The sequence below is a fragment of the Semicossyphus pulcher genome, unplaced genomic scaffold, assembly GCF_022749685.1.
Source record: "Semicossyphus pulcher isolate SPU_LCO1_2020_fin unplaced genomic scaffold, fSemPul1.0.p SCAF_22, whole genome shotgun sequence".
Lineage (NCBI taxonomy): Eukaryota > Metazoa > Chordata > Actinopteri > Labriformes > Labridae > Semicossyphus > Semicossyphus pulcher.
In genome coordinates, this window is record NW_027211696.1 from 6,968,645 (window position 1) to 7,112,280 (window position 143,636).

General features: G+C 40.7%; 4 protein-coding genes across 5 annotated transcripts; 2 read left to right on the forward strand and 2 right to left on the reverse strand.

Moving 5' to 3' along the window:
• Window positions 1-7,748: 7,748 nt before the first annotated feature.
• LOC138601914 (rod cGMP-specific 3',5'-cyclic phosphodiesterase subunit beta-like) lies at window positions 7,749-18,045 on the forward strand. The gene is made up of 23 exons (XM_069673224.1): window positions 7,749-7,907; window positions 8,026-8,337; window positions 10,447-10,599; window positions 11,103-11,192; window positions 11,324-11,464; window positions 11,572-11,646; window positions 11,746-11,810; window positions 11,892-11,958; window positions 13,352-13,399; window positions 13,478-13,627; window positions 13,730-13,873; window positions 14,073-14,138; window positions 14,319-14,468; window positions 14,571-14,678; window positions 14,774-14,883; window positions 15,715-15,802; window positions 15,919-16,019; window positions 16,127-16,234; window positions 16,310-16,373; window positions 16,462-16,536; window positions 17,433-17,516; window positions 17,691-17,835; window positions 17,987-18,045. Exons 1-23 carry the CDS (start codon window positions 7,749-7,751, stop codon window positions 18,043-18,045), a joined length of 2,562 nt encoding a protein of 853 aa, XP_069529325.1.
• A 4,654-nt stretch (window positions 18,046-22,699) lies between these two features.
• On the reverse strand, window positions 22,700-39,304 carry fyb1b (FYN binding protein 1 b). Of its 2 annotated transcripts, XM_069673747.1 has the most exons (19): window positions 39,145-39,304; window positions 33,929-34,937; window positions 30,143-30,278; window positions 29,987-30,054; window positions 29,778-29,800; window positions 29,528-29,580; window positions 28,782-28,914; window positions 28,091-28,250; window positions 27,795-27,909; window positions 27,275-27,294; window positions 26,496-26,568; window positions 26,259-26,345; window positions 25,299-25,339; window positions 24,292-24,373; window positions 24,032-24,131; window positions 23,626-23,788; window positions 23,464-23,497; window positions 23,348-23,379; window positions 22,700-23,235 (listed from the first exon to the last, which is right to left on the reverse strand). In XM_069673747.1, the coding sequence occupies exons 1-19, from the start codon at window positions 39,145-39,147 to the stop codon at window positions 23,213-23,215; spliced, it is 2,355 nt and encodes a 784-aa protein (XP_069529848.1). In that variant the 5' UTR covers window positions 39,148-39,304; the 3' UTR covers window positions 22,700-23,212. The 2 variants fall into 2 exon arrangements, with proteins under 2 accessions (XP_069529848.1, XP_069529849.1); XM_069673748.1 differs by lacking the exon at window positions 26,259-26,345 and having other exon boundaries at window positions 39,145-39,303.
• Window positions 39,305-42,295: 2,991 nt separating this feature from the next.
• On the reverse strand, window positions 42,296-48,162 carry ccdc80l2 (coiled-coil domain containing 80 like 2). The gene is made up of 12 exons (XM_069673578.1): window positions 47,612-48,162; window positions 47,439-47,527; window positions 47,182-47,355; window positions 46,954-47,105; window positions 45,633-45,953; window positions 45,245-45,476; window positions 44,998-45,154; window positions 44,315-44,451; window positions 44,058-44,209; window positions 43,279-43,382; window positions 42,968-43,048; window positions 42,296-42,853 (listed from the first exon to the last, which is right to left on the reverse strand). Exons 1-12 carry the CDS (start codon window positions 47,892-47,894, stop codon window positions 42,522-42,524), a joined length of 2,214 nt encoding a protein of 737 aa, XP_069529679.1. The 5' UTR covers window positions 47,895-48,162; the 3' UTR covers window positions 42,296-42,521.
• A 3,671-nt stretch (window positions 48,163-51,833) lies between these two features.
• Window positions 51,834-96,811, forward strand: nnt (nicotinamide nucleotide transhydrogenase). The gene is made up of 22 exons (XM_069673555.1): window positions 51,834-51,872; window positions 54,023-54,235; window positions 59,101-59,330; window positions 60,588-60,805; window positions 60,981-61,068; window positions 61,217-61,305; window positions 62,889-63,076; window positions 63,405-63,538; window positions 63,641-63,832; window positions 65,809-65,962; window positions 67,357-67,518; window positions 70,976-71,086; window positions 74,805-74,950; window positions 75,224-75,419; window positions 76,637-76,870; window positions 78,976-79,136; window positions 83,596-83,775; window positions 84,066-84,225; window positions 89,330-89,411; window positions 90,501-90,619; window positions 92,528-92,643; window positions 94,205-96,811. The coding sequence occupies exons 2-22, from the start codon at window positions 54,085-54,087 to the stop codon at window positions 94,352-94,354; spliced, it is 3,261 nt and encodes a 1,086-aa protein (XP_069529656.1). The 5' UTR covers window positions 51,834-51,872; window positions 54,023-54,084; the 3' UTR covers window positions 94,355-96,811.
• The last annotated feature ends 46,825 nt before the right edge of the window (window positions 96,812-143,636 follow it).

Genomic DNA, 143,636 nt, shown 5'->3' on the forward strand with positions numbered 1-143,636 from the left:
AAGACAACACATTGAGATGACAGATATAATGACGCAGTAATACAACACATTGAGATGACAGGTATAATGACGCAGTAAGACAACACATTGAGACGACAGGTATAATGACGCAGTAAGACAACACATCAGGACGACAGGTATAATGACGCAGTAAGACAACACGTCAGGATGACAGGTATAATGACGCAGTGAGACAAGACATTGAGATGACAGGTATAATGACGCAGTGAGACGACACATTGAGATGACAGGTATAATGACGCAGTAAGACAACTTATCGAGATGACAGGTATAATGACGCAGTGAGACGACACATCTGGACGACAGGTATAATGATGCAGTAAGGCAACACATTGGGATGACGGGTATAATGATGCAGTAAGACAACACATTGGGATGACACATTGAGATGACAGGTATAATGACGCAGTGAGACGACACATCAGGACGACAGGTATATTGATGCAGTAAGGCAACACATTGGGATGACGGGTATAATGATGCAGTAAGACAACACATCAGGATGACGGGTATAATGACGCAGTGAGACAACACATTGAGACGACAGGTATAATGACGCAGTAAGACAACTTATCGAGATGACAGATATAATGACGCAGTGAGACAACACAGCGGGATGACGGGTATAGTGACGCAGTAAGACAACACATTGAGATGACAGGTATAATAACGCAGTCAGACGACACAATGGGACGACAGGTATAATGACGCTGTGAGACTACACATTGAGATGACAGGTATAATGACGCAGTTAGACAACACATCAGGATGACAGGTATAATGACGCAGTGAGACAACACATTGAGATGACAGGTATAATGACGCAGTAAGACAACACATTGAGACGACAGGTACAATGACGCAGTAAGACAACACATCAGGACGACAGGTTTAATGAAGCAGTAAGACAACACATCAGGACAACGGGTATAATGACGCAGTAAGACAACACATCCAGACGACAGGTTTAATGAAGCAGTAAGACAAAACATCAGGACGACAGGTATAATGACCCAGTAAGACGACGCATCAGGACGACAGGTATAATGACCCAGTAAGACGACACATCAGGACGACAGGTATAATGACGCAGTAAGACAACACATTGAGATGACAGGTCTAATGAGGCAGTAAGACAACACATCAGGATGACAGGTATAATGACGCAGTGAGACAACACAGCGGGATGACAGGTATAATGAGTCAGTAAGACAACACATTGAGATGACAGGTATAATGACGCAGTCAGACTACACATTGAGATGACAGGTATAATGACGCAGTAAGACAACACATTGAGACGACAGGTATAATGACGCAGTAAGACAACACATCAGGACGACAGGTATAATGACGCAGTAAGACAACACATCAGGATGACAGGTATAATGACGCAGTGAGACAAGACATTGAGATGACAGGTATAATGGCGCAGTGAGACGACACATTGAGATGACAGGTATAATGACGCAGTGAGACGACACATTGAGATGACAGGTATAATGACGCAGTAAGACAACACATTGAGATGACAGGTATAATGACGCAGTGAGACGACACATCTGGACGACAGGTATAATGATGCAGTAAGGCAACACATTGGGATGACAGGTATAATGACGCAGTGAGACGACACATCAGGACGACAGGTATAATGATGCAGTAAGGCAACACATTGGGATGACGGGTATAATGATGCAGTAAGACAACACATCAGGATGACGGGTATAATGACGCAGTGAGACAACACATTGAGACGACAGGTATAATGACGCAGTAAGACAACTTATCGAGATGACAGATATAATGACGCAGTGAGACAACACAGCGGGATGACGGGTATAGTGACGCAGTAAGACAACACATTGAGATGACAGGTATAATAACGCAGTCAGACGACACAATGGGACGACAGGTATAATGATGCTGTGAGACGACACATTGAGATGACAGGTATAATGAGGCAGTAAGACAACACATCGGGATGACGGGTATAATGACGCATTAAGACAACACATCAGGATGACGGGTATAATGACGCAGTGAGACAACACATCGGGATGACAGGTATAATGACGCAGTGAGACGACACATTTAGATGACAGGTATAATGACGCAGTGAGACAACACATCGGGATGACGGGTATAATGACGCAGTAAGACAACACATCAGGATGACAGGTATAATGACGCAGTGAGACGACACATTGAGATGACAGAAATAATGACGCAGTCAGACGACACAATGGGACGACAGGTATAATGACGCAGTAAGACAAAACATCAGGACGACAGGTATAATGACCCAGTAAGACGACACATCAGAACGACAGGTATAATGACGCAGTGAGACAACACATTGAGACGACAGGTATAATGACGCAGTAAGACAAAACATCAGGACGACAGGTATAGTGACGCAGTTAGACGACGCATCAGGACGACAGGTATAATGACGCAGTAAGACAACACATTGAGATGACAGGTCTAATGAGGCAGTAAGACAACACATTGAGATGACAGGTATAATGACGCAGTAAGACAACACATCAGGATGACAGGTATAATGATGCAGTGAGACAACACAGCGGGATGACAGGTATAATGAGTCAGTAAGACAACACATTGAGATGACAGGTATAATGACGCAGTCAGACTACACATTGAGATGACAGGTATAATGACGCAGTAAGACAACACATTGAGACGACAGGTATAATGACGCAGTAAGACAACACATCAGGATGACAGGTATAATGACGCAGTGAGACAAGACATTGAGATGACAGGTATAATGGCGCAGTGAGACGACACATTGAGATGACAGGTATAATGACGCAGTAAGACAACTTATCGAGATGACAGGTATAATGACGCAGTGAGACGACACATCTGGACAGGTATAATGATGCAGTAAGGCAACACATTGGGATGACGGGTATATTGATGCAGTCAGGCAACACATTGAGATGACAGGTATAATGACGCAGTGAGACGACACATCAGGACGACAGGTATAATGATGCAGTAAGGCAACACATTGGGATGACACATTGAGATGACAGGTATAATGACGCAGTGAGACGACACATTGAGACGACAGGTATAATGACGCAGTAAGACAACACATAGAGAGGACATCTATAATGACGCAGTAAGACAACTTATCGAGATGACAGGTATAATGACGCAGTGAGACGACACATCTGGACGACAGGTATAATGACGCAGTAAGACAACACATCCAGACGACAGGTATAATGGCGCAGTGAGACGACACATTGAGATGACAGGTATAATGACGCAGTAAAACAACTTATCGAGACGACAGGTATAATGACGCAGTGAAACGACACATTGAGATGACGGGTATAATGACGCAGTAAAACAACTTATCGAGACGACAGGTATAATGACGCAGTGAGACAACACAGCGGGATGACAGTTATAATGATCCAGTAAGACAACTTATCGAGACGACAGGTATAATGACGCACTGAGGCAACACAGCGGGATGACAGTTATAATGATCCAGTAAGACAACTTATCGAGACGACAGGTATAATGACGCAGTGAGACAACACATCGAGACGACAGGTATAATGACGAACTGAGGCAACACAGCGGGATGACGGGTATAATGACGCAGTGAGACAACACATTGAGATGACAGGTATAATGACGTAGTGAGACGACACATCAGGACGACAGGTATAATGACGCAGTGAGACAACACATTGAGATGACAGGTATAATGAGGCAGTAAGACAACACATTGAGATGACAGGTATAATGACGCAGTGAGACAACACATCAGGACAACAGGTATAATGATGCAGTAAGACAACACATCAGGATGACAGGTATAATGAGGCAGTAAGACAACACATTGAGATGACAGGTATAATGACGCAGTGAGACAACACATTGAGATGACAGGTATAATGACGTAGTGAGACGACACATCAGGAAGACAGGTATAATGACGCAGTGAGACAACACATCGGGATGACAGGTATAATGCCTCAGTCAGACAACACATCATCACGACAGGTATAATGACACAGTGAGTCAACACAGGGGGATGATGGGTATAATGAAGCAGTGAGACAAGACATTTAGATGACAGGTATAATGACGCAGTGAGACGACACATTGAGATGACAGTTATAATGACGCAGTAAGACAACACATTGAGATGACAGGTATAATGACACAGTAAGACAACACATCAGGATGACACGTATAATGACACAGTGAGACAACACATTGAGATGACAGGTATAATGACGCAGTAAGACAACACATCGGGATGAAGGGTATAATGACGCAGTAAGACAACACATCAGGATGACACGTATAATGACACAGTAAGACGACACATTGAGATGACAGGTATAATGACGCAGTAAGACAACACATCAGGATGATGGGTATAATGACGCAGTGAGACAACACATTGAGATGACAGGTATAATGACATAGGTAGACGACACATCTGGACGACAGGTATAATGACGCAGTAAGACAACACATCAGGATGACAGGTATAATGACGCAGTAAGATGACACATCAGGACGACGGGTATAATGACCCAGTAAGACAACACATCAGGATGACAGGTATAATGACGCTGTCAGATGACATAACAGCACGACAGGTATAATGACGCAGTGAAACGACACATTGAGACGACACATTGAGACGACAGGTATAATGACGCAGTAAGACAACTTATCGAGATGACAGGTATAATGACGCAGTGAAACGACACATTGAGACGACAGGTATAATGACGCAGTAAGACAACACATCAGGATGACGGGTATAATGACGCAGTGAAACGACACATTGAGACGACAAGTATAATGACGCAGTCAGACGACACATCAGGACGACAGGTATAATGACGCAGTGAGACAACACATTGAGACGACAGGTATAATGACGTAGTAAGACAACATATCGAGACGACAGGTATAATGACGCAGTAAGACGACACATCAGGACGACAGGTATAATGACGCAGTAAGACAACACATTGAGATGACAGGTATAATGACGCAGTGAGACGACACATTAAGACGACAGGTATAATGACACAGTGAGACAACACATTGAGATGACAGGTATAATGACGCAGTGAAACGACACATTAAGACGACAGGTATAATGACACAGTGAGACAACACATTGAGATGACAGGTATAATGACGCAGTGAGACGACACATTAAGACGACAGGTATAACTACACAGTGAGACAACACATTGAGAGGACAACTATAATGACGCAGTAAGACAACTTATCGAGATGACAGGTATAATGACGCAGTGAGGCAACACATTGGGATGACGGGTATAATGACGCAGTAAAACAACTTATCGGGATGACAGGCATAATGATGCAGTGAGACAACACATTGAGATGACAGGTATAATGACGCAGGTAGACGACACATCTGGATGACAGGTATAATGACGCAGTGAAACGACACATTGAGACGACAAGTATAATGACGAAGTCAGACGACACAACAGCACGACAGGTATAATGATGCAGTAAGACGAGACATCAGGATGACAGGTATAATGACGCAGTCAGATGACATAACAGTACGACAGTAATAATGACACAGTGAGACAACACATTGAGATGACAGGTATAATGACGTAGTAAGACAACATATCGAGACGACAGGTATAATGACGCAGTAAGACGACACATCAGGATGACAGGTATAATGACGCAGTAAGACAACACATCAGGACGACAGGTATAATGACGCAGTAAGACAACACATCCGGATGATGGGTATAATGACACAGTAAGACAACACATTGAGACGACAGGTGTAATGACGCAGTGAGACGACACATTGAGTTGACAGGTATAATGACATAGTAAGACAACACATCGAGACGACAGGCATAATGATGCAGTGAGACAACACATTGAGATGACAGGTATAATGACGCAGTGAGACGACATATCGAGACGACAGGTGTAATGACGCAGTGAGACGACACATTGAGTTGACAGGTATAACGACCCAGTCAGACGACACATCATGACGACAGCCGTAACGACTCAGTCAGACGAAACGTAAAATATTTTGCTATATGGTATATATTAGCATGCTAACATGCTACACTCTATTGACAATCCTGGTAAAGATTATCATTAGCATATTCACGTTATTCATTAGCAAATGTAACCATGCCAACACATTACAATTCATTGACAATCCTGGTAAACATTACCATTGGCATATTAGCATCGTCATGATGAGCTACTACGTGTACATCCTTAAAGAGCTGCTAGCATGGCTGTAGACTCTTTACAGCTAACAGGTCCACTGTAATCTAAATATTTCAAATTGTTTTAAGCTGTTATTTTCCCTTTGAGCTTTAATAATATTTATATAAAGAAGTAAGGAAAAGGTGTTGCTAAACTGAACGGCTCTCACAGTCGACACCTTGATCACTTTTAGTGTCTTTACACAGGCGACAAACAGATACACACACTGGCCCTGATGTAATCTATTATAGTGGAAGCAGATTATCTATTTAACATTTTGTTTCATGTGTTTGTTGAACCTTATAATAGACAGGACCTCCCTGCTCTGAATGACAGGATTAACTTTCGTACAGAAGCGCAAAATATATAAATATATATATCTATGTAAAATATGCTCTTTTCCACTCTGTATTTTGCTGAAAATACTTCCTTTTGACCGTTTAATCAAACTAACCCTCACAACTGTCTTTACTTCTTCAGCCTTCTTGGGACATCCTTTACTATCTATTACTTCATTATAGTTACAGTTATTGCTTTGAAAACTCAGACAGGCACTGCAGGTAGACAGCTTCAAGAGAAAGAAAGAGAGGGTGCTGAGATAATCAGCTAGTGTCCTAACTAAATAGGGCTTATGCCAGAGGAGGCCTTATTTAATAAGGACTTAAAGAGCTTGTACCTGTGTGTGCGAGAGGGATGGATAGAGCGCTGTATACAACACATAACAAACACGTAACGCTATGATTAACAAAAATAATATGAAAGATAAAAAAATTGACAAAAAACACTCATTGTCATATAATTAAATCATAAATTCTTGATTTTCTTCATACATGAAACAGGAAATAGTTTGGAAAATAAAACTGTTTCCTCTTTCTATTCCCTTTTTTTAAGGAGTGTTCAACGCTTGTTCAAGATATTCTTCTCTGCCCTAAGGGTTTATGTAGGTTACAAAGCTAAGATGCTCTAGATTTGTTCATTTTGTTCCCTGGTCTGTGTTTGCTGGTAAGGCACACTGAAGACTGGATCATTCAGCACACATATCTGTTACTAGATGATCAGCTGACAAGTTTAGCAGAGGCAGATCCCTGCTAACCTTCAGCACTATCTGCTGATGAGACAAGGATTGTTTGGATTCAGCCCTCTGCCTTCTCAGTCTGCTCATCCCACTAGCAGGGGGGATTATTTTTTACCTGCTTTTGAATGTGTCCACTTCTATTTTCCCTTTTGTCTGCACTGCCTGGGTAAGATTTTCTTTCTTTAAAGAATAAACTTGTTACCAGTGTGCATTGTTTTGCTCATCCTTTTTCTTCTCGAAGAAGTTGGAGGTAGCTCATTTTGAGCAGCGTTGGGTGGAGCGGGGAATCCATCACTGAGCTGAGGAGGGAAAAGAGAGGAACATTTTGGGAGAAGAGGAGGAAGCAGGAAGCATGGGTGTGGAAAAGGAAGATGTGGAAAAGTTCCTCAAAGGGAACCCTGCGTTTGCAAAACAGTACTTTGCCAAGAAGATGAGTGCTGCCTCAATATCGAAGGCGTCAGGACTCGCAGAGAAACGGATCGACTTCAGCCAGTTCCAGGAGCTCAGTCAGGTAAAGTTTCATAATTCTTTATAATGAAAAAAGGGCAGGTAGAGCGTATTTATCCCACATAAACCACCTGCTCAAACCAAATTCTGAAATATGGACCTATTTTCTTTTTTTTTTCCAGTATGAGGAAAGCCAAATCATGTACGAGCTCATCAAAGACATGCAGGAGAACATCAACATGGAAAAGGTGGTGTTCAAGATCCTGAAGCGAATCAGCGCACTCATCCACGCGGACTGCTGCAGCTTGTTCATGTACCGACAGCGGAACGGCGTCGGAGAGCTCGCCACGCGGCTCTTCAACGTCAACACCCAGGCACAATTGGATGACTGCGTGGTGCCGCCGGACTCTGAGATCGTCTACCCGCTGGACATGGGTATAGTCGGACACGTGGCCCTGACTAAGAAGACTGTTAATGTGAAAGATGTCACAGAGGTGAGGAGGAAATGCACCACTGCACTGTCATTTTAAACTTAGAATGATGGTTTATCTTGCAGATGTCGTTCATGACACTACCACCAGAGGGCGCCACAGCTTTCAATTTTAAAATCCGATGCATAGCAGCTTTAACTAATGAGATATGATGTAAGAGTAATGATTTTCACTTTCATTAATTACATGTGACTCAGCCAACCTGCACTTTAAGAAGAGTTCCTGCTGAAGAGTTACACTTTGATTTTAACATGCAGACAAGTTCATACTGCCGTCTAATGGATCTGGATCTAATCCAATCATCCAATGTTATTAGACTTTCCATACACTGTAAAACAATCTATCTTAATACAAGACGTAAGTTCACTCAACTTCATCCTCAAAGAAATTTGAGTTAGCTCAGTTATCCAAGTGAAACAGATTAAGGTCAAGGCTGAAAATAGCATGTCGCTGTTTGACATTTGTAGATAGTTCACTTTAAAAATATATATATTAAGCTTAAAGAATCTATTACAATTTTTTAGAACTAGAAACTTTTAAATGACAATTAATTCAGAGTAGCTGGAAACATTTTGGACTTTAAACTACATGTTTAAAATGACGCAAACTGGAAATGGACCATAAAACACCCATGTTAAAAAAGAAACTAAAGGTAAACTAAAGAAGCTATTAAACCAGTACTACAAAATATGGATGCTATCTATTTATAGTATTTTATGCTCTCATGCAGCTTAAATTTGTGAATGGGTTGTCAATAACTACTTTACAAGTTTAGTCTGCTGATATAAAAGCACTTTATTGGACAGCCAAACAATGTTTGTGTAAGAAGTAAACACTGTTTGTATCAGGTTTTGTACAGTAGTGCTGGTTTGTTCTTACTGAATATGTATGTGTTCTGGTGTTGTATGACATCATGATTAAACCCTATGATGACTGCAGACAGGTGAAGTTAATAACACGTAGCTATACTTGACCATGTGAGGGTATTAATCCCCTTTCAGACATAATCCATTTATTTCCAGATCCCATCAGCGCCTGCTCTAACTGTGGATTAGACGCCTCTGGCATTTAGTCAGCAGGATATAACACACATCAAAACTAGTTTTCATCACTTGCCTTGATACTGTTTGTCCCATGAAACACCTCTATACCAGGCCTTCAGATGGGCTGGCATCACATCAAGTGTTTTGAAAAAACAGCATGGTGGTACAGTTGTTAGCACTGTCGATTCAAAGCTAGAAGGTTCCTAGGTTCAATCCTGTTTCAGATGTAGAGGGCTGTTCTCTGTGGACTTTGAATGCTCGTTAGGTTAATTGGTGGCTAATTGGCCTGTTGGTGTGAAGGTGAGTGTGTGTGGTTGTTTTTCTCTATGTAATTGCTCCCTAAAAGTGAAGCCAAATCATTTCGAGCGCCCCCTGCTGACTGGCTGCAGTAAAGGTCATAAAGCCTGCCTACTCCATGTTAACAGATGGGACATGAGTCAAACTATAAAATCAAAATACACACCAAATAAATTTCTCTCAAACATGGTTTCTGTCATTATAGTTAGTTCTTATCATGCTGATTTACGTCCAAGTGTTCATTTTTCTGACAAGTTTATTTTTAATTAGTTATTTGATGCTGTAAAAAGGATGATTGACAGCTTTGTTGACAAATACGGCTCCTGCAGCCGATCTGTTCCGGATTAGCAGAGTAGAGGAGGAACGGCGAGAGGAGACGTAACTAAAATAATCACTACAGTCATTGAAGTTTCCATATCTGTGAACGTCTGCTTCAGACCAACACAAGAAGCTGTTCTGCTGTTAAATACACCGGCGTTAAATGTGTGTTTTGGTTGGCGAAAGTGGCTACAGCAGCGCCACCCGCCGATCTCTACTTCACAGACTCTGGCTCCAAACGACGTCACCATCGCAAGATGGCGGCACCCGTCATCACAGGGGCTATTTTGGCATCAGTTCCATACAATGAGAGCAGATGGAGACGCGTTGTCCATCTATATATACGTCATTGGTGCACATATGTGTTTGGAAGTATTATGACTAGTATTTGCAATGGTATCATAAGTATACTGATAATATAATTCCACGACAATGATGTGTTTCTTTCCTGTAGAATCAGCACTTCAGTTCATTCGTGGATGAACTCACAGATTACAAGACCCGGAACATTCTGGCAACACCCATCCTAAACGGCAAAGACATGGTGGCTGTGATCATGGCTCTAAACAAGACCACGGGACCACATTTCACTGCTGAGGATGAAGATGTGAGTCCCAATCGCACAAGTACACAGGCACATAGCACTCAAAGCTAATGACAGTGTCAGTGAAGTGTGTCGATACAGTTTCGAGGGGATTCCTGAGCTGACAGGTAGATTATTATGGTCATTACAAGAGGGACCAAGTGTGTGTTTTAGAAACGTCATGTCATTAATCCTTCACATATAAGGATCATATATTCAGGCCCATATATTTATATTCATGGCTTGAGTTATGGTCTTTTATAAGGCAAGAAAAAGTGCTGTTTGTTCCCTACTTTCACAGTGTTTTTCTGCAGCTAGCAAACGGCTTGAGTAATCCACCATGATCTGACATTTGAATGCTTATTGTGCCTTTTTCGAAGTAAACTTTGTTTTTCACTAGAGTTATCCTTGTTCAGTGTATCATATTACCCTCACAGGTTGCTTACTGTGTGTCACAATGTTATCAGACCATTTTTGACACCCTGTCATATTATGATTGTTTTCTCTTCTCTTGGTTTTCCTTTTAGCTCTTTTTAAAGTATCTGAAAATTGCCTCGTTGAACTTGAAGATCTACCACCTGAATTACCTCCACAGCTGTGAGACACGAAAAGGACAGGTGAGGACGGAATCTGAACACGCTATGATTAAAGTCTCTACTTACAGTATTCTACTTATCTTATATACTGGATTCACACTGCATGAACTGAATACTTGACATGCCGTCTGTATGAATACTGTGTTTCCTAGTTGCTGTTGTGGTCGGCCAACAAGGTGTTTGAAGAGCTGACAGACATCGAGCGACAGTTTCACAAAGCCTTGTACACAGTCCGAGCCTACCTCAACTGTGACCGCTACTCTGTTGGGTTACTAGACATGACCAAGGAGAAGGTACCGTGTCTGGATCTTTTCTTGTTATATTCCATGTTGTCTTTTTCTTAATTTATCAACATAAAGTTCTGCAATTTTGAAGCCTTTCCACGTCTGTCTTCTTCCAGGAGTTCTTTGATATCTGGCCAGTGTTGATGGGGGAGCAGGCACCTTACTCTGGCCCCGTCACTCCTGATGGAAGGGTACATTCTTATATGCTTGGTAGAAGATCTTAATTGATGTTACTCTTGGCTATTTTTTAGTGTTTGCAAACTAATCCCTGTGTTTTATTTTTTCCCCAGGAGGTAATTTTCTACAAAATTATTGATTATATTTTACACGGAAAAGAAGACATCAAAGTAATACCGTAAGTATTGGACCTTTTTAGCCCATATTTGAACCAAATCGCGGCTCATATCTGCTTACTTGTCTACTTTCTGTCACACAGCAATCCGCCTGCAGATCATTGGGCCTTGAGTAGCGGCCTGCCTACTTATGTTGCTGAGAACGGCTTGGTGAGTTTATTTTCTTGACATTACTGCAAGCTGTTAAATTAGTAAGGACTGGTGACTGTATGTAAAGATGGATGACGCGTCTTCATCTACACTGCACTTGCACTGGTGACCTTTTTTGGAGCCAGAGCTCGACAGGTGGAGCCACTGTAATGATGTCCCGCCCTTTCCGCTAACCAAAACACACATTTAACTTACTGATAAAAAAACCCCAGCAAGGATCCCACACGCCTGCTTATTTAACATCAGAACAGCTTCTTGTGTTGGTCTGAAGCAGACGTTCACAGATATGGATCTACTCTGCTAATACAGTATTTGTCAACAGAGCTGTCAATCATCCTTTTGACGGCATCAAATAACTAATTAAAAATAAACTTGTCAGAAAAATGAACACTTGGACATAAATCATCATGATAAGAACTAACTATAATGACAGAAACCATGTTTGAGAAACATTTATTTGGCGTGTATTTAGATTTTATAGTTTGACTCATGTCCCACCTGTTAACATGGAGGAGGCGGGCTTTATGACCTATACTGCAGCCAGTCAGCAGGGGGCGATAGAGATGTTTTGGCTTCACTTTTAGGGAGCGGTCATGTCGTCCATCTTTTTTATACAGTCAATGGCAGTGTTAATTTCGTCAATGAAAATAATGACGAATAATGTTTGTCAACGACCTCTTTTCCATGATGAAGACGAGACGTTGACGAGCTAAAAATGGATCGTTGATGATAAAAACTCTGACTATGTGTATGTTTTGTTTTTGTTAACGAGACAAGACTAAAACTTAGTGGTGGGCATTCAAAATGGATATTTCTCCCACTGTGCGTCTAATTTGTCTGTCTGAAACTTAGTTAAAGGCAACAAAAAAAGGGGAAAAAGGGGCGTTTGATGCGTCATTTGATGCTTCTTCTGCACAAAAAGGAGCAATCATCGGCTGTCTGCTTCAGTCAGACTGTATAAATGAGAAGTGATGATGAACAGTAATCTTTAGATGCGGTGTCTACATCGTTCATTTACTGTACGGATGATCTGCTGAAATTCAGTGTTAATTTTACCTGAAGCAACCAGGTAAAAAGAGAAGAGGGACTCTGGAGGGGAGGGGGGTCATATTTTCTCATGAGAGAAAAAGTTTAGACTAAAAGTAATGACTAAAATGTGATGACTTTTTATTGACTAAAACTGGACTAAAATGTTTTGAGTTGTCTTCGACTAAAGCTAGACTAACACTATAAAGGGTAAAAATGACTAAAATGTGACTAAAACTAATCAGCATGTTAGTCTGAAGACGAAGACTAAATCTAAAATAGCTGACAAAATGAACACTGGTCAATGGTTAGGACTAAATAATGTATTTGCACCTTTTTTTAATCTGTTTGATTTCTGCTCCTTTAGATTTGTAACATTATGAACGCAGCTGCCGACGAGATGTTCCAGTTTCAGGTAAGAGACTGAAAGCCCATAAAAACAGAGACATTCAGAGACAAGTTCAGAGAGTCACTTGATTTTTGCTTGTTGCAGACTGAGGCTCTCGACAGCAGCGGCTGGACCATAAAAAACGTTCTCTCGTTGCCGATCGTCAACAAAAAAGAGGAGATTGTCGGTGTGGCAACTTTTTACAACAGAAAGGACGGGAAGCCTTTTGACGATCAGGACGAGCAGCTCATGGAGGTTCATTTACCTCCCCTTAGCACTGATTACTGTCACTGTGATTCATCTTAGCCTGATACAAGCAGTACTGATGTGCTGATACTGATGCTGTGTTTTTCACAGGCTTTGACTCAGTTCCTGGGCTGGTCTGTTTTGAACCCGGACACTTATGACAAGATGAACAAGCTGGAGAATCGGAAAGACATCGCCCAAGACATGGTGCTCTACCATGTCAAATGTCGGGATGATGAGATTCAGAATATCCTGGTCAGTGCCTCATTATTTTACCATCTTTTTTAGGGTTATCAAATTTCCCAGGAGCCCCCCCAAAAAGGGGACAGACACATCTAGCCTCCATGTAACACACTTTCTTTTCAATAATACTGTTTCACTTTCACTCTGTACTTGTACTTGCTATTTAGCCAGTTCATTCTAGCATCCTCAATGGTTTTCTCATCTCTCCCAGAACACCAGAGACCGTTATGGCTGTGAACCCAGAGAGTGTGAAGAGGACGAGCTCCTGGATATCCTGGTAACACTGTTATTTAGTGTCCACACAGTCATTTGTACCCTAAGTAGCTCTAATCTCTCAGTTTTCCTAATGCTGTACTTTCATAGATACAGACACATTTGTGCGTCTCCCAGTGACATGAATGTGCTGTGTACAGTGTTCTGACTTAACCTGCTTTCCTTCTGTTTATTTCCCTCTTAGAAAAAAGACCTGCCTCCGCTGATTAAGAAGTTTGAGATCTACGAGTTCCGCTTTTCGGATTTTAACTGCACAGAGATGGAGCTGGTGAAGTGCGGGATCCAGATGTACTACGAGGTCGGGGTGGTGAAGAAGTTCCAGGTCCCCCAGGAGGTGATGTAGACACATCAACATAACACACACACAGATAAGCGACATTGTTATACATTATTAAAAAGCACAAAGTCTATGTCTTTAATAAGTCTCTGCTGCCAGGTGTTGGTTCGGTTCATGTACTCCCTCAGTAAAGGCTACAGGAAAATCACCTACCACAACTGGCGTCATGGATTCAACGTGGGACAGACCATGTTTACACTCTTAACGGTATTTAGATTATTTATATATGTTTGTTACATTCAAGAAAATAATCTATACACTTTTGTGTCATTTCATTGTTTGTCTTTTTGAACTTCCCCCAGACGGGAATGCTAAAGCGATACTACACTGACTTGGAGGTGATGGCCATGATCACTGCAGGCTTCCTCCATGATATCGATCACAGAGGGACAAACAACTTGTACCAAGTCAAGTCAGTGCTCTTGGGAACTTTTTCATTTCTTGGAGGAAAAATTATTACATCTACACATTGAAAACTAAACCACAGTGGAGTATAGAGCAAATCAGTCTCCATCATCCATAACAATGTTGTGGCTTGAAGGTGTAATAACGCTTAAAGAGGACATATCTTTTGAATAGATATTCTCATATTTTCATTGGTTTCACATTTTTGGGTGTTTATTGTTCACAGTGAAAAAGTGAAAACTGCATTATTCAGTGTTTTTCCAGAATTACATGTTAAAAAAGGTTGCCTCAGAACAGCTGAAAGTTTCTACGTAGAACCTTGCTTTGGCTGAAATCGACCAATCGTCATTCACCGTCACTCACCTCAGGCTGCCTTCTTGCACCAGCTCGTAGTCAAGTCATTGTCAAGATTTCAACTTATCATTCCGATACCTCCTGGTGATTCTGGCTCGAACATATAAGGCCGAATAACCGATCCTAGAGCGGCCATGTTTTCTACAACTTTGGAGTGACAGTGCAGTGCGGCCGCTCCCCCACGTGGGATCGCACACGTGGTAGGCTCTAGATTCAGAATAGTTGTCGTTATTTGTGAATGTAATATTGCTATTTTCAAGTACATTGATATTTTGACGCCCTTCTTTTAAAATAGTCAATCTTAGTGATGCAGACATGCAGAAATGTCCTTAAATGTAGCTCAGAAAATGTGTTTGTCAGGCAACCAAGAATTTAAGTCAAGCTAATCTTTTCAGTTTTCAAAGGTGAATAAAAATAATCTTTTTGCTTAATCTTTAATTGCTTAATAGTGTTCCTATCTAAGTTATTTTATTCACGCCAACAGATCTGGCAACCCCCTTGCCAAGCTACACGGTTCATCCATCCTCGAACGACATCATCTAGAGTTTGGAAAGTTCCTCTTGGCAGACGAGGTGAGAAATGGGATGTGAACAGGAGAATAACTACACCAACTTTTACTTTGATTAAATGTTTTACTAATTACCTTCATCCAGTCTCTAACATCCTTCTCCTCCCGTCTCACCTGCAGTCCCTGAACATCTACCAGAACCTGCACAGGCGACAGGTAGAACATGTGATTCATCTCACGGACATCGCCATCATCGCCACTGACCTGGCTCTTTATTTCAAGTGAGCACCACCTCTCAACGACACACTTAACTTTTCCATTCATTCATATTGCTCTATACTTAAAATACATAATGAGCTAAATGTTTCCTCGTTTTGTACTTTGCTAGGAAAAGAACCATGTTCCAGAAGATTGTGGACCTTTCGCACACGTATGAGGATGAGAAGAAGTGGGTCGACTTCATGTCTCTGGAAACAACCAGAAAAGAAATCCTCATGTGAGTGCAACCAAAATAAACATAGTTCTTTGTCCCCCTACATCTTACTGATCCTCTGAATCATCACTGTTTCAGGGCTATGATGATGACCGCATGTGACTTGTCAGCTATCACTAAGCCTTGGGAGGTCCAGAGCAAGGTGAGACGCTCAAAAATGTAATGATTAGTGACTTACTGAGTGTTTGCAATGTGTGGTGACTGTGTGTGTGTGTTTGTGTATCTTTAAGGTGGCCTTGTCTGTAGCAGCAGAGTTTTGGGAGCAGGGAGACCTGGAGAGGACAGTACTGGAACAGCAACCTATTGTGAGTTTGTGAACACACGTTAGTATCAGTAAGTTAATGTGTATGCTAATCATGGTTTGGTGTTAGGCTGCGAATAACTAATTGCCATTTGGTGTAGAAAAACAGCTAACAGCTACAACCAAAACATATTTATGTTTGCTTAAAGAGGGGGTATTATGCCGTTTCACATTTTAAGACATATATATAATGTTACAATGTTGAATGTCCATACTAAAGGTGGGTGAAGTTTCAAATCTGTAGGTAAAAGTATGTTGGAGTGTAATCCCCAGGCTTCTCAGCTCAGTCTGCAGGCGGCTGTGAACGCCAGGTTTCACACAGGTTTTTCTACACGCTGCACTTTGTGACATGACAAAGTGCAGCAGGCTTCGGAGAGCTGTCCAATCAGAAGAAAGCGACTTGTAGGGGCGGGGTTTCTTAAAGGGACAGAGCTGACTCAGTTGTTTCAGGCAGAGGATGTATGAGGGCCTGCACAGAGCAACAGTGTGAGAAAAATGAGGAGTTTTGTTTAACTGTAATTTATGCTAAGCTACTCCACAGGTATCACAGAGTGAAATATGAAGCTTATAATTAGCATAACACCTTGCCCTTCAACAAATGATTTATTAATTGTCAAAATAGTTGGGAATGTAAACTTGTTAGATACCTACCAGCATTAAATTGTTGATTGAAGGTAACAAACACTTTGTTGACAAGTTGATTCCAGGTCAGTGCATAGTTTCTTTCTTGCTCACCAGAGCACCAGACATGTTGCCAGTGCTGCCACTGATGGCTGAAAGATGTACTGTAAATGCAGTGATTTCCAAAACATACAATTCAACAGAAGTCTTACCAATCCAAGTCACGTTATAGATTTTACATTTTGAGTTCCTGAATGAATTTTTTGTTTCTGCCACCAGCCCATGATGGACAGGAACAAGGCTGCGGACCTCCCAAAGCTACAGTGTGGTTTCATTGACTTTGTCTGCACGTTTGTCTACAAGGTGATGTGTAATATTGCATTTTGACTGATTAACTACACAGTTATTTTTTAGTTTTAGTTTAGTTGTTAGTTATTTTGTATATATCTGCTGTTATGTTCGTCTTTGGAGCTTCAACAAAGGACTGCTTGTTTTCATATCTGCAAAGTTATTTTAACTTGACTCTTTTCTTCTCAGGAGTTTTCTCGCTTCCACCCACAAATCCAGCCCATGCTGGACGGCATCCTAAACAACAGGAAGGAGTGGAACGCCAAAAAAGAAGAGTATGAGGCTAAACTCAAAGCCATAGAGGAAGAGAAGGCTGCTAAAGAGGCAGCCAAAGGTGCTATAATTACTTACAGAAATACAAAATGTACTGTTTAAGAGCTTGCCGAATTTTACATTCATTTGAATGACATTTTGTATCATCATCATTGATTTTTTTTTTATTTAAAAAAAAAAAATTGACCATTGTTTGTATATTTTTCCACCAGCTCCTCAAAACAACCACGGTGGTGGAGGCTCAGGTTCCAAGACCTGCTCGGTGTGCTGAAAGGTCACAAAACTGCACACGCTGGGAGAAAGGCTCATGACTAACTGACTCCAGGATCACCTGAGCACCACAGCCAGCCGGTCAGTCAGTTTCATGGGCACGAAGGATACGTGAGCGAAAGGAAAGCCCCTTAGTATTTGTATTCACAAACACTTGTTAGGTAAAGAAAAGAAAAGGAGAGTGTTTTGTATTTAAGTATGTCAAGGTCAAGTAAGGTGATTTTTGGATATCAGGTTATCGCTCATCCTCATACATTATCAGTTTCCTCATAGATGGTGTAAAGACTACATTTCTTTTCAGGTTCCCTAAAGTAGTTATGACCTGTACCTGTAAATATAGCTGTGTTGTAGGTGATAATTACCATATAAAGAGCATGTACTATCTAAGGTTACACACTTTACAAATAATGGACATCTGTTTTTACACATATTGTTTATTGTACATTAATGTAAAATTCTGTAGGGTTTCAGAGTTTACGAACAGATTCTATTTTTGTATTATCACGTAGATATTCCAATATTTCATTCCTTCCAGTCACTTACCATTCACAAATGAGAGTCTGTTTACCTTAACTGCAGAGAGCCAAAGGCAGAGGATAAGCTTAAGACTGCTGCAGGAAAAGATGCATTCATGTAGACAGGCGATGAAAGGCGAGAAATCTATCTTCACTTCCTGCAAATAAGCCTGTAGCTGCTTCCTCATGATGCCTTCATACTGTAAATATGTCTGGACGTGTAGCATAGCTTTGAAGCATAATGTGGTTGCAACTCCTCTAACAGCCCGAGCACTTTCGAGGGCTAAACTCCAGTTCTGAGGCCAGCGTCATGTTTTAAGGGCAATGATAGGATTAAATGTATATGTTTTTTTTCTTTTTAAAATAATATTTTTTAGCTTTTGCCTTTTTTTAGGGTAGCTGAAGAGAGACAGGAAATATGGGAAGTAGAGAGTGGGTGATGACATGCACAAAATGATCTAAAGACCGGGAGTCGAGCCCGCAATCAGTGTGTCGAGGACTGTAGCCTGCTCTACAAATAAAAAATATATATATATAGTTAACTATGATGTGTTCAATTGAAATGTCAAGACAACGGACCTGAAAGCTGGACTGTGTCAACTGTGCAAATCACAAGCTCATCAGGCATCTGCAGAAACAATTGCTGCAGATAGATTGAAGGGCAAAAACAGCTTCTTGTAATGACTTGTACATATTCCCCTTCCTCCCTGTAAATATAAATACATATTTTTCTAGTTGCATATAGATGCTTATGTTTTAAATTGTAAATTAAAATTATTTGTAAGCAGAGTCAAGTAATTCTTTTATTCCCTTAAATGCCTAAAATGTTTTTTTTATCATGCTAAAAAAGAGAGATGTATCAGAGTTGGCCATGTCATTTTAGGCAATAAATGTATCTTAATATGCTTTGCATGTACCCATTAACATTTTAAATAGACTTAATCAACTTATAATCGGTATTTTAAAGTTTTCCCCTTCATGTGTACAATGTTGACCCAAATAAAGCAAATGTATTTTTTATAAAAAGGTAACTGTGAATGCATATCCTGTGTTACTGAAAGATGCCTGTTACTTTCTAACTTTGTTACTTATTGTTTGGTAACTCACTATTATCCATTTTCATAGACAAATCAATGGCTCAACAAAAAGACACTTGTAAATTCACATGAAGCAACACTAAAAACCTTACCTGCAGTCATTTCACAAACATAATGTAATACTATCTGCTACATAAGGCATCAATACGTTCTTAATCAAGGTAACAAAATTACACAACACACAAGAGTATTGGGGGGACGCTTCTGTCCACACTGCACTTTCTACTACTGCTGCCTGACCCTAATCCTGGGATTGCTGCTGAACTAGGCCAGGATTACAACCATGCTCTTTCCCCAGGCTCAGCTCCTATTGAAGGACAGGTACACAACACACACACACAAGCCACTTAGAGCAGTGTATTCTGTCTTTGCATTGAATGGATATAACAAACTACACCGAACTTGAAAGCACAAGAACACAAATAATACAAGAACACTTAGATTATTACATGAAAAATAATAATTTTTATTTAGTTTGGAACATAATGACTCAGGTCCAGGGATTTATTTGAGGATGGTGTCAGAATTTGCTGCAGAGAGAAGAGAGAGGAAGAGAGAACAAGATGATGTCAAAATGCGTGACGCCTCTTTAGAAAAGTAACAATAAAAGTCGTGTTTGTGTGACAGATAGGAAGAGAGTGTGTGGTCCTATGATACCTTCAGAGAGCTGTTTGTAGATGCGCTCCTGCTCCTCTCTGAGCTTCTTCTCAGCTTCCTCAACCTTCCTCTCCTCCTCAGCAATGGGCTTTAGGTAATCTGAACATGAATAAAGACACAACCAGGCATTATTTCAAGACATACACTGAACTTTTTATTGTTTTACCTTTATATAGTAAGAAATGACAACCAAGATGTAGAAACAGATAGAAATAAGTAGATTACCCAATTGATATATACTTTATGGATCAGAACAAGCCTATGTCAGCCATTCAACCAAAGAATAACATTACACTAGGAAACACCATAATGTAACAAGAAATGTTACAGAACACAAGGCAAAAGTTAATAACTTTTCATTTCGTTTGGTTATTTATGCAAGGACAGTTTACGTGTTCTATATGCATTTCTGTGGATAAGAAGCAATATTTAACAAATTGACTGGCATCGATGTATGCTTATGGGACATTAAAAATAGAGTGAGGGTTAGATTTTCAAACACGCAGCAGAGTAACAGCTATAGCTTGTGCAACTAAAAACTGGTGCCATTATATCCATGCCAGCAAGAGCATGACAAGCAGATATACATCAGCTGCCTGTTATTACTGTTGTAATTCACTGTTATTCACATTTTAAAAACAATACTGTTAAAACCTAATAATATGCTTATTTTATAGACCCCTCAAAATTTCGGGGATCTCTGTTGAACTTTTTGTGTAAGCAATAACAGTATGACAGTAAGCAATCATGTGTAAAGTACAACTGACATTGAAATTATTGCCCTTGAAGTTTGGATATTGTGACAGATTATCTTGGTAGCGCGTGCGCAGACATGGACTTACCAAACCTCTGCTTGCCATAGAACACGCCGAGCAGCAGGGCAGACCACCTGGCCGTCTGAAATAATAGTGATTTCATCTTGTTATCTAGTGAAACTATGAATTACAAGCTAATAGAGTGAACTGGGACACGTCAGTAAGATTAGCTGTTGATAACATTATTTTTTTTACAAGTGAACACATACAAAACTATAATTCGTGACAGGGCGAAGTCCACTCTGTCTGTGAACCATCTGAAGTGAGTAGCGTAAGCTAGCTAGCTAGTTGTTGACATGTCACACTGGAATCAATGAAGCGCTACAGCGAACATAGATAATCAGGAACTTTATTAGACAATCTTTAAGATTATCCTGAGTCTATAGCTGCTTTAGCGGAGTAATGTTCCCCTGTGACATTACAGCCTCTCAATGTCATTGCAAACATTAGCTAACATGCTACTAGAACAGCTAACCTTAGCGGCCAGTTCGCCAACGTCTAAAGAGGAAATGTGATCTTTCTAAATTAATTTATTCCCACCAAGTCTACAAAATCACACATTTAACAAACTCAAGGTAAATACTTTGTATTATTACCTTGATGAGCGGCGACACTGCGACAGGGGGAACCATGGTGAAGAGCGGAAGTAATTGCTGTCCAGGGCGGAAGTGACGTTTGGTTTCTCCTTTTTCTAAACATAAGAGGGAAAACCAATGTAGCTAATTTTTCTTAGCTAGTTTCAATGTTAGTGTTGAATTTCAGCGTTCTGTTTTGTTTCTGACTTTAAGAATGGACTAACCAACTTCACAAGGTAATGGTGCCTCAATAAAGTTACCAAATAAATGTTAACTTAGCAAAAAGAGCCTATAAAGTTACTGAAATCAAGTTTCGCCCATGCTATACACACACTACTCATATTTGTTTTGTTCACAAAAATATTCACAATTCTCATGTTTCAGGGGATATAACTTATTTAGTTTTACCACATGAAATAATTGAATATACTCTTAAAATGTATTGTATACATATTTCTAGAAAAGGAAAATATAAATGACTAAAGGAAGATCTCAAATGGAATATAATGAGACCTACACCATACAAAATTTGTCTTCGCAGAAGAATTAATCCTATTCTTATTTAAGACATGTATATATATGAAAGCAATGACGGTCTACTGCTAGACAATTTAATGCCACTGGAAGCAGGTAACCTGAGCAAAAAAGTTAAAAACTTCAACTTCCAATCATAATCCCTGTTCTAAGTTTCCTTTATTGCAGTTCCTGATGACTGCCACTAGATGCTGCTCACTCCCTTCTTTTGCCAAAAAACTGAACAGACAAAGTTATGCTTTCGGAGTTGCAGTTTCTTTGTTGCAGAATTTTTGACTTGCTAAGAAAGCCATTTAAAATGGTCATCGTTTAGCTGCACGCACATCGTACAACTGCAGTCACGTCACTTAAGCATGAAACAGGAGCGGATATTGTCTTACTTTAGCAACAAAAATATGTAGAGAAAAACCAAGCTTGGTTTTTAAGAAAACATGTTAAAAAATAGAGGCAAAGACAGCAGAGTTGGTTTGGAGACCTGTTTAAATTTCAGTTAGCCTTACAGAGCAATATAATATACATACAGTATCATATAATATACATTCATCAAAAAATAGCAAGTAATGTTTATTTAAACATGTTGCCATCTTAAAATTGCAAAACACAGTAGTAGCAATGAGAACAGACTTATATATAGAGACTTTCATAACGTCTAAATGAGAAGAAAAAAACGTGCAAATACTGTTCTAAATTTGTCCCTCTTTAATGACATTATCACCACATTAATAAGTTTTTCTGTTGTTTTGAAGCACATTTTAAAAGATTACATTTTTAAGATGAAACAGAGCATCTTCCATGTGCCCAATTTATTTAGCAAATTTAAATTTAGATGAATAAATATGAAGTAAAAATTCAAATTACTATTGAATTTGATTTTCAGGCTAACCAAAAGAAGCTCGCAATGTGTATCACCAATTAACATAATAAATAACATCAACATTTCAGGGTGCAAAAGTAAACCCGATGCAGGCTGGTTATTCAGTCGTTGTCATAGATGCAATCTGAAAAAAAAAAAACACATTAAAAAGATTATTCATATTATAAATAGTCATTAAGATATCTATAAATTATATATTTATATAAAATTGTGACTAATTAGTTGAAAAAACGTACCATCTCCAATATCATCGTAGATGTCACCATCTCTGTAAAGGAGAATGAAACAGTCAGTACAGACAGTCGCTCATCATTTATGTGTGTGTGAATGTGTGGTTGTTTCTGTTACTTACTCCGTGTCAATGTGGCTGGTCGAAACATAACCAACTGAAAAAATACAGATAAACATTAAAGACTAGAATGGTCTTATTTTGTGGCGCAAAAATAACAGTTGATTAGGGAACTTGAATTCAAGTATTGATTCGTTTCCTTAACAACAAGCTGCAGATACTCACACTTGCCCTCCTCGTTCCGACAGATCAGCTTGTTGTCCACGGCTTTAACAATGACGTCAAGTTTCTCCCCTGCTTTCACCTGAAGGTCTTTCCCACCCCACTTCTTATTATTCAGTGTTGGGATGATGTTCACCTGGTACAGCACCTGGATCTCCCCCTCGTACTGGAAGAGATTTAAAAATGACATCACTTTTATTGGGTTTGTAACTTTGAATACATTTTTATTTTACGTTCTTGATCACTTTGATATTTAATTGGATCATTACAGTCAGTATCCCAGTAAATTTAAATTAAAAGATTGTTTTTGTTGTTATTGCAGTATTCATAGTACACACTTTGAGATGTAGGTAATATAATGAGAGAGCGGATTAATTAACATGATTAAAAACTTAATAGAGAAACAAACTTTAAACTTTTTCCTGAAGTCCTTCTCCTCTTTCTCAAACTTTTTCTGCTTCTTTGAGTCCATGTCTTCGGTCTTGCTTTTGCCTTTCAGAGTTGGAAGGCTGGACAGCAAAAAAAAACAAAAAACAACTTTAGTAAAATATTTTCTTAATTACTTGGGGTATTTCCTCTTACAGTTTTGCAAATATGCTTAAAAACTTGGATCTTAATGTTTGTGAATCATCTTTAGGTCGTGTTGTTTTCAGATTGATGTAATTGTACCTGCTGATGGGAGGAAGAGGAGGCAAGCTTTGAGAGTCAATGTCATCGTATATCTCTTCATCAATTGCTGCTCCTGGCTGATCTGTTGGCACAACAGGGAAGAAGTCAGGTATATACTGTATATATATATATATATTGCATTTAAAGACTTGCATGCAAAAGGGGACATTAAATCAGACCAGTTGTTACAAAAATATTGTCAGCTACAGGATATAAAGAGGAGGTGTGGAGGGATTTGTGTAATGGCTGATGTAGCAAAAAGGCTAATTTTAATGGTGTTGCCAAGTACCATTTTGAATGGTCCTAAATTATATTTAGACCAGTATAAACATTTCCCCTAACAGATAAAACCCAATGTGTTTTTAGGAAGTGGTATTTAAAGTAAGAATATGTAACTTTTACTGAACACCAGCCACTTTGGCCACAAGTTACAGCAACGGTATGAGAGTTGAAGCTAAAGTGTAGCATAAGGAAATCACGAATGGAGAAAAGACGTGAATAGACTGGACTGGTAAATGGGCCGTACTAATATAGCGCTTTTCTAGTCTTCCGACCACATCCATTCACTCACACACTGATGGCAAAGGCCTAAGTGCCAATCTCCATTCAGGATCTATGCATTTTTACCCGATGGCTACACCTTCTGGAGCAATTTGGGTTTCAGTGTCTTGCCCAAGGACACTTCAACATGTGACTGTAGCTGTCAGGAATCGAACCCCCGACCTTTCGATAGAGAGACGACCGACTCCACCACTGAACCGCAGCAGTGACCTTGTAATGGCAATCTTTGAAAAAAATTGTCAATCAAAAGTTGGCTAACTGACTTCTATTCAATTATAATATGGCCAACAATTTGTGCCTAGCTTAAAGGGCAGTTCCACATTTATTTAGAGTTCTTTAAATAGTAGGTCAGGATATTGAAACCAGCGACTGTATTCATTGCTTTAAATAGAGAAGTGAAAAGAAATCCACCCTGCACATGTTAGTATTTTTAAAGTGAGTGGTACCTGACTTCCCGTCTGCAGTAAACTGGCTGGGTGGAGGCACTCTGGCACAACAGAAGAAAAAACATTTAAAAAGTCACATCATTTATATCATAACAATATAATCAAAGGTAGGTTAATATGATTCAAAGCAGCCCATATTAATATTCATATTCATGAATACCAACACACACATTTAATTAGTAGGCCTATACTTGTTTAAGGGCCCGATCAGACAGGACGCGTTTTGCAGGCATAAAACGCGAGGCGCACCGCACTGCCTTTTTGTGAAAGTAAACACCCGAACAGACAGAGCGCGTTTTAGCAACTGGGGGCGGCTTTTTTCCCCTACTGTTGTTAAGGCAACCACCGAATCATTAGCTGTCATTAACCTAACCGTTACATTGTAAACTGACAGAAGGCTCGCCTCTCTTTTCATCTGATTGGACAATGAGAAAAAACGCCCATGACGTCGGGCGCTTTTCTGCTTTGAGTTGAAGTTTTTTCAAGTCGAGTCGCTCGGAGCGTTTCCTCAAAAACGTGAGGCGCACAGAGCTGAAAAAAGGGAGGCGCTCTGCAAAGCAAAAGGCGTCCCTGTCATTGAAAACAATGACAAAAAAGCCCCCAGCTGCTAAAACGCGTCCCGTCTGATCGGGCCCTAAAGGTGCTTTTTACAGTGTAAGCAGAAGATGCATTAATTTTCTGATTAAGTCAACATTCATAGATCAATTACAGACATGCAAATGACTTGACAAAATTAGTAAAATCACAATTAATCTGCACTTAGAATTGAATCTGCAAATCCACATCCCGCAGTGTGACTCAGTAAGAGGGAAATTGGTTGCCCTGGTCTCAGGAGCAAATCAGCATTCAGAAGCAACTTAATCTGCGAGGAATTGTTAAGAGGGGAGTGGTGATGGAAAGATTAGTGATTAACAGTGGACAGTAGATCTGTGATCAGTCTTACTACTGAGTGTATTTTACACTTTAGTGCTGACTGGACGTCTGCTCCGGTCGAACATCCGCAGGAAGCCAAGAGGCTTCGTAGGAGAAGTCCTGGGATCCAGAGGACTAGAGAGCCAACCGAGGATTAAAAGACCTGCATTTCTTTTTCTGTATAACTTTTCAATCTTTCAGTATATCTATCTCCAGTTAGCATTAATGGATATGAAACACTCATACTCTATGTAAGTAAGTGTATGGTAATAAATCAGTTCTGACCTGACTTCCAGATGTGGATCCAGAACATCATCATAGATTTCTCCCCCTTCTCCCGGGAGTGGGGGTAGGACAACTACAGGACAAAAGCAAATACATTTTTTAACTGGTGCCATGCCTGTTGTATGTCAATAAAATAACATTCACATTAACTGACTACAAAGATTGTAACTGAATATAATGAATTATTACACGACTGTGTTAAATACTTGATTCTGATTAGTAAATGATGGCATTCCAAGGTCTGTTATTTCTCGATAACAGTTGCTATGAACAACAGACCGTTGCTAGGGATGTGGCACTAATCGCACAATCCGGAGGACTAACTGTAATCATATCAATCCTCCGAAAGAAGCCGGTAAATTTGTTTAGCTAACAGCTAGGTTAGCTCATTTTAATGTGAGTAATAACAGCTAGGTTAGCTCATTGTAATGTGAGTAATAACAGCTAGGTTAGCTCATTGTAATGTGAGTAATAACAGGTAGCTTAGCTCATTTACAGAAAGCTACATAGCTCTCACTATGAGTGTAACAGACTATTTTTAAACGGAAAACTGTAATATAATCATTTTTAAATTAATAAAATAATTTGAAAATCAATAACTTGTGTCGTAAATAGTCGTGTAATAATGATAAATGTTTAGTGAGGAGGTTGTTATAGCGGAAAGGAACCCCAACAGGATGAGCAGGACCCCCTGAAGCGATGCGGAGGGGTCTTGTCTCATCCTGCTAACTATACATTATCCCTTACATAAATCATGTTATTGTAAGATTTAAGCATACCTCCTGGTCCTTTGTGCCCACTGTAGAGAGAGAAGAATGATACAAACAAATAAGAAGTTAGTTAACTTAAATGTCTCACATGGAAAAGTTTTACCGTAGGTTAATAATGTCCCAAAGTGAAAGTACTTTTTTTTTCAACTAACAATGTTACATGAATGGCTGTTGGATCATTTTAACTATGTGTTATGTATTGCATATAAGTGAGTCATGGTACATACAAGTTGCAAATGGGCTGTTATATTTTCAAACAGCTATCAACTCGTCATAAAGAGTTGCGAGTTAAAACATCCAAGGACTTCCTGCTGGTAATCGTGCAAGTAAAGTGAAGTGGTTGGATTGATGACACAATTTGAGTAATTTTAGTTTGCAGAAATCTAACAATGTTTTGGGAAATATTCTTATTCATATAATAATTAAAATCTTAATTGCAACATTTGTTAGTCTGAACTCACTTTCATGGTTACTGCAGTATTGCACCTAACTGTTGTGGACTGAACATATAATTAGACAGTTCTGTTACCTGTTATCAGCCACATCAATGTCATCATACACCTCGGGGTCATAGGCCTGCTGAGCTTTGTGATTCTTCAGACTGTTAAAGTCAATTTCCACTGAAGTCGTCTTCACATAACCAACTGTCAGAGAGCAAAGTGAAACACTGATTTGAATTATTGTCCCTAGCTAGGATTTGTATGTTAATTTTTTCTGTATTTACAGATTGGACCTGGAAAATGTCATTGCAGGAATACAGAAGACAGGAGAATGCCGTCAAGCACAGGCCCAATGAACCACTGAGGCATAAGAATGTGCACTTACTGGATCCATCCTGTGTCCGTCCCAACCATTTCCCCTCTGGGTTGCCCTGGACGCGGATAATGTCCAGGTGGTCTCCCTGCTTCAGAGCAAGGTCGGTCTTACTGCCTCGGCAATCCACACTAGCCTTCCCCTGGTGGATGACCTCCAGGGGACCAACCAGCTAACAAACAACAAACACATATCAACAAAAATAGAGCAACAAAGGACATGGTTGTAACTAAAATAAAGAGCAGACAAGGTGTATTCATTAGTTAGTGGAACACATTTGTGGGATTGCACATGCACTATTCATAATGAATACAACAGGTTTTGGGGAACAGGCAAGTGTTATAAAAAGAGTTTGACATTCACAGATGACTTTCTTGGCAGGAGTTATAGGAGAAGATCAATACCCATCTCATTTCTGTCTATGAGATTTCAACATTGAGCCAGGGTACCGTTAGCTTAGCTTAGCTTAGCATAAAGGCTGTAAGTAGCTGTAACCAGCATGTATAGAAACCAAAGTGTTGAAGTGAAAAAAATTCCTTCTTATAAAATTTTTAATGCTTAGCTTAGCATGAAATATCTTTATGCTAAGCTAAGCTAAGCTAACGTATTGATCTTCTTATCTAACTCTTGGGGAGAAATGTGAAGCTATTCCTTTAAGGTTCTTTTGCATGTTAACCTGGGAGTTTTAGCCTTTTTCACTCACTTTGAATTTCTTTCTTGTATCTTGTTCCTTCTTCTCACGTTCCTTCTGCTCCTTCTTTTCAGCCTCCAGTCGTTTTTTCTCCTCCTTCTCGTCTTTTTCTTTCACCTTTTCTTGTTTATGTTCAGCCGCTTCCCTTTTTATATCAAGAGACAGAGCACCAGAGGACAATAGAGAGATTACAAAACTTAAATGCCGTGAAAGAGTGAAAAATATTTGTGCTTTAACTAACTATTTATATATTTTGATAACAGCATTTATCACTGTATCAAGTTAACACTTCACAAGACGGGGTTTCTAATAATACAAGCCCAAACATTAATAGACAATACAAAACACATTAAAAGTACTTCAACTAATCCCCAGTGTGTACATTTCTTATTTCCACTCTAAAGCGGTTTCATTTTGAGTCTTTAAGGACCCCTAACTGAATAATTAAACAGAAAAAAGATTTTTCTGCTTCTCTTTTTGCATCCATAAAAAGTGTCTCACTCCCTGGTGAGATTAAATGACTTCTTGTAGTGTTGCAAAACAACCACCAGAGAGCGGTGTTAGTAAAGTCAGACATGCATGCAGCTAAATTCGTTTTAAAATCAGCAGACATAAATATAAAAATGTACCTAAATATGGAATAAAGCACTAGTCCAGTCAAGCACAAATGATTTCAAATCTAAACCAGATTTAAAGATAGAATCAGTGGTGAGGTGTGGGATGTACATGTACAGGTTTATTGAAGGATGCTCTCTTACCATCGCTCATCAAGATCCTCATACATCTCTCCGTCATCACTATCACTCTCCACCTGGGCCAGGGAAGACATTAATCAAAGCAACATAAAAACTAGATTTGCTTTAAAAATCATCGATGAAGCTTAGTTCGTACATGTACTGAACACCTCTAGCGTCTATATGAGTGTATGTTCTTCTGTGTGTGAATCTGCACATGGAGCATCCTGCAAATGTGTATTTATGTAAGTGAAAGTATTTCAGCATGTCTCACCTTTGCCCTCTGACTCGGGTGAGCTAAAGAGAGACATAAATCAGCATTACAAGAGAATTTGACCCTTTTAGAGTGGCTATGATATTTACGTGTAGTTCAAACTTGCAGTCTTTGTCAAAAATCAAAAGTATAAAACCACCTTAAACTAACAAGTTGGTTACAGTAAGAGTATACGCTATATAGATATAAAATAGTGACTGTGTCTGAACCTGTGGATGGTGGTAGAGGAGGACGGCTGAATTCATCCACATCATCGTAGCACTCATCTTGCTGCACCCTGAAAAAGCAAAGTCAGGATTCACCTTTGATTTACTGGAGCAGCTTAGTCGGGAAACATACATCATTTGTGTGAACGTGTGACCTACATGGATCCAGGGTGTCGTGGAGGCAGGCTAGGAACTGAAGGCTGTGGGGGTGGAGTTGGGGTCACATGGTTGCTGTTGTTACTGGGGTGAGAGGTCAGAGGGGCTTGGATGAGGGGATTCTTAAGCGGGCCGGGACCTGTAACAAAAACACACAGTGGTAATCAGCGTGTGTGTATTTATGTATATGTAGAGACAAATAGATCAATAGATAAGTTTCTTTATAAAGGGAACGGGTTTGGTTGCCCACTGTTTTTACTGTTGTAGAATAATACTGTTTTAACTATGTTGTATACTGTATATTTTATATTAAATATTACTTAAAGCATAATAATTATATTGTATATATATATATATGTATATTGTATATTGTATTATGCCCATTTCAAGTAGCTTAGCATCATTTACAGTCTAAAAGTTTTTTTCTTGCAGGCCCTCATACAGCCTTGGCCTGAAACGACTCATGGTGCGTTCCATTTGTACTCGGAAGTCGGAATTTCTGAGTTCCCAGTCCGAAATTTCAACTGGAATGCCCCCTGAGGTCAGAAAGTCGGAGGAACCTCACCAACCCCAACCTCATTATCAAAGACGGCTGCTCTGTGCATCAACAGTAAATGAAAGCTGTAGTATTAACTGTTTATTATCACTTCTGTCTTATTAGTGTCTCATTAAATCAGTCGTACTCACAGTACTGTCCAGCTTCTATCTGTGGACATGTTGTTATGGTGTTTGTATGTGCAAAATACAGCATAATGCGTTGTTATCCACTGGTATTGCTAACAATGGCTAACCTGCCTAGAGCGATCCGCGCATCAACAGTCAAAACTGTAGTAATATAGCTAGTGTTTATTAGCCCTTCTGTCTTATTTGTGTCTCATTGACTCAGTCGTACACACAGTACTGTACTAATGTTGTGGACCTCATATTTGTTCTGTAGTTGCCTGTATTCCAAGAGAGCAAGCACAACTGTTTTACTGGAGGCGTTCATCTTGGTTTTCCGACTTGAACGCGGTCAACTCGGGGGAGACGTCATTCCCAGTTCCGAGGTAAATGGAACGCACCATCAGTCAGCTCTGTCCCTTTAAGAAACCCACCCCTACAAGCCCGCTTTCTTCTGATTGGCCAGCTCTTCGAAGCCTGCTGTGTGGAAAAAACTGTCTAAAACCTGGCGTTCACAGCAGCCTGCAGACCGAGCTGAGAAACCTGGGGATTACTCCAACATACTTTTACCTACAGATTTGAAACTTCACCCACGTTTAGTCTGGACATCCAACATTGTAACTTTATATATATATGTCTTAAAATGTGAAACAGCATAATATCCCCTCTTTAAGAAAACTCAGAAAGGTAACTGAGTAAAAAGTAGAACATGTCCCTTTTTATTGCTGTCGAATGATACAATAAAGTAGCACAAGACGAAAGCCAAGTACCTCAAAATTTTACACGGCTTATTCAATGAAACTTTAAAAACGTATTAGTATTTGTCCTCATTTATTTTTCAGGGCAAAATAAGAATAGGGATAGCACAGCGCATCAAACCTAAATTTGCGACACTGGCTTGTAGAGGGAAACAAATAGCAGATCAGCAGATCACAAGTGTGGTCCTCATAATCAAATAAAGCACCCAAAATGTTACATTTTGTTCACATTCACCACCTTCTTCCAATAAATGGAAATGAATTCAGATCAGCTCTGCGTCTAAAAACAGAGCCTCTCACTGAAAACTCTCCCTGTTTGCTGACACTCACTTCCCCATGTGGTGAAACGCACTCAGCTGTCAGAGCGCAGAGCGAACGAGGGGGGTGAGAAAGGAGAAACTGGACAGAGGAACTTAGACTGGAGGAAATAGAGGAACCAAGTGTGTTTTTCTAACTTTGCACTTTAATCTAAATAACTGTAAAAGATCATCTTTGTAACTTGAACCAATTTATGTACGGAATGTACAAAATGTAAATTGAGATAAACATATTTTAGACTGGTATGAATAAGTGTACTTTTAATGCCATCAAGCTCAAGGGGAAGTAACCCAAAAGTAAACTCAACGACTGCAAGCGGCAACTGCATTGTCACTGTGACCACAGTGGCTTATGAAACAACTCTTTTTCACACCTCTGATGTGCTTTCACACAAAATAGCCCTGGTCGTGATCAAGAGAAACCCCTTCACCAGACATGTCCTCATTTTCAGCTCAGAGCGAGTGTAGACTATATAAAATGTTGTTTCTTGTTTATGTGGAAAAAAGGATGCTATGGCATGTTATGTAGTGTTGAATTTGCAGTATTTGTTGCACACTGATTGGGAACAGGGGAACATAGATATATCATAACAAATGGAAAACAAAAGATGTCAATGCAGCCAGAAATAGTGGAAGTATTTCTGCCTGCAGGGCCACACGTGTTTCTCTGCTGGCTGCCAGACTTTCACTTCTAAAGCTCCCTGTCTCACTCCATTTTTTCTTAGTTTGCGAGTAAAGTCCTTTGTTTTACAGAATGTGTTAGAAAGACAGGATTTGTATGATTTGATTATTGTTTTTTTGAAACCATTACACTACTTTTATTTTGAAAAGCTGTTGTGTTTGATACATGTGATAATCTCGAAGATTTTCATGTAAATAAATGTCTGTTAAATCACTATCTATCGCTGAATGTGTTAACACAATGGTGACCGAGCCTATGACCCACTGATGAAAGCCTTTGCATTTGCAGTATATAGTATTATTACAGACTGGGTGTCTGTGCCGTCTTTCACGGAAAAAATCACAAGCAGCGCCCAGTTAGTGACGTGTTTTCCATCACCCAGCAGTGGTGTGTCTCCCAGAGAGGGTAGGCGGAGCTAAGCGGCTGCTTGTCCGGTCTCTGCAAGTGTTGCGAGTAAACAGTAATCAACTACGGCTGAACAAACAAAGAAAAGATCGATGACTACAGATACAACTTCAAAAATAACAAATTTGATGCTCAGATGAAGGCAAACGTCACACATGCAACACTGTCTGGATATCTGGCAAGTGTGGTCCTGCAATTACTGTTAATCACCATAGGTGCCGCCAAAGAGAACCAACCTGAGATCTTCGAGATAACAACTTTAAGTGAGTCATGCTTCATTATACTTCTCTGCATCTCCTTTTGCACCACAGACAAATAAAATATCAAAGAAAACATTACACATTCTGTAGCTATCACTTTAAAAATACTGAGTCAATATTTGTCAAATTATAAGGCCCAAACTTCCAATTCTTCGAGGAATGGTTTCAATTTGAACTTGTATGTTTATTAGAATTAGTCCGGCAATACCAACATAGGAACTATCCTTTCAGACTGCTTATCTATGCTGCTTATCCTGTTCAGGGTCGTGGGGGTGCTGGAGCCAATCCCAGCTGTCATTGGGTGAGAGGCGAGGTACACACTGGACTGGTTGCCACTCAGTCACAGGGCTGACACATAGAGACAGACATTGACACTCACATTCACACATACGGGCAATTTAGTCAGTAAACAACAAAACAAAGGCCAATTCGTCCGAACTGGGGTTTTCGAACTAGGAACTTTCTAGCTGTGAGGCGACAGCACTAACCACTGCACCACTGTGCACCCCAATTCAGGAACTACCAAAAGGAAATATTTGAAGAGTGGGTAAAAAATAGACAGAAAAATTTGCAAAGTGTTACCTTTAACAGTGTTTTTTACCACCTACCAGAGCAAAAGTAGGCCCTAAAAGTGTGATCACACATCTTTAAGACACAAAGTGTTAAGATGTTAGCGTTTTAGTGTTGTTAATGTAAGTCCAACTCACCATCATCCGAGGCCTCAGCACCTCTTTTAAAGTTCTCCAGGTTGACTCTGGGAGGTCGGTTAGGCTTGGCAGGAGGCGGGCCCAAAGCAAATATGTTTGTGAGGGGGTTACGCTTGGGGCCTGAAGTAGCATCACCGTTTACTTTGCTAGTCTGAGGCAAGGTCTTTGGCGGCTTTTTAATGCTGGGTTTCTTATTGGTTGGAGGTTTGGGAGGAGGGGTGGAGTTAGTGGCAGTGAGCGGCGTCTTCTTGACATCTGTTTTCACGTCGCCATCTGACGGCTCAGTCTTCTCCTTGTTGAACAAATTCTGAGCGTTCCTAAAGTTGGACTGGGGCTTCACTGCAGGGGAAGGTTTGTTTGTGGGGTCCGTGTTAGCTCCCGCCATCTCTTCATTCTGCTGCCGTAGTTTTGCAATGCTGCTGCTCGGCTTTTGCTGTAAAGGAAATTTGGGTGGTGTGGAGGCGGTTACAACTCCACCAGTTGAGGCGGTTACACCTCCACCACTGTCTTCTTTCACCCAGCTGGGCTTGGAGGCGGCTGCCAGAGAGGGTTTTGAAAAGGCCGGTTTGGAGTCGGACAGCGTGTGGCTGAGGGAAGGCTTGTTGAAAGGCGACTTCTGTACGGGGCCTTTATTTTCAGAAGCCTGTGAAAGATGCGGCTTGAACCCGCCCTGCTGTTTATTCATGAAAGGTTTGTTGGTGTTGGTGTCGTCCTGGGTAGATTCAAACCTGCTAGCCAGGGCTTTGGCTTTGTTTGGCTCACGTGCGTCTGTGTCACTTTTACTTGATACTGTACTTTTAAGATAAGCAGGAGGCTTTGAGGGAACATTGATTGCACTGCCTGAGAGGCTCTCTAACACAGGCTTCTTCGGCTGTATGGTCGTGCCAGAGGAGAAGGTGGAGTGCAGGGGTTGTTTGGGGTGTACAGCCGGTGGGGAAGTAGTCTCGTCGGTGCTCGCTTCGCCTGTTTGGAAGCGAGCCATTATGGCCTTTACATCACCTTTGGTATTCTGGGAAGAAAGGGTCAGAAGAAGAGTTAATAATAAAACAGAATTAAAAATAGATTACGGATGTGCTGTGCATGCAGGACTATACAATGACAAAAGAGGAGTAAACAAAAATAACATGCACGCTTCATTAGAGTTACATTATTTCCTAGCAAGGCACCTCCTCCGCCTCCTTTTTATCCAATCAGTGTGACTCCCACTCTCTCTGTGGTTACTTATAATCTGTTTCTTTCTTTTATCTAGAGGCCACTCAGCAACCATTTGAACCACACTCATAGAAGCTACACACACGGTTCGTGGTCCAGTAACGTTAAAGTGTCCTTAAACCCAGCAGCTTTTAACTCATTATTTAACTCAATTTTAAACTGATGCCCCTGTTGACCAAAATAAAAGCATCCCTTCTATAATATTGGTTATTTTGGGTGATGTTACGTACAAGGATGAGAACAGGGAGCCTAACTGAAACCTGCAAAACAAATGTGGTATTTGAAAGAGGAGAGAAGGTTCTGATAAGCAGACGGATACAATTTAAAGGATGCTTCAGAGTAATTTCTAACATGTTAATTATACACCGCTATAAAATAGATATGCATTTTACTACTGAACAAGTGACGGACATATAAAGAGCTTTATTACTTCACATATCACAGTTTCTATGGACTGCCTGGCTAATCGTCGTCATAAACACATTGGTTAATAATGTACCATGTGAACATTTTCCAGCATATGTAAACAAACTTTTCCAAGTATTTGTCACTGAAAGTCTGTCTTATGAACGCTCAAACTGTGCAGACAAACCAAATGTTGTGGTGTTGTCGCAACAAGTTGCGTTCAAAATATGGCCTTAATAGCTATTTTGGTCCGTCATCAGTCAAGCAGCAGTTTCACAAAGTGTCACAACTAACTGACCAAGTAGCAGCCACACCTTTTTTAACAGGGCTGGTTTGACAGGAGTCAGAGACGCCAAACCAGGAAGGCAGATTGTGAGTGGAGATAATGAGTATGAGGACACACGGTCGCAGCTATTTCTACAGCAGAGAAGTATAAGTGAGGGAACACTAATGAAACGAAAAGTACAAATGTACCCTATGACACTAAATGGGAAGTAAAACCACAGTGCACATCTTGTCTAGACTTTCTCACAGTAACACCCCGCTAGAATAGCTTAAATAGCACTAACACTTAGACCAAAATATACAAGAGTTACTGATAGGGTGTTATGCATGATGTTTTCAGGTGATGGAAAAAACAAGTTGAGCTTATTTGTCAGCCTGATATCAAAAACGTTGTTTTGAGGGCTATACCAACCCTTTCACATACAAATTATTACTTGGTATCCAGATAACTGTCTTGGGGTTTTAGAAGAAATGTCCAAATTGATCTTTTACAGCCAAGAAGTTGAAGGAAATCATTGTGGTGTTGGTGAAATATTAAAAAAGATAATCAATCTTTCCTGAATATTAACCAAGTACTTTTAATCGCCTAAACATGACCACAGAAATGGATTTTCATGCTTTTTTGGCTATGATTAGCCTTCGTACAGTAAACTGTTTTCTTTTTTACTTTCTTTGACCAATACCACAGAGTTTTCTTTCCCCTGTATCTCTATTCAAAAATATGGCTAAAACATTTATGCTAGCAGTCCTACATTCAATATGGCTAAAAAATTTATCTTAGCAGTCATACATTCAATATGGCTGAAAACATTTATCTTAGCAGTCATACATTCAATATGGCTGAAAACATTTATGCTAGCAGTCATACATTCAGTATGGCTAAAAAAATGTATGCTAGCAGTCATACATTCAATATGGCTGAAAACATTTATGCTAGCAGTCATACATTCAGTATGGCTGAAAACATTTATCTTAGCAGTCATACATTCAATATGGTTGAAAACATTTATGCTAGCAGTCATACATTCAGTATGGCTAAAAAAATGTATGCTAGCAGTCATACATTCAATATGGCTAAAAACATTTATGCTAGCAGTCATACATTCAGTATGGCTAAAAAAATGTATGCTAGCAGTCATACATTCAATATGGCTGAAAACATTTATGCTAGCCGACATGCATTCAGTATTGCTGAAAACATTTATGCTAGCAGTCATACATTCAATATGGCTGTAAACATCTATACTAGCAGTCATACATTCAATAAGGCTAAAAACATTTATGCTAGCAGTCATACATTCAGTATGGCTGCAAACATTTATGCTAGCAGTCATACATTCAATATGGCTGAAAACATTTATGCTAGCAGTCATACATTCAGTATGGCTGCAAACATTTATGCTAGCAGTCATACATTCAATATGGCTGAAAACATTTATGCTAGCAGTCATACATTCAATATGGCTGAGTCCCAATTCAAGGGCTGCATTCTTTGAAGGACGTATTTGAAGGCTGATTGCGTCAGCGGGGCGCGTTGAATGCTGTCCCATTTTGAAGGCTCCTTTAGGTGAGGCCAAAAAATGCGTCCTCCTGTTTCCGGGCATCGTGTGCATCCTTCGTTGCCCAACATAACACACATAACACACGAGATTCATAACATACCAATTCAAATGAGATGGCAGACTGTTGAGCGGGCGAGGAATACACTTTTAAATGTAAAAGTTTTTGGTTTCATTTGAATATCTAGCGATACAAATGTTAAAAAATAAAAGGGGCATTGAAACAAATGATCTTTAAATTTAAAGATTAAGTAATGTGATGTTAGTTATGTTAGCTAGTTAGACAGCTAGCTCCCTGTTTCTAGGCTTTGTGATGCAAGGGTAAGGGCAGGAACAGTTGGTGAAGCAAATAGGAAATCCTCGGTAGACCAGACCATCTCATTTCGGTTGGGCCTCAGCAGTCTACGCAGGCTACTAAGGATGCAGGCTACGTAGGATACAGCCCCTGATTTAAGACACAGCTAATACATACTGCACATGCTTGCTAGCTACTTGGCTATATTAATGCTATCAGGAGCAGCTGTCTTTGTTTCAAGTTAACCGCCAACTTTTTCTTTTTTCTTTTTGTCTTTAAAAAAGAGCTGGTCATCAATTAATTTTAACACTTAATTGACTTAATTGGACTTGCTTCGTCACATGATTGGTGCTAAAACTAAAGGTATTGTGTGGAGTGTCACTTTCATGGTGCCAGTAATATTGTTACACTGGAGGAAAAAGGAACTATTCCTAACAAGTGACTAAATTTGAAATCAGAAGTAAAGAAACGGAGGAAAGTTCCCTCATCACGCTTGTCTTTCTTAACCGCAGTGAACAAAAAATTGCCTAATACCAGACAGTTGCAATAACTGCTTCTCTAAATATCTGTGCAGTTGCAATTTTGTAAAAACCAAGCCTGGGAAACACCTCTCAGTAATGCAACACAACTCCAAAGACCCCAAACTACAGCAATACAGCTGGCAAATTACTCTCTTTAACCGTTACAACATAAAACGAACATTATTACCTTCATACAGGTCGAGTTTATTGCATTTTTTATTAGTGTAGGCATAGATGATTCAACCCTGGTTACAACCCAATGCTTTAATGCAAGGTGCATTGCTCTGTTGGAGACTGAAATATCAGCCATGGAAGTGTTAATTTAGCGCCGCAAATATGACAAACATTTCCAATGTCCAAGTTGTTATTAAGCACAAGTATATTCTAAATCCAGTGACCCTCTTTTGAAGTAAATGAGAAAAGAAGATGTTCTGGTCAGGGAAAAGAGGAACCATGATTTCTATTTCCAGTGTGATGAAAAGCGGCGGTCAAAGTTGTCTTGCTCAATCTAGTTGACACAAACCTAAAAAACAACAACCCTTATGGTGGCAAAGGTGACATAAGAGCCCTTGCATATCAAACATAATATTAAATTTGACTATATCATAGAACTAACTTAAAGCCCAGAAAACCTCTAAAGTTTCTTTCTTCTGTCTACTTTCTAGTATGATAAGTTCTGTTGAATTCAAGAGTCCTATTAAAATAAAACAGCTGATAGTAATTTACATAGACGAACGACATTGTCAAATAACAACAATCAGTGTCAACTTTGGGGTGTTGTTGCAGATAATTATTTATAATATACATTCACAATAAGGCATACGTTGTGTAAATTGCTTATAACAAAGGTTTCAAATGGCACCTTTCCTTTATCCAATCTTACCAAAGCCCTACAGAGTAAATCTAATGTCTTGAAAGTTATTTTTTGGTTGTACTCACCATACTGAAGACAGCAATCCCAGGACCCTCTGCTATGTCCGACTGGTTGGTGTAGAGTGTGTTTGTTCAGTGTATCAAAGAGCGAAAGGTACCGAGAGGTAGTGAGTGACAAAGTGGCGGAGCATTGAGTGAGTGTGTGTGTGTTTGTATGTGGGGGGATGTATACTCTAGTTCATGAGCGACTTGGCTACTTCCTCTCTTAGTAGTCTGTGTGTTTAATGTGCGTGTGAGTGTAACAGCCTCTGTTATCTGTGTGTTACGATCTCATTGATTTGCCTATCCCTGGCAAACTCCAAGCAGCTTCCCTCAGGGCTCAAATGCTGATGCCCACTCACTTGTTGGCACGTCAAAAGAAAAAAACAATAGAGATTTGTTCCTTAGCAAACATTGGAAATATGTGTCTGTTTTTTTCTATGAAGATAAACCCCTACAGGATAGAATCTTTCCATATGGTTGCAAACTCACAGTGACAATGCTATAATGGCATCTTAGTTCAGTGTGAGCATGCTAACATTTGCTAATAAGCGCTAATCACAAAATACAGCTAAGGCTGGTGGGAATGTCATTAGTTGAACAGGTATTTGGTCATAAAATAAAGTATTGGACAAACACAAATTTTGACCTATTGATTATAAATAAAGAATCAGGGCTCTACCTGATGGTGACTTGTATGTCTGTACCAAATTTTATGTTAATCCATCCAAAAGTTGTTGGGACATTTCACTCAAAAACATGATTAAAGGAGCAATTTGCCCCTCTCTGTAATCGATAGAGGCAATAATATTTGATATTGGTGCCATAGCTGAGGAGAAAGTTGTACAAACAGCTTGTGGTTTTGCCCATTCTACATTCCTACAACACCCAGCGTGCATTGCGCCCCTCCCTCTGAAAGGAACGTCCCAGCGAAAGACGCTGGAGTGAAACACTGCCGTTTTCCAGTCAAGGGCATTGATCGCTGCAGGCAATGGCTCAGAGCGGTACAGAATCCGAAATGCGACGAAAATCTTTGGGTATGCAGTCTACATTTTAAACCTGACTATTTTGAATGAAATATGACATCTGAGGCGGGCATCCTAGATTGAGGAAGTGTACTTTAGCAAGCTCCCTAGCTACCGCCAGATGAGGCGTTTAATGTAGTCTGGCGGAGGCTTTTCCGGGGCCCATTGGAGAAGCGGATAGCATCCTCCAAAGCGAAGTTGCAATTTTTTGTACCATAATGGTATTAGCTCCCCATAATAGCATGATAGGACTGAGGTTGAAAATCAGCGAACTGGCCCTTTAAGAACTTCATTGTGGCACAAGCGATGCAGTCAGGGGATTGCCAAATTTAGTAGCATTCATCCTCTTAAGGCCATGAATGTAATACAAACTGTAACGGCAGCCATTCCCAGTAGTATTTTGACTGATGGACTGACACTGCATCCATAGAGTCATGGCTTAATGACTTGTTTCGATCTGGTGTGAGTCACGCGTCTAGTCTGAATCACCAGACTGTCACACTGTGAGAACGTTCACCAGCTCATTGCCAGAGGAACCAAAGAGAGCTGAGCAGTCCCCCTAGTGGATGTTATGGCTGTCCTAGTTTCATTTCGACATGCTAAAACTAAGTGCTTAAAAAAGCAGCAGGGTAGGTTGTAGGACATGTACTAGCAATCAGAGCAAGCTGACAAGGTTTAGTCGGCTGTACTTACGGATGATCATCCTATATTTGTTTTTTCATTTCACTGCTTGTTTATTGTGGCTGTAAAACGGTTTCATTGCTTAGCATTGCTTTTCATTGATTTATGTGAGACAATGGTTTGACTCATTGTTGGCGTGACACTTCTGTCTTCATTTCATATCAGTTATCAAGCCATATTTAGCCCCTCCAAATATTCTCAATTGAAATAGGAGAAAAAGTTAAAGCACTGTAAAGAAGAAATAAACAATAAAAACATGTCCTGCAGTTTTCATGATGATTAATTTAGAGTATTTACGAGCATCGTAGGAATAAAAAGTCTTGTGTGACAAATAGCTAGCAACATTTTGTCCATTTACCAACATTAACCTGCTGAAGCCTGTTGCCGATAGTGGCATGCAGACTCTTCCAGGATGCACCGGAAGGAGGGCACTCACCTGGATCCTTCCCAACCATCCATCATCAATAACATGGCACGATCAAAAGTCTCTGATCCACCTGGTTGCCGTTTATTTGCAATGTGGGAGGGACATCAAGCCAACATGCAAATGTAAGTATTCCCGTTAAGTGGATCTTCAGTCTGTAGCTATTTCCTGATTTCATCAGTCACAAACATTACCTTTACTGTACTTACAAGGCTAAACTTCTTAACAGTCTTCATCAGGTAGTAGACAGGAAGATTATGGAGTCGATCAACTTGTTAGAAATCAAAATTATTATTTGATTTGAAGGTATTTTCTGTACAGTAAATCTGCTATAACACCTTAACACTACTTATTGTTATTGTAAAAGTGTGTGTGAAACCAGTAAACAAGCCAGCACAGAGGTCTCAGCTGGAACCAATGGAGTTACGTGATAAGCTTAAAGTAATGGACAAGTAGTTCCATTAAAGTTGAAACAGTGTTCTAATGAGCACTGTGATTGGCTGGCGATCAGTCCAGGGTGTACCCCACCTCTTACCCAACAACAGGATAAGCCGTATAGCTAATGGATAGATAATGGTTGGATGGATGGATGGATAATGTTCTAATGGTAGTAACTGAAAACCAACATTTTCCTTGTAGGACAGTGCAATTAAAGTGACAGGGAGATCTGGAACAGTTCTTGGCGACTCTCATGGGAAACCTTCACGGACTAGTTACATTTTACACTTTAAGAACTGTTAAAGGATATCCTTCAGGCACACAACAACAACTCTTTGTTTTACCGACCCCGGGTCAGTCTGCAGCTCTTAAAATAACAGATGTTGAGCTCAGAGCTAAAGACAAGAACATTTGTTTCTCCATCAAACAGAGTTTCAATTTTAGCATCACAGCATTTCAACAGAGGAAATTTACACGTTTGTTTACTTATACTTGGAATGTGTTGGAAAAAGAGTCGACACAAGCGTTGCCAGAAAGCCCAATCTGCTCGGCCTTAGATGGAAAGTATTAACAGAACACCATGTTTAAAAAAGGGTACATATGCTTTTATTTAGAATTTCTTGAATGAAACCATTGATATGTTTTATGCTCTGCTTTTCACATCTATTATTTGCAACATACAACATAAAATATCCAGCTTATGGTATGGTATCCAGAAGATGCATCGTTTTATATAAAATATATCCTGTGAGTTTTTGAGGTCATTGTTTCTAAGTGTCATCCCAAGAATATTGTTCTCCTTCACTCCACTGCCTCTTCTTCCTCCTTCTTTCTCATCATTGCTCTGGTCGGTGATACGAGTACGTCTCCTCTGCCCCTTCATCATAACCTCCATAATGCCCCCCCTCCCCGCCTCCTCTCCCTCTGTCCTCAGGGCAGTAGATCCCCAGTCTCCTCTGCAGCCTCTCCTCCTGGAGGCGGAGCTCCATGGAGTCCACCAGGTCGTAGACGCTGTCCAGAGACCACATGGGTGATGGGAACCACGCCTTGACGTCGCTGTCCTTCCCCACAACCAGCATGCTGAAATAGTCTTTGCTGATCTTCAGCTGTTCTCTCAGATTGTTGACGGCGTCTCGTGGTAACGGCTCAACTTCACTCTGACTTCGACCTAGACGAAGAAAAACAGGGTGGAAACATTTGCAAAGTAAACAACATTAGCAGTAAATTCAAAGGTAATGTTCTGTGCCATGCACCTGGACTTCCCCACATTGCTATGACTCACCATTTAGGGGAAATAGCTCAACAGTTCCTGATGCTTTGTCTCCAACTCCAGTCAGCTTCAACATGGCGAAGTGGCGAATACCTGAGGAAAGACACAACAATGCTTATTATGTCAACAAGTATGTACACTTATGAGTTTTTCTACAGTTCATATGTTATAATAAGGCGTAATATAAGGCATAAAAAGTCAAAGTCAAAAGCTCTGAAGGTCACGAGGGAAATCTGACTCATAGCATTTCCATATTCCACAAAGAGTACAGAGCAGACAGACAGTGTATTGTTCATTAGCTGTAAGTGTGGTGTGTTACTGACCAAGGTGACACTCCTGTCCTCTGAGAGCAGAGAGCTGCTGTTGGAAGGAGTAGTCGTCCTCAGAGGGAGCAGAGATGAGCAGCAGTCTCCTCTTAGACATGAACCTAAACAGCCATTAAAATGTGATGTGAGTTTGTCACACCCAAAGCCTGTTATTCAGCCATAAAGTGAGACACATTATTTGTGATATTAAACAACAAATGTTTGAACTCCACAAAAAAAAAAAGTTCATAATTACAAGAGCCAAAAACATGTCTCTGCAAAGCTAACGTTAAGCTAGTTACATATTTAGCAGGACTAGCTTCACTGTTTTGATTCTCCATGAGGGGATTTAGCCTCTGCTTTACTTATGCCTTATAACAAACTAAATTACAGGAATGTTAGTTCACAGATATATTTCACAGTTATAACAGTTAGGGAGGTTTATTTAAGGCTAGCTGTAACTTTCACCAGCTAGCTTTAGCATTGAAGCTCTTGAAGCGAGTTGACTTTTAGGTTTGTGCTGTGTTTTGCTTCGGTGCATAGTTAGCATATTGTTTTCTTAAGAGCTATACATTTTTATTACCAAAAAAGTCAGGACACATTTTCATCTGAAGCTACTATAGTAGGTCATTACAAATAATACTTAGTATGTATGCCTAACTACTGCATTTTGGCTTCGCCATGCAGAGCAGTTCTAATCAATTCCACAAATAATCAATGTATTTGGACTTCATAGAGACAATATATTTTCTGAAGAGGCTCGATAAACTGTTAAACAAGTAGTAACAGTGCGCTACCTGAGCAGTGTATTCTCAGCTCCAGGCTGTTGCTTGTCTTTTGAACAGGATGGAGGACTCTTCCTCTCCTTCTCTTTCTCTGACCGCCTCGAAGGAAAGTTGTCGATGTACTCAAACAGAGCGGTACTTGATGGAGGAGCCTCAAAGACTCTCTAGGGTAAAGATGAAAAGCTAATTAGGCACAAAAAAACTTAAGAGAAACAAGTCTAATCAAGTGTATTTGTATTCTTGAATAAACACAAAGGAGTCTGTCTTACATCGGGCGTGATGTCGTAGTCTGTGATGGTCATAGAAAAGAGATCAGGCGATGAAAGGCCGAGCTCGGTTCTTAACAGAGAAATCAGGCCTGGATCTGAGAAACGATCTGATTGGTCTCTGAGCGGAGTTTCCGATTCTGAAACACACATTGGAAATATTCGAATCAACTTCTGTTCAGAGATGCAGAGTGAGCAGAAAACAACACTGGGTATAAAAAAGCTCAAAGATCCACCCTGGTTTTAATGCCATGTACAACATAGCGGAGCCACTAGCATGGACTCCTTTTTCCATTATAACAGCTGCTGCTCAGCTGCTGACTTGGAAGCCTGAAGTACCCAGAGCCCATAAACAGATTTTTCTCCCAGAATTTAAAAGAAAATGGATAAAGCATAAAAACACCAGTTTGATCCTGCTTACAACAAATGCACGAGTGAAGTAATTCACAGTTTCAGGCTGCTGAACTTCACAGTGAACTAAACCTCTGCTGCTGTAACTGTGGAAGCACCATATTTGCATTTGGTCACACTTGTATGAAGCATACAATGTGTACCTCTGTTTGGCTTATAATATTCAGACAGTAGCTACACTGTAAAAAAGAAACGATCCTTAGAAACGCTTTCAGAAAACCTTACCAAGTTTTTACATACTCAAACGCACAAAGAAATGAATGAGCACTACCTACCGAGCTGGTGGTGTTGCAGCGCAAGCGTGGCGTCACTTCCTTCACCCACAATGGTCGCCACGGTGATCTTCCTGATAGCGAGGTCACAGTGTTGCTTCTCGTTCTCGTCTTTCTGCTGGAGGTACAGTGTTGCATCTCTGCTGGGCGTTGAGATCAACTTGCAACAGAATAAAACAGATCAATCTTTCGGAATGAATATTGATCAGAGATAAAAGACAGACATAAAAAAAAAGGATACAGTTCTTACCATTAACCTTCTGGTCCCCTTAAAACTGTCCAGAAACTCCCTCAGGGCTGTTTTATCCTTCTCACTGGCCTCTCTGTTTGACTTTTTCCCTCTTCCTTTCCCTTTCTTCCCCTTTTTCCCTTTGCCCTTCTTCTTCGAGCTCTGTTTTTCCTGTGTGTCATCCTTTACATTTTTCTCTTCACTCTTTTTTTCTCCGTGTCTTTTCTTTTCTTCTTCCACAGCGGAGTCAGGCCTGTTGTAGAGTAGGAAAAAAAATGACTTTGATGTTCGTGCAGCACTAAAAACCAGATGGGAGCACAGAATCTAAACAGTTTTGGCAAAATCCATCAAACATCCTCACTCTTATGTCTACTATGGTTGTAAATTAGACAAAAGATATGCATAGCACCTGTCTTTCTTCACTGCTTCAATGGTCTTTGACACAGATGGAGGACTGTGGGTTTTTTCTTGTCCGTTAGAAGCGACCCGACCACCACTGCTCGAGTCCTTTCCCCTCGTGGATCCCGCAGGAGGCACCTTTCGGATCACGAACCTCGACCGTCCACTCAGTATATCCTGGATCTTACTCTTCAGAGCAGCTTTTTTATCCACAGGAGGTTTTCTTTGTAATGGCACAACAGAGGTCACGTTCCCTCGTGTCTGAGGGCTCAGTACCATCTTCTTCATCATCTTTTTCCTTGATACAACCTTCTTTTTAGTGGTTTTACACCTAATTATAAAGAAACAGCTTTTATTCATAACTTCAAAAAAATAACCTATGTACTCCACATAAAAATGGCTAATCTGACATGTAATTTTACTCCTGCATGACACCCAAAGACTTGTGGATGTAGCCTCTTGGTTTCCAATGTGGATGTACCTTAAAGAGGGGGTATTATGCTGTTTCACATTTTAAGACATATATATAATTTCCAGTGTTGGATGTTCATACTAAACGTGGGTGAAGTTTCAAATCTGTAGGTAAAGGTATGTTGGGGTAATCCCCAGGCATCTACACGCTGCACTTGACGAATGATGTCACAAAGTGCAGCCTCAGCAGGCTCCGGAGAGCTGGCCAATCAGAAGAAAGTGCGCTTGTAGGGGCGGGGTTTCTTAAAGGGACAGAGCTGACTTGAAACTTGAGCTGTTTCAGGCAGAGGCTGTATGACACACAGCACCAGTGTGAGAAAGATTAGGAGTTTTTTTAACTATAAATTATGCTAAGCTACTCCACAGTTATCAAAGTGAAATATGAAGCTTGAAATTAGCATAATACCCCTGCCTTTAAATTTGCATTCTTTCTAAAGGCCAGCAGGGGGCGACTGGTTTCAAAATGACATCAGATGTATAAAAATTATACTTGCACTACTTCTCAGTTAACATTTTCCTGATGAGTTTATGGCCTCAATTGCTAGTTTCAAGTATAGACTATAAATAATGGACGTAGCCACCGTGACATCACCCATTAGTTTCTTTGTTTCCAAGTTGCCAGAACAGCAATCTGTCAACCACAATAGAGACTGAGACTTTGCAATTTGAATCCAACCTGTTCTCCAAATATGGTCACTTCTGGCTTTAATAATCCAAGATGGTGACGCCCAAAATGCCACTTTAAGACTTCAAATCTCTCAAATTGCTCACAAAAAGCCCTAAATTTAGGTTAATAGTGGACTAAATCAACCTTCTGAGTTCTCTTAAGTACAGTGAATGGCACAATGGTTTCATACAACCTTAAGTTGGATCCTTTTCTGGTCATCTTCTCCAGCTTCCTCATGGGGAACTGATCGATGAGCTCCAAAATTGCCTCAACGCGGACCGGATATGGGAAGCGCTCACTGACATGGAGGTTTTTCTTCATGACCAGCATGGTGAACCCTTCCTCCTGAAACAAATGATGAAGCATAAAATCTCCAAGTCAAGGAAAAACAGAATTATTGTAGGTGGGTTAAATCAATTACCTGGTTGGTTAGGTCCAGGTAGTGCAGCAGTTTGGTGACTGTGTCAGGGTCCAGACTCTCTACGGTTGCATCTCCTTGGAAAGTGGTTTTCTGGATGCGACCTTCCATCATGGCGTTCTGGATGATGGTGATGATGAATGTGTCTCTTTCTGCTAAACGGCAGTTCAGCCCTTTCTGAGAGAAACACAAAAAAGAAAGAAATAATGTTACAGCAATTATAGAAAGGAGACTGTTTCGTGAACGAAACAAATGTGTACCTGCTCCATGTCTTCCAGCTGTTTGTCCATCATCTGAAGGTAGTCGTCGTTGTGTGACGGGGCTGTTATCACCCACAGCCGCTTCTTACCTACATGGGAGAAGACGCATTAAGGTACTTTAGAAAAAAAAACAGACAAATTGATGCACAAGCTGATATGGTTTTTGGTCTTGCCTGCAAAATCTGCAAGGAAATCCAGCTCCGGAGCCAGGCTCGACGATGACCCTCCAAGTCTTCTGTTGTCTCCACGATCTCCTTCTTCATCCAACCCCAACCCCTGCTCGATAGCAGGAGGGAGGTCGGAATAGTCTCCCCAGTCCCTCACATTAGGGTCCAGCTGATCCTTGGGTTTGCTTCGACTGATGCCGGGCCAGGCTGTCAGTAAACCCGGGTAGCTGAGACTCCACAGGGCGGCAAACAACAGCAGCGGCAAGCGTGAGCGATTAAACCGAAACATCCTTACTGATGCGAGGAGTGTTGGGTTTGTTGGTCAGCAGGAACTGGATATCGGCTCACGAAGTATGCATTTGTGTAGCGCTGTTTTCACTCTGCATCGGAAGTGGACAAGATGCATTCACCAGCTGTTTGAAAGAGTTAAAAAGCTCCCAATTGAAACTCCCAGCTGAAAAATCTCCATACTTCTGCAGCTTTAAAAAAGACAGGTGGACTGAATCTGGAATGATGAATCTCTGAGGTAAAAGGACAGCGAAGACCTGAGTGATGTTAACCCCTCTCACCAGCAGAGAGAGACTGACTGGGAAGGATTTTTTCGCTTCTTGCACACACACAGTCACACACACTCCTGGTTCACATTATACCCATGGCTTGTTAACAGGAAACTCCTGGAATTTTCTGCTACTTCAAAGCACTTTCTTGCTCTTTGTCTCTCCCTCTCTCTCTCTCTCTCTTTCCACACACACACATGCACACAAACATTCTCCGTGTGTATGTGTGTGGTGCTGCTCTGTCTCATAGCTGACTGCTTTGGTGTCCATTAGCAGAAGAAACTTCTCAAATGTTCTCACATAGGAAATATAAAATGAACTCATGTGTGGTTGCATTTACGCAAAACTGTTGCGTAACATCTGTAGGGCAATGTGAGGGCAACCACCCCACTGTGTCTTTGATCAACAGACTGGTTCCCCACCTGCTTCAGGGGATGCTGCTGTGAAGCAGATCCTGACCCTTGACCTCCCTATAGAGAGAGACAAAATAGCTGTGAGGGTCAGTTACATGTCAGATTACCTGCTTTATTAAACCTAGTGAGGACTGATTGTATTTGACAGTTTTCATTTTAACATCTGTCACTATTCATCAGAGACTGGCACTGACCTGAGTGATATAAATAGCCTCAGGCTGCCTCACACATGAAGGAGAAGAAAACACAAGAAAAGAGGTTAAAAAATGGGCGTTAACAGAATAAGGGAGTTGAAGCTGAAGATAAGAAGTGGAGCACTTTAGTTTAAAGCTAATCATTCAACAGGAGTTAAAGCTTTTAAATGAAGGGAATCGTCAGCAGCCATAAATAACCCAGACAGGCTAACAGACGCTGCTGTAAAAGTTCAAACTGGTTCAAAGTTGTAATCCGGAGGTAAACATGCCCTCAGGTGAGTTAACCATGCAGACTTTCCAACAGAAAAAAAGGGCATTCATCCCTCCCACTACTTCCCCTTTAAATGCTCCACCAACCTAAAACTTAACAACAACAAACCAAAGCCTGAAACAGGCGATGTGTCACTTAAAGGGCCAGTTTGCCGATTTTCAACCTCAGTCCTATCATGCTATTATGGGGAGCTAATGCCATTATTGTAGGAAAAAAACACAATTTGGCTCTGTGCCTTTGGATTACCATATCCACTTCTCCAATGGGCCCTGGAAAACCTCAACCAGACTATGTAAAACGCGTCATCTGGTGGAGGCCAGGGAGCTTGCTAAACTACACTTCCTCAATCTAGGACGGCCGTCTCCGATGTCAGTCCACATTTTAATGGTATTTGACGTGCAAAAATCTTTGCTGTTTTCTTTGCAAAATGTTTGAATACAACTTTGCTCAGGCAGCTTCATAATAAAAGATAGATCTACAAGTATTGATAGTTTCTAAACACATACATATGCTTAACAGAGCGAGGGACCGCAACAGATTTACTTTGAAACAGCAAAAGGGGCGTTACTGTCCGATATCTTCTTCCACCTGCTTCCTGACCTCAAAGTTACACATGTTACTTGTTAGCTTTATAGTTTCAAATGTAAGGAGAACTAGAAATGAAGAGTGTATGTAGGGATACAAGAAAATCAAAGGCATGCAAGCAAAGCCAATGCAATTAAAAGAGCTGTTTTTAGGGCGAAACGCTGAAATAAGAACCAGGCGGAGCAACAACGCATTCCTCTCTCTAAGCCAGATAAAGAGATCCAGATGACCAGTATGTGTGTGAGAGAGAGCATATAATATATTGTATACTGTACATATACTGTAAGGGAGCGGATGTGCTGGTGCAGAATCCGAAGTTACAGAAGTTATTGCTCCAATGCAGGTTCTGTGTCAATGTCTGAGTAGTCAAGTTTTACAGGTTAAAGTAAGCCGAAGCAGCTTTCATGTTCAGAAAAAACATCATACTTTAAGGGTGCTGGTGTCAATGAATTTAAACTATATCTCATTTGACTCCTCAAGCATCTGGAAATGTACCACCTTAAACCTAATAACTTATCGCTGTAATCACTTGTGAAATCAGATTCTCAGTGTTTCATTTGCTGAAGAAATGTAACTAAAATTCAACAGAAATAACCTCATAATACTGTAGAAAACTGAACAAAAAAGCTCCCCTTAGTGGATAAACGTGAGTCTTGCATCACATGTTGTCAACAGCGAAGCCATTCCTGTTGGGTAAAAAGAATTGGTTTGTCCATGATGAGGGCTGGAGGGGCCCTAAGTTCAACAAGGGGTGAAATCCGGACAGTTTAATGGTGATGATTGTTGTAATCCTTTTTGCACATTTATAAACAATTTAATACTGTCGATCACATTCTCCATTTCTTAAGACACATTTGTTTTTATTTAAGATGCATATAAAATTTTCCGTTCCAATATCTTGTATCCCACATCTGTTTATCATAAAATGGAGCTTTAGATTACACATACGACAACATCTATTGATTCAAAGGCACCTTCCAGTGACCTCACACCACCACCAACATACAAATGACTCAATATCTGAAACACTGGATCTCATACAGCAGTGTATGATTATCTCCACTGGTAATGGTCTCAAAATAAGAGCCATCTGTTTAAAGGGGAATCAAGGTGCAACTGAATATCTTTATGTATAAATTTGCATGTATGAATTACATCATGACACCTTGCATTAAAATACATATATTTAATTGAACCTTTATTTAACTAGGAAAAAAGCTCTTGGGGTTAAAAATATCTTTTTCAATAGTGTCCTGGTCAAGACAGGCAAGAGCAACATTAACAAAGTTTCAGACAAACAATGAGCAGCCACACATACAAACATAACAGAATGTATGACTATAATACAATAAAAGACATGATATAATAAGTAAAACTAGTCAAACTTTGTCTAAAACAACCACAATCATAAACATCTACAGCCAGATATGTCTGCCTCCAAGTTATTCAAAATCACCTTAAAAACATCTATCCATATAGATAGATTATATAATATATAGATTTTTTAGGAGCAGAACATACACTACACAATCACATTATAACAGAAAATAGCACTAATTTAAAAGTGAAGATAGATTTTTTAAAAAGCACTCATGATACTTCATAGTTAATTACCTTATGTCATGGTTCATTTATATTAAAATACCCTTATAAATTAAGTATCCAGCAAAAAAATGCTTTTTTGGGCTAGAACTGGGCTATATATCACTTTTTTATTCCACGGTCCAATGATGGATATTAACATGGTAATATAGCGCCCTTTAGTGGCAGTACACAGAGTTGCATCTTCAATGTTTCAGTTTTAGGACGCCATTTCTGATATAATAGTAGACACGTAAATGTGCTTATTATTCTATTTCCTTATCATTACATATTTATTTGTCAATTTTTTTTTTTTTTTATAAACAAATCTACTTTTAAAGATGTATCCAACTAAAAAAGTTTAAACATAACTTTTACCTAAATTTAGACCTAGCCTAATTGATAAAAAAAAGATTAAAAAAATAAAATATGAACATTAACATCGCTGCAAATTTATGAAATGTAGAGAAAAAAAGTTTAAAGACATAGCTATACACTTGTGGCTCTTTTATGTCTCGTCAGTGAAGGCAGATCAGAAGTCATCGGACATCCTCTGATGCTTCTCATATGATCCAATAATATTCTCATGCCGGCCGCTTATCCGGACACCTTCCGGGTCGAGCGACAGTTCGCCTGTGCTGCACAGAGCCAGGACTATTTGCAAAGGTCAGTCGAGTTATCTGCCACTCACTTTTCTACTCTCACTTTTCACCGTGCAATTCGTAATTTGTGCATTTCCGTGCTTGTGTAGGAGGCTTTTCTGAGTCATAGGTCGCCTTCATGCACAAGACAGATGTGTATATTAGCTACCAGCTCGCGCGCTAGCTAGCTCATTTAGCTTTCACCCCGCTAGTTTGTGCAGTGAAACAAAAAGAGACAAGCGGTGCCCGCCTGGAAATGATTCATGTTGATGTTTGACTCATAGCGGAACTATACAGAGCACTGGTCTAACAAAAAAACTTATTATATTCAATTTTCCACGCTTCAAATTCTCTGAATGACACACGGCTAAATATAACGCTCCTGTATGGAAGTCATTGATTCAAACGTTGTTTTATTGGTGACTTGTTGGGTCATAACGATGCCGTTAGTCAGACGTTTATGAGAGCTGTTCACGTCCTGACCCGGTTTAAATCTAGGACACAAAGCGATAAACGTCCCCAATAAAACGCCCTGTTCATCTTGAGAGCTAGGTTTTATGAGCTAACGTTATGATCGCAAAATGTCAGCTGAATCATATTTTGAGACCGCAATAATTTTTGGTGACGTGGTAACTTCTGTTTTTTCTGACATGAATTAAGAGTCTTGAAGACACCACACCGGGGCTGTAATGAGAGTAATCACAGTGTTTAAATCATGTCTGCTTCACGGACAGCTGGGAATTGTTATAAATACTCAATCAAACCGTTTTGCAGGACGGGGTCAGGTACAGGTCGGCCAACAGAAAATGGAACGATTTTATTTAAAGATTTGCCCTGTTCTTTTCTTAGATAGTAGATAATATTTGTGAAAGCTTTGGGCTTTTAATTAAAAATAGTTTATAAAAGGCAATAGCTGGGATTGTAAAGATTTGACACGATGTTTCACAATTTTCTGATAACTAAATAAATAATTAACGAATCAAAACAGTAACTGACATGGCATAATTGACAACCTAACTTTAGAATGCTTATAGACCCTACCTACTCAATGTTGTACTTAATCTTAGTACTTTGATTGTATGTCACTATTTAGATGCAACAATATATTGATACTTTGATTAAACTATGTAAAAGTTTACCAAATAGGGCAGCTCTCCATTAGTGGTGTAATTGGGACACCGTGGATTTATGGTTCTTACCATGACTCTTAGGGAACTGTTAATATTGCCTTTGCACATTTGTAAAGTGATAAATGGTTTTCGGGGATGCGACTATTAACAACAATTATTGTCATTATTATTAACTAGACTGTCTTTAATATGTATATAATGTGTATTTATAGTTTAGTATTTCAAAAGGCAGAAAATAGCCAATCACAACTTCCAATCAGCTGCAAAACAAAAGATATTCAATTTCCAATGATATAAAACAGAAAAGTCTCCTTTTTAAGAGAAGCTTGAATCACCAAGTCTTGCAATTAACAAGAATAATTAGCCCATACATTTAGCTCTAGTTTTTTTCAGTTTTGTGATTTACTCCCACATCAATGTTTGATCTTCAAACAGCCTCTGTGTACACACAGCGTGTCACAGTGGGCTTTATTGCCAGTTAATTCTAGTTCAAACCTTACTACACCAGTTGAGCTATCCCAGTCTATCCCAGTTTCATTATCTCCCTTTTAAGTAAACATGTTGACCCTCTTGTGATTACTCCCCAGAGTCATTCAGTGGGTTGCAGTTTTAAGAAATGACCTTGGTTGGTCAAAATGTTATTGTTTTGTTTTTCTATCCAAAATGATCCTGCCTGAAAATTGCCAAAAAAGGTTAGTATAGGATACTAGGACCACAAAAACCGAGGCAGATTCACAATGTAGCTCCAAAATGCAAAAACCTGTGTATTTTGGTACACAGTGTTGGTCGAAGTGTTTCCTCAGTGAGTGTGACCTGTTGCATAAACAGAGGACATGAGCGTTGGTGTGATCTATAAGGGAACAGTGTAGTCGAACTTGTGGTCATATACTTTTTAAATGTGACAGTGTGTGCAGTTGAATTTAAAGTTTATAATGAATGGTAGAGATCATACTCTCACTTTTGAACTCTTTCTTCCTCCTGGTATTCTTATTTACCCATAACCCCCCTCCCTCCTCTCTCTGTATCTCTCACGCCTCTCCCTCAGGAGGGGTGTTCTCTGTCCTGTCGAGCTCCTCCTGGTGTGTGAGAGTCGGGTGTGCGTGCACCATGGCGAGCCTCCTTCGTGTTGTGGCAGCTAGCTGCTCGGCCCCTGTGTTCAGCGGGGTCTCCTGTATGAAGCTGCAGGGCGGCCATTCACTCAAATCATCATCCATTCGCTTCTTCAGGACCCATCAAGCTCTTAGATGTGCCAGTCCAGGTAAGACAGACACACAGACGGTTTGGCATTTGGTTTTGTATGTAAATGTTAAGTTAATTAAAATCACAACACAACACAATGTTGTAGCGAAGTGTGACCTAAAGGTAATGAAGGATTTCCAATGAGGTCACTTGATCTTTCACCTACTCTGTGACAGAAGGCCGCGAATAACATAGGTCTTATATGTACTACAAACATAGAAAGCATTGAGGTTGTGATGGTAACATAGCAACACTGCAGCCTTTTCCAGCCTTACAGTCTGTTTACACAGCTTCCATTTTTCCCTGTTGAGAGTGGGAGGCTCGATTGCTTTAATAGTGAATTTCACATTTCAAGGTAAAACAACCTACTTGATAACCCATTAGCTAACATTGGGAAAAAGCTAAAAACGTTAACATTTAGCCATTAGCTAGTTAACATTAGTGTTACACGATATACACTACCAGTCAAAAGTTTGGACACATTTTCTCATACAAGTGAATGGGAAAGTGTGTCCAAACTTTTGACTGGTAGTGTATATACTTACAGTAATGTTAGGTAAGGATTGGTTAAATGCTAATGTTATCATGTTTGACATAGCTGTCAGTACTAGGGATGCCACGGTGGGGAAATTTTCCCACCGGTTAATAAACTTGTTACAGATTACACCGGACATTAAAAGTTATTGATGATGCTCAATACCTGTGATCTTCCCCTTATGTTTGAACAAAACAACCGCTTAGAAGGTTGGTTCATTTTTTTTTTTAATGACACACAACAATAAAACAGTGCAATCTTAAATATTTAAATAGGCTACAACTTTTATGAACAAAACGAACAAGGCGGATGGCGGCTTGGCGGCAGCGCATGGTGCGCATACCCGTGCTGTAATATAAAAATACAAAATTAAATTAGATCTATTATGTTTTAAATAATAAAGGCCTACATGGTAAAAAACACTCTTGAACCAAATAAATAATGGGAAACGAATTCAAATAGGAATCAAATAAAAAATGGAATAAAAAAGAAAACAGTCTAAGTCTAAACTCCATGTTGTAGGTGATGATAAACAACAAAAGCCACAGGCTTAAAAGCCTAATAATAATAATAATAATAATAGTAATGATATAGAGAGAAGAAAATTGAAATTAGCAAACTCCATTGAACCAAACAAATATAGGAAACAAATTCAAACAGGAATCAAATAAATAACGGATTAACGTCGTCGGTCAACTCTCCTTCTATTCTCTTTTCACGTGACCAGTGACCTCGCTCTGATGTCTGACACCTGCTGCTACTCTCTGTGCTGCTGCTGCGATGGAGCGGATACAGCAGATTCTAATTGTAGCAAGAATAAACACCATAGTATTTAAAAAAGAGAGTCTCTTTATTTAAATGTAGGATGTGGCTGATACATCAAAATGAAATCTATGGGTTTTATTTTTATCTGCCCAAAAAATGCAATTGGTGGGTGTAACACTGACTACCGCAGCAAGCCTAGTCAGTACCTGATGAAGTTTAAAATGTTATTTTCCCTTCAAATACAGCCTTATGTTCCCGCAGAGTTCACTTTCTATTCTCTTTCAGCCTCCTTTTGAATCCATGAGCATTTTGAGCTGTTCCAAAAATGTGTCAGGTCTTGAACATTGATTTATTTACAGGATGTCTGCATTGGTTGGTTTAACCTAATGAAAAAAGCAGCAGCTGTTAGCTTGTATAGCTAGAGCATATATATGTGACAGTATTATAGGTGGGAAATTAGTTCAAATGTTGTTCTTTTTAGATCGATCATCCGACTGTCAGTTTCCACTGAGGAGCCACTGTTGGTGAGATTGTTCACATTAGATGACTCCTTCATGTTAAAAGGAAAGATCAACTCTGGCGCTGAAATGATTCGTCACTTCATTGATCAGTAGAGTAGACAGAAAATGAAACTGCAGCTGCTATCACATGATATTAATTCATCATTTATTTAATCAAACATTCTCTGGTTCCAGCTTTGCAGTTATGAAGATCTCCTCCTTTAATCTAAATTATATCACTGTACTGTTAGTTTGTTTGGGTTTTGATTGTTGACCAAACCATGCAAACACTTTATTTTGTCACTTTTGGCTCTGGGAAAAAGGCCCTGGTTTATAGATCCACGCTTTAGAACTGATAGCAACATAAAGGCAGCAACACCTGTAGCTTTTGTGTGCCTTCCCATGTGCTTGTGTATCAGGTGCAAAATGGCAGGTGGCAACATACTCATTACACAAACACTGACAGAGGCTAGGTGTTGAGCATAGTAGTGGTATGAGAGTGGACAGACAGGTAAGCTATTCATACCCTTGTCCTTCAGCGGCCTTGGCAACTGGTGAAAAGATATCTATCATTGTGATATGAGTATGCTGTACAGGACAGTGCTGCACATTTATTATTGCCTTTGTGTTAAGGTGATTATAAGTCCTCCTCCAAGTTTATTCCAGAGGTCAATGTTGCCACTTGCAGCTTTTTTTACATCCCAAGGTCACATTTGATTCTGCAGCCCTCAGGCATTGTTGTCCAGTTACCAGGCGGAAAGTGCGCGTGCGTCATTGTGTGTACTGTAAAAGCCAGTACCAGCTGGTTGCAGGTACTGGCAGGTTGCAGGGTGTTTAAGGGGTGATTGTGACCTGGTTCATGGTGACGTCCCTGCAGTTCAGTTGGCTCCAGAAACAGCTGGCAGCGCCTATTCTGGACACACAAGTATCAGCTTACAGGGTCGCAGACAAGTCGAGGAGAGGAGGAGTACATCACACACAGTTCATGTGCATGTGCTTTGACCTGCAGGGAGCCTATAGAGGAGCAGTATAGGCTGAGGCAGTATGTTGACGAGAGACTGGATCTGTGAACCATGACATGGACAGAATGACTGTGCTTTATGAACAGACTGTTGATGGCATTGTCAGACTTGCAGTTTAGATAAACAGGGTGTATGTTGGTCAGTGTGAAGAGTATTTCTAGACGATTTAATATAATATATAATCTTGAAAAAGCAGTATTTTAAACCCAGCATTGTTCACAGCCATTTTTACACCCCCATGGTCTTTGTCATCTTTTCCTTTCTGGCACATGGTTGTGTTTCTTGGCTAACGCTACCTTATGAACCATGGACTAGCATAAAACAGCAGGACCAAACAATTTCACAAATGCTTGTGGGAAACGCACAAGAACACGGAGGTGTTCAAACTGTTCAGGGAGAAAACAACGACAACAAGGCATTAAAGTCAGCGATCATGTTGAGTGTGCTTTGCCTCTTTGTTTACTGCAGGGAGTTTACCCATGTGGAAATTGTGACTTATCAGAGAGCAGTTTTCTTGCCCATCAAAACTTTTGGTCTGCTGGTAAAAGCGGCAGCGTGAACACAAACTAAACTTTTGTGACAATTTGGTCTTTGATTCAGATCAAACAGACTTGAGGTGTGAAAGCACCCTTAGTCTTGAGTAGTACTGGGGTTTGCCCTTGTTGTTGATGTTTACATCTGGCAGCCAGTATAGGGTGCAGGAGCTGAAAGGTGCATTAGCTCTGCTTGTTGCTCTGGTTTGGGCTAACGGAAGTCTTGCTTCTTGATAATGTCACATTGAGCAGTGCTTGGTCACAGCTGCTCTTGTATTTTTCGGCTTGTGGTCGCCGTCAGATGTATGTGTTGCTTTCTACGTTTCTGTTCAGTAATATGATAGCCATGGGACTGACTGCCCCTGCTGCCCGACTCTAATCTATTTAGCTGATTGGGACCTGTTTGCTAAATGTGTTGACAGACACAAATGGGACATGCAGAACATATGCAGAACATAGTGGCATGTGGTGACTCTAGTAATAGCAACAATAACTAGCAGCAAGTTTTTCGCTGTCATGTGTTCTGTAGCTTTTTCTAAAACAAAAGTTGCAGAGGACGGGTCACCACAGCAGGTTGAGAGGAAAAGGCAGCGTGTCTACGGGAAATAGCTGCAGTGGAATTTTCCATAGGAGCCGACACGACATGTGACCTGTCTGTTACTTTGCACATCTTTTCTGCTCGCTTGACTGTGTTACTTTCTTTTTTTAGTCCTCCCTTTACCAAAATAATTCTCATAACAAGCGTCGCCTTTGTTCTCACACATGTTGACTCAGGTCTGTTTTAAATCTCTGACAACAAAGGAAAGCTTTCTGCTTTGCAAACAACCTTGTGTTTGTGGCTTACCGTCCAACTGTAAATATAGACTTGATTTAGAGGAAAATTGTGATATTCTGGCTGTTTTTGCGATTATGTAAGCTAGCTGTTAGGCTCTAGGGTAGCAATGCTGGTTGATCAGTGCAATTCCCAGACATTTTATCTTAGTGACTCGTGAGATTTCACCTTCTTCGTTATGTTAATTTTGTCCCTGCAACACTTTTCAGTCAAAGCCGTACTTTGTATTTCGTGCTAAACAGCTGATATTTACCCGCCAAGAAGACTCTAAACTATAGCCTCAGTGGAGCCTCTAACAGGGCTGTAGATTCTTCTTGTTGTTGCAGTGTGTCGACCTTGTCTGTCTACCTACAGGCCGTGGTGTATACAGTACAGTATTTATGGTAAACACGGTTTTTAGTCGGGTCATGGTCGTCTCCTTGAAGCTGCAGAGGTATCTGCATGCCCGACTATTACACTGTGCTGTTTTAGTATTTGTATTAAACATCTATAAATTATCTCCTATTTCCTAAACCATAATTGCAATGGATCATTCAATCAATAAGATATCCAATGAAACTTTGTACAATCACTTTGCAACAACCCAAATGTGTCAGGTTTGGCATGAATCAGTTTGTCATCATTAGAGTGCAAAACAAATTAACTAAATGACCAGTGACCAATTATCTGACATGTATTGTTGTCTTTGCCTCTGCAGGTATCCCATACAAACAGCTCACAGTCGGTGTACCCAAAGAAATTTTCCAGAATGAACGGCGCGTGGCGATTTCCCCCGCTGGAGTCCAGGCGCTCATCAAGCAGGGCTTCAATGTGGTCGTGGAGTCCGGAGCCGGAGAGCCTTCCAAGTTCCCAGATGAGCACTACACCCAGGCTGGAGCGACAATCAAAGACATTAAAGATGTCCTGGCATCGGATGTCCTGGTTAAGGTAGGATTTAAGTGAAGGTGCAGGGGGATTGAGAAGTTAGAGAAATGATAGATGACTTCATATCTGAAGGGCTGGTTGTACAACAAAAAGAGGTAATGAGGAATAATCATAGACTTGATTTAAGAAATGAACATAGGTACTGCGACATCAACCATTGGTTTGTGGACTGCTTTTTGAAGCCTCAGGTTGGGCATTATGGCCGTAGTCATTGTGGCTTATGCCATCTTGTGTCTTCACAGGCTGAAATGAACATATTTGTACAAGACCATAGAGCTGTACATGAGAGACTTTAGCACACATTAAATGATCAAAGCTATGGCCAAGGCTAAATCACAACCTGGCTGATTTACCAACACAATTTCCCACAGAATGAGATTGTATTTGTGGTAGTAGCTGACCTAAGTCGTTTATTTATTAGACCAAAAAAGTGAAGAGATCTTATGGACTGTTGCAGGCTCACTGCCAGCTCGTACACATCTTGGGTGGGAGAGTGATGTAAACAGTTTATTCATCACTAACTTTGCAGCCAGCGTTCTCCTCTGCGGGTAAAAAGCCAAAAACAATGCTGAATCCTTTTCACGGCCTCCACGAATACATCAATTATGGGTAAAACTGAACAAACTTACAAGCCAGGTGAAGTGAGCACAGACACTAATAACTGCTTATTAGTGCTAATATAAAATAATATCAAATTTACAGTAACCCAAGACTAACGTTTCGACACCAGCAGACAGCTAGCAGCATTTATCAGGTAGTGCAAACTTCTCCCAGTTATAATATTTTATGTAACATAAACAGCTGAGTTATATAAATATCCACACCCCCGTACAGTTGTCAGGAATAGAGAAATAAGCTTAAGAGACCAAACTATTTTTTGTAACACGCTGTAATATATTATATGGGGGTTAACTCGCTTTTGGAGCCAGCCTCAAGTGGCAATTTGGTACAGTTTTTTGGCACGTCCGTGTTGGCTTTATTTTCAGCCCGAGAGGTTGCCTCTTGGGAATGATAGACAGAAGAGGATAAGGGAAGGTTAAAGGAAGGGCAAGTCAATGTTTTAAGGATAGCTGCAGCTTTTTGCGCCTGCTTTGGTGATATGCTAGGTGGAGGAAGAAGAGGAATAATGACTTATGACGGTGTGAAACAAACTGTTCCCAGCCCAAAATATTTACTTGTCAAGAAAGTCTCTATTCAGGCATGGTGGTTAAGGTAGGTCATGTTCTCCTTTATCTTATACAATCACTTTCCTGCTTCCAGGTCCGCGCTCCAGTTTTCAACCCTGAGTTGGGAGTTCACGAGGTGGAGTTGATGAAGGAGGCTTCCACTTTAATCAGCTTCATCTACCCGGCTCAGAACCCCGAGCTGATGGACATGCTGTCCCAGAAGAAGGCCACCGTCCTGGCTATGGACCAGGTGCCCCGAGTCACCATCGCTCAGGGTTACGATGCACTGAGCTCCATGGCAAACATCGCCGGGTATGTGCGCAGCTGTGGTCTTTAGAGGCAGATGTAAACACAGCTCATGGCCATGACCAGGAAAAAAGCAATAACAAAATTTCCATGTGTGTTCAAATTGAATGTGTGTTGAAAGATCAGCTCATACTTGATGTTTTTTTTAAATTCCCTCTTATTTTGCTCTTTGTTGTCTCAGGTATAAGGCGGTTGTGCTGGCAGCTAACAACTTTGGACGCTTTTTTACCGGACAGATCACGGCAGCTGGAAAAGTGCCGCCTGCAAAGGTGTGTAGTGCTCGAGTTTGTGGGTTTCTGTTGTGTCCATTTATTGGTAGAGAAAAAAAGTCTTATTGTAAGTGTCTGTACTAAAGCATTATATCGACCAACCAACCAAACCAATTAACCTTTTTTTCATGTTTGTGTAAATGAATAGGTTCTGATCATCGGAGGTGGCGTGGCTGGACTGGCAGCAGCTGGTTCTGCCAGGGCCATGGGAGCCATTGTCAGAGGATTTGATACCAGGTGAGTTTTAATATTTAGTGGATGTCTAAATCACAAAATGAAATGAAAACTGGCTTTGAAATGTTGGATTTAAGTAGAAGTGCAGAATTATATGTGCTGTACATGTGCATGTATTTGTAGCTAAATATAACCCCCTCGTATTAAAGGTCTTTTACAGGCCTGTGTAGACACCAATCAAGATGGTGAAGAAGAATGAGTTTAATAAACAGTACTAACTTTGCTAATATATGTAGAGATGTGGTCTCACCACTGAATAGCAGCAGCCTTAGACTTTTAAAAATTGAAAGTGAAAAATGACTGTTTAGTCTGAATGATGGAGTATTAAGGCCACGTTAGAGATAATGAGGATAAAGTCATAATATTAGGCTATGGTTAGCCTATATTACTGTATTATCTTATCCTGCATACCATGTCACTTTATCCCATAACTGTCACTTTAACCTGTCACTTGCTCCTAGTTGTATAACAGTTGTATATACCTTGTATTTTGACTTATTTATCTATTCTTATTTTTATACTGTATTTACTGACTTGCTATTTTGTCTCTGTACTGCTGCAACACCCAAATTTCCCCTCTGGGGAACAATAAAGGATTATCTTATCTTATCTTATATGTTATTTTGAAGGGGAATATCAGAAGAGCAGCTGCCTGTGCTAAAGCAACTAAAATCACAAGTCATTTTTCAGAGTCCTGATACTTCCGAAAAGTGGTGCTGACGTGCCAAAAGTATTTTATATTCGTGAAACCTATTCTAAAGTATTGTCATATTAAGCTGTGTAATGAGCTTGCGCATTACTACCTAGGAAATCTTGCATGTTCTCGCGAGGTACATGTATGCTCTGCTTCCATACTACAGGGTGTGTTCAATATATATAGCTTCACCTAAAGTTGTGTTAAGCCTCCTGGCAATCATTTACAAGCATAACTTGACAAGATGCTCACTGTGAAGCTGTATTTCAGACGTTGCTCATTTTAGCGCAGGCGGCTGCTCTTCTGACATTCTACATGTATACCTGATATTCATAATAACATGTAGGCTAAAAATTATTCTCATTTTATTTCGACTTTGTTCTCGTAATATCAGATTTTTTTTTTTCTTTAATGTGGCCCTAATACTCCTTCGCATGTTTGCATTTCTGTTAACTGCTATAAACCGTTTACCACAGTGAAGCATACATGATGTCTTCTATGATTTCTTAACAATTAAACACATTGCATATTATTATATTATATTATATTAATATTATATTATTATAGCAGTCAAACACTTTAGGTAATGCTGCAGCAGTAGGAAATGTTCAGTGCAGCAGTAACGTAATATGGTGTAAACAAGGTGAACAGTAAACCTTGAAGCTGTTATGTATGAGATTAAAATGAATCTGGATTACCTTCTTACAGAGAGAGCCGACTATAAACAGAATAAAACATGGTTCCATGTCATGAAGATGCTTTAAAGGCACCTTTCAGTGATGTACAAATTAAGGCTTGCTTCTTATATTCTGTTTAAAGGCAAATAGTGTGATCCCTAAAATAACTAATGGACATTTTTAATATCAAGAATCACCTCTCCCCTCTCTTGCAGAGCTGCAGCTTTGGAGCAGTTTAAATCTCTGGGCGCAGAGCCACTTGAGGTGGACTTTAAGGAGTCGGGAGAGGGCCAGGGAGGCTACGCCAAGGAAATGTCGAAGGAGTTCATCGAGGCGGAGATGAAGCTGTTTGCCAAACAGTGTCAGGAAGTGGACATTGTCATCACCACTGCTCTTATCCCTGGTACGCACAACGTAAACACAGGCTCTATATGTAAGAAGCGAAGGACACGTTGATGAGGCAGACTGTCCTCAAACAAAAGGACACGTAAACAGTTTTTTAATCGTGGAATATCTGGAATACCACAGATTGTCAGACATTTGTTCTGGGCAGGTAGTCAGAATTTATAAACACAAAGAACAAGTCATGAAATATTGATAGTTAAAAATAACTTTGAACCAGAACACATTTTACAACAGCTTCACATCTGTTCTTTAAGTAGTTTTGGTACATTGTGTGGCCGTGAATCTATTGTCAGTGTAATATCTGTGTTTGCATTGTAACATTATAGGTAGGCGGGCACCCATCCTGATCACCAAACCCATGGTAGAGAGCATGAAAGACGGGTCTGTGGTGGTGGACTTGGCTGCTGAGGCTGGAGGAAACATTGAGACTACAGTACCTGGAGAGCTGGTGGTACACAAGGTCAGAGCACACGCTGTTAGCACACAAAAAAAACCTCCTCTTAATTATGATTTTTTTTTTTATATCATAAAACTTTCATGTTTTGTTTGTCTTGTTTTTTAGGGAGTGACCCATATCGGCTTCACAGACCTGCCCAGCCGTCTGCCGACACAGTCCAGCACTCTGTACTCCAACAACATCACTAAGTTGATGCGAGCCATCAGCCCCGGAATGGACAACTTCTTCCTCGATGTCAAGGAAGCGTTCGACTACGGGACCATGGATCACGTCGTCAGAGGATCTGTTGTCATGCAGGTATGTGGTCACATGTAGACAGCAGCTGAACAAACGTTAATCGGTTGCTCAAATTCCTCACCTGATGAAAGAAAAATTAAGGATAGTATGTTATATTGAAAATAAGTGCAGGTCCCTTTCACAGTCACTAGATGTCACCCTAAGCACACTTTTCTTCTTATCCCCATATTTAGGAGTAATGTCCCCTCAATAGCAAAATTATAATTATCATAGCATTGACATAATAATAATATTAACAATAATAATAATAATAATATTAACAATAATGAAAATAATAATTATAATAATAATAATGATAATGATACTAAAGATACAACATCATGCAAAAAATAGACGGCCTTTAATAACCTTAATAGAAAATGTAATTGTGTTTTGTGTCATTTCAATAGGTAGGATGCTTTTGCCATATTATAGTGAAACATGCTCCGATAACATGATTGAGTTGTTTATAAGAACCATAAAACATCATTATCTATGGTTGATTATTAACAGTGAAAAATGAAAGCAACAGTATCACAAAAGTCTCTATTTTAAATTGTATATTCACCACTAACTGAATGCATGGGCTCTGTGATGTGATGCACAGTTACGTGCTACTGTACCAGCACGGCTTCATTCTGTGTCTTTACATGCGTAACGTTACCTTCCAGAAGTTTCCTTATACACATAACCTCAGCTGAGGATCTATATTACCCACGGAGAACATCGTCAGGACATTATTAATGACGGGACGGTGATTTACAGCCGATTTTAAGACCAGACTCTGAACATAATCTGGTCCCGACCAGGTTAGCTTTGCAGAGTAAGTTACCATGGTGATCTAGCCAGGTTAAAAGAGAGCCAGCTTCGTGACACTGAAAACCCTGGGTTTAGCCTTAACAGACCGAGCTAGCCCTCTGATCTCGCTTCGTAGTACACTCCTCTGTTGGCTGAGCGAGCTGTTTGTCTTCTGACATCATTCACAGTCGATTTCAGTCTCTGGACTCAAAATAAAATGTAAAAATTGAATAAACCTAAAGTCAATAGCCATGACAGTCTCATTTCGCACTGCACATTCACATTCAATACCATCCATATATATTAATGCAGTTCTACTCATCATCTACAACTGATTAGAGACAGGGTATACTATCTTACTGTACAATGACTATATAAAATCAGCGCTGACACAAACATCAGTAACAAGTAGATAATGAAATTGAAGACCTAAGGGGATCAATATTTTGAATATCAGAAGAAGAAGAAGTGACTTTGGTGACATAATTTACTTCATACGCAAAGAGAAATAGGATGTTGAATTTGCATGAATTCACAGTACCGCAACTTCCTGGAGGGACTTAATGTTGTGTTGAGTACAGATCTTTGCCCTGCACCAAATGGAAGGCAGCCTTATCAAATCATTGAATTTATTTGTTAAAGAAAAAGGATGAAGGCACAGCCTGTAATGGTCCACCACCAAAACTATGTTTTTTCTTCAGTAGGTGGACCCATATAATCAATAGCAGCTAATGCTTCATTATTTTGGTACTGGGAGAATTTCTGTGATCAGTCTCTGTCAATGAGCTTAATTTTAGTATTTAGACCCATATTTGATAACAATAATGGTCTATCATGTTATAAATGATGCCTAAATTCAGGTATTACTTACTGTACCTGCTGATCATTAGTTTGCTTACTTTGATCTTAACAGCAGAGTCTAATGTTTCACAGATTAACGAATGCTACTGAGGTCATTGTGCATCATCAGGTAACAGGATGAGGGAATGCAAGAAGCAGCTCTTAATATATCTCATTTAATATGTTGACGTAACTGATAATAATCCCCACTTTAGCCACCTTTTATGACCTTTACTCTCTTCTCTGGAAAGTGTAGATGACTACAAGTTGTGCCATTGTCATGACGGTTAGGGATGATTAACTTTCCAATTGTTATTTTTCCCCCCTTTTCTCATCTTACCACTCTCTGTTACTTCAAGGATGGAAAGAACCTGTTCCCCGCTCCTCAGCCCAACAATGTGCCGGTTGCAGCTCCTCCTAAACCAAAGTCTGTGCAGGAACTGGAGAAGGAGAAGGCTGCACAAGTCTCCCCCTTCAAGGCTACACTCACCACTGCTGGCGCATACACCGCAGGTTAGCTGACGCAGTCTGAAATAAATAGGATTTTCTTGATCGGAAGAGAAATCAGAAAGATGTTTTACCTAAAAATGATGCTAATTTACGAGTTGAATTCTTCTAAGTGATCCTCATTGAGTCTGAAGGCAGGTTGAGGTCTGCCACAAGGTGAAGGACAGGTTAATAATCCGCCTTTAAGGTCACCGCTGGAATGTGCACAGGAGGCGTGAAGTGACACGCACACAGACACCCTGTTAGTGTCAGGAAGTGTGCGTTGTAAAAACAGCGTCACGCTGAGTCTGTGTTTGAAGTAGCGCAGTAGCGAGCGGTTCCCATGGTGCCACACAGCACCCGGTGTAAGTGCACCTCATGCAGTTAATGTGGTTCACACATTGTTTAGGTGCTGGAGTAGTTTCCTATTTAACACCGCCAAACATGCCGACATTAGCTGCTATTTTATGAGTGGGAACTCGCTTTGTGCTGCTTGTTAGCCTGCCGTGTAATGCTGTCATTTTGATCTCTATGACTTTGGTAAAGAACGTTTGTAACATGCAGGCAAGGTAACCAGACAAATTAGTCTGTATACCTGTCTGCGGAAGTAACAGGAAGTAAGGACAACATGGGTGGTCAGTGGCCTACCACATCTTGCAGTCAACCAAATTAGCTTGGAGCTAAAATGGAGAAATCAACTACATCCAAAGCTAATTAAATGAAATTACCGTAAAATCTGGAATATAAGTCGCAGCAAAATATAATACATAGTCTGTTTTTGGGGCGGGAAAAGGTTTTCTTTGGCTTTTTATTAATAAAAATGTGTATTTCAATTTATTTTCATTTAAAACAAATTCAAAACCCACACAAATTACAGCCTACCATCTGTTTTCACCATGTCGAATTTGCAATCCTGCTAGATACCGGTGCTGTAGCTAGCCGCAGCTGACAGCGACCGGTAACGTTGATTGTTGTGAGGGTGGTTGCTGAAATGGCGATCATGATGGTGCATGTCCGTGACGAAGCGTTAGTAACAATGAAGCTAGTTTAAAACGGCAAGAAATACTCAAAACAGCGCTGCGGCATATTGTAAAAAGGAAAATAGGAGACGTTGTAGTGGCTTGGACCCGGAAACAGTTTCCTGCGGAGGTGTGACGTCCCCATTTAACAACCAGATAGCGCCATTGTCTGGGTAGAATACCGCAACACAATAAAATACCTCTCTCTGCATTTTATACTGGTATATTGGTCGCACCGGTATGTAGGACGCAGCCCACTTTTTAGTTGAAAAAAAAAGTATTAAAAGTGTGTCTAACACGCCAAACTTTACGGTACTTGCAGATCATTTAAACAGAATCTGTATCTTGCTGTTAACATAGCTCCCTTTTTATTTCTTTAACTTGTTTCTCTCTGTGTTCCAGGCGCTGCCACCCTGCTGGGTCTGGGTCTGTCGGCTCCAAACGCCGCCTTCACTCAGATCGTCACCACCTTTGGTCTGGCCGGCATCGTGGGATACCACACCGTGTGGGGAGTCACTCCTGCTCTGCACTCTCCCCTCATGTCTGTCACAAACGCCATCTCAGGTTAGTTGCCTTATTCAATCCTACACCATGAAGGAGGAGGTAGTGAAGCTTTAAACGATTACATCATTCTGAGCCCTTGAATAAAAACTTTTAGCCAAGTGCAAACCAATACACCACAATTAGCAGCCACAAGCAGGAGGTTGAGTTTACCGCTATGAAACAGAGCTAGCTAGAGGATCAAACACATCAGTCCAGCAGGTCTCTGCAGCCACGCCGTTACTCCTCCGAGTGCAAATAAAACCTTTAAAGATTGTGTTATTGTCGGCTGCTGCTTAACACAGAGGGGTTAAGAGGTTACAGAAATGCGTGTGTTCTCACGGCTTTGATCACTCTTAAGACCCACACTGTGGTAGGAAGTAACACACTGTCGGTGATCTTTGAGGGTCAGGGAAGTCTTCTGTTGTTTAGTCGTGCACACAACCGGACGTTAGAGCTCGGCGGTGGAGCCCAGCAGTGTAACAAGTAGAGAAGGACAGTTCTCACCTGCTTTAAAAGTTTATTAGTGACACCTATACCATGTTTTCACATCCCCATCTTCACGCCGTCTCACTTGTTCCTTTGGGTCTGCACTTTTATACCTCTTTTCTGTCTTCTTAAAAGTGAGTTTTGGACTTTAAAGTTTGCCAAATTCCATTCATAAGTTGGATCTTGTTCCCCTTGTTTTGTTCGTATTTTATATCTGGATCCGTCTAAAAGGCACAAGTTTACAGAGTCATCATTAAATATTTGGAGGATTTGAAAACCACAAATAAAATAAATTTCTACCCGTAAAATTAGATATCCAGAGAAGTTGAAACCACAAATATACGCATAGAAGTTCATTTGAAGTTTTGCCTTCTTTCTTCTGTCTGCCCTCAATCTGCCCCTTGCCTCCCTGTCCAGGTATTTTCCCTTCATACTTTGACAGATATAAAAAGAAGGTAATAAAGGCCACTGAGTGACTGCAGCTCTGGAAACACTGAGACCATCAGAATCCTGTTGTTGTTGTGCCAGACATCGTAAAGACACACGCACAGTCACAGACATTAGGGAATCTTATTGGAATTTCGGGTTTGAATGAGGGACACGTATATTCTTCATGTGCGGATTATAGTGTTACAGCCAGTGGTGACTCTGACCGGTGAGGCATCTTAAATTCTTCAGACGCTGGTTTCACGTACACTGGCTTAATATCTGGTGTCTGCACGAAAGGCTTTTATCTACCTGAGAGCACTGATTCATTATCACACTGGTGGCTGCTGGTTGTCACAAAGACACACCTACAGGACATTGGCCCACCCGGTGTATAGAAGTGTGTATGCGTGATAGCTGGGGTGTGCATGTGTCCAGTGACGCCTATTGGTTTTCTTTCTGGCTAATCTCTGAGCTGTGGTGGCCAGGATCGCTTTTGATCTCAGGATCGCCTTTGATAAAGGCCTACTGGTTCCATTTTGTCCCCCAATCCCCCAGGTAGCTTGTGAAATATAAATTGTGCCAAATTAAGAAGGCTACACGTTTATCTCCATGTGTCAGATACAAATTTAATGAGAATGCAGTTGAATATAACAATCATATCTATCTTTACCTGACAGCAGAGACAGTACAAGGATCAGGATCTGGGCCCAAAGAATTTGATTCTTTCTGCACTGAGAAGTAACGCTGTAATGATCTGTTGATACGTTGTTTGAAATAAATCCATCCACCCATCCATCCATTCATTTTCTTCCGCTTATCCGGGGTCGGGTCGTGGTGGCAGCAGGCTAAGCAAGGTGACCCAGACTCTCCCTAGCAAGTTTTTCCAGCTCCTCCTGGGGGATGGTGTATATATAATCCCTCAAGTGAGCGCTGGGTCTGTCCCGGGGTCTCCAACCAGTTAAACATGCCAGGAGGCATCCTAATCAGATGCCCGAACCACCTCAACCGGCTCCTTTTGATATGAAGGAGTAGCGGCTCTACTCCGAGCTCCCTTCGGTTGTCTGAGCTCCTTGGGGCCTTGGCGTGCTGATCCCTGGCAGTGTGTTTGCCAAAATAGTTGGACATTTACTTTATTTCAATCAATTTATCGTCTCGGTCATTTTTCAAGCCGAAAATGTCAAACATTTCTTCTGAAATGTGAGGGATTTGCTTTTCTTTGTCATTTACGACCATGATTAATGAAGCCTTTTTGGGTTTTGGACCGTCAGTTGGACAAGACTTTAATAACTCTTTAAATATGCTCATTTCAATAACATTCACATTTTTCCAACTGAATTGGAATTAGCTTGAATTTGTAAATACATTTTGGCAGTGTTTTGTGGAGGAGCTGATACACACACACACGACTTTACAAACTGACTTTGTAGGAGAAAACGGGTTTAGTGAGAGAGGAATTGGATTCATTGGAAAGTTCATTTTCGACTGCGCAAAAGGTGCACTCACATACATACACACTCTGTAGGTGCACACACACATACACACTCTGTAGGTGCACATACAGATACACACTCTGTATGTGCACATACATACACACTCTGTAGGTGCACACACACATACACACTCTGTAGGTGCACACATACATACACACTCTGTAGGTGAACACACACATACACACTCTGTAGGTGCACACATACATACACACTCTGTAGGTGCACACACACATACACACACTCTAGGTGCACACATACATACACACTCTGTAGGTGCACATACATACATACACACTCTGTAGGTGCACACACATACACACACACTCTGTAGGTGCACAGATACATACACACTCTGTAGGTGCACACAAATACACACTCTGTAGGTGCACACATACATACACACTCTCCAGGTGCACACATACATACACACTCTCCAGGTGCACACATACATACACACACTCTAGGTGCACACATACATACACACTCTGTAGGTGCACATACATACACACTCTGTAGGTGCACATACATACACACTCTGTAGGTGCACATACATACACACTCTGTAGGTGCACACACACATACACACTCTGTAGGTGCACACACGCATACACACTCTGTAGGTGCACACATGCATACACACTCTCCAGGTGCACACGTGCATACACACTCGCTACCTGCTAGACAGCCTACATTGTACACAAACACAATTCCGTGTGAATGAAGGCTCCAAGGGCGCTGTGTTTTGCATCTCACTGCCTGTAAGTCATTACAGGGCCGATGTTATCAAGGTTTCCTGAGCCTCTTTTGGTAAACACACTCTCCGTCTCATTCACTCAACTCTTTTAATCTCTTCATCTTCTTATTTCCAATCTGGAAAGCAACAGAGTTTTCTGGATTTAAGAAGTAAACTATAAAATGTCTGTAGATGTGCAGATGAAACATGGTCTTAAATAACAAGATTCATTTTTTTTATGATTGAATTGATGTTTGTTTTGAGCTCCTGTGTTGCTTTGTCTTCAACAAGTGTCCTGTATAATGAAGTTCATAAATACTAATATATTCTTGTTCTGCAGGTCTGACGGCTGTGGGTGGTCTGTCTCTGATGGGAGGTGGCTACACCCCGAACACCACTGCTGAGACGCTGGCTCTGCTGGCTGCCTTCATCTCCTCAGTCAACATTGCTGGTGAGTCACCTGCACAGACACCTAACAGCCATCCCTGCCAGTCACAGCAACCATTAGCCAATAACGTATCAAATTAGACTAAAGGGTGCCATGTTTTTTAGTGATTATACAAAAACATGCTTTCCAAACCACAGCTGCCCCTTCTACCCACCTGCTCGGACCACACACATTAATTCCTGCTATTACCCTTAATGATACTCATTATAATAACAAAGTGTTCCTGGAGTCATTATAATACTCATCACTCTCTAATAGTCCTGGGAAACTGAGTGTTCCAGGGTTGATTCATGCGGTTGTTTTCATTTCTCCGATTAGCTCACAGCTTAACACCAGCAGAGCTCATGAATAGTTGCATATTGGAGCAGTTTGGTCTCTTGTTAAAGGACACCACAAGGTTTTAAGTTTGAGGCAAGGCTGTGAATCCTGCAGCAAATCTTGGTCCCTTTAAGCTTTGTGGCGTTACAGTTCAAACCACCTGGTAGTCTTTTTTTCTTCCTCAGCTTTCCGTTAACTTTACCCCCAACAAAATACCACAGCCGTTATAGACGTACCTAGTTCCTTCCCAGTTGAGTAAATTCATTTTTTGATGTTCTTCGGTTCATTTCCACACTAAGCGGTTTACCACATTACCCATAAACCCCTGGGAACAGAAAAATAACATTCCATGGAAGGGGAAGAAACACAAAAATGAAATTTAGCTCCTATAAAACGGACCCTGAAATTTTTGTGTGTGTTCTGAGGAACAGGTCCCTGGCCGAGGCTTTTTGTTTCCTTCATGTCTTACGGTCGTAAGATGTGGGAATGCATTAAAAACACCAGGGTCTGTTGAACAATTAGAGCTGAAAATGTTCAGTTTCTCTCAATGTCACAGGCGACCAGGTCTCATCAGATTCCATCTCCTCTGTCTTTGCATGTGTGTTACTGCCTCAGCAGACATATCTGCTCTGCAAATTAGGGATGTATCTGCTGAAAATTAGGCACCAATGCATCAGCTGAACATCGGAATCAGCCGACATCGGCAAATAAGGTTGCATGCGCCGATGGCAGTAGCCGATGATTGTATTAATTGTAACAAAAGAATTAATGTTTTCAGAAAGATTTTAGTTAGGCTATGTAAGCACTGGAAAATGTTTGTACTATGGCATGTGATTGTAAAACAGGCTAAAGAGGCTTTTCTTTTTGAAAAGATTTTTATGTGAAAGAAGTTAAAATAAAAATATGTTTTGGGAATTTGAAAGATTGAATTCATGCTTTCTCAGAGAGTGTGATGAAGGCCTGAATAAATTTCTGTTTTATAATTCAAGTTAATATTGGCCCGTAATCCAGACGAGGGCATTAATAATGACAAAATTACAGTTATCGGGAAAAAATATCGCCAAATATCTCAATTGGCGCATCCCTACTGCAAATCCAATGTCCTGGGAAGAATTACATTAAGATTTTTGGGTTCCATGATTGTGCCTTTGATTCTACCTGCACATAAAAATGTACTTTTAACATGCAAAGCTTTTGATTTTCTCTAAAGTAATTAATTTAGGTCATCAACATACATGCTGAGGCTCTGTTAAAGTATATAAATATATGTCTACTTTCAGAAACATTTGATGATGATGTTTGCTATAATTTTCACTGATAAGGTGGCGCATTTGTAGCTAATTTGAAAAAAAATGTTTTGGCTATAATTGAATCAGAACAGCATATTGAAAATGTCTTTTACTACTTAAGATCAGTATAGTCTGTAGAGAACTGTGAATGAGTATTGGTACAATTAGATCACCAGTTCAGGACCAGATGTCAAAAATAGGATTTTGAGTAAATCTTGAAAAAAATGCAAATTACAAATGACATGAATGAATGAGCAATAGACCAAATGATGAATGAATTTTTACTTTCACTGTTTGTGAGATCATTTTCGTTCGTTGTTGTTATAAGCTACACCCACTTTAATCAGAAAGTAGAGAGTAGATGCATAAAATCTGGACATGACTAAGTACTGACCTTAGATCTGGGTTTCTCAAACTTTTTTTGGGACCCCTCACAGGGGAGAACATTTTCTAAGGACCCCCTCATAATCGTAACACCCATTAAGCATAATGCTTACTACCATTTGCACTCTTAGATGCCATTGGAACTATTTATATTGTAAACGTATCAACATAAATACTTCAGACCTGTTTCATAGTGATAAACAGAAAAACATTTCAATTTGAATCATGTTAATACCACTTATACACTTTAAAACACACTTTTTATTCAAATTGCTTGTGGACTCAACTCAACAGCATTTATACTTTTCAAGTAATTGATCTTAAAAGCTTTCAGAAAATGAACAGTAGCAAGACAGCTGCAGGAACGGTTTGTTGTGACCTGAGTGAGTTGAGTGATTCATGACAGATTGTCAATCATTTTTCTATTGGTCCAAAACTAAGGTGGGTGGGAGTAATGGACACATGCTTGTTTCATTGGTACAAATGGCCCTCATCTGTGGACATGCAGTTTTTAATGATACAGCACAACTTTATAATTTATTATAAATTTATTTTTATAAAAAAAATGGAATGAACTCACACATGCACAGGGAGAACATGCAAACACCACACTTTGTCAACAAGTACAAGATATAAACATTCAACATTTCTGGTGCCCAAACTCTAAACTGAGTAGCTTAGCTCCAGCCTAGGTTTATGAATTTATTATTTCATATTAAATACAATTAATCTGAATTAATTTATGAGCATTTATGGTAAATTGAGGGTTTAAAAATATACAATTTCAAAAAGGATCGACATATTGAAATGATCTTAATAACGACTCAGAAAAGTCTGCAGATGATCCTGAAAAAGTTTCAGGTGGACTGGCCCACTGGTTTATTACAAAACGCTGATGAAACGTGGTCATTGTCCAAAATAAGCTAATGTTGGCATGCTAACACATTAAATTTAGCATACACATTACATATGCTTCACAACAGCATGTAAGCATTGTCAGTTTGAGCATGTTAGCCTTTAGTTACAGCCTCAAAGAGGTGCTAGCATGACTCTAGTCTCTAGTTTTGTGTTGCTGAATTGCTTCTATTCCTGCGAGCTCTCTGACTAAAGTTTAACAGACATATTTCTGGGTAAAAAAAGAAATAACCAAAAGCAATGAGTGGATACTGGCTTTGTTAAATATGTGAACATTCCTCCATATTGATGTATTGACTCAGATTGGTCTGCAATAATAGAAGTCAGATTATTATTATTATTTTTACATGTTTTAAGTCTACAACTAAAATCACATGAACTGAAAAGAAACAGGTGCTAGCCTCTGATTCACCCTTGTATGTACGGGTGCATGTGTGTGCACGTGGCTACAATCATGCCAGAGGGAAAAAGGGAGACTTACATGCGGTAATGTGATCTCCTCCTGTAAAGTGTGAGACACCGTCTGGTCCCGGTCAAACACTTTTGAGGTTTTCTTCTTGAAATATTTACACTGACATGAAGTAGACTCATTAAATTCCTAACATTGGTTATTGGGCTTGGCAACATTTTTTAGCTATTGGCTTTAAAACACCTGTTGTCCAAAAATAGGTGTTTTTCATGTATCAGGTGCTTCGGCTCCTTGTCGAAAATCTCTTTTTCTACCATCTTTTACTGTTAAATTATGTTTTTTATGTATTAAAAGTCATTTTAATCCTTGTAAGTAAAGGTGAATCGTTTCTCTCTCACTCCCAAAGGTGGTTTCCTGGTGACCAAGAAGATGTTGGACATGTTCAAGCGTCCCACTGATCCTCCAGAGCACAACTACCTTTACCTGCTTCCTGGTGGAGTCTTTGTCGGAGGCTACGCTGCTGCTCTGCAGTCTGGATACAACATTGAACAGGTGTGCGAGCGTGTTTTGAGTCGTGTCCACATGTTAAGTTAAAGATTACATCTGTGGTTTCCTACCAAAGCTTTCTTAATCCCTCAGAATTGGTCCCAACCAGCCAATGACTATATAAAAGTCAGCTAATCATGCTACAAATGTATTCTCTGTTTTCCCAGATGTTGTACGGGCCCTTCCAAGAAAATCAATCTGCCATATTTCTCATTCTGTGGTGCCTCAATCCTTCTCTATAACCTGCTTTTTCCATTCTCTGTCTAATTCTCTCACCAGATGATGTACTTGGGCTCAGGGTTGTGCTGTGTCGGTGCCCTGGCTGGGCTTTCCAACCAGAAAACAGCCCGTCTGGGTAACGCTTTGGGTATGATGGGAGTCGCAGGGGGTGTTGTTGCCACTCTGGGAGCCCTCAAACCGAGTCCTGAGCTCCTGGCACAGATGAGCGCAGCCATGGCTGTCGGTGGCACTGCCGGTAAGTCTGTGTGTACTTATGTTAAAGGGCCAGTTCGCTGATTTTCAACCTCAGTCCTATCATTCTATTACAGGGAGCTAATGCCATTATGGTAGGAAAAAATGTAGTTTCACTCTGTGCCTTTGGAGGACGCTATCTGCTTCTCCAATGGGCCCTGGAAAACCTCCGCCAGACTACGTAAATACGCTATCTGGCGGAGGCCGGGGAGCTTGCTAAACTACACTTTTTCAATCTAGGACGCCTGCCTCCGATGTCATGTCTCGTTCAAAATGGTCAGGTTTGAAATGTAGACTGCAGACCTGAAGATTTTTTTAGACAATTCACCGGTTTATTCTTGTCGTATTTCGGATTCTGTACCGCTCTGAGCCATTGCCTGCAGCGATCAATGTCACTGACTGGAAAACAGTAGTATTTCACTCAAGCGACTTTCGCAGGGCATTTCCTTTCAGAGGGAGGGGCACAGTGCACGCTGGGTGTTGTAGGAATGTAGAATGGGCGAAACCACGAGCTGTTTGTACAACTTTCTCCACAGCTATGGCGCTAATTTCAAATATTATTGCTTCTATCGATTACAGAGAACAGTCGCTTTTCGAGGGGCTGATTGCTCCTTTTAAAAGAAGAAGGCAGAAAAACTCTAAAACTTGCAGAATTGTGCTGCAGCAGATGTTGGATTGTAGACGTGGGTTTTGCATCTTTTCTTTGTGCCCCTGCTTGTATTCCAAACTTGGAAAGATTAAGCAGCAGGTGTGCAGAGAGTCTGTGATGTTTATATCAAACACAACATGACTAACATCCCCGCCGGACCCAGGAGGTCTGTTGAAAAGGCCGGCATCATGTGTTGCTCACTTGGGACAGTTTGATCATTTAAATGCTAATTGTTCCAGTAACAAAGCTGAATCCTAGACTAAACTATCCAGACAGACAGTGATGCTTTTTTCCAGATACAGCAACATTACAAGGTTTCCTGCAGAAACACACACACAAACAGGAAGTGTAGGTCCACTCACAAACAAGGAATTTCCCCGAACAGGCCTCATAAGCAACACCTGGTTCCTCACACCGACCCTCTTCCCAGCAGTGTGTGTGCATGTGCTTGTAATTTGCATGTGATTTAAGTGTGGGTCTTTCAGGGCCACTGCACTTTATTTATTTGTTATCTCTCTCTCTCTCTCTCTCTCTCTCTCTCTCTCTCTCTCTCTCTCTCTCTCTCTCTCCAGGCCTGGCCATTGCTAAGAGGATCCAGATCACTGACTTGCCTCAGCTGGTGGCAGCCTTCCACAGCCTGGTGGGTCTGGCTGCTGTTCTCACCTGTGTGGCTGAATACATGATCGAGTACCCCCACTTTGCCACAGACCCCGCAGCCAACCTCACTAAGATAGTGGCATACCTTGGCACCTACATCGGTGGGATCACTTTCAGCGGGTCATTGGTGGCATACGGCAAACTGCAAGGTGAGAGAAGCACAGTCGGTATACTACGTGTGGAAAAACAAAACTGCTGTTATGATATTTTAAAAGCACGTTCAGCACGCAGTTGATGAAACAGGCAAATAAAGAGATTACAAAACTGCATGCAGAATGTAACCTGTTATGTAGGGATGTCCCGATCAGCTTTTTTAGCCCCCCAATATTGTGTATCTGTCAATCCAATGTCGATCCGATATTTTGCTTAGATAATAGAGCTGCACGCTGTTTTTTGTTTGTTTACAAAAATAACTAAAGTAAACAAATTTACTAAAAGATGTTCAATCTTTTTTTATCCTCTCGAGGATATTTATCCTTCCTTTTAAGGTCCAGAGTTTGTTGCTTCGGTGCAGCAGCCTTTCCCTCTGTTGCTTTAGTGAACGCGCCGTAGTTTTAGATGTCGTATGGTAGTATTGAACGCAGCTCTACTGCTATCGCCTCGCCAAACAATCCTATTGCATATATTGCAAGTGGCTGTTGGACTGTTTTTGCTTTCTAGTTTGTGATATTTCCACACTGCTGACATGCTAGGGTACTCGTGCATTTGCAGCAAATTGTGGACAGCTGATGTAAATGATCAGGGTGAGATCATTGGCTCAAATTGCCGATCCCACATCAGTTAAAGAATGCCCAGATCGGCTCCGATCCCATAGTTGAGATCGGGACATCCCTTCTATTATGTGTTTGCTATTTTGCTCTTTATGATTTACTCTTTAGCCGCTTTCCCACTCTTCTAAAAACCCGCTGAGACCCGGCTTTTTTACTGAGTGGGAAAGGCTACAATCGGCATTCAGACGGGTAATTATCGCCTCGGCTCCGATCGGCATTGATGAGAACACAAAACCTGTGTCGGCACACTAATCTCCGCCCCCTTTCCGGCGTGATGCTATGCTCTGTCGGTAACTTCAGCGACTCCTTGTCATCTCAGCTACAAATTCCACACGTCTCCCTCCAAGCAGCGCTCGAACATCGTTCCAAATTTGTCCGTGCCAAGTTTGATGAACAGACTGAATGAGTAATAGATACAATAAAGACCTAACCACCGTAACATCTTCACTGTTTACTAACCCTGTTTCGGGCGCGTTTGTGACGTCAGATGGTGACGCAGCAGAAAAGAGACCGACAGGAGTATAGTCCACTGGCAATGGGAAAAGAGACAATCTATAAGTGGCTCTTCGTGGGTCTGAAAAACCTGCTAATTTCGGTGGGAAAAGGGTAATAGTAAATTTCCTCTGTGTGGGATCAATAAAGCTTATCTAATCTTATGTTATGTTCTATTTTGCATGGTACGCATCAGAAAACCTTTTAAAGAAATGTTGTAGATGTAGAAAAATGTTTTGACATTACAAAAATGAGCTTGTGTGGCTTTTACATTTTCTTCCATGTTAAGATGAAACAAATGGAATTTAAAGTACGAGGCTAGCATTATGCTATGCTAAGCTAAGCTAAGCTAAAATACTTCTCCTCCAGATGTATTTTACTCACAGCTCGCAGAGAGGTATCAATTCCCGACATTTTCCAAATTGTTTCTCTCTTCTCTTCTTCTCTCTGGATTTTGTTGTTTACTTCATGTGACACATCCTTGGTTAATTTATTATAAATAATACATCAGTATTTCCTTTATTTTATGCCTTTATTCTATTGATAGGTATTTAATTACTTGAGCAATTTGTGGAATCTTTAGATCTTTTGTCCAGTGTTAAAGGAACATATTTTCTGTATTAATGTGAGTGAAAAAGGATCACTAGTCCCTTAATTGCTGCAGACAGATGATATGTTAGCTTGGCCGTACAAGAGAAGGTCTGATGCTTCGTGCTCACTGCCGCCTGCTGTGAAAGGGGAGAAAAAAAAGGGTTCACTGGGTTCAAGTGCTGGCCCCAGTCCTGGCAGTCACACTGTAATTCCCATGTAGGCTGCAAGAGTTTCATAAGCACAAATTATGCATGAACATGATGTTCGGTTAATGACAAGTCTGAAGTGTTGGCTGCAGGTGTATACATCCAGTAAACTTTATTTACATTCTCCATATTTACCTGTAGGACTTTTTATAAACCTGAATGATAAATAAATGAGTTTATTTGCTTCTCCTATAGGTGTTCTGAGCAGCGCTCCTCTGATGCTCCCTGCTCGTCATGCTCTGAACGGCACCCTCATGGCAGCCAGTGTTGGTGGGATGATTCCCTTCATGCTGGATCCAAGTTACACCACAGGCCTCACCTGTCTCGGTTCTGTCTCTGCCCTTTCCGCTGTCATGGTATGTCAAGCTTTTTCTGTATATTTCTGTGTTTGTTTTTGCACTCAGAAAGGCCTGTCAGAAGAAAAATCTGTAGCTGTGTGACAAGTGTTCTGGTTTCCATTTGTAGTCCGTTTGTTGTAGAGGTCTTCACGGGTCCAAGATTCCGTTACCGAACCCTAAGAGACCCGTAATTGTGCGACCTGGAACCGAACCAGACCCTCTATTATTTGAAAGCTTGGCCCCGAACTTAGTTATGTCGGACCCGACCCCAGCCAAGAGAAACAGACACGATCAGCACCGACTTCACAGCTGATTACTATTAACAAGTTACCGCTAATCAGCTGTCAAAACAGACCTCTTGTCCTACCTGTGTGACACAGCCTTCTCCCAAGAAAGTTCATAAAACACATCCATGTTTCCGGTTATCCATGTCGTGTTGATAAAACCAGAGATCCTAATCCACTAGTTATTTCAGATTAAAAGTCCACTTGCTGTCATGCGCAGTTAGAAGCCACACACACGTGTTAGCCTACACATAACTGCGCTTACTTTCTTCTCATCTTTGTCCACAATTCGTCGCGAAAGCCTTTTCCCTGACTTTCTCGAATGCATCACAAACAAAAACAAACAAGCGCTTTAAAAGTAGTTTTCTTCTTCTCTTGAGGACAGTCCTGACAAAGCTTCATTTTTACTTTTACAAATCTGCGTCATGATGTTCTAATTTCTGCAAACTTAAGACACGCTAATTGCAAGTAAGTCGCAACTAAAAAGAAAATCTGTTACTTTATTTGGTTTAAAGCACAGTAGTTAGCCAGAGTGAAGCCTCTTTGTAGTGACTTTAAAACTGTCAGATTCCTGCTTCCTGGTATTAGACTCAATGTGACGTCATGCTTAACTTCCAAAAATGTGCCCAAGAGTTTGTCAGAGACAAGGATGTCCATGTTCAACAACTGCATATAGATATGTTTTGCTTACTGTTACTAAACAGTGTAAGATCAACCTCTGATTACAACCCTGTACATTTCAAAGGTGTTAAATCCTATCCTAGCTTTGCATATAGCAATGAAATAGCCTCTGATCATCACATGACTCACATTGTTTTTGTGTGAACAAAGGACAAAACGTCAATGAATGGAGACATATTTGGGCATTGTTTGTAATCAGACAGTCTTTGGAGACACTGCTGATGTTGACGTTTGAGTTCTACTGCTTCTACAGAATAGATCATAATCAGGTGAATCCAGACACGGAGCGCACACTAATGTAAGAACTGTAGAAATAATTGAATTTTACAGTTTCTGCATATTTGCTTGCTTTGCATATTCACACGTGTTCAGGGGAAAATCAGAGAGTGGACTCAGTCCCAGAAAAAGTATCAGTGCCTCCCCAGAGACGTTAGATGGATATCACTTCAGTTGAACAGCTGATCTCTAATCAGTATTTGGAGCACAGTATAATATATCATTAACTTTGGTGTGTTTCACTTGCTTGCTCATGTTCTTAAAAATACACCTACTGTAAGGCAACAAGACTAATCGATCATGTCAGTCGGCACACACTCCTGCTGCTTAGATAACTACAGTTGGCTCTTGTTAAACAAAAACAGTACAGATGATGGAGAGACGGAGAATCTGATTATAAAAAATGAAAAGGCAGAATTTCTTCCAGTAGAAGATAAATTGTTTTCTTTTAATAATTATTTAATTTTACCGGAATAGACATTTTTTGCCAGTGCGTGCATAATAACTACTACAAAGGTTGTCGGTGCCGTAATACTGTAAGCATAAAGACGTCAGCACTCACAATAAAGTTTCTAACTTTTAAGGAAAAAATAATCAACAGCAGCTGAATGAAACAATCGCGTTTCAGCCCAAAGCTTTCGCCAGCGTTTAATGAACTGGTCGCCTGTTTTAAGGAACGAAATTAGTCTTTTACATGCTTGCTTCGTGAAAAAGACAGACAGTCTTCTGCCTCCTAATCCTCTTCCCCTCAGAAAACATTCTGTAATTCTGACAACATCTCTGATCAACTGAGAAAGAGGTGAAAAAGTACCTAAGAAACATTGGCACATTCTATCCAGTGACCCAGGTGTTGGCTGAGAATTTATTAACCCTCCAATATTTGCTTAAAAAAAAGTTGAGGAATCGTAAAATATTTAAGACGCCGTCTGTTTTGGGAGGTATCCCAGAGGGCAAAAGGTTTTATTTAGCTATTTATTAATAAAAACATGTGTACAAGTTATTTCAACACTATTCCATTTAATTTTCATTTGAAACACATTCAAAACACACACAAGCGGTAGCTAGCAGCCTACTGTAACGTTGATTGTTTTGAGGGTGGCGGCTGCAATGGCGCTTGAAACGGACACAAAACCGCGCTGAGGCACATTGTGAGGTGTGACGTCCCCACTTAACAACCGCCAACTTTAGCTAGATTATAGCGCCATCATCTGGGTAAAACACCGTAACACAATAACATACCTCTGTCTGCATTTTAGACTGGTATATTGGTCGCACCGGTGTATAGGACGCAGTCCACTTTTTAGATTGAAAAAAAATGTATTAAAATCGAATTTACGCAATGTGAAACCCTTGCGCTTTCTCGGTTCTCCTCCCCATGGCAATTATCTGTGTTCCAACTGTGTTAATTACGATGCCATGATTAAATCAGATCAATTGTTACATCCCCACACAGGCAGGAAAAAAAGTAGAGGTAGAATCACATGTAGGAGCTCACACGTACTTACTCCTAAAATGTCCTTATGTGGGTAAAACAAAGAGTTCGTATCTCTGAACATGAAAGCAGCATCAGGAACAATGTTGAGAAGTCCCCTGTTGCAGACATTTGAATTCTGCTGGCGATGGAGTTTGTCACCCAACAGACTCGGTCACCATGAATCTCAGCAGAAAGAGACAAGGAAGTCCTCCAGAGGGAGGCCTTTTGGATTAATCGCCTACAAACAGAGTTTCCTCTGGGGTTAAATGAGGAGCTTTTATTTTCTTAAATTGTTTTTTTGTTTTGTTTTTTGAGAAAAGGAAAGGAAAATGTTTTTTAATCATTATTTGGCAGGTGACCTGGTGTTGATGGTTTTTTGTCACACCCACATTTGTTTGCGTAACGCTGACGAAAGCTTTGGGCTGAAACGCGTTCGTTTCCTTCAGCTGCTGTTGATTATTTTTTCATTAAAACTTCTAAACTTTGTTGCGTTGAGGTCTTTATGCTTATAGAAGTCAATAAACTATAGTAACTGATAACAGTATTGAACGTTTGTCATAGATAAAAGATGTGTGTCTGTAGTTTTCACCAGATTTTTTTGCACACAATATATTTATAAAAACAATTCACAAAACTCTCAACTGTGTGTTTTTGTTTTTAAGGTAGACTAATTCTTATGAGCAGAGTGCAAATGTACGGTATTGGTCTGAATATAAGGCGTGAATACATGTGATAAAGTGGGATCGTCTTGTATTCAGGGTCTACACTTTTAAGTGCCAATATAAACTATATATAATATATATATATATAATAATATATAAAAATTTCCCTGTGATTTTGACTCACCACGTCACTACTTCACGACTCCTCACAGTGGCGCTTATGACTGTGACATGAATGAGGCTAATGTGAAGGAGTTAATCATATCATGATATCTGATCCACAATATATCAATCATCCCATATCGCTGTATCATGATATTATCATTGGCCATATTTTGAGCTACTCTGCGATTCCCACCCCTAATCTATGAAGCGTACCCCTCATGTCTGAGGCCAGCCGTCACTCACAGCTAGACAATGCCCAGGGGATGAAACATGGAGAGACACGGTGATCATCCGGTACAAAGAGGAGGCCAAGTTAACCAACAACCGAGGCTGAGTCATGCTGAGTTTAAGTTAATGGTTATCAATGCAGCAGAGTTATTAAACAACTGTCAAGCAGCCGCTTAAAGACGTTTCATAACAAAGAGTGTGCGAGAGGACAAACGATAACACTCGCGAGACAGCCGCGATAGTGCTTTTTTAACATCGAATATTAATTTAAACAACCGAATATCTGTTTTTTATTACAATTTGATTATATATTCGAATACAGAATATTCGTTGACAGCCCTAACAGAGTGTAATGTCCGAAGACGGCGAGCCCAAAAAGACAAATAACAGTCAGAGAAAATCATACCAGGGTCCTCAAAGCGGCTGCTTCCAAGAGATGGACAGGAGAGTGCGAGTGTGTTTCTGAAAAACAGAACGACACGGAACTCCAAGGCCTTCATTCTTCATAAGTTCTGGTCATAAGAGGTCTGTTTTCATAGGATTAAAGGTGTCAAAGTGATGTTTAACCAGTACCAATGTGTTATGGATCACTTCTCACCTTCACATCTGCTCCATGTATCTGCTGTAGCATTCACTGTAATAAACAGCTTCCCTGGTTACACCACTGGATGAAACTCCTCTTCCTGTTTTCGTCTTCTCTTCTTTAGGGTGTCACCTTGACAGCGGCCATTGGCGGCGCTGACATGCCCGTGGTGATCACAGTACTGAACAGTTACTCAGGCTGGGCTCTGTGCGCCGAGGGCTTCCTGCTCAACAACAACCTACTGACCATCGTCGGAGCTCTCATTGGATCGTCTGGAGCCATTCTGTCGTATATTATGTGTGTGGTGAGTGGAGCTCAGTCTCGGATCGAAGAGGAGCAAACATCAGAGTGTGTCAAAGCAAAAGCACTTGTTGTAGTTCCGCCTCTGTCCACCAGGAGGGTCTCTTACTTTACCAGAGTGCAGTCCTTGTTGTAAATATAATCTCAGGTCACAAATTTGTGTTTCTTTTTAAGACAGAATCCCTGTAATTTTTTTCTGATTGTAGTATTTTTCTGTAAAGAGTCAACAAGGTGAAAGCAAAACTTAATCATAAAAAAACACTAAATAACAGCTCAGTCTCTCTCCCCTCTCAGGCCATGAACCGTTCCCTGGCTAATGTGATCCTGGGAGGCTACGGCACGTCCTCCACCGGTACAGGAAAGCCGATGGAGATCACAGGGACACACACAGAGGTCAACATAGATCAGACTGTCGACATGATTAAAGAGGCCCACAGCATAATCATCACTCCAGGTAAGACACAAATACAAGCACACACACACACACACTCCTACACACACTTCAGAGGTCTTGTACGTGAGTGGAAAAACATGGTACTTTGACTCTGCCAGTGTCTTTTTTTTTTTTTTTCAGCATTAGCGAAGTGTGTGTTCTGTTTATTTAACCTTCTCTTGACCCGTGTTACATCACCATTTTGCTAGGCTAATTGACAAGTCATGGTAGAGTGGCCACACACGCACAGACACGCGTACACACACACACACACACACTCTTGGGTTTCTGTGTGGTCGTACGTCCCTGGTAAGTAGACATTCTACAGTGCTGCGTATATATATGCAAGGTCAAGGGAAAATTAGATGGAATGAGGGCACGCTGGCTTTTTGTTGACAATTCAAATACTACGTTAGAAATTGGCTTCTAGCTCCTTTTTCGGGGGTTACAGCATGGGGTCCACCCTTTTGTTCCAGCTACGTGCTTTTCTTCTTTTCACATGTTTCCAATACTGCACCATAAATATATGTGTGAACCTCCCACTCGGGTCTATTACGCTGGATCCTGCTGTCGTAAATTCATCATTGTGTGGCCCACTGACTTCTCAGTCCCCCCGGCAGACTGTTGGGAACTAGTTTCATTTCCAAAGCGTTGTTTTACTCACGTGGGTACATGTAAACACAGACTAAAGGCATCCAGCCTGCAAATTGGCGATTACAGTCACAGCGCTGAGAGCCTATATACAAAAAGCAACTCTTCAGAGGAAACCTCTGCAATTTACAAGAATTGCAAAATTAAAGCGTTTGCATGGTTGAGAAGAGATGGAGCAGCATCCAACGTAGATTAAAACTGCTTTCGTACTTTTGTGAAACAAACACATAAGCTGAAAGCAAAACTAGGTCAAAGACAAACTGACAGAGCGGAAATTAAAAATGTTATTTTTAAGCCTTTTTTTCAAAAAGTTCTGCAAACAATACCAAGACGAGACGAATAATAAAATGCCAGACATTTCTTCGAAGGATGATAGAACAACAGAAACCACTGAAGTAAGATGAGGAGTTCCAAAGTTCAGAAGCTGTCGTAGCGACATCTCTAAAATGATTATAAGTTCATGCACCAAATCAGCTGATTTATGCCGGTAATATTCTGTTAATGACATAAGTTTCAGCACAACTCCTCTCTTTGTCCTCGTGCTCTGTCGCTGTCAGATCAGAATTGTTACCCAGCGCCGGCTCTCACTCAGTCCCCTTGTTTCCATTTTTACCCTTCTCCCTAATTGGAGCCGTCACAGTCACTTTGCCTGATTGACATCTGTGGAAACGGTTAGGACTCTGCCTGATAAACATAAGTGTTTTCCTGGCTTCGCCTGGCCCATCTCTGCGTGGTCTGGGTCCACTTGTTTTTCTTACAGGAGAAACTCCAGAGAGAATATTGGAAGCACAAGGAATGACACAGTTCTGATGATGGAGAACTGCAGACAGTCGGCCACGTTTTTCGAAGAATTTTTCTCCCTTTCTATACGCCGAGTCTGCAACCTTGTCATCTTGATCGGTTTGTCGTAACAAAAAAGTTTCTGACTGGTTGTTGTGACAAGGCTCGTAAACACCACTGGACCGTTTGACGTGTGTTTGTGTGTGTGACGGTGTGATAAAAATCAAGTACCACACACCAGCGTTATATAACATGAAAGAGGTCAGAGGCTTAGAGAAAAGAAAACGTATACTGTGTGTAGAAAGCAGTGCCAGCTTTGTGCTGAAAGCCAATCAACCTAACTTTACGAATGTTTAATATTAAAGCAGCTTTGAGGGACTTTTATTCTGTGTTGATTTTGGCACCCCCTGTGGACAAAAGCATTACTGCTGATCTGGCTAGTTTATGCATTTGTTTTAGAAGCAAGTGAAAGAAAAACATAACTCCCTTGTATGTCATTTTTTTGATGTGATAACACAAACCATGGTGTTGGAGGACAAGAAGGAGAGTTACATAATGATCAGACATAATCAAACAAATCAAACAAACAAATAACTGTTTTCTTTCTTAAAGGGGACATATCTTAGCTATGCAGTCAGTTTTCTATTATTCTAATGTTTTTGAATCGCGATTGTAAAGTAAAAATTGTACACATATTTTAATTTAATAATTTTTCGGAGCCTCTCCTTCCTCCTGAAACAACAAGCCGTTTTGCCATTCAAAGGTCAGACCTTAGCTACTGACAGTATTTGGAGTGACCGCGTAGTCCCTCCCCCACATCGGATTGCATGTTGGCGGCCGCACTGCACTGTCACTCCAAAGTTGTAGAAAACATGGCTGCTCTAGGATCAGTTATTCGCCCTTATATGTACGAGCCAGAATCACCAGGAGGTATCGGTATGGTAACCTGAAATCTAAACGACTTAAGATGAATGACGATTGGTCGATTTCAGCTGAAGCAAGGTTCTACGTAGAAACCTGCAGCTGTTCTGAACCGCCCATTTCAGAGGCGACCTTTTTAACTCTGGAAAAACACGGAATAATGCAGTTTTCACTTTTTCACTGTGAACAATAAACACCCAAAAATGTGAAACCCATGCACAACATGAGAATATCCATTCAAAAGATATGGCCCTTTTAACTCAGCTGTTAACAGGATGCATAGCAATGATGTAATGCATCTGCAGCTCTGTAAGATGATACTGTGACTGTAATGACTGAGGACAATGAAACTTCAAACTTTGTATAAGTACCATTCATATGCCTACATTCTCCAGTAGCATCTTCATAATGATAGGACAATAGCATTAGGTCCAATAGTAAGGCCAATATAAATTTTCCATTACAAGGCAGTTATTTAACAGTTCTGTCCATCGTGACCTGCATGGACTGAACACAGCCACGTCTCACGATGTGTGTTCATAAATAGAATAGACATATTACATACCTGTGTAGGAGGAAGAGGGCAAACTCGGGAGCAGTTTTGCACCCTTTCAAATCCAGCAAATCTCTCCATCTGTTTAGTAACTGACTGACTCTTGTTTTTGCTCTTTTTTTCCACTGCTGATTTTAGGTTTTTCTTTTAGAGTCAGTTCTCTTCTTTTTATCTTTGCTATCCTGTCTTGGTTACACATATGTGTAGTATTCTCAAAAGAGAATTCTCTTTGTTTCCTTTTAACTGGCTTACATAAGTGACTACATTTTACCTGGAAAAACTACAGTGAGTAAACATAGGAACATTCACTTCATCACTTCGTTTGATTCAGACCAGGTTGCAGAGGTGACGAGCATTAAGGATTACTATAAATATACTATATATAGAGGCATCTGCATTAAAATAATAAAGTACACTTCTCCCGGCAGAAAATTAAAAGGCAGCCACGAGCAGGTCAAAATATATTTTCAAAGCGCTAACTTGGGCCTTTGGGTGAATCGGGCCTTTCTGTGTGGAGTTTGCATGTTCTCCCCGTGCATGCATGGGTTACCCCCGCCTACTCCAGCTTCCTCCCACATGTCCAAAGACATGCTCATCAGGTTCATCGGTGACTCTAAATTGCCCGTGAGTGTGAACATGACAGGTTGTCAGTTCAGGGGGTACCCCGCCTCTCGCCCAATGACAGCTGGGTAAGGCTCCAGCCCCTTACGACTCTGAACAGGATAAGCGGTATAGATAATGGACGACTGATGGATGGGTGATTTTCCGACAAGTTTTACATTAAAAAAAGTTATATTAGATATATTTAATTACTTAATTCCAATAACTTTTAAGGGAGCAATAAAATGATCATTAAACCATATAAAGGTTACAGTAGAGGGCGGTCAGGAAGTGACTGTTCACTGTGTGCTTTTGAGCATTTCCCCCCCATTTCTGGAGTGCATTACATCACAGACTTTACAAACACAAAACATCAATCCCTCTGTAGTGCATTACAAGTGTGCTGTTATCTACAAAAACAAGTTTTTCACATAGCAGATTCGGCCACATTGAACATGTATCATATGCGGACCAGTCATAGCGGATGTGTGTGTACATGCAGCGTTACAGGCAAGTTAGTTTGGTATCGTGTCCCCTTTTTTTGACCCAGCATTGCGCTTTCTTTCTTTGTTATTTAAGTACATTTTTTGGGGCTTTTGCCTTTATTGGATAGAACAGCTGAAGAGAGACAGGAGAGAGTGGGGGATGTCATGCACCAAATGATTGGCAGACTGTGAAGCCTGTGTATATGGGGCGCCTGCTCTACCAACTGGAATAATAATACTGGGATAATGTTGCTAACAATATGCAACCCATTTCCATCACAAGCAAACATCAACTGGTACTGGCAAAATAATTGCTGACATAGTGAGAGTGGAGGTATAAAAGTGATTCATACGAAGTAGCAAGTTTACATTTAAATATCAACACTTTTTGTCCATGGTCTGTGCTCTAATGCCAGGTTTACTACAGCGATGAAGCCGGTTTAGACTGGATATTCCACAGACAGGAGTGAAGGGATGTCTGTCAAACGTCAAACCAAAAACTAACTTCACTTCACAGCAGCTGCTCTGCCACCCCCCCCCCTCCAAAAAAACCCTCCTGATTATGTTCTTTCCCTGGACAACACTCTGTCTTGTCTCCATCCACTACAACTCTGCATTGGGATTTAGTGGCACTTAAACTTCATTTCACAACAGGAAGTTCTCCATATCACCGCTAGTCTGCACTGTGCTTTAATATGAGCTCATTTCTAGAGAGGGAGTATTATTCTGTTTCACATTTAAGACATATATATAATGTTACAATGTTGGATGTCCAGACTAAACGTGGGTGAAGTTTCAGATCTGTAGGTAAAATTATGTTGGAGTAATCCCCAGGCTTCTCAGCTCAGTCTGCTGTGAACGCCAGGTTTTTTCTACACGCTGCACTTTGTGACGTCACAAGCAGGCTTGGGAGAGCTGGCCAATCAGAAGGAAGCGAGCTTGTAGGGGCGGGGTTTCTTAAAGGGCCAGAGCTGACTGAGTCTTTTCAGGCAGAGGCTGTATGAGGGCCTGCACAGAGCACCAGTGTGAGAAAAATGATGAGGCTTTTTAACTGTAAATTAGAGTGAGATAAAAAGCTTGAAAGTAGCATAACACCCTCCCTTAACTGTTGCTGTTGTTTTTAAATCTCTTTCAGGTTACGGACTCTGCGCTGCAAAGGCCCAGTACCCCATCGCTGAGTTGGTGAAGGTACTAACAGAAGCTGGCAAGGAAGTCAGGTAAATGAATGATAACATACTTATTTAGTTTAAATCAACATTAATTTAATTAATCCAAAGACACAAACTGCAGTCTGTTTTTTAGAAATACATAGATGATTGTACTTTTGGATTTAGGAGGGAAAGAAGTACAGTACAATTTTTAAAAGCCATAAACTGCACCATGATGGACAGAAAAGAAGAGTTGAGGTTTAGGCTTGATGACAAGAAGATGGCATGATGGGACAGATAGGAAGAGACCTGTGTGCGAAGAAAGAATGAGTAAAAGGAAATGGGAAAGAGAGGAGAGGGAGGACAAGGTGGAGCGGAAGCTTGTGTAATTGTCCTGGCTCAGTCGTTTGATCCTGGCTGTTGCAGCTGCTGCTACTTAGAGCATTTGTGCCTGATTAGAGGAAAGTGGGTGGTCAGAAAAAAAAACCCTCCATCCTGATCTCTTGCTCTCCTATTTTTTCTTCCTCTCTGTTCTCTTATGTTAATGCACTCTCCTGATTTGTCACTTGTCCTGCTCTTTGAATCTACCTGTGTGATCCTTCTTCATCCCTTCCTCAACCCTAATGTCCCACATGCTGCTTTATTCCTCTGCCTTGGATTGTACAGTATCAAGTTTTAAAGCACAACAACGAGACCAAATCCTCTGCATCTTCCCACTCTCCTCTAATGCATGGAGACTGTGCAGAATTACATGAACGGCAGAAACTGACTTTTTCAATCAGCAGCCGGTGTCTCTAATAGATCCCAGAACCGACGGGCCGTCTGCTTTCTAGATCTGCCTCGACTCGCCCCAACAAATAGAAAATAAATCTTCAAATGACGGCCGGTCACGTGGCGCAGCAGCCAGCCACCAGAATCCAGTGGCTGGCGTTGATTTCCTCCCCTGATTACATGGCTAATTGAGTTTGAGAGCTGTGTATACCTGGTGACACACATGCCCACACACTCAACGATTAAGACATGGTGGAGGAGTGCAGTGGGAAGTGTGTGTAACCAGACGACAACCACTAACGTCTCTCAACTCCATGTGTCCGAAATCTCCATCTTATTGCCTCTTTCTTTGCCAAACTCTTTGCCAAGTACTTTTTGTCTCCTCAGGTTTGGTATTCACCCCGTGGCAGGCCGCATGCCTGGTCAGCTCAATGTGCTGCTGGCTGAAGCTGGTGTCCCATATGATATTGTCCTGGAAATGGAGGAGATTAATGAAGACTTCGCAGGTAAGATCCTTCTTTTTTTACTTACTGTACATGCCATGAGTTTCCTAAATTATTCATCCAGAATTATTGTTGTGTATTTGATTTTGCTGTGCCTTTTTAGAGCTTCCAACATGAACATGGAGTTCATGTTTGACATTATGGAAATTGACTTATTCAATTTGTTGCTGAGAGTTAGATCAGAAATTCGATACCACTCTTTGAATGAGGTAACACAATGGTCATGGAGCCCATGGCCCACTGATGAAAAATTTGCAGTATTACAGACTGTGGCGACATTCACAGAAAAAATCACAAGCAGCGCCCAGTTAGTGACGTGTTTTCCATCACCCAGCAGTGGTTGGTCTGCCAGAGAGGGTAGGCGGAGCTAAGCGGCTGCTTTTCCGGTCTCTGCAAGTGTTGCGAGTAAACAGTAATCTACTATGGCTGAACAAACAAAGAAAAATCCAAAGAAAAAGAAACAAATTTGACGCTCAGATGAAGGCAAACAGTCTAAAAAGGAAAGCGACCGTCAGCGAGGTAAATCAAGAGTTACAACCATAACAAAGGGAAGTGTACTCCCGCAATTGCCGTTAATCGCCATAAGGTGTCGCCAAATAGAACAAAACTGAAATCTTCAAAATTATAACTTTAACTAATTACTTATTTTAGTCTTGTTGTCAAAGCTGAGACTCCAAGAAATCCTGGCCTCAAGAAAGTCTTTAAGCTAAACTAATGCTGTATTTCCAAAAATGTCAAACAGCTCAGTTAGTGGGGGATTCACTAAGAATGAATTGTGAACACTGATAGCACCATAAATTGCATATCATTTGCACCCGTTATCATTTTCATCTCAAGGTCCCATTCACAAATCAAATTGCACTGATATTCAAGCGCAAACACGGCCGTGCATCACATCCGTGCAGTTTGCTCTTGTTTTGCGTCTGACTGTGAAGAGAAGCTGTCTGCACCTCCACTCTCTGCTGCGCTGAGCAGCACTCTTACGCATTAATTGAGCTCCACCCTGGGGGAGCTCAACTCCAACCACAGATCGATGATGAGCAGGGAGAGGAGGGGGCGGCTCTTGATTGTTAAGCCCGGATTCAACAGGTGTTTTACTAGTTTCACTGTCTAACACGGCTGCGTTTCTCGACCGAGCCAGCAACAGCTCGTCCAGACATGATAATCGCCGTCCTGCATAGTGGCTCTTGACCGTCTCCAATACATGTTGGAAATGGTTGCGCCCCGGACCAGCTGATCTCCTTATTATAATAATATAGACAAAATATTATTTACAGACTTTAACATTTTTTTGTCACACAAAAGGTGGAATTGTCGTCATGATCAGTGGAAACTCTTAGCATGACAGCCCTTTATAATACTGCTCCTCAGTTACCACCAGTTCTCTGCAGACGGTAATAATTTCACTCTAAGTGCGCGGTGCTGTTCACGCTGCCGCTTGTGAATTAGATGCTTTTTGCCCTGAGGTTCATGCAGCGCAGTTTGGGGTGCATTTAACCCTTTTGCGTGTGCCTTGAGAATTAGACGTCTTTTGTCTCATTTGCGCAGGTTTAGCTGGGGCAAAAGTGAATTCCTCCTTTAGTTTATGATTGCAACAAACATCATTGTACAAATGAGTCAGTTGTACAAAAACAATCACTCTTCTGTTATTTCCTGTTACATGAGAACTTCTTGTTGCAGAAACATACTGTTATAAATTTTTCCATCAGTTTCCTCTTGCATATGGTTTTATGATTTTCTGCCACGCACATTTTACTCAAAAACCTTCTCTAACAATATTGATCCCTTCATCTCCAAATGTGTCACGCACAACCTCCGACTAAATGAGCCATTAACTCGTGAATCATAAGTCCAATATACAAAATCAGGATGCACATAATGAGATTATTAATTTGTTGTTTGTTCAATCAGAGACGGACCTGACCCTGGTGATCGGAGCCAATGACACTGTAAACTCAGCCGCCCAGGAAGATCCCAACTCAATCATTGCTGGTATGCCCGTGCTGGAGGTCTGGAAGTCTAAGCAGGTGAGACATCTGGTGCACGCATGTGTGATAATGAGGCTGTCCTGAAGCCCAAAAAGATAAAGAGGCATTTTACTGGACTGCTTTTTATCGCCACGACTGAATGTTGGAGTCCGCACAACTGCAGAGGGGCCTCCATTTGAAGATACACACACAGACCTAAAGAAATGCATACTCATGCTCACACACACACACACACATGTTCTCAGGCTCTCATATACACAGACACAGATTGTTACAGTTCCAGGTGCGGTTCCATCCTGATCCCATTAGTGGTGACTGTGTCGCTGTGGAATGACGACATTCGGAGCATCCCACTGGCACTGCTCCGAGATCTGGGATTTATACAGAGCTCCCGCTAGTTTCCACACACTTTCCCCCGAGGAAATCAAAGAGGACATTCTACTTAACCGCACACGCTCCTCCACACAGACACACAGAGACGCACAGGTGCAAAGTTAAAAACACACTGGAATTTTTTTTGCATACCAAAGTTTTTGTCCCATTGAGGCTTTTATGAGTCATGTAATAACACACACTAGCTTAAACTACTTCTATATTCACTACTTTCAGACTTCTGCTCAACCCATCTAAGGTTAAATGTGTCCCTATTAAATTAAGTTAACTTGTTTTTATACAACAGTTAGTTTCGACCAAGTAATTTGATTGGACACTGATGAGCTCTGATATACATTACAACAGCACTGGCTCTTTCAAGTAAGAGATAATGTATAGTGAGCAGGTTGTTATTGTGGACTGGAACCTCGACAGGGTGAGCAGGGCCCTGAAGCAAATTGAAGGGGCCTTGTCTCACCCTGAAGGCAGAGCTAGATCCCTAGCAACGGTCTGTTCTTCATAACAACGGTCTGTTATCAAGAAGTAGCAGACCTCGGAATGCTGTAATTAACCAATCAGAATCAAGTATTAAACACAGCCGTGTAATAACTTTATGTATCGCTGAATACTATTTATTTTTGTTACATTATCAGGCATACACAAGGTAGCAAGTGTGCAGGAAAATATTAATGTGTTGCTTGGCAACAGTTAAGTTAAAGTCAAATTGAGGAACTATTCAATTGAAAGATTGATAAGTCAAACAAAGTTTGTTCATTTTTACCACTTGAAGAACTGTTGTATGCCAGCAATATCACTCTTGAGGTTGTGCTGTCGTACTGAATATCAGCACGGCTGTGATTACCTTTGACACTCAGCCTGCTGCTATGTACATATAACCGAATCACAGGTGTGCTGATATTCAGTACAACAGCACAACCTCAAGAGTGATATTGCTTTTATACAACAGTTCTTCAAGTGGCATAAATTAATAAACTGTAATAAGCAACAGTTGATTAAAAGGCCTTCCTTTTGGGGTGATATTGCTTAATTATTCGCATCAAATTTTAATTTTTACTTTGAAGAATTTGGAATGCTATCAACAATTTTAGGTCACCCACATTCTTCTTTAAAGCTTGTCAGTATTATCATCTCTAATAGTCCAAATAGAGGCTTCTTTAATACAAGTGTCTGCATGTGTGTTAATACTGTATATCTCCTCTCACTCTAGGTGGTTGTGATGAAACGTTCCCTCGGTGTGGGATACGCTGCGGTGGACAACCCCATCTTCTACAAGCCCAACACTGCGATGTTGCTCGGCGACGCCAAGAAGACTTGTGATGCCCTGCAATCTAAGGTCCGCGAGTCCCAGAGCCAGTAAGGCGGCTTCAGGACTGTAAGACCTCCTCCGATAAGAGCACAATGGAAGGAGAGGACACGTCAGAGTTTTTCCCAAAAATATCACAGCATTAAGACCCTTTTTGTCCAATTTGAATCAAGAAATTTGAGCAAAGATAAATAGGATAAAAAAATTCTTGGCAACCCTTCTAATCATCTATAAATAAATGAAACTGTAACGCTGTAAAAATGATACTTGTGCAGTAGGAGCCAAGCAATGCAAATACTGTAGTTTTTAGTGCTCCAACAGTGATAAATGTACTTAAATACATATTTCTTCCCCCTTCAACACTTCTTTTATTTGTAGATGTTAACGGAAGGGTGCGTCAACAATGGGCATGCGGTTTGTAATCTGGAAAGCAACTGACAAGAGCGTCCTCTTCATTTTAGACACTTGTATTAATGTAAAACAATCAGAAATGTAGATAATTAACATGTTAGATATGTTTAATTTCACTGTTAGGATGTGTTAGGAAATAGTCAATAGAAAGAAAGTTTAAGATGAATTGGAATAAAAAGGAACAACAGCAGATAAAGAGGTATGAGAGAGTTATGCTCCAACATTTTCCCAAACTGTAAAGACTGTTTTACCCTCTTTTCTGCGGTTTGCTTTTGTTAGAGTAATTTGATGTTCCCTTTGATAGATCTATTTGCTCGAATACTTATGTCACACCTTCTTTTTCTTTACAAGAAAAAGAAAAAAGCAGAATAGTGCAACATTTTTGTAAAGTTCTTTCAGTTGCAGATTTATACTGTATTGAGAGATTTTTGTATTCGGTCTAATAATTCATCATAAACATAGAATATGTCTGCGTGATCACGTTTTGGAAACCATAGCCAGTTATTACTTCGCTATTTTGTTTTTTTCTTTTCACTTGAGTCTTGTGTCTTGTGACCTCCACCTTTGCCTTTTAGCGCAGCGACCACACATGGATCCAAAAACAGTTTAAAGTCCACTCAAACCTCGTCTATCAAGCGCTTAATGCAATAAAACCAAATGGATCTGGTCTTTTAATAAGAGCGAGACCACAGCTGTCCTGTAATGCTGAACAAACACTCTCAGAGCTCTGATAGCTGAATGGATTTTATGATGTTTTTGGACCAGGTGTGTCTCATCGTCCTGTGTGGTTCTGATATTACAGTACATGTGATGGTAGCCTTTGGCCTTCACGGTAAAGAAGGGTTTTTATTGTAAGTGAATGTGGCTCACCCACTCCAATATGTGTGTCCCCATTGCTCTAGAGGGAAATGAAGGATCACTGTTTGTAAAGTAGGGCCAGATGTTAACCTGACTGATGTGTAGGGAGTCTAAAGCAACAATGCAGTTAATTAGCTCGTTGCCACATTTCAGATTACATGATTTGTTTGATGATATTAAGTGTGCTTTTTTTTCTTCCCCGTTTCTTTTGTTAAAGCATTAAAACATTTGCCATGAACATAAACTTGTGCCAACACTTCCCTGCCAAAAAAAAAACTGGAGAGATTTCATGGCACAAATATAGATAAATTGGTTGTTGTATAACCACTTGAGTAATTCATGAAAGATCGCAGACATACTGACAGTAGCTCCCACTCTACACCTGTCTTTACACGGCTGAGCCAACCGAACTAAAAACTAGGAAGTCCATACGGTTTGATTTTTCTTTGAGTTTTTATGGTCATGATACAGCAGATGAATTTGTAAAACATTTCCCTGGTACGCAGTTTAAGGAGGCGACAGGACGGCAGTCTTTGTTGCTTTTTAAATGTGTCCAAGCACTGTAGGAGGTTGGTTCTTATAGTTTCATCCTGGGACCTGATACATTGACCATGACAACTATCCTACCTCTCCATCAAAAGACCAATAACTTTCCATATGACCTTCAACAGACCACTTTGACTCACTAACGGACCAGTGTTTTTTTTTTTCATTCACGTACCTTAATTCAACCAGCTCTCATCTTACCTAAACCCGACCAACTGCCTTCTGTTTTGTGTTTGTTTCTTTAACCATCAGACCTCAGTTTGCTGCTGGCTAGTTTACTGTATGTTATGCAAGTGTAGAGCTGCAGACGTCATTACTGCTCATGAAAGGGTTATGTCGAATACCACAAGTGAATGCAGCCTTTAGGGACTACTAGATGGAACGGTTTGCTTAATATTTGTCGCTTGATGCCATTTTTGTACTGTATAGGTATTGATCAAATTAAAGGAGATGGAAAAAAAAAATCGTAATATTTCTACAAAGGCAAATTTGCCCCAAAATGCCCTTATCTGTTTTTGCCTTCTTAAGAGGCTTATTTTTGTAAAGAAGCTACTTGTGCAGAGCGACAATGGGATTTTGAAATTGTACAATGTTTGAGTGCACCATGTTAGGAAGATGAAATGTACTGTGAATGTTTTCCCTCTCTTGTTTATCATGGAACATTTTCATCCCTAATAAACCTGTATTTACACTAGATGTTGGCTTTAGCTGTCATTCCTTCCCTGACACGCTCTTAAAGGTGTGTTTGATTTCACTAATAATAAACAAGTTGATCTGTGGGGTTTTCCCTGAGGTGTACCACAGCTTAGATGGTAAGATTACCTGTCCAAGTTTGTACTGCGGGGTTTAAAACGCAAATATTTGCTGCAATTACCTGGAGGAATGAGTTTTATCCACACTTGCACACATGCTTCATGATTTTCATGCTGCTTTACAGGGAATGGATTAAATAATGTTAACACTTTGTGCAAAAAACTTTAGGTATAAATCACAGTCATAGAATCAACACTTTAAGAGGTGAGTTTTCAAAGTACGATGAGGCAATTTATAGGGATTAAAAGAAGGAAAAACTGCATGTGTGTAGGCCAGAAAAACTGCCTAAGGAAAAAAAACTAGGGATGCACGATATTAGATTTTTTGCCGATTTCGATACCGATATATTAGGCACATTTTTTTTCCACCTTATTGCAGAGAACATCAAGTCTCCCCTGTAGTGGAATGGATATCATGCCTACTCTTAAGCCTCTTTCCCACCGGTCAAAAAACCCACCAACACTCAGCTTTGCTTAGTGGGAAAGGTTATCAGCATTCAGACCCGGGTCAAATGAATCTGCAGTAGACCCGGGTAATTATAGCTTCGGCTCCGATTGGCATTGATGGGAACACAAAACCCGGGTGTACACGCTAATCTCCGCCCCCTTTCCGGCTGATGCTATGCTCCGTCTGTAACTTCTGCGACTCCTTATCATCTCGGCTACAAATTCCGTCCAAGCAGCGCTCGAAAATCGTTCCAAATTTGTCGGCGCCGAGTTTAATAAACAGACTGAATGAGTAATAGATACAATAAAGACCTAACCACCGTAACATCTAAACTGTTTACTAACCCTGTTTCGGGCACGTTTGTGACGTCAGACGGTGACGCAACAGAAAGGGACCGAAAGCAGGATACTCCACCAGCAATGGGAAAAGAGACAATCTACATCTATGAGTGGGTCTTCCTGGGTCTGAACTAGGATCCACAACTAGGGCAAATTTGACCTATTGCACAGAACAAATACATAAAATGGAATCGCACTGCCGTACCGCAGACATCTTGCACCTTTCTTCATGCTTGAAGGAAGAGGCGTGGCGCAGGCGGTGCGCGCACACACTCGCACCGAGTTAATGTCGTAGCATTACGTCAAGCTTTTTTAGGGAATCATCGAGCATTTAGGCATAATTAAAGCGATATGTAATTTTCAAGCCATAATCTGCAGATACCGATAACGTGCCGATAATATCATGCATTCCGAAAAAAAATATACATGGTAACAGGCCGAATACTGTAAATGTTCAAGACGACTGTATCGATAGGTACTTCTGTAGGGTGTTATATTTCCAAAATGTAACCATGCTGAAATTGAGTTTAAATGCAGTCAAACATTGGAAGATAGTGTTATAATTATGTTTTTCCCCCAAATTACTCTCAAATGTTCTTAAAAGTTAGTCACGAATGAGCCACTGAAACACAGCTGGGAGGTGGTTTATTTATGAAATCTTGCAGCCACTGTCATGCAACACGCAAGTCTTCTTTTCCCAAAATAGAGGTTTTAGACAAACACAACAACTCCACCTTGATGAGGGATAATAGGGAGAAGATGCCACCTCTCTAACCTCAAAGTGTCCCTGTGCAAACAAAATACGATCGCATGCGTCCATGATGAGGGCTGGGATAATAACCGAAATGTAAATATTAGTTTGTGTGACATTTTCACCTACAAGCGCCACTTGATTGCCATTCATCAGCTGGAGAGTGAACTGGAGGCACTTAGCGGGGGAATGGTGCCCACAGAGATGGAGCAGATTAGACCGTAGATAGATTTATGAGGACGGGGATCGCATGTGTGCGCGATGAGGGTGGCTTCATCCTGTAACAAGTAGCACTCAGACAGGCTGTTATCTGCTCGCAGGCTGGAGGACATCTGAGGAAAACTGTCACTCCCACAGCAAGGACGAGATGCAGCGATAGTGATTAAAGAATGGGTGAAGGAATTACTCGCATCATGCGTCTGAAATGTTTTTGAATGTGGGTGGAAGGTATTTCTTCATCTAATTTATTTCATGCAGGCTTTTATTTGTGATGAAACAAGCATCTGGAGGCTCTCAGGTGTGTTTGTGACAGAGGGAAGATCCACCGTCTGATAATTCCTGAGGTGACAGCCTCCTCAACGCAAGCTGGTCTATTATCACCCTGCCAGTATTTACCTAAAGCGCTAAAGGATAGCCAGCATGTTCCAGCCACAATAAGCCTCCATCCCTCCTACGGGGATATTCTGTCCCTCCAAAAATCAGGAAAAAGTTTGTTTTGCTTTGGCTTGCATGCAATTTGATGTAGAGGGTATTTAATTATTTATGACAGGAGTGTGTTTTGGGGAATCCACTTGATGATGAGATGTACTATGTGGATTCCTTGTTTGATAATAGCAGAAGGCACGCATGTACATGTGAGTGGAAAAATATCGGGTTGCACATGAGCTTTTCAGTGTCAAAAGTAAAAGTACGCACGCTTTTAGTCTTGTGGATTAGCCTCCTATTGATTTCTTATTTGAACCTTTTAAGAAATACATTATTTACATTTGAACAGAGGGCACCTTGTAGACAAACCACCCTAAGGCCCACCTTCAGTTTGTAACCCAGGCCTTCTTTCAGAGTTTTATACTATTATATTGTTTCTTTGGGTTTTTATAATCCATGATAATGCATCATTTCATGTTGTTGTAGTTTTTGACTGTATGTGCTAGGTAGTTTGATCTAAAAAATGCAACATAATTTAGCAACATCTCCTCTATAAAAACTGCTGTACTGACAACTATATCAAACGCACCCTACTGTCACGTTGGTTTATTCAAACCGTCATGGCCCCGCCCACTCGTTTGCTACGTCACTGCTACTCAATTGCGCGTTCAGGTAGCTAGCTAGTTGAAGACGATTAGCTAGATTATTAACTGCTACACTGTGTAAATGCTGCAGCTGCTTTGATAAAGAAGTACGCTTGGGCAATTCGAAGTTTTACCGAGTTATTAGGAACTTTGTGGAGAAATGCAGAACTTCCCAAACAGAGAGACAACTAAAGGTGTCAGGTGTTGGCCTCAAACGACGTCTTCAAGTGCAAAGAGAGCCTCCTGTCCTGGTTGTTGCGAGCTTCGGACTGCCGCTGCTCGTCCTGAAGGATTACTTTGAGGACCTTTCTTCACTTCACAAAGCTAAGTAGCACTTTCTTTTGCTACTTTTAAGTTGTGTTAACATTGTGTCTGCTCTGTACACTTTCCTTTTGCTTGCTGGAAATGCTACTTTTGTGCATGTGTTTCATTTAGAGTGGTTTAACCGTTTTCATTTGGTTGTTGTTTGAGGAGTGCTTAAATTTTTATGTGAGTGTTATACATTTGTGGGCTCAATTGCTTTTGGCTGCTGTATTGGCTGGTTTCTAATTTGGTGCTCGTGATAATTATGGCAATGTTGGCTTCACATGACACTGTTACATAATTATTGTTCTATATTTTTTTGCTTCATTGTAACCAAACAAGGCGGTTTTCACATTAATATGCTGTCCACATTTGCTTCATTTATTTAGACCTTAAAGTGGTTATCTCGAAGATCTCAGTTTCGTTGTCTTTGGCAGCACCTGTGGCGATAAATGGTAATTGCGGGAGCACATTTCCCAGATATCCAGACAGTGTTGCATGTGTGACGTCCACGGTTGGCTCAGGTCGTAACTGTTTTTTCTTCGCTGACTGTCGCTTTCCTTTTCACACTGTTTGCCTTCATGTGAGCTTCGAATTTGTTTCTATTTCTTTGGATTTTAACTTATTTTTGAAGTTGTATCTGTAGTCATCGATCTTTTCTTTGTTTGTTCAGCCATAGTAGATTACGGTTTACTTGCAACACTTGCAGAGACTGGAAAAGCAGCCGCTTAGCTCCGCCTATCCTCTCTGGCAGTCCAATCACTGCTGCTTTTCGCTGTTTTTAAGCTCAACCTAACCTAAGCTGATGTGTGTGACGCTGCATAACAGGTGGATTGTTTGATTTGAAATGTTTCCATCTCCTTTCACTTGTGTCTCTTGTAATGTCTGCTGCTGCTGTGTTATTAAATGAACCGTATGCTCAGCTTGTTGGGTGTTTGCCACTGATGATGAAATCTTAACCTAAGATGCCAAATATCAACTCTATACATATGCTGGATTCACAATAACAAGGCGTTCCTCATACATTTGCTAAACTAACTTGATCTCAATAGTGTTGGAATGCTGTAGCAACATGCCATTTTCTCCTACACTCACCACTATAGGAACCAGACTGTTTCCAGCACTGTTAGTTCATGACACACATTTTAAATCACAGCTATGAAGACAGGCTCAAGTCTCTGCAGTGTGTTTTATCATGTGATGAGCACCAGCTAGGCCCGAGTCTACTGAGTGTGTGAGCTGAGGAGGACAGGGCACACGGCCTTGTTGAAAGGGTGCAGAGGAAACTATGCGTGATTAGAGAGATTTGTTGTCCGCTTCCTGACCTCAGACGCATTTTAGAGTGTGTCAAAAACAGGCCAGTGGATGTGGCTCTACTATGTGATGAAACCTCCCCAACAGCTCGGCTCGTCTCTTACACAGATGGAGCTCAGCTTGAATGAAAGAGACCGAGAGGTGCAGGGAGTAGCTTTACCACAGTTGTTGTATCATCCGTGTTACACCAATTACAGTGCTTGCTCACAGACCGTGTTGTTTTGATCTTTAGTAGAAGTGTGTTATCAATACAGTTGGACATACACTACAATTATAAACTGCGAGTGTCTTCTCTGTACAGCAGCAGCAGCACAAGGACGCTGGAGTCAGGGCAAGACGATGGCAGAGGATGTAACGTTAAAGCTCCTGAGAGGAGCTGGTTTTGAAACAAGACCATCAGCGAGAAGATTTTTTGCCAGATGAGGCGTTTGGGTCGTGACTTCCCTAAAAATAGAGATATATTTTTGCCGACATGTACCGCTTTGTAAAACATTAAAGAAGCAAGAAGGTCTACTTTCTTTGATTAAGTAAAACGACCTAACCTGTTGAGCTACGGTCGTAAGCTGTATCAAGTAGGAGATCCATCGTCCTAATCTTTCCTTACCGCGCTGATCTTGTTATATCAACAGGTAGAGTAATGGTGGATCATCCTCTCATGTGGAGAGGAATCTCTTTCATCCTTGATCTGGAGCATGTTCCCTCTGTTAATGTCTAATCTGATCATCCTAACAGCTTGTTTGGAGAAACTGTGTTATTGAGCGGTGTCTTAAGAGCCCCCAGACCCCTTGGATACATCGTCCCATGGACACACAGAAACATCCACTCTGCCTGCCCCATACTGTCCTCACGTTGTTCTGACTGTGACAGCCAGAGATAAATGTCGACACACTAACCTGGCCAGCGAGCAACACAACTGGCCTCTTTACTGTTCAGTTTCATAGCTGCTTAAGGAAAGCTAACGTAAACATTGTAGGAGTGTGTCCTTTTAAGCCGCTTTTATTGTCCAGCTGCTGCTCAACCTCTGGACGTAAATTGTTGAGAAGTTAGGAAGGAAGGATGACGGAGGAGGGGAATAAGGCGGTGAGGGGGTGGTTAATGTAGCGGTAGGAAGGATGGGATTTTCTCTGAAGTAAGGCAGGAATCATTTAGAGTGGTTTCTCTGTCTGTGTGTGTCTCTGCATCGGCGTGTTTGTGCGCATGTGTCAGTAAAGCAGAGGCATCACAAAGTTCAGAGACACAAAATGTTTATTGAAACATCTTCCCAGAGCACTTAGCATCAGTTTGTTATTGTCTTGTGGCAGGGCGAGAGTTGTAGGAGAAAAAAGGAACACAAAAAGAAACAAACTGTATTTACACTGACTGGTTAGGAAACCCAACCTATGCAGATTAAGAGGGGAATCACACTACAAGGCTTTGACGCTGACGCAGCCTCACTGTGGCTGTCACACACAAACACTGGGATGGAAATCCTCAAAAATATGTCTGCTATGCGACTGTGGTGCCTTTTAGTATGATGTTTATTTGTTTGGCTCATAAGCTGTCATCGTAATAGATCGTCTGTCTCGAAAGTATAAATATATTTTTCCCATGCTTCTCACTTGACATATTTGTGCATAATTTATAGTCGACAGAATATGAGGCTTTTAGTATAATTGTTGTTATCTGTTGTTATCTGAAGTTGAGGATGATTTTCTCTCCTGCAATAAAGTGAGAGGAATAAGTGTTGTGTAAAAACGAGCAGATGACATCGTTGTAGCAGGGTTAAATTGGTGCGTTTGTTCTGTTTCAGAATATATCGGCCATGACATAATCAGAAATGACAGTCAGTGCTGCTCCCTCTCTTCACTCTGTCCCTCTATCACTCACCCCTGCTGTTCTCTCTTGCTTGCTTGGATTGTCTGTTTTATTTAGGTACTTAGATACTTTCAACTGTAAAACGAATAGATATGGAAATGTTGAAGTGTATCGAAACTTGTAGTCAATCCTGTGACAACCTTACCGTATATTTTAACCTCATAGCATCTTAAATTTGGGTTGACAAGGCTTCAGACCCAAGAATACCTTTAGTCTGCGCTGTAAGGATGTCTGAATCGTGAGTGAATGGTGGGACTGATGCACACAATAAGGTGCAATGTGTTATTCTTGTTGTGTTTTTCCAGCAGCCTATAGAGTGATCTAGAACAGTGGTTTTTAAAGTGGGGGCCGCCAGGGGGCGCTAGGGGGGCCTCAGAAAATAGGAGGAAAAAAAAAAAAGGAAAAAATAAATAAATATTTTTTTTAAATTTTTTTAAATTTTTTTTTAATAACCATTTATCCTGAACCTAACAACACGTAAACTGCCGTAATCTCGGATTCTCAAATTCAGCAATACAGAAAAATGGCCATGATCGCCCGAAATGCGTCCTCTGTCTGGAGACCCTCAAACGAGTGTTTAAAGCCTTCGAAACTTCGGCGTCACTTGATGCAAAAACATCCGGCAGAGGCCGATAAAACAGTAGACCTCTTCAGACGTAAAGAAGAGCATTTGGTCAGGCAATCTGCTGCATTCACACAGCAAGCTACCGTGGCGAGCGGGCCCTGAAGGCATAATTTTTAGCCTAATACCACATTGCTCGTGCTAAAAAACCTCACACAATTGGAGAGGATTTGAGTCTACCAGCTACCAAAGACATTGTCCGAGAATTGCTTGGTGAGGATGCTGCTCTGTTGGGTGTTGTCTGTGGGTTTGGGGGTCCCTGGCCAGAAGCTAATGCTGTTTGGGGGGCCTTGGCATGGAAAAGTTTGGGAACCCCTGATCTAGAAAATACAGCAGCTATTACGAAGTCTTGTATAGAAGCTCTACAAGTTCTTCTAGTTGTAGTAGCTGTTGTGTTAGGAATTCATTGTAGATATCCTACATGCTGACTAAAGATGATTTGAAAAGTAAATCAGTAACATTGATGTGTAAATATTTGTGTGACTGCTTTTTTTTCTTTTGAGTGATTTTAAGTGAGAAAACAGACTTTCTTTTTATATTCACTGAATAACAGTTTCAATTTACCCTCAAGTTAATCTGGTTCCTCTTTTGTTCACTTTTTAAACGACCCGCGTCATGGGTCTGGGTTTGTTAATTGACCCCAGATGATCTGAGGCAGAGACACTACACTAATAACATACTGTATCACAGCTATGACATATCAACCTGCTTGCACAGACACATAAGAACTGTTCCAGCGGTAAGCGCAGCTCAGATATGTGTGTTCTTATGGATTTGTCCAGAAATGACCTCAATCACTTTACACTTCGAGTTCACCTAATGTTTACTTCCAAGCCTTTTATGGCCTTTTTTCCTGGCTGTGGATTAAGTCTAATCCTACAGTTTTAGTATATGGACTTGGATGGACTCTGAGACAGAATGCTTTTACATTTACAGCAGGGCAGTCAAGGACAGCGCACCCTTAGAATAAGGTGGCCTCTTTTAAAGGGCCAGTTCGCCGATTTTCAACCTCAGTCCTATCGTGCTGTTATGGGGAGCTAATGCCATTATGGAAGAAAAAAATACAATTTCGCTCTGTGCCTTTGGAGGACGCTATCCGCTTCTCCAATGGGCCCTGGAAAACCAGATGGCGCGTTTTACGCAGTCTGGCGGAGGCCAGGGAGCTTGCTAAACTACACTTCCTCAATCTAGGACGCCCGCCTCCAATGTCACGCAATGCACGCTGGGTGTTGTAGGAATGTAGAATGGGCAAAACCACGAGCTGTTTGAACAACTTTCTCCACAGCTATGGCTGTAATATTATAGCTTCTATCGATTACAGAGAACACCAGCTTTGACTGACGGTGGCTTTTTCCAGGGGCGAATTGCTCCTTTAAGGGTTCATTATAATGAAACATGTAAAATTCTTTTGGAAATTTACCTTACAGGACTTAAAAATCTGTACAGCATGCACCCATCATTGCTTCTACTGTAACAGAGGCATTTCAATTGTCAAAACCATTAATAATGTTTTCATAATGTACAATAGTTTGGTGCCATCTGAGTCATGAAATCAGATGGAGGAATGACCCTCTGACCTGCAGGTGACAGACCGTAAATAAGAGACTTTTAATCCTCTTTATACTGTAAATAATTGCTCCAGACATTCAGCTCAGACCCTTAGGCATGTTACTAAGAATAATGTTATGCATACTAGTAAATGAATAATAATGCAATCTTTCAAGGAGGGCGTCTACTGTGCATAACAAGAAACAGCTTTATTTAGATTTTATATAACAAGTTGTCTTCGTGTTATCATATCTTGGCAGAGTTGAAACACACATTGTTGCCATTCTTACAGTTGTAAACCTCCCTATGTGTATATACATTCATAACTCTGCTTCACATGCATGTATTATCATCACACTTTTTACATGCTGTTTTAAGGCATCATTTAAGGCTTTACTATGTCACAATTTGTACTTGGACGGAGGCCTTAGTACAGATAAGAGATCCCGATAATATTGTTGTCTTGACAGTGATGTGAGTGCTTTTCAACTCTTCTTCTGTGGTACTTATTTGTGGTTTGACCTACGTACCTGTGTTCGCATGCTAGACGGGTGACTAAAAGACACAGGGAACAAAGAAGAAAGGAAGAAATTGAGAGAAGCAACACGAAAGGAAAGAGGGTAGTAGATGTGTGCATGTAAAAATGTGTGTGAGTGTGCTTGAGAGAAAAGGTCTTCAATGGGAGTCAGGTATCAGCTGCATAACCTCTTCAATGACAAGGGGGCCTCATCAGCAACACACACAAAGACGACTGACACAATGAAAGAGGGAATGAAAGAGGGATGGGGTTTCACAGCCGGAGCAGAAAAAAAGAAAACATCATATCTCCCCTCTCTTTTCCTCTCTCTCTGTCTCACTCACTTTCTGTCTCTTTCTTGGTGTTTGTGAAACTACAAAGGACGACACACCTGAGCCCCTAGTTTGGGGCAGCACTATGTCATAGAAGGAATGTGCCACTTGTGTGTGTGTGTGTGTCTGTTTGGATGAGAGGGGAACAGCCGCAGCCAGCATACCTCGCTTGCCTACCTACCTGAGAGCCTTTGAACGCTCCCCAGCTGTATGGTGGCCCATTCAGTGATCAGTCGCTCGCATGAAGTGTTTGATCACACAGTCTGAGTGGGTATCTGATCTGCTTGTCAGACACGGAGAGACTGGTTTGTGTTGGCTCGCTTCAATTTTCGACTTATATTAGTGTTTTGTTTACAACTAAAAATGGGCCTCTCATTTTGTTGGACTAAATACTTTTTAGATAGTAATTGTGCTGCTGTTTGTTTTTAATCACTTATGAGCCCTATTTATGGCCAATGACAGGATTCTGTCACCTGGAGGTCCTCCTGCCCTTGTTGTGCTGGGCAGCCTTAATATTCAATAATGGAAACCCTTCTTAAAATCACATCATTTTCCACGTTATTCTTCTTCTCTTAGAAATTGCAACTTTGATATGAAAACAATGAATCTTTTTTAATTACATGTGAGGTGATGCATACTGTACATGATGTGTACAGAACATCTTGGCAGTTTCGGTTTGAAAGTCCTGGTTGTTTCCATACTTACAAATGTATGCATCTATGCACAAGTTGTAATGTTGGTATTTTCATCAGGGCCCTGAAGGCAGCATGAGAATTTGTTAGAAATCTTGCAGAGTAAACTTAGCTACAGTTGGTATGTGATAATAGTTTAACCATAACAAAGACAAACTTGTATTGGCAAGGTAATGCACTAATCAAGCACAGAATGGTTGAAAGGGTCTCATCATGCTGCCACTCAAGCAGCCGTAGATAACCGGTCTGCCTGTGGATACAGTAAAGGTATCTTATCGAGCATGATACAATAGATAGAATTTTAGAATTTTATTTTCAGGAATGCACGATATTATCGGCAAGTTATAGGTACCTGCAGATAATCATTTTTCTGCCGATAATTTCGGCCAGTAAAATAACACTTGAATTATGCCTAAGTGCTCGATGATTCCCTGAAAAAGCTTGACGTAATGCTACGACATTAATTCGGCGCGCACATTGCATGTACCACGTCTCTTCCGTCAAGCGTGAAGATGTCTGCGGTATGGCAGTTTTTGGCCACTACAATGAGAGTAGGCATGGTATCAATTCCACTACAGGGGAGACGTTATGCTCTCTGCAATTAGGTGAAAAAAAACATGAGCCTAATATATCGGTATAGCAATCGGCAAATAGGGTTGGAAAATATCAGCGGATCAGATATTAATATTGTGTATTTTATTCCTTTCTGTTGTTGTCGTTGTCTATTATTGTATGTATTGTGGTTTGTGCTGATACGGACCTATGTGTCTGAAACTAAGAAATAAAGTAAAGTATAGATACCCAAAAAAATATGTACAGCACTTTATCAGCCAAGGGGAGGCCTTTTTACACAGCTTTTATTTTTTTGAATATCAGTAAGGAAAAACAGATGTAATTTATGATATTAGGTAAGGCTGTGTTCTATTAAGCTTTAATAGTTTAGTTTTACTACCAGCGTGCATGTTGGCTCACTGATAAGCTTTACTGATACAATGGAAAAGCGCCATTGTTAACAATATTAATTACATTGTTGCTTTTTTTCTGCTATGACATGTCCCATTGTCTGCTGTGGACAAGGCCCGTGATGAGCTTGAGGAAGTGTCTTATAATTGTCTAAAGGATTCATAAATGGGTTGCTATGCTATGTTATCGGTGATTACAGTATGTTAGCAGAGTGGAGCGATGAAGATTTTCACTCCTCACTCCCAGAGCTTTGCATTCCTTCTTCTCTCCGGCTCAAAGTGTTTCCAGGGTGCTCCGTTCACAATCTTGCTTCACTCGGATTTCATGCAGCTCCACTCAAATCGCTCATGGCTTGTTTCAAAAAGCGACATAATATTTTATTTTAACTTCTATTAAATTGACTTATAATAATGTGCTCGCAAGGGTTAGGGTTAGTGTGAGTGAAAATACTGGAAAGTGCTGACAGCAAATATGTCACTATGAGCTCCACTCTGTACAGACTGAGGAGATTTATTTTTGGCATCATGGTTCTCTTTTGAACAACATTTCTCTCTGTGAAGTTCTATTTCATTCTTACTGACCGCCTGAGGCAGTGCTTAACACTGGATGTTATTAATCTTGCGCATGCGCAGGTCGAATATTTAATGTTAATAGTTAATTTACTGCTCCCTGACGATTGTTTTTGCTCGTTCAAGCGTGTAGTGTACCTCTTAGTTGCGTGTTTAAAGTAGAGCCCGACCGATATTGGATTTTTGGGGCTGATATTAGGGAGTAAAACAATTCCGATATAGATATATCGGCTGATATATTCACATATGTTTAAAATGTATCTGAAATTAAATATTAAAATTCCAAATCTGAAAAGTTATTGTCACATTTGCATGACATACAAAATTCAAATAAAATAGTGTTTCTGTAGCAGCTTAAATAGCACTAAAATAAAATATCAAATTGAATAGACGTGAATATAACACAAAAACACACAAAAGTAGGAAAGAAAATGATTTTCTTGTTTTTACCACCTTCACACAGTGTTGCTGAAGATCACTAAACTCAGAACAGCTCATCTGACAGACTCATACTGTTAATAATGGTAATAAAAGACTTAATGAGCAGAATTTTCCATATTAAATATTAATCAACATCATAATCCAGGAGAAGTGTGAGATGGTGTTGATCTGCAGAGGATCTGCCCTTTGTCTGTGTTTCTATTCTTATTATTCTGCTCTGTTTGGGACATTTTGGACTATCTATGGACTGTCTATCGCGGGGCAGTGGTCTGGAGCTCAGCCAACAGTCTGCAGGTGGGGACTCAATCAAAACGTAGCATCACGGTGACATGGCTGTCTCTGTGCTCTGCTCTCTGTCTGTCCGTAGCACCGTAACATCGTTACATTAACATCTTTATGAGACGTGAAAGGGACTTCACAAAACGTCTTAATTTGCCGTTCTGTGAATAAGAACAGCCTGTGTGCCCGTCTTGCTGCTGAAAGGAGCCATGTGTGCTGGTCTGCTCAGCTGTGACGCACACTCTGGCAGCAATAGGGACGTCCTCATTTCCCATCATGCCTGCCACCTAGTGCTGACTGAATAGTTTAAGTTGTTAAGTTTACTATTTATGTTCCAAAATGCAAAAAAATATTTTGTTAGTGTTTTTAATGTGTCTGTTTAGAACATATGTTCTGCGTATGTTTGTAATTGACATTTTTGTGCTGGTTTATAGTTGTAACCATGAGTGAGGTGGCTGTTACATTTCTTGACTTCAGCTGTGTTTTACTGAAAAGACAGAGAGAATGACTCTTGTGCTGTCAAAATTAAAACTGCGCCCTCTGCTTGTTGGGAGGTGTGCCTGCTTTTACCCACAGCACTACTAAAATGTCTTTATATCGGAGCATATTGGAGGAAGTTTACGCCGGTACCGATATATCTGCGAAGTGCGAATATCGGCCGATGAAATTGGTTGACCGATAAATCGGTTGGGCTCTAGTTTAGAGCAAATGCTCCCCAGTAGCCTGTGTTTGCTAGTGGGTAAAGGCTTCCTTTGCTGCAGTTAAAGTATTGCTCGACGGTTGCTTTCGCTTGTTGAAGCATGTTGTTTACCTACCTTACCAACATTTTTTTTAGTAGTGATTTTGGTTTTTTGAGTATAACTTCATTTTGTGTTGGTGGACCAGAGTGTCGCTTGCCATACCCCTCCCAGCCATACACTGAGGAGCTCCGCAAATGCTGGCCAGATCCCAAATCCCTTTCTCACAACACCAGTGACAGCAGGGCCCTGGCTTCGATGCCTATAGGATGAGGAAGCTAGTGCAGCAGAACTACTCTGCCCGGCGAGGGCCTTGAGACATTATATACAGGTAACTGCTGGCTTTCGCTACTCTGATGGCCTGTTAGTCTGCTACGGGGGCCCTAGAAAAGGGCACGCCCTGTCCGAACAGAGACTTTGCAGGTGGATTGTTGAGGTAATCGGGGAGGCATACAGGTCAAAAGGACTGCCTCTGCCTCTCAATATCAGGGGCCACTCAACCAGGAGTGTCTCTACTTCCTGGGCAGCACTACGGGGGGTGCCTCTGAATGAGATTTGTGCTGCGGCCACCTGGGCTTCACCGTGCACCTTTGCCCATTACTACAAGGTCAATGTCACTGCTCCCCACGCCGTGGCGACAGCTGTTTTTCAGGAACCATCTGGCCGTTCCCGGTAAGGTGAGTACTGATTCCTCTTGACTATGTTTGTAATAGTCATCCAGTGTTAACAACTGCCACAGGTGGTCAGTAAGAATGAAATAGAATGAGAGTTACGTATGTAACTATGGTCCACTTGGAATCTTGGCGAAAAGATTCTGTAGGGACATCTTTGATGATGACGTGGGCTTATGTAGGCAGGGCTGCCCTACATCATCCCAGGTCACATGTGACTTTGTTGACATTAAATACTCGACCTGCGCATGCGTGAAATGGATAACATCCAGTGTTAAACACTGCCTCTGGCGGTCATCCAGAATTCATAGAACCGCAAGCATCAGATAGGAGCGAGAGCAAGCATCAGATGGGAGTGAGTGCACGCCTCGAGTCACCGCTGCAAGTTTCTCAAATTAAGAACTGACTTTCTTTTCAGTCATATGGCATATTCTTAAACCTTTTCCTCTCTGCGTGAATGCCCAACCGGTGAGTTATATGTTCCTATATTAATATTGGTACCGAGAAAGGACTTGTTTACGACTATGGCCATTACTTTGAGCTAATTGATAAACTCCTGAGGGGGTTAATGTGAGCAGTTATCCTTTTGAAACTATGACTAGCTGTTCCATATGTTTGTTTATTACTGTCACTGGTTAATGAGAATACTTTATTATACCATATGGAGGTTTTTCTATCCTGAAATCCTTTTTGTGTTCATATAATCGTGTGTAGTTTCTAATTGCTGTAGCTTCACTCAAATGTTAAAGCCTATTGAAACGGGACCCAGCCACGTGGTCAGCGGGTCTTTGATTTTGCTAGTGTGGATACTGATATGTGTTAGTCTGCCTATTGATGGTAGCATTTGTATTCATAAGACTGACACCTTTTCAATAATGGCTTGCACCAGACAGTAGTGGAGAGACAGACACAAGGGCTCAGTTTAAGTTGGTTTACTGATAAACAGGCGTACACAGGAAAAATACGAAAACACCAAAAAACATCAGGTGGAGGTGGCAGGAGACGCGCTGACCAAAAACGCAGCGGGACACACGAGAAAAAACGAGAGACAGAAAAAAGGTTAGCACAAACTTACGTGAGTAATCACACTGGAAATCAGTGCACAAGTAAATCACAACTAGAGTACTAGAAGCCCAGCGAAACCATGACCAGGGAGTTGTGGGTGTACTCCACCCAGGAAGCTGGGAGACGAGCTGCAACACACCTCAGGGAACACTCCAAAGCCATAGAATTGCCTCCCGAGCTGCATGCAGAGGCTTGGTGACAGGAGGGAGAAGCCTGGCTACCAACAAGTGCAGCGAAAGGAGCACTCAGCATCCTGCCTCGGATGGCAACCATCCTTCGCCACGCTGAGAACCCCCGAAGGAAGAAAAGTCTGTTCCTGCTTCCAAGTCTTCGACTGTGGAGAAATGGGAGAACAACAAGTCCAAACCTTTCTGCCCTTTTCGCGATGAAACCAAGCATTTTCTCAGCCAGTGCACCACCTTCAAGTCATTCACATTGGAGCAGATTGCCAATTGGTTGAAGGAGAACAAGCAATGCCCTAAGTGTGGCAGAGCACACCAACCCAATCAGTGCACCTTAAAGAAGCCCTGCAACATCTGTCAGGAGAAGCACCTTCAGATCCTGCATGGTGTGAACAGGAAAGATAACTCTGGCAGAACCACAGAGACAACCCTGTATTTGATAGCAGACTGCAGTCGTGTCTTCCTGAAGGTCATCAAAGTCCAGCTACACCATCAGGGCCACACATATGACACATAGACATATATGCTGTCTTGGATGATGGCTCAGAGCAGACAGTGCTACTGTCTACCACTGCCAACAAACTAGGCATAGAGGGCACTCCGGAAGATCTATCCAGGGAGCCATGGTCTCCTTCAAGATCTCTCCAGCTCCTCATCGGCTATACCACATTGGTGGGGCTTTCACCTCCAAGCACCTTGGTCTCGCAGACCATTTGTACCCAGTGGCTGCCCTACAGAAGAGGTACAAACACCTGAGAGGTTTGTCCCTTGAGTCATTTGAAGGAGTCAACCTCCTGCTACTCATCGACAGTGATCAGACCCACCTAATCACACCTATCGAGCCAGTGCGAAGCAGACCACCAGGGGGACCTGCGGCCATCAAGACCAAGTTGGGATGGATCCTGCAGGGCCCAGCCAGGGGGCTACCACAGTACTACCAGCCACAAAGCTGCATCCTGATTTTCACCAACCCTGACACAAAGGAACTTCTCTGGCAGGTAGACACTCTACCTTTCCGAAGTGAAAAGATGGTAGCACGGTCAAAGACGGACCAACAGTCCATCGCTCTTCTAGAGAGCAAGACAGTACGTGCTGAGGTGGAAGGGATCTACCGTTATGCTACACCCCTTCTCAGACAAAAGAATGCACCCCACTTCCAAGCATCTCCAGAAGGTGTGATGCCGAGTCTTAGGAGCACAGAGAGGCGGCTCCCGAAGGACCCTGAAAAGACTGCAGCCTACTGTGCTGAGATAAAGAAGCTGGAAGTCACAGGCTCTGTAGCGAAGCTGTCCACTCCAGAAGTGGAAGAGCCGGGGGAGTCATGGCTTATACCCCATCACATGGTTCAGCATAAGCAGAAGAATCACATCATCTTTAACTGCTCCTACGAGTATAGAGGACCAGACCATGTATGTCTGTACATATACATATATGTTTCAGACCACCGACATCTACCTTTGATGTGCCATAACTGGGTCTACTGTACTGCAGTGCTGTATTAAGGACAAATCAGTCACTAAACGGTTAAAGCTCGATCCTATCGCCTGTCCAGTGTGTTCTGACAACATCCCAGGGCGATCACAATCCAAATACGTAACAACCAGTTCAGCCTATCTTTCAGCTAAACCACAGCACAGTGCTTCAGTAAGGTTCACAGACTTCATTTCATGTGACATTGGCCCACATTAATTATCAAACAGAAAGGAACTCTTTTAGTCAGTATATAAATAAAATTTGCTATGACAGTTCAGACTGACTGCAACCAGACAGTAATAATAGAGTGCAACCATTGCCCTGCCAGCTGAACAGACATGAATAATATATGACAGACTTTGACACAATGAACAGATTACAGGCAAAGAAGAATAACAGCGGTTACTTGGTGCCAAAAGAGAAACTAATTTTCAATCAATCACTCAGACAGGAGAGATGCTGCGCCTTGCACATGTTTATAAAATAGTTTTTCAACTGGGTCTAGCAGGAGATGCGATCCAGTCTGTTTCTTGGGTTGTTGTTCTTCTGTTGATTAATCCCCAAACTTCACAAACAAGCTTAATTTTTCTCACACCTTCTGCTCCAGATATGTTCACTGTTTGCTGCCGAAGATAATTTCTGATACTTGTTTTTATTTTCACTTAAACACAATAACTTTGTCCTTCATTGGTTCATCTTCACAACTTCTCCATCATTGCTTAATGCTGCATGAGAGTATTGAGAAGCTACTTGCTAAGATTTTTAAGTCTGGACCAAAGACGTAGATCGACTTGGTTTGAGCCAATTGATGATGCCATTGTCCATCGCTGATATCTGACAATCATGTGATTTGAATGCGCCCTATTAAAAAAAACCAAATCATCGTCCATCACAGTGTTCCACTTAGTAAATCTTCAAAGGCTGATTTGGTGGAAATGGCCAGGAACAACAGATCAGCCTCGCCACCCATACTACTGTGCCGCTAGCATGGTTGACAATGATTTAATGAACTAAGAGCTGACAATGGTCCTCATGCACACAAGCTGAAAACAAGAGAATTGCTGTGTGTCAATTCGGGGCCTTAGAAGGATGCAGTTTACGATGGATGCACAAATTCGTAGCCTGCGTAGACCGCTGATGCCGAACTGAAATGAGACGGTCTAGTCTACGGAGGATTTCCTGTTTGCGTCACCAGCTGTTCCCGCCCTTACCCTTGTCAAACTTGTAACGCTCCTGTCCAGAGCAACAGGTAGTTAGCTGGCTAACAAGCTAACATAACTAATGTTCTGTCGGATGTAATTGTTTAATGTTTAAGTGGTACAATCATCTTGTACCAGGCGGGGAGTATTCTGTCCTATGTAGAACAAGGACATTTTGAACTGTGGATTTAAGTTTTGTTTTTTTACTGCCCCCTCCTGGTCATTTTTAAGCACTAGCTTTGAGGAGAGGATTTCACTCAGTACCAGTTCAGTGCGGTAGAGGACAGGCTGCTTCTGCTTCTCCTGCTGCATTTTGAGTTCTCCATCGTTGCCTTGGAGACTATTTGTCTGTAAGTAGTATGGTTTTGATTTCCTTGATGTAAATAAGATTCTTTGAGTTGGTTATTGTTAAAGTAGTCATTTAATAGCAGGCAGAGCTGTAAGCTAGCCGTGTGAGTCAGCATATTTAGTTGTGAAGATTTGTGGCCTGACATTGTGCCTTATTGTCGGTAATTTTTACTTTTAGTATGCAATTTGTGTTTTGTTGCAGTTATACAAAGTGGGAATACTTCATTAAAATATCAAGAAAAGTTATGCCTTGTGCTTTTAAGAGGACTCACAGCGGTTCGCTAACTGTCTCGATTTGAATACCAGCAACTCAGATGCAAGGACAGTATAACTAACATCACATAACTTACCTAACCTATTATGTCAAGGTGACTTTAAGTTTCATGGCCCCTTTGTTTTTTTTAACATCTAGGTATTCGATTAAGTTGAAACCAAACTTTTACATTTAAAAGTGTATTCCTCAGCCACTTGAGAGTCCGTCATCTCGTTCAACTGGTGCACAAGGAATCTTGGGATATGTTGGGCCATGAAGGTCGCACTTGATGGATCCTTCGTGGCCCGGGAAAAGGAGCCTTCGAAGCCCGGCTGTGATGCAATCTGCCTTGAAATAAGTCCTTTGAATAATTTAGCCCCTGAATTAGGACACAGCTAATGTCTTAAGATGTGACTGTAACACTGGCAATGTTACGGGGGTGGAATGAGTAACCTAATTTAATTTGTAGCAGAATCCCTTTTAAGCGCAAACAGAGTTTAAGACCTGCCTCTGATGATTCACTCAACCTCTTCCCTTAAAGGTTTTTGCGGCAGTATAATTTCCTGCCACTTCTACCTTTGCTACTCAGAGAGGACAGTCACTCTGACCACAACATGTCATGACAAACAGTAAACATAGAGTTGATTAAGCTTTTACAACAAAGACCAATGCTGCTGTTTCATGGTGAGGACAGTTTCACTTTGCTTTTGAATGAAACTAAATTGTTACATTGTGTGTGGTGAAAGAATTTATGAAGGTGAAGATGATGACTAAGAGAAAGGGCAGCTCACAGATACTAGAAGTAAACAGAGGTGGAGGAAAAGAGGGATGGATGTAGGGGAACCCCTCCTCAGCCGTCTGATGAGTCATCACTTGGTAATCAAACTTTAAGTAAGAGACTATTTTGTGAAACTCTGACGTGTTTGTACAGCCGGGCCACACACTGCTGGAGCACAGCGCTCAGGCTGCCAAGAGAAAACACCAGAATAGGAGATATTATTAAGAGAGTGTGTGCGGGTTTATTGCGTGTGTGTTCAGATCTGTGTATATTAAAGCATCATTATGAGATGTTCCTCAGCTGTTGCAGTGGGAGCGTGGAGGTCATGATGATGATGAGCTGTGGAAAGTTAAATCGTCCAAAGATGACAAAGCTTGTTTATTTTATTATGCTTAATTACACTTATACTTTAGTTGTTGCCCACTTATGGTCCTGACTTTATACTCTTAGGGTTGACTTTATTCCCCCACCATGCATCTGTTTAATAGCAAGTATAACTTTTGATTTACCCCAGCAGGGTCACAGAATAAATCTGATAAAGTGTGTCTGTTAATTTTTAAGAGCTGGTTAGAAGGCTTGTTTTGCTTAGTGTATTTGTGGACAAAGAACATCATGTACACCATTCCTCGAGCTCTGAGAGTGCTTCAGATAGATTGAAACCAGTGTTCAGTGAGTTTATTACCCTCACAAACACAAAAAATGGTTAACTTGATCCTGTTTGAATTTGGTTTGTTAAAGCTTCAGTTCTCATTCTGGGGTTGGTAATGTTGGTTTAAACAACACTCTGGTCCAGACCTGGGGTTTCCAACCTTTTTTCATCTGAGAGCTTGCTTTGAAAAAATGAAAGTGGCCAAGAGCTACTTGCATTACATCACTGTAATTGCTGATGGCGCCCCATGTTGATTCCTTTGTTGACTGAAACATTGGTACCACAGACTTCACATTTGTGAATAAAAACGCTTGGTTACATGGTAACCTTGGTTCTCTGAGTGAAGAGACTATCTCTCCACCCTACATGTTTCATCTGTATGGGACTAATCCCCTCGGGACACACCACCTATGTGGCCGCATGCAGTGGCATAAAAGGCCCAGGTGCGCATGCAATCAGTGAGTCAGATGGATTGGAACTGTATCCAAGCAGCCTTGTCTGTGGAAATAGTATGTTTTCTGTTTTCTCTTGGCATGGCCACCTTCGTTGTCCATCATAAATCTGGCTAAAAAGGATTGCTAATAGCACAGAAAACATGTTGATGGAGGTTGCTGCAACATTGCTGTGATTGGAAGGCTCCACTGTTGACAAACTTCCCAGGAAGTTAAAACTAAAGGGATGTTAAACATGATAAATATTATGGCTGCTGAAATCAATAGATTAGCCTTGTTAATGTCAGCATTTTAGCATGCTAATGTTAGCATAGTGGTCAAAACACTGCTATGTCTTTAGACTTGGAGTCCTGCGTTAACAGGTTAGGCTAGGTTTAGAACTTCACAATACTGAAGTCAGGTTTTGTTGTGAGTCACTATCTTATTTTTTTCAAAAAGACAATCGTTCATAGGACCCAAGAATGAAATATCACTTATCTTAAACCAAAAATAGAGATAACCCAAAAAGCAACATAAGAACCACAAACAATGAATTCACTGAAATGTGTTATTATTTCAGAAGGAAAAAAAAGATGAAAAAAAGCCTTCCTTTACTAAAGTTCAAAGTCCAGTCTGGGTTTTATTCCCAAGACAAAATCAGTTTTGATTAAATCAGTTTCCATTGCAATCAGACCAGTTCGAAACATTTGTAAGCAATGAAAGGTAAAGAAAGAAACAAAGAGGAAATGCTCATAGTGAGTCCAGAGTCTTGTCGGTCCAGTCTGTGTTTTCTGTCCAGACGTCAGTCCATCTGATTGTGAGCAGCCGCTGATATATTCACGTTTACGAGATGCAGGACATACCCCTCACTCATACACTGTCGCTTTGCCAACATCTTGGCCTACTTCATCTTCCAATCAAGAAAACTGGACTGAATGAACATCAGACTACGGTTGGAGGTGTGTTGGTGACGAGCATGGGTGTGTAGGAAATGAGCCAATTGTATCACAGACTATCTCTTAAAGATATAATGGCGCGTCTTTTTTTATGTGTTTTGTACCCAGAGAAATCCTCCTTTAGTCCAGTCTGTGCAATAAGACTTTAAATCAATCTAATCAATAAGAACCTTAACATTTGTGTTTTGGTATATGCTCAGTGAACCTGACACTGAAGCATTTAAATCTGCACCTTGCCATAGCCACAACCCTTTCATTACATTCCAGCCTTCTGGAGTTGTTCCTAGGAGTCTTAATATTCTTCTAGCACAATGGTTGTGCATTTGACTTTGATTTTGAGTGTGGTTTGTCTCAGCGCCTGATAAAATACACAGTAAATCTTGGAATTCTCTTCAGTGTGTTTTCTGGTGATATTCTGAACCCAGAGACCACAATCAATTCTTGTTGGTCTTAAGATAATTCCTGAAACCAGAGCTTGTCTTTTCATTGTGACTTTTCAGAGGTTCAGAAATCAGATTTAGCAAAAATATCTATTGAATCTTCAAAACCAGATGCGGAAGTGGTTGAGCTTGCAGTCAACACAGTCTGCATGCAAACCACCCACAATGGCACAGGAAGCAATACAAAGAGGGGGAGAGTAAGTAAAAAAGTATGGGGAAACAGTTGGATAGTTTTTGTCATTGGAAAGGCAGACAGCCATTTTCAGGCCAAGTATGTACATACTGTATAGCAATTTAAATTCATTCAGTATCGGAGTCAAAGAGCCACAACGCTGGAAAATGACTCAAGCTGAGGGTTATGAGTCTATAAACAGGAAAATCCCCAAAACTGAATCAATATGTGTTGCTGCTGCGAGTTTGGACAGTTGAGTCTACGTCAAAACGAGGAAGTCTCTCCAAAAGCTCGAAACAAGATAGGCATGACTTTGTTGTTAATATTTCTTAGAGACAGGTCCTGAAACCGCTCAACAAATAGGAATATGATATTCCACTGAATGTGATCATAGAATTGATTTACAGTATGATGCTTTACAGATTAATTTAGCTATTTGTAACTATGAGAACAATCAATAAAGTCTAATAACTAATAGGCAAGACTGATGTTTATTATTTGCCGCCAAACTAATTTTTCCATCATCTGCTCACATTAGTTCAGGATGTTTATTCAAAATTTTCCGCACACCTGGAATTGGATGCTGCTTTTTTTCCAGTGCAGATGTGTGTGTGTGTGTTTGTGTGTGTGTGGCCCGGTATAAGGGCACTCCATCTTTGTTTCTGAGCTGAGTTGGCGGTGTGTTTTGAAACGTTACTCCCCACACTCCGGCCTGCACATGGATTGCTACACATGCCAGCTCATCACCAGGCTGGGAGATGCAGTTTTTGTGTGTTTGTGTATGCGTGTGCGTGTGCGCGCACAGATGCGTGGGTGTTCCTTGATTAGCGTGTAGCTTATGGAGGTATAAGGTTAACTAGCAGTGAAACATGAGCTGAAAGACTACACAGGAAGCCGCATCATCACATCATCATCGAAACGAAACTGATGACTTCATGATGACAGCATCATAAAAGAACTGACTTTTTACTTTCATCTATCTTCATCTGTGTCACTTTCCTCTTGCATGTTCTTAACTGGATATAATGAAACTTTCCTGATTAAAATGGATTGATATTTCTTCCAATCTTTTTCCAAACTATTTAGGTGTAGTTGCTGAGTTATGGGGATGTAGCAAACTGCTTCAATCAACTCCAACAAGAAAAGTATTACAAGCAGCCAGGAAATCATACATTAAGATGTCACTTTTAGACAATCCAAAAGTGAGCGCATCTACAAAGTAACTGATAATCCCTCATGGCAAAAACAAACTGTGTGCTGCTCACTCCAATAGGTCAAAGTTGAAACAGGATGTCCTTTAGAGTCAAATTGATTTTAGCAAATGGCTGCACGGAGGTGCAGTGGTTAGCGCTGTTGCCTTACAGCTAGAAGGTTCCCACTTTGAATCCCAGGTCAGATGAAGTGGGCCTTTCTGTGAGGAGTTTGCATGATTCTCCCCGTGCATGCGTGGGTTCCCTCCTCGTACTCAAGCTTCCTCCCACAGGCCAAAGACATGCTCGATAGGTAAGTTGGTGACTCTAAATGGCCCGTAGCTGTTAGCCTGAACGGTTGTCTGTCTCTATGTGTCAGCCCTGTGATTGACTGGCGATCAGTCCAGGTGTAACCCCGCCTCTCGCCCAATGACAGCTGGGATAGGCTCCAACCCCCCATGACCCTGAACAGCTTAAGCACTATAGATAATGGATGGATGTTAGCAAAGATTGCAAACAACTTTAGCTAAGCTAGGGATTTATTCAAAACCTAAGATCATCTGAGCACTCATGGTTCTAGTACTGCCACTGTACTGTCACTATACTCCCACACCTCTCATTCTATACAATGTTATAAATAAGCTGTTGGCCAGAACCAGTTTTTAAAAGATTTTCTGGTCACAGTAATCCTTAGATTCATGTCCAGAAAATCCTAACAGATCTTAACAGACAGATCTGGATCATGACAGAAAAGAAGAAAACAAAGCGTCTTCAGTTCAAGCACCAGCTGCCCCCTTTTAATATCTGAGATCTCACTATAAAGACACCAAATTCCTCTAAAAATCCCTCCATGAGGAAATGCTTGAGTGTTTTACTAACGTCAGACTGTTACTACACTTCCTCTTTCCATTAAGCAATGTCTGTGTCTTTGTGTGTGCATGTACAGAATGTGTGTGTTTCCTTGAACAGCCCTACAGAGTCCAACTCTAAAACAAATACAGCAGGAGGTCACGGTTAAAGATGGGCCAAGAGAGACACCACAAAATGAAGGAGAGACAGAGAAATGTCAAATAAACTCGCTGCCTCGAACAGCTCTGTTTATCTATCTGAGTTTACTGATGACTCACTCTGAATATATTTTTTGTTTCTGCTACGGGTTTGTGTGTATATGTGTTTAAGCACAGACTCACCTTTTGCTTGTGTGACACGTGGACTTTTGTATGTACACATTCACAGCATTATTACTTTTGCGCCTTTTGTGTACGTTGCAAGAGGGTGGGTCCACATGAAAGTGTTATGATGTACACACGTGAAACATATCTGTGGTTAACCCGGGGCGGCCTATCTGTCACTGCAGCTATATATCTCATAGAGTATGTTTAGTTTGGTTTTCTTGCCTCAGCTACTGCTGCTTTTCTGACTTCTGGAGGAAAAAGAATTAGTTGGAAAAAGGCAGTCATTCTAGTAACTTTTCTGTGATCTCTCTTTCTATATATAGCCCTGATAGTTATGTTTCAAGATAACATATCAACTTGTATAAAAGAATAGTCTATTGACCAATCAGACACTGGCAAAACCCCTTTGGGCTGCTGATTTTCATATGAGAGATATTCTTTGTGCTTTTTGCAGATATCACCTACAACGATATAGCACTTAAGCCTTTTACTTGTTGTACTTATAAGGTAATAAAGTTACTAACTGCTTTGAATTATGTTTTTTGTATGTATATTAGGGGTGAGAATCGCAGGGTAACTCACAATATGATGCACGTATGTGCCCCACGATAACGATAATATCACGATACAGCGATTCTGTGATAATTGATATATTGCAAGACAATCATATAACGATACATCACGATATCTGATTAACTTAAGAATACAAAATGCCCCTAAAAAGGTGAAGTGCAGAATTTATTCAGTTTCACATATTTTGACACAAATTGAGATAAGCATCATTGCTGTGACTCAGATTAGCAGGGAGATCTGTTTAGAGCGCTGAATTTTTTGAAATAGAAATATCGATATTTGTATAACACCAGTCGGGACGACGATATATTGCGATATCGATATTTTGTCCCACCCCTGATAATTTTTGCTCCCAAGTCTGTTTGACAACGGCAGCATTTCAAGCAAGACTCAAACTAACATACAGGCAGTAAGAATACATCTTACCAACACTTTGATTAAATAGCATACATAGATGTAATAGTCGCATCTACTTGTGCACTAAAATTGCAGCAGGTATATTATATGCTTTAACTTCCACACAGTCAGAATTAGGGTTTGGAACAAAATATCGACACAGCAATATATCGTCGTCCTGACTATAATACAATTATTGTAAGGCTGGCGCCAAATATCGAAATTTAAATGTACAAATATTTGGCTCTAAACAGATTTCCCTGTGATTTTGACTCACCATGTCAAAACTTCATGACTCCTCGCGGTGACGCTTATGACATGAATGAGGGTAATTTGAACAGGAATTAATTAGCCAAAGAAGTGAAGAAGAAGAAGTCATTACATGAATGTCCTGAAATATATCAATCATTGCAGAATTGTTATCGTGTGCCACATATTGTTTACTGTATAGTATTATATTGTGAGTTCCCCTGCGATTCTCACCCCTAGTCAGAATCTATTTTTCTTCCAGCTGTCATGCTTTTTGCAGCTGCAGCTGTATTGAATTTAGACTTTATTATGACTTTAACGATTTTCAATTTGTGTAATATTACAGTTGTCTCAAAGTCTGTAAATATACTGCTTTGCTGTCAGTGGACTACAAGAAGCCAGATAAGTAAAAGATATCCTGGATATGTAGAACTAGCTGTGTAGGACAGGTCGGTTCTGCTGATAACAGGAATGCAAGCACTCAAAAGCCGCCTCGCTTAAAGGGCCAGTTTGCCGATTTTCAACCTCAGTCCTATCATGCTGTTATGGGGAGCTAATGCCATTATGGTAGAAAAAAATGCAATTCCACTCTGTGCTTTTGGAGGACGCTATCCGCTTCTCCAATGAGCCCTGGAAAACCTCCGCCAGACGACGTAATACACGTCATCTGGCGGAGGCCAGGCAGCTTGCTAAACTACACTTTCTCAATCTAGGATGCCTGCCTCCGATGTCATGTCTCGTTGAAAATCGTCAGGTTTGAAATGTAGACTGCAGACCTGAAGATTGTATATTCTCGTCATATTTTGGATTCTGTACCGCTCTGAGCCATTGCCTGCAGCGATCAATGTTCTTGACTGGAAAACGGTAGTGTTTCACTCCAGGGTCTCGTTCTTTTCAGAGGGAGGGGCGCGATGCACGCTGCATGTTGTAGGAATGCAGAATGGGCGAAACCACGAGCTGTTTGTAGCTTTGACTGACAGTGGCTTTTTCCAGGGGTGAATTGCTCCTTTAACTGAGCACCTGCCTAGAGCATCCAGGAGTCTTTGACAGTATCGCTGCATCGTGTGCATGGATGGAGGCAGGTGGCACGTAGACTCAGCATGTACCTGGGTCAGTTGGCTATTTGTTCTGAAGCAGGGGAGTGTTGTAATGTAAAAAGCCGGGGGTTTTCCTCCTGTATCAAGCAGCACAAAAGGAGTATTATGATGTGCTTGAGTTAATTTGCCAACTTGACGTTGTACTTAATGCAGTCGGACTAGTAGTCGTAGTATTACAACACAAATTCCTCCCAGCTTTAGCCACAGTTCAACTGTTTTTTCCCTCATTAGTGTTTCATATGTTTATGTGAAAAAAAGACTGCTTTCGTGTTTCAATAGTTTACATGTGGAAATAAAAATAATTTAAGTTCAGGCACAGATACACATGCACACAAAGGTCACTTTCCTGTTACTTTCCAGCCTGATCCCTTCCATCTTTAATTTACATTATAAAACCGGTTCTCAAAGGTCAAGTGCCTCAGTGTACCAAACATGTTTTGGGACACTTTGGGCCCATTACTCATGTGTGGTACAGAGTTACTTTGGGGTGATTGTGTTAACAAAGGGTGAATCATCCCAACCCTGGCTGGATGTCTCCCCACCGGGAACTTCTGTAAATATTTGAGAGGAACTGTTGACATGAAGATAACACTGACTAATGGATGTACAAGCCTGGACTCTGATGGGTCTGTGGGAGTGATGGAGAAACGGTAGGTGGGAGTAATATTGGAAGGAAGCTGGAGTCAAGTAGAGAGGAGAGGGTGTCATAACTGAAGAGAAAGTTGGGAAAAACAGATGGAAAAAGAGGCCATGAGGCAAAGGCAGGGTGAATAAACAAAGATGGAAACCATAGAGTAAAATGTGACACTCATTGCTGCCTATTGTAAATCAATAAATAATATAAACAACCCAAATGACTACTGGAGCCAGGCCACCAAAGGAAAAACTCATGTTGCTATTCAATAATTAAAAAAAAGATTTAACTATTCCAGTAAAAAAAGACCTGTTTTTAGCTCATTTTCAATGTGTGCCACAGATTCATTTTGATGAGGAACAAAGAAGAAGCAAAAGGATAGAAGGAGGCTGGAAGAGGAAACTTTCCATTCAAGCTCTGGTGTTTAGTTTGAGATGATGTCAATATTGATAAAACTGTCCGTAACACTCAGGCAGATTACCTTTACTAATACCAAGCCTGAAGTAGATGTGTTTCCATGACATATTGATAAAAATGACTTTAACAAAAAGAATTCAGCCTTGACATTTAGCTTAGCGCAACGAAATGTTATGTTTACTACTTTAAAGTTAAACTATTGTTTTTCTTTGCATGACGTTGGTTTCAGCAATACTTTCATGGACCTAGCAATTGACTGTTTAGCTGTTCGAAAAAGAAAAAAGGATCAAATGCAGGTATTAATTGATTGGTACTGGGTTATTTTATTCAATTCCTTAAAGGGCCAGTTAACCTATTTTCTACCTCAGTCCTATCATGCTATTATGGGAAGCTAATGCCATTATGGCAGGAAAAAAAATGCAATTTCGCTCTGTGGAGGATGCTATCCGCTTCTCCAATGGGCCCCTGAAAACCTACACGAGACTACGTAAAAAGCGTCATCTGGCAGAGGCCAGGGAGCTACACACTTCCTCAATCTAGGCCACCCGCCTCGATCAATGTCCTTGACTGGAAAACAGTAGTATTTCAATCCAGTATCTCTCGCTGGGTCGTTCCTTTCAGAGGGAGGGGCACAATGCACGCTGGGTGTGTTAGGAATGTGGCATTGGCGAAACCACGAGCTGTTTGTACAACTTTCTCCACAGCTATGGCGCAATTTCAAATATTATTGCTTCTATCGATTACACAGAACATCAGCTTTGACTGACAGGCTTTTTCCAGGGGCCAATTGCTCCTGTAAAGGTTTGAGGCTCGAGGCTCGATACAGAGCCCTAGCTTCAATCATTAGCATATCCTTCAGAGAGGCTTAAATATTCAGTTATATGGCTGGTAAAATAGGTTGTGTCTTGATGGTAACCCTTTCTGTGCGAGTAGGGGTGGGAATCACAGGGTAACTTACGATAGAATATGATACACGATACGTGGCCCAATTATTCTGCGATAATTGATATGTTTTACTTCTTCTTCAGCCAATTATTTTCAGTTCACGTTACCCTCATTCATGCCATAAGCCTGTGAGGAGTCATGAAGTAGTTACGCAGTCAGTCAAAATTGCAGGGAAATCTGTGCCATACATCTGTAAATTAAAATATCGATATTAGTTAGATGAGAAGATCATTCCAACTCATTTGTGCAGAGACCCCAATCTTGACACTTGCTCTCTCTCTCTCAACCAGGACATCAATGTGAAAGTCAATGTTGATTGTTTTAGCCCAAACCGTGACCTTTTCCTGAACCCAAACAAGTAGTTAAAAATGTAACCAAATTTCCAGAGAATCAAGAAAAGTAAACACTTATTAATTAATGTTATTATCCACTATTGTTCTGCAAATATTAGTGGTATTATTTCAAACTGAAAAAACTTTTAGACCATGGACTTGCTGAGTCATGCTTAATTTCACATTCACAAATGCCTAGTTTAAGTAATTGTTCAGGGGTTTGTCATATTCATGAGTCACCTCATTATTAAAACCATTTCCCGGAGTTTGCTGATTCAACTTTCAGCTTAATAGATTCAAGTTGATGTTCATAAGATTTATATCAATAACAAAAACTTATCCCTGTAGAGTCGTTATGCTGATAGAAACAGGCACAGTAAGCAGAATAAGAAGACTTCAGCTTTTCCCGTTAATGAGGAAAAACGTGTGTTCAAATGTCTTTTATCCTAAACTAATATGCGTGACATTTGGAGAACTGTGCCTCTCTGTTCTGCATCTTTACATTCCTTCTGATGCTGTTTCTGTTCTGGCCTGTTTGTGTCCCTTAATGTCACTGTATATAACTTGACTGTATCCAGGCCTGGATCGAGTGTTTGGCTGCCAAGTCTATATTATACCATTCTACACATACTTTCTTGTACATATGTTGTCATACTTTTTTTTTTCTGCACTCAAGACGTGTCCTTTTATAAGTCTGGTTTATATCGCTTTTGTTTGTTTAGAAGATTTTTATGTTTAACAAGTAAACATGTCATCCTTTTCATCCCTTCACCACTCAATTACAAGTTGCAGCATCCCTGTAAGTTTAAAAATTAGATCAGAGGATCAGCATCAAGTTTGACAATGTTTTTGACATGTTAATCAGGCAAATCAGTGTAGAAGACATTTGTTTTCAATGTGTTGTTATCAATAAGATGTTGCAGAAGTCATTATAAATTAAAAATATTTTAAAAAATGAGATTAAAAGCATGCCATCCCTGAAAAAAAAAAGTAAACTATTCTGATCAGATTTTGTGCTAAACGAAGTTCAAAAACATTCATTGCATGCATTGGCTCGTTGAAACAATGGATATTTGGATCACTCTAAAATGCTCCCACCATGAAAAGGGCATGTTAAGAATTCAGAATATGAGCAATGCCAAGGTTCAGTTGAATAACCCTGATGGCAACACGAAACCACAATTCAAGACATGGAATTTCAAAAAGCCAGGAAGAATGTAAAAAACTCAGACTGTTTAAAAGAAGACAAAAAGTCTTCAAGGAGAAAAAAGGGAATCTTTAGACGACATCTACAGAGCACTGCTCTTCTTTTTTTTTCACAACAAAAGATTCAACACAGATGTTGGTTTGGCAAAATGTTGAATTTGCAATTTCTTATGTTATTTATAGACATCGGGGGATCCCCCTGATGTTTACCCCAGCCAATACCCTAACCCAGGGGACATCGAACTACGATCAGTAGAATAGTAGAATAGCATATCTGTAGGTACTGTAATGTGAACTACAATACATATATCATAGAAAAACAATAAACCTGAAGAAACCCAATTAAATTATGTTCTTGTCCTGACTAACGTCGGTCTTGTTGCATATTTGAAAAAATATGCTTACGTCTTCAGTTTCAAATAAACACATCTTGGCAAGAGTTGCAAATCATCAGCTCTAGTTACCGTCAAAGAAAACTTTGGCGCATTATTTTTTCACCATGAAATTAAGAATTAAATATGCCTCCTTGATTTTGTCACGTCTTGTCTTTGATTAAAATCAAAGCAGCTTTTGCGCTGTTCCCAGTTTTCGGAGGGAGACGGCGGGTGAAGTTAGTGTGTCACTTACAAGTTTAATTGAATCCAGTGTTTGAACTGTTGCCCAACTTGTTGTCAGTGTAGCGGCCACGTCTCTTTTAAGTGTGTGTTCATGTATGTGTGTGTATTTACTTGCTTGTGCATGCGCAAGTGTTACAGGAGTCAAAGTGAAACGAGGGGATAAAAGCCAGAGCTCTAGAGGACTTTAACTATGCCTTGAAGGTCAAGCGGCCCCCTTGTCCCCTCCACATGTACGCACACACAGCAAAATAACCTGTAGCCCATAGTTGAACCCTACAACAAGGAGAGAACAAAGCCGCCCTTTACCCTTTAAAGTCTGACTGAAAATGTAAATGAAGCAAAATGACCCATTCAGAAAAAAAAGCTTTTTAGCTTTTAGAGTATATTTCTAACCAATCTCTGCACTTTGAATTACTGGAGTAAAGGCAATGAAGTATCATGACAACAAAAACAAAGGTCAGAGCTTACACATCTAGACGGCCACAGGGGATAGAGGGTAAACATACTTCTTTTCAACCTCAGTCCTGCTTTTGATAAAGAAGATCATGGCATTTTAATTTACCGTCTTAAAACTTGGGTTGGCATCAAGGACATTTCAATGCAAGTTGGTTTTATTCTTACCTTTGAGAAAGAACCTACTTAGTCACCATAGGTAATCACTTTCCTTCTACTAGTCACGTAAGTGTGGTGTACCGCAAGGTTCAGTTGTAGGTCCAATGTTATTTTCAATCTTCATGCTTTTGCCAAATCATCCATCATTTTTTTTGCTTTGTTTGTCAAAATACTTTGCAAACTCTTGTTTTTATGGGTGCTATACAGTTATTATTTTACAATTACAACAGTCGCTCAACTCTCAGATATATTTTGGGAATGATGAAAAAAGGAAGGATAATACTCAGAAATTTTAAATGTACATGAATCAAACTGTTTAGCATAGTAAGATATTTCATGTTGCCTAAAATGAAATCATACAGCAAAATCTGAAAAAGGTTTTGCCATTAAATGAACATGTTTTGTGGAACATGAAAGCATGCATCAGTGGGTGACATGAGGGTCGCCTTCGAGATCTGATTCATTAAGGCTTTTTAGCATGCTGCCACAAATGTGTGTTTAAAAGTGCATGTGAGCATGTGCTTTTCTGTGTTGTACATGCCTGTGTGTCTCTTTTGGTCAAGGTAGGAGTGTGTGAGTCATGCTGCGTACAGCTGTGGTCCAGATGAAGGAGGCCACCTGCTCCCTCCCTTTCTTTCATTTTCTTCTTACCTCCATCATTTCCACGTTCTCTCAGACATACAAACAACCTCCAATTAGACCAACCTTGACTCACTCTATGCCTGTGCTTTACACACATACGTGCACACACACAGTCACTTCTTATAGGGATAGGTACTCATCTTAGTGCAGTTTTTGTCTGTATGAAACGGATAAAAAAAAAAAAAAAGAGGGCGATATGAAACGAGAGAAGGGAAGACACATTCCACTGGAAGTGCTACATTAAATTCAGGTTGTGTTGTGTGCTTCACTGTGTTATTCTGCAGAGTTAAACCCAGGATTTCAGAAATCCCAGACATAATTCTCCAGAAATCCTCCACACCACCCCGGCTGACACTGTTGTGGTTTTTGGCATGGATGGGACATAAACTTGTGATCCAAGTCATATTAGTACAAACATTCCAAATCATGGATATCCAACTCGCCAAGGCAGTCGCTTGACTCACCCGCCCGAAGAGACCTTTTAAATCCAAAAAGTCTGGAGGGGAAAAAAAACAATTTGAAAAGTTGCTGTTTTTTAATGGATATACTTGCATCTCTTGTCTTATGTAAGGAATATTTTGGCTTTGTCAACTAAGAGCTGAGCATAGTTTTGTAAGCCACGTTCTTATTACAGTTTTAACCTAAAACTAAACACAAAAATTGTAATGAATGTGTACAGTAACTGTTGGTTAATTTTCTTGCATACTGCCCGTTTGTTAAATTTTCTGCTCACATTTTATAAAATCAAACTTTTGCATGAATATTTTCTCAGACAGGAATGGTTGGATGCTTGTGGTTTGTGTGTTTGTGTCTCATTCAGGCACGGTGGTCGTTGGTTGGACCACACTAGGTGTGTGTACGTTTCTGTGTGTGACTATGGAGGGACGTAATGTGTTGGTGTGTGTGTTGTAGAGGCACACGGCTTGCGTGCTTCCTCGTGTTTTTGTGCGTTGTGTGGTAAAGTCTATATCAACCAGCCACATCGAATCTGAGGATAAATAATAGGCATCGCTTTGCCTAATTTCACCCAGTCAACCAACCAATCAGCAAGAGTTCAGTGTCTGTCCTGATTGGAGGAGGAGATTTGATCTGAATTCCTGCTTATAATTCTAATTACCCAGCATGCCTTTGTACTTTCATACTAGAATTGGTATTTTTAGATCGGGTTTGCGTTCCACTCGCCCTTTTTTATTTTTAGGCTCCAGAGTCTAACTAGACTTTGGCCTTCAAAATAATTTTAAGCGTCTTTAGATATGTTTGTTTACATTATTCATTGTTCTTACACTTGTTGTTGATCAACATTATTTGTCATGTCTTCTACTGTCTTATTTGACACTGTCTGTGAAGCACTTTGGTCAGCTCATGGTGTTTTAAATGTGCTGTACAAATACATTTGACTTGACTACACTTGTAAATGTTTTCCAAGTCCACGATTATGGACTTTTTTTCCTTCTACAAATGTGTATTTTTTTTCACTACTACAGCCCAATCTTAAAGGCATATTAAAAAACACATTGTCTAACTGGATGACTGTAAATCAATCAGAAAGATTCAAATGGGATGCTGGTCTGGCTCGGTGGGTGGAGCCAGGCACCCCGTGTGCGGTGGCCGGGGGTTCGGCTCCCGTCCTCGGCCCTTTGCTGCTTGTCGTCCCCCACTCTCTTCTCCCAATATTTCCTGTCTCTCTCAGCTTTCCTATCAATGAAGGTAATAATGGCAAAAAAAAAAAAAAAAGCTAGAAAGAATATTACATCACATTGCTATTTTTTTTTTATCCCATTCTTGCATTTAAACTTCCATATAGTCTTTAAAACCAACTTTTGTACTCAATGAATTTCAATGAAATACAGCCATAGTACAAACAATCACTTTTACTAACACTCATTGCCTTATCTAATTCCTTTTTATTTTGTAATATTTCATATTGTCATACATTTCTTTTAGCAAGTTATACAAACCAATGTAAAATCACACATTAGTTATGCCACGAACAACACAATACTCTTTAAAATATCTGCGTTTTGTACAAAATTAAATAGCTGGAAAAATAGGTTACAGAGAGTTGCTGTTATTAGTCGAAAACGTTTGTTATATTTAAAATGATTTTCCCAAGGAATTTCAAAAAGCAACATTTTTGAGAAAATGTGTTTTTTTTTTCAGGACATCAAGGAAATCCACTGAAATGCCACAGTACAGTATAATGACAAAGAGCGCTACGTTCCTGTGGACACAAGGTTTTTATAAAAGCATATCAAAAAGTCTCGTCTACAAATGTTATTTCTGTGTTTATCCCTGTTCTCCATTTCAGCCTCCGTACATTCCAGTCAAATGAGGCCTCCCATCGGACCCAGTCAGTAATCAGCCCACTGGCTGGCCGCTGCTGTTCTGTAATAATATTCTAATAAGCACTGACTGCTGCTTTGATGAGGGCCTGCTACTCCTACTGCTGATCTACTGATCTACTGAACTTACTCCTACTTGGGTAATTAAATATAGCCGCAAACAAGGAAACGGACCACCAGCTCTCCTTGTTTCTTTTTTTCCCCCTCTCCCTCCCTTACTTTCTCCTGCGTGTTTTGCCCTCTGTCTGTCTTCTACTTTGTTTTATAAATGTGTGCTTTTTTTGTGCCTTTTCATCATGCCTAACTGGTTCTTGTTCTTTTCTTCTGTCTATTTTTTCTCTCATCTCTTTAATTTCTTTTATGTTGTTGTTTCTTACGTTTGATAGAAGCTTAGTGCTAAACTGTTGCTCTGATCTCACTCCTACCCGGGCAATTAAATCAGGCAACAGTGGGAACACGGACCACCAGTGGAAGGATGGGGAGAGGGAATGCTTTTCACATTCTTGTGATTCTTTGTCTCTTTTTCTCATTTTTTTCTCTTTACCACTGTCTTCTTTTTATCTCCTTCCTGCTCTCCCCTTCTTTGTCCTGTTCAGTGTTTTACCCTGTCTGTCTGTCCGTCCGTCTCTTCCTCCCTTCCCCCTCACTCTCCTGATTGACCTGAGTGGGTGAAACAGGCCAATTTGTTCTCCCAGGGTCTAAAATTACCTGCCTGTCTGTTTGGATGTGGAGAAGCTCGGATGATTTCTGCTCTCCCATCAGTAAGCAGAGTCCGTGTCGTTCAAATAAAATCAGCATTGTTTGTATAGCTTTTTCCCCCGAAGAAACCCTGAGAACTGTTGAGGTTATTTCCTGAAACGATATCAAAGATGTTTGCGCTGGCTTGTTACGGCCGAGGAGCAGAGCAGAACCCCGTTTTCAAGCAGCATTGTTTTAACATTTGACTAAAATGCTGTCTCCACATGAATCGAGCTTAATGGAATCCACATTGTAACCAAATATTTATACTTTACATTGATTTTATAACGTAATACAAAACTTCTAGAGTGTTTCATTAATTTAGTTGCCTTTTTAGAAGTAGCTAGAGATTTTCCAATAAACTCCCTGTCAGTTTCACTACTGATTCCAACATCTAGACTTGAATGTTGGATCCCCTGAACCAGATTCAACATTTAGGCAGTAATAGGTAGAACTCTATCTAGCATGATTTTTGACATCATTTCACATAAATACAGGTGAGACTTGCTTCAAAACGCATCCTTAAGTTGTATCTTACTTTACTGAAGGCCTGGTGAAGTCGTTTCCAGTGTTAACTTCCTCAAAGTGGAGTGTTTCTACATTAAATGGAGTATGTGCACAGGGTATTATTGCAGACTCTGGAGAAGAAGGTTTTGTTTTTTTTGTTTTTTACAGAAGACACTTAACATGTCACGGTTTGAAAAGCAATATGTGAATCTTTAAATGAATGATGGCTGAATTCCTTTTCGCTGATTCACTTTCAGGATACTGGTATGGTGCATTTACTGTCCTCCTGTTATGATTTACTGGAACGCTTGAAGAAATACTCCCCTGGAAAAAGCCACTGTCAGTCAAAGCTGTAATCGATAGAAGCAATAATACTTGAAATTGGTGCCATAGCTGTGGAGAAAGTTGTACAAACAGCTCGTGGTTTCACCCATTCTTACATTCCTACAACACCCAGCGTGCATTGCGCCCCTCCCTCTGAAAGGAACGGCCCAGCGAGATACGCTGGAGTGAAATACTACCGTTTAACTGCAGGCAATGGCTCAGAGCGAGACAGAATCCGAGATACAACGATTTTGAAAGATTGATGAAGTGTAGTTTCGCAAGCTCTCTGGCCTCCACCAGATGATGCGTTTTACGTAGTCTAGCAGAGGTTTTCCAGGGCCCGTTGGGGAAGTGGATAGCGTCCTCCAAAGGCACAGAGCAAAACTGTATTTTTTTCCTACCATAATGGCATTAGCTCCCCATAACAGCATGATAGGACTGAGGTTGAAATCTGCGAGTCGTTCTTAATGTCCTTAGTAACTCCTGGGCTTTACAAGCCAAAATATTAAGTATATTATTGTAAATAATAGGGGTGGGAATAAATATTGATACAGCAATATATTGTCGTCTTGACTTGTGCAATACGATTATCGATAGGCTGGCCCAAAATATGGATTTTTCTCATTAAATGGCTCTTAACAGGTTTCCCTGCTACTGGCGCTCGCTGTGTTATGACATGAATGAAGGTAACGTGAATGGAAGTAATTCACAGAAGAAAAATGTAATCAGATATCGTGATGTATCATTATATGATTGTCTTGCAATATATCAATTACCACTGAATCGCTGTATCGTGATATAATCGTTATCGTGGGCCATGTATCACGCAAGTTACCCTGCGACTCCCACCCCTCGTAAATAAGCTGTTTGCTTAATGATAATTAAACACACTTCCAAACACATATTACTCTACTAGTTAATTACACCAAAGAGCATTTTCACTGCAAACATTTTGACATTGCAGGAGAAAGTGAGGATGAAACAAACTGTGTTTTCTATGACATTGTCCCGTTGGGTGTTAAAGTAACTCATGACACCGAGACAGTCCCAGGACACTTGAACTAACTCACCTGAATGGAATGTCTTTAATGTTAATGTAACATGTTTTTCTTGACATGCCATGAGGGCTGCTTTGAAAATGGTCTGTTGAGTTTGTTAGATGGTCACCCCAAATCACATTTGTTGTAGTGGAGGGCTCTAGCTTCACTAAAGAAGGACTTTAACAAATAAAACAGGGACACATTATAAGACAGTTTTATTTTACTCCAGGTCCAAAGGAAGTATTTAAGGGCTTTTGCCCTCAAGAAGGTCTAGCCACTGAAAGTTTTCATTGGACAAAAGTTTGCAGAGCTGTTGTCTCTCCGGGCCGCGTTTGGCCTCCTTGAACCATAGCAATTTATTGTTGCTGCATTGGTCTTAAGAAACGAAAGGACGTTTTTTTATCCTTTTGAAAGCAGATGTTTGTCTCTTCTTATTTTATCCACAAGCTTGTTTTACTGTTGTCTCGCTCTGTGGCATTCAGATGTTCACACTGTGGTGCTAACTGTGGGTCACCACTTTGGAAACGAAATACGCTTTACTTAATTTATTAAAGGAATCCAAATAATAAGGAAGTTTATCCAGGTTTATATTGCTAACTGGTTCACTTATAGCTCTTCAAATATAGTATTGTATATAGAGAAGCTCTCTCGCTGTCTCCGCTGAGAGATAGATTCAAGGTGGTTGTAAATCTGACCGATAAAGTGCACCTCGGCGGAGGTTTCGAAAGGTGTGTGTGTGAGTACTTCTTGGTCTGATTCCTGGCTGGGTCTGGCCCTTGTTCAGCTCCTGTATCACAGTTCTGTCAGCCTTCGTAGAGGGGGTCTGGAATTAAACAAAACAAAGCAAACATAGTACAGATTCCATTGTGCGTGTGTGGTTTTTCAACTTGGCTTTTCGGGGTCACTTCGGCTATTCCTAGATGTAATTTCGCACACACGCAAACTCTCACACAGACAGATACTCAATATCCAGATGAAATAACATTGCTCCGTGTTCTAAGAGGTGTATTAATTTTGGCACGGCTCTGTGGGATTAGGAAAAAGACAGCAGATGCTTCTAGACGGACTCTCAATTTTACTATTTTGCATTGAAATATATTTGGAGCAGATTTTTTTCTAGCCTCAAAAGATCAACAGTTATTGTTTTTTGTGTGGTTTCCAGAGTCAGGGTTTTGTGGCTACATCTTCAGTCTCCAGTGTGCCTGGCCTTTTGTGCTGATTCTTTGTATGAGGAATACTTTTCCACCTCACTTGCTGCGCCGCTCGCCTGTTTTCCCAACACTCGCCTGTTTCATTCTTTGTATGGACAGTGTGTTTTTTCTTTGTCAGTGCGAACATTATTTCATTTCTCCCCTGGTCTATGGAGACTGAGGTTAGGCGCGTTGACCTGAGCTTCAGTTGAACAGAACATGGCTGTGATTTTGTGCATGCATGTGTATGTTTGTGTGTACATTAGGAATTAGTAACAAGAACTGATATTTTTTGGTACTGGTACCGTTGATTGGTCAGTTACAAAAGTACTGATAAGCTCATGAACAAACTGTGCTGCTATTGGTATTTAACTAGACAATTTTACTAGGCAATGACGTGGCACTGTTGTGGTCTCATGCTGGTGAAAGTCTAGTAGGTCTATATGGCTTACAGATCAAAGCGTTTGAAAGTTTGGGCTCATTTTATCAACTTATTGTAACCAACCAGCCTCTGAGTCCCCTTTGCCCTGATGGTAATGCTGCAGTTGGGATTAGCCAAACTAAGAAAGCCGTTAAAACGGTTCTTATCAATAAGCCTGTAGCTATTCAGTCACTGTTGTTAGCTAGCTTCGGTTATTAGCACTTCTAAGTCATGTTCCAATTTAATTCATAGACAGCAGCCTCAGCTTCATCTGGTAACATTTATTGTAAAAGATGTACTTTACAACAGTGGAGTCCAGTTGGTTTAGGTACGCTAGTGACTGATAGCTCACCTGTGTGAAGTGTGAATTTTGAGTTGCCATGACAGCCAGAAAACTATTTTTTTTATTGCTTAAGATTGTTACTGTAACTACATTTATTGTTGAAGTGAACTATTATTATAGGAAGGTGACCACAGCCATTAAACCCATTTCCAACCCCCCTTCCAGAGACACATTATCAGACACCCTAATAAAGATGTCTTTATTTTTTGCACCAAATAATGAAAGTGAGAGTGGTATCGTTAAGCGGTATCCATGTTGATAAAATCACGATACCCTGTAGGGGTGGTGAAAAAAAGGAATTAATGTCAGAATCTTAATTTCTAAAATTCTGAATCGATTTGAAACTTCCAAAATCTTTTATAAGCGTTTTTTTTTTTTTCCTAAGTAAATGTTCACCAGCAGGATTGTTTTGGAAAAACATACAAAATAGGAGTTTTACAGAGTTATTTGTGTACTAATATGAAACAGTTCAAGATACTAAAAATTGACGTTCTAAACATGTTTTATTTTAGCAAGTTAAGCAAAAATAAATTGTCTTTATTCTTAGGTTTGCCTCTGTGTATTTACATTATTGTATCAAATACAAAAGCTGCATAACCGTGAACACATTTTACTCTGCTTTAATGTCATTTAATAATTTGCCACTGCAGTTTTCTTAGCACACAGTAGACTGGAGTAAATCCTGAAATAAGCACCCCTTTGTAACAAATAGGGAACTGATTGTGAATCAGGAATCGGTTTGAATCGAGAATCGATTTTGGATCGAATCATGACCTTAAGAATTAAATCGAATTGGGACATATTGAAAGATTCACTCCCCTAATACCCAGTGCTAGTTTACATGTCTTTTAGCGGCATCACTTTTTGTTTTAAATTTTATCAATTAAACATGGAAAAGATATTTTGGATGTAATTATTCCACCAAACTCAAAATTCGGTGTATAGAGACAACACCGTGGAGTAATCGTGAAATTTAGCATCATTTTTTTTATTTAATTTTTTATTTAATTTTTAACTCTGAACTTTGAATATATTTTAAAAAATCATGTAAAAAGCCAAGGACCTCTGTTTGTATGATTCGAGTCTTTTTAGCAACACATCACTGCATGGTGGTTTTAAAATACTGTGATGGAGGAGTTTAAATTATCATGGCAGCATTTTTTCCCCTCCATTATGACCACTGCCGTCACATTATTTTTATTAGGAAGGCCCATCTAGGGACGGGCATTGCAAATTAGCCAAGGCTATAAATGCTGTAGTGTGTGGCATCGGTTCACTTGCTTCATACATGTCCCTATACAAATAAACATTTGATAAAATTACCTGAAGATTCACAAACTGCTTATTGCCAAAGAAAGGAGGTTAACCACAAACTTCGTCCTTTAGAATGATCACAGCCATTAGGAGTATTTTTTTGGTGTAAGTTTGTTAAAATGAAAATGATCTACCATATGTCGAAGTCAGTGTGTAAGTGACTGTGCATGCATCTGCGTGTGTTTGTCCCTCTCCCTGGCCCGATGACACCGAACCACCTGATCCCTGTTTTTATTCCACAAGCAAACACTTCTACACATTTTCCCCTGAGGTCCCAATAAAGTCACCTGCTAATACAGAGTTTATTAGTCTGCAGAGCCGCTGCAAACACAGAATCTTTCACACGTGACTTGTTATTGTTTTCAAAGCTCTGTTTACTCTGCTCAGCCCCTCAAACCCAGGCCCTGTCTGGGCTGCGACCCAACAGCTTTATTAGCTGCATGAGTGTTGGGTGGCCAAATCTGAAAGCGTGATTGTGTGTACCGAGCATGTTCGTGTGCAACTATTACAAGAACGTTTATGTATTTATAGGCTTGCCTGCTCGTGTATCGTGTGTGTTTAAACCCAGTCTGACCATCTGCTGTGCTGTGGTGTGGTGTGGTTGACTTCACCTCTTAAAATGTTTGTGGGGAGGTGATTATTGCATTATTTGTTTGTTGTTTTACAGAGTCTGCAATGTAAACTAGGCAGGTGTTTTTCTCAGCCAGCTATGTTTTCACCTGCTGACAGGTGCAGTGTGGGAGTACATTAACATGTATTACAAGTGCTCAAAGTTGTTGAAAATGTTGCCAAAACATTTGTAAAGACCAGTCCTCAGGAAATCTTGGAGCTCTCTTAAACAAGTTAACATGTTCATCATTTTTTATCATGACATTAAGGGACAACCAGGGCGTTTTATTAGCATGGTAGAATTTCAATTAATGCTGATGTATAGAGTTTAGCATTACTACTATATGACTGCCGCCATGTTGGTTTTCTAGAACCAAAAGTGACCATACTTGGATGACAGGGTGGTGTTAGAGAGGAGCGAGGGGTTGGCAAACGGCAAATTATCAAAGCTGAACCGTCTGTGCCCGTGGCTAACCCATTAGCTTGTGAATGAGCTAGTTTAGCTTCGTGTTTCCCACAGAGGAAATTGATTTTGTGGTGGTGACTGACTGACTAAACAAGTAGCGGACTTGCCACCAGCTCACGTGGTGAGAGAACTGCGTCTTCTCATCACAACTGTCCCCCGTGATCTCTTCGGGGAAAAGTCAACAACTCCTGACTCCGATGCACTGGCCGCAGAATAAATAAATGTATGATAAACACTGAACAGGAAGCAGGTACGGCCAGCGCAGTATACTTGCTACCAAGTACAAATCCTTATCAATACACTAATACTGGATTATTACTTGCAAAAAAAGCTGGAGCACAGACTTTGTCAGCTAGTTCCATAAATCGCACAGAAAGACAGATTTGTCCGAGTTTTGCATGAAAAAATCGTTCCGCCTCTGAGCCGGCATCGGGGGTAGTAACAGAGGCCTAACAGAGGCAAAATTACGTCTGTGTTAACCACAGTGTGTGTGTATTTGAGGCATGTGCTGTTTGTTTACACTTCACGCACGTTTTGCTTCCGCAACCCCAGAACGCCACGTAAAAACCCACACTGGGGCGGCTTAAGGTGGGCGTTGGATGGTACAATATAAAATGGCAAAGGCGGCATGACGACATTCGTTAGGGTGCTGGGGCAGAACCGCAGTGTATAAAGGGCTACAGAAAGGTAAAGTTCAGTGACTGTGTGTCTGTGTGTCAGTCTGCAGTATCCACCTGTCACTCTAGTAACCACGCCCCTGTGATTTAAGGCTTCATTTATTTCAGGTGAGTAATGCAAAATGAATCCCCCGTACAGTTACCTTGAATAGTAAAATATAGGTATTTATAACAAAACTTTTTTGTACCAGTCTGTAAAGATGTTTATTTCTAGCATTATGTTATTGTCTTGGTTTCTGGAGTCAGACTCAAGTGGCCACTTGAGGAACTGCAGTTTTTACCACTTTCACGTTAGCTTCTCTTTTTCAACACTGGAGGTTGCCACTTGCTGTACTCATGCTGATGTCTTAGTCTTCCCAGAGGTTCCAGGTGCCCGATGCGTCTGTCATCTCCTGGGCAATTATATCGCTTGTGTGGTCACTGGGGAAGTACGCTGCTGCAAGTCCAGTTGTCTGAAACAAAATCCACCTTTAAACTCATGAAGGGCTGCACTGGACCATTTTTTCCAGCATGGACTGTTGGGTTCATGACTTTGGAGATATCAATGCATTTTTAAAACCTTTTAATGGGGGCCTATTTAGTAAACCATCTGAAAGTGATACCTGCTAATGTTTCCTTCCATTAGCAGGTATTTTTGGGCTGCTGCTGTCTTAAACAGCTCACAGTGTCATACACCTCAGCTAATCATCTTTTTGCCTCTGTTCCAGATGCTTGAACAACTTAGTTTAGTTATTTGATGAGCTGCGCCGCTGCTTTTTAATGACAGACTTTGGACAAAGTTGACAGCAGATAGTGGTTTGCTCGAGGTCGGACGCTACAAACATGAACAACCAAACAACTTAGGACACATTTTATGGGAACAAATTCTGGCCCTCTTCAGACGCATTAAGCCATGTTTATATTTCACCTGTCTGAAGAAACCAATCACATTTTCCCATTAGTATGAACTACGTGATTCCAGGGTCTTGCCTTTCAAGGAACGATGGGAGCTCAGGTAAGCAGTGGCTAATCCATAGCATGTTTAGCCAAGTCATAGTGAAACATTATTTGATTAAATGTTTCAGATTGAAAATTGATACCACCAAGTCAAGAAAATCCTGTTTCTTTTTTTTCACTTGGACTTTCCATCCAGAAGTTAAACACATCACATTCCCACAAAACTGCTTTTTAGCTTGAATTCGAAGCCAAGAACTTCGAAACTTTTAACTCACAAACTGTTGCGGCTTTGACAGATAATAAAAAGCTGCCTTTACAGGCAACAACAGTACTGAGGGAAATGTTATTGGGATACAGGCACATTCTTTGCTTCAGGGATGTCAACACCCGAGTGAAATAAAGGATGCAAAGTAAAGGTCAAACACACAAATATCCGGCCTTTAGTTTTTCTTCTTAATTCCTCTGGTTTCAGGCTTTTTTAGAGACTTACCCCTGTTCAGAGTGAATCTGAGCTGTTAAAGATCTTAAGAACAACACTTGGTAATTCTGTTTACAGTGGCTTTTCTCCTCGGTTTGGGGCCGCTCAAACAGCTGCTGAGGGATGAGACTACACGCGGTAATTTGCTTTTCAAAATTCTCTTATTTCTGTGTGAAATTTTTCAGGGACTGAGGATTTTAGTGTACTCTGCTCGCAGCTCCACAGGGTTGTAATCCTGTACTCTATTGAGTCACTTTGGCTTTTATTGTGCACTTTCTTGCTCTTCATCTGAACTATCTCTCGTACCTTCCCTCTCATCCTCGCTTCTCTTCTTTCTGCGTTTAGTAGGTCAACATGTCCTCCCCTCCACATTAATTGTTGTCTTGCTGTATCACGCAACCATTCACAGCTGGGACTCATTAAACCTGTGCCTGTGTTTGTCTGTATGTGTGTGTCTGTGTGTGTTTGTATATGTGTGTGTGTGTGTGTGTGCGTGTGTGTGTGTGTTCGTTCACCAGGCCAGGGTAATTCCCCTGTCTGTCTTTGATGAGCAGGTTGGTCCAAGGCTCCGGGCGGAGTTCTGTAAGATGCTTCACACTCGGATGATTCGCTGTTGTGTGTAGTTTTCCATGCATTGCTTCTGTTGCTCATGTGTCATGTCAAAAGCACCCAGAACGCCATGTAGGTCTTGTTGCTTTCTTTGAGGCTTGTTGTATGTGTACTTGTTGGAGTGTGAAATACTCATAGGATTGACAAATTTGCTAAATGGCAAAAAATATAATCACAATATTTTCTAAATTCATCAAGGCCAATATTGTTGGGATATATAATTTTAAAATGCTGCTAGTTTGAGGAATATCCTGATAAGAAAACTCTGAATATAGTTTATCAATATGCGCTAAAGTTGGAAGCTTTTTAAAGATAATTAAAGCTTTAAAAAACATCAAATAAAAGAGTTTCATTTTAAAAACAAGTGTCTCTGCAGCGCTAGGGAGACGCAGAAGGTCAGGAGGGGCTGCAAGCTAACAATGTTAGCTCGGTATGTTGGTTATGATTCATTGTTAAAGGTTTTACCAAGAGCCAATTCATGGGAGAGGTCTTCTCCTCTCTAAAACAAACAAACCTGGTAATAAAAAACAGGCAAAAACACTGAATAAAGCAGCTGATGTTAAAATTCAGTGTTTCTCGAATGCTCTTTGGTGGAGCTGTTACTAAAATCTACATCAGGGTTAGAAGATAACTTAAACAATGACCAGGGTCTAAAGAGTGATGGGGACATGAGTTGAAATAGTAAGAAATTGTTGGTTGGAAATGTTTTATAATGTTCCCAGGTTTATCGTTGCTTTCAGAACAGATACGATCACAATCCTGTGTTGAGATTGTTTAAGTCCCACTCCATCCCCTCTCTAACTACTCTGACTACACTACTATGATAAGAGGCAATATAAATATATCCACTTTATGTCATATTTTTTTTACCTGTTTTTAAGACTTCTGCACAATCTGTAATTTGTCATTAAGTAATTTCTTACCCAAGAAATGACAAGAAAAATCATTTCTAGAGAAGACCGTGGAAATAATAAGGTCAAGAAAAAATGGTTAACACAACCAAATATTTTGTTTTTAGACCTCTTTGACAGCTGATGCATCACTGATCCAGTTGGAAATACGGCTGGCTGAAAAAAATGGCTGCACCGAAGCTGAGCTGAATTTATCAAAATGCCAATCCTGTTATATTATGAGCAGTAAACAGTTTGAGGAAGGACCCAAGGCTATTTAAGTAAAACACAACCCAAAACAAGGTAACCAAGGACCTAGTTTAGGTCAAGCACTCAATTTAAAGGGGTCACATGTATCCGTAAACAGCTTGGGCTCTGATGTGTGTAAAATGTAACATTTTCAAAGTTCTTTTGATGCTACCTGAACCCCATTTGTAGATGCAGCTGCATATCACTGACAAAACACGTCATGATTTTGGAGCTGATCAGTTTACACTTTGTGTCTGTACTTGATTTTCTTTTGGAATAAAAGATATTATTTATGTAACTTAAACACAACAATAACATTGCCAGAGTTACACAACATTTTAAGCCTCTCCCACTTCCCACATGTACCGATTGATCACTTGATATCAGATATAACATTTCATTTGTATAATTCAAACACATGCAGGTGTTGTTGGACAAATTCACAATAACAGACGCACAAGGTGAATCATCATCACAAACGAGACGTATTCTTGGCTTCTACCAGTTAACAAGATATTGGCCAGATGTTTGTCTTCATTTGCATATTACCTCTGTCATATTCAGCCGCCAAAGATCTCTGTTTACTTTAGTCAGCTGATGTGTGTGTTTGTGTTAGTTTCAACACTAGAGTGGAGTTGGGTTTCAGAGACTGAAGGGGATCCGCAATCAGGCTCCTGGCTCACACTATTCACATCGGCACGGACGAGCTGTAAAACGCTTTTAATAACTTCATACTGTACGTGTAGCTGCATGTGTAATTACTGTAGTCTTAAGTTAAGTTCTATAAATAGTTTTTTTTGGTTTGTTTGTTTTTTACATGTGTAGACCTGGATGAGGGCGTTCAGGTAGGCAGGAGCCGTTTTTGTTGCTGTTTTGTAAGCGAGCAACAGGGTTTTGAATTTCATGTGAGTGGCAACTGGGAGCCAGTGGAGGGATATGAACAGTGGAGTGACGTGCTGTTTTGGGGTGACTGAAGACCCGTCACGCTGCTGCGTTCTGGATCACCTGCAGAGGTTTGAATGTGCATGCAGGAAGGCCTGCCAGTAGGGAGCTGCAGTAGTCAGTGTGATATTACAAGAGCCTGTACCAGCAGTTGTGTTGCATGCTCTGATAGGTGGGGTCTGATCTTCCTGATGTTGTACGGGGCAAATCAACATGGCCGAGCAATCGAGGCCACCTGAACCTTAGAGAGGTTAGCTTGTCATCAATTATGACGCCCAGGTTCAGGGCAGACTTAGTGGGTTTGAGTTCAGTTCGTCCAAGCTGGATATTCATCTGTGGTTGCATGTGGGAATGACTGGAATAGCTGACTATCTTCCGCATAGCAATGGTATGCTTGCACCAAGTGAGGTGGTATATTGAAAAGAGAAGGGGGCCGAGCACTGACCCTTGAGGCACCCCTGTGGATAAGCTGTGGGGTTTGGACACTTCTCCCTTCCAAGATTCTCTTAAAGATCTCCCTGAGAGTTAGGACATGAACCAAAGGAGGGCAGATCCTGAGAAACTAAGCTCAGAGAGAGTGGAGAATAATGTACCAATGTATAACAGATTTGCTCGTTTCTATAATCTGATATTTGTAGTTGAAGGACAAGATTGTTAGTGTTGGAAGCATTCTGGTTTTCTGTTTGTAGTCCGAATAGTAATCAGGTTTCAGTGGACTATGGTTGTATGCAGGTAAACAGTCCACATGGAGGGCCAAAGATGTGGAAAGCAATGGTCATTATGCAATTCAAGAACCTGTTGGCTATACTCAGATTACGATTTAGTTTTTCATTAGACTTATAAACATACATCCGCGTAAGAGTGCATATAAAAATCCAGTTTTGGATGCCGTCTCACCACTCCCACTACATTCTCATATCTCAAGGTGCTAGCCT

Excerpts from the sequence above, each read along its gene's own strand:
- LOC138601914 (XM_069673224.1), top strand. The coding sequence starts at position 7,749 with ATGGGTGTGGAAAAGGAAGATGTGGAAAAGTTCCTCAAAGGGAACCCT. Across the intron at positions 11,193-11,323 it reads GTGAGACACGAAAAGGACAG|TTGCTGTTGTGGTCGGCCAA; the intron begins GTGAGGACGGAA and ends TGTGTTTCCTAG. Across the intron at positions 14,884-15,714 it reads AACAACTTGTACCAAGTCAA|ATCTGGCAACCCCCTTGCCA; the intron begins GTCAGTGCTCTT and ends TCACGCCAACAG.
- nnt (XM_069673555.1), top strand. The coding sequence starts at position 54,085 with ATGGCGAGCCTCCTTCGTGTTGTGGCAGCTAGCTGCTCGGCCCCTGTG. Across the intron at positions 63,539-63,640 it reads GAGAGCTGGTGGTACACAAG|GGAGTGACCCATATCGGCTT; the intron begins GTCAGAGCACAC and ends CTTGTTTTTTAG. Across the intron at positions 75,420-76,636 it reads GGCTGTCGGTGGCACTGCCG|GCCTGGCCATTGCTAAGAGG; the intron begins GTAAGTCTGTGT and ends CTCTCTCTCCAG.
- fyb1b (XM_069673747.1), bottom strand. Across the intron at positions 29,581-29,777 it reads ACCCGAGTCAGAGGGCAAAG|GTGGAGAGTGATAGTGATGA; the intron begins GTGAGACATGCT and ends TCCCTGGCCCAG. Across the intron at positions 25,340-26,258 it reads CGTCCAGTCAGCACTAAAGT|AGTGCCTCCACCCAGCCAGT; the intron begins GTAAAATACACT and ends CTGTTGTGCCAG.
- ccdc80l2 (XM_069673578.1), bottom strand. The coding sequence starts at position 47,894 with ATGTTTCGGTTTAATCGCTCACGCTTGCCGCTGCTGTTGTTTGCCGCC. Across the intron at positions 47,356-47,438 it reads AGCTGGAAGACATGGAGCAG|AAAGGGCTGAACTGCCGTTT; the intron begins GTACACATTTGT and ends TGTTTCTCTCAG. Across the intron at positions 43,383-44,057 it reads GCTGAGAATACACTGCTCAG|GTTCATGTCTAAGAGGAGAC; the intron begins GTAGCGCACTGT and ends ATGGCTGTTTAG.